Source organism: Perna viridis, chromosome 4, assembly GCF_037379345.1.
Source record: "Perna viridis isolate PV_CMFRI_1.1 ecotype Kerala chromosome 4, ASM3737934v1, whole genome shotgun sequence".
Lineage (NCBI taxonomy): Eukaryota > Metazoa > Mollusca > Bivalvia > Mytilida > Mytilidae > Perna > Perna viridis.
The window spans coordinates 10,525,686-10,647,581 of NC_142448.1; the positions used below are offsets into that span (position 1 = coordinate 10,525,686).

The window sequence follows — 121,896 nt, forward strand, 5'->3', positions numbered from 1 at the left end:
CATGAATGTTCACGACCTTTCAGAACTGAGTTCAGCTCCTTATAGACAAGTCATTATTTTAATGTTATGTTTCTAAGGTCTCGTCAATCAAAATATTTTGCCTCCACCGGCAGGATAATCTCTCTCGTCATCATGCCATATTCTAGTTATATCGACAGGTGTGGCTATAAGAACATTACCAGACTGAACAATGTTTCACCATTTTAGATGTACCGGGTATCTCGTTTTGTTCCATTTCCCTATAATATGGTTTCAGTTGCCGTATATATATTATTATCTAATACCAGTACTTGAAATGCTATTCGACAAGTTTGCATCCGTTTATACAACAAGCACTAAAGGGTACAACTAAATCAACAGATAACTTATAACAGCACAATATTCAACCGATAGTACTCAGTAACATCCTGCAACATATTGTAGGCTAAGGATTCATCAAAGACCAAATCAATGAACAGACTAGCAATCATCTCTCCATTAATGTGCTGTCTGGTGTTTAAATACTTTTAGGTGTGTTTTAATGCTGGTGTGTATGGATAATCTCTCAAATGAAGTGTCCTTAAAAGTCGCCTTTCTTGAAGTTGTCATGATAATAATTTTAGTTTGAAAGATAATGGTTTTAACTTGTATCATTCAGTCGTGAGAACTACTTAATAGCGTATTAAAATGTATTCCATGTATATTATAGCAAGTTAATTAATTTTCTTCACTTATTTTCATAAATATCAACCTTATGTTCTAAATACATTTTAACATTAATATATGAGGCAACCTCTTTTCAAGCGATATCATTACTAGGATGGACATAACAAAGGAAAACATATTGAGATAGAAACCGGAAAAAAAACACACACGGGCTACACTGCAAACGTAATAGCACGAACCATGTTCACAATTAGGTATCCACCAAGCTGTTCTTGTCATAAAATCTGCCCTGATGGTGGAGATGGACACATCTTGTTGTCAGTCGTCATATGTTTTTTGACGGCGACCGTTGAACTTTTGTTGTTGTCATGGATTTTATTTCATTAATTTCTACGAGTAGTTCACGATTCATGTTCTAAGTTTGATATTATCAAGTTTTACTTTGTATTATCTGCTTTAAGTATCCAGTACCAGATACTAAAATGTATGTTTGTGTCCGTCAGAGATTCTTTGCCTCTTCCACATGCACTTTGGGCATCACCCTCTTTTTTTCTCGCGAACCATCATTTTCGTCTGATACTAGAAGTTGATTCGACTTTTTTATTAGGTAGTGGGATTATTTATTACTTTGTCATATTTTTAATTGGCCCAGAAACGGGCAAAAATACGACATTTAATCAAATCAACGAATCACACGGGAAAAAGGGTTGTGCGGAACAATCCGTGCCCCAAATGCCTGTGACTTCTTCTAATGAAGTATATTAAACACCTTGGTTAATAATCATAACATGCGTCTGAAATTTCATGATATCAGTCTATATGTAAATTATGTACACAAGTATTCACAAAGGGAAAAAATGTATTGCACTAAAACCTAGGATTTTTCATTTCTATATATCTATTTCTATATTTCTATTCCCTATACTCAATTAAGCAATCAAAAGCATTATACATCGTTGTTTCTCCAAAAAAGATGGCACACCTAGATACAAATATATAGTTTTTGGTAGAGATTCCTCATACTATGTAAACAAAAAATTCCAAATCATCTTCCGAACATACAGAAGTAGATTTATTCAAAATGCTGGAATTTTTTATCGACAACATATTTTTCCTGTGTGGTGGACGCGTTTTTCAACAAACGGTCGGCATTCCAAAGGGAACAAATTGTGCTTCTGTATTTGCTGGCCTATTCTTTAACTCTTATGAGGCTGACTTTATAGCTGATCTAATCCGAAAAAAAAACATGGTTTAGCTAGATCCTTTAGTCTCAGTTTCCGCTATTATAGACGTATTAACGTTAAACAGTCATAGTTTCGGAGATTTGATACATCCCATCCATCCCATTGAACTTGAGATAAAGGATACTACAGACACTGTGAAGTCAGCCTCATATATTGACCTAACTTTAGAGATCGATAGTAAAGGAAAACTATTGACCAAACTTTACTACAAACGTGATGACTTTTCATTCAGAATTGTCAACTTTCCTTTCATTTGTGGCAACATCTCAGCACCTGGGTATGGAGTTTTCATATCACTACTCATAAGTTATGCCAGAACTTGCCGTAACTACGTAGATTTTTTGTATCGCGCTAGACTTTTCACAATTAGGCTTCTGGGACAGGGTTATGTTGCTACAAGATTGAAGTCATCACTACAGAAGTTTTATGGTCATCATCATGAATTCGTGGATCATTACAGTGTATACATCACCACCATGAAAACTGATTTGTTCAACGTGTCATAGTTTTCCTTTCCTCTTTCGTCTACCCCGGACTTGATTTTTTATGAACAGCTCGGCGGGTATTTCTAGAAAAGCAGAGGACGCTTACCCTACCGGTGCACCTGGCCCATGCTCCAGTTCTTAGCAAGTAATCATCTCTTCTGATAGATCTATGTTGTCTGTAAAAACTGTAAAATGTTTTCTTATTTTGAAAAAAAAAGTAATTTTTTTTCATCAAAATATGGACTGTAGTCAATGAAAAACAATGTAATGATCAGAACCTACAGTTTTTCCATCGTTTATCATCGAAAGTTTGGAGTATATTTGTTTATTTCTTCGTTGTTTAGAATTAAGATACACTAGATGTCCACCGAACAGAAGATACTATACTTGCAATTTCCTTACCAACTAAATAGTGTCTTTGCAAATCTAATGACGTATTGTCCTTTTTTCTCTGGTTTCATTACATTCCAATGGAGATCACTTGAGAAAATACAGTAAAATGATACTGGCTATTTTGATTATTTTATTATATATATTTATTCTTAAACTATGGAATGATTTCAACAAATAACATGTACAAAATAAAGATTTACAAGTTTAGCAACATCATAGGAAGATTAATATAATATTCATATTAGTTTCCACAAGACAAGTGCGAGGAAACAAAATCAGAATATGAATCTACAACCTTTCCCAGTTAGTTTTCATAATAAAAGAGTTTTACTGACGGGAAAACCTGTTAGAAATATCAATATTTTTGCGTGTTTTAATCTAAATGAACACTGTCACAGCTGTTTATATGTTAAAAACAGGAAGCCTGAAATAAAATTCTATTTTACTTACATTTAAAGTAAATTATAAAGATTTATGCGCAACAGAAATCAATGCCTTCAAGACTCAAATCGAGAACTCTATTCTTACTGTAGAAACAGAAGATTTAATATATTTCATTACTTTTTTCAAATGTTAAAAATTGTCAAAGTGTACTGTCATCTTGGAAAAAAATATAAACATTACTTGTATCCTCTGTAAACGACAAAAAAACAGTGAAGAGTAAAATATTATGAGATTGAATGTCGCGGTTATTGAGTAAACAAGTATTTATTGATCCAAGACAACTCCATATTTAAGATTACTACAATTTCTATCTCAAATGTTTTTTTCTTCTTTTTCAAACTTTTTATTGCAAAAAAAATAGAAAAATATGGTTTGTGTTTATGAAATGTTTCATGAGAATCCCAGTTCCTGGGAAACTTGGAATTTCTAAGATCATTCTTTTATAAGTTTTATATTACTGTATCTATGTGAACAAAACAAATGAAAAAATAAAGATTAATAAATGCATTTGACATAAATTCAGACAAAGTTTTTAATATTATAAATGAAAAAATGAATGACAATTAAATCATAATAAATTTTACATTTTGCAGCATTCTTGCTGTATACGTATACAAAAATAACTGACATACAGCTGCAGATAGCACCATATATTAACAAGTTTACGTTGAATCAACCAAATGTTGGACTATTGAACAATTGTTGATTTATTTGTTTTATGGCGAAATTGAGCACTTGATTAAAAACTGGTCCCACGAGAATATGAAACATAAACCGAGATGTCTTTTATATGTTAGTTATGACCTTCTAGTTTCTCAATGTCATGATTCGGAGGAAGGAAGTAGATAAAACGCATTTACAACCTTGTAAAATTAAAGAGATCAGAAGATAAGCGGTTACTACTATTACATACTTAACAAAGGCAAAAATCAAGGTCATTATTTGTAATTATATGTGTAATTGATATAAACATAACTCATACAATACTGGCCAATTTTTCTATTCGAGAACCCTCTGGAGTCACCATTATATTTTCGGTAAATTAATTTTATAGGGTCCATTTAAAACAAAAATGCTGTGATTTTTTTCCTTTAAATCCCAACAATGCATTTAAGAAACAGAAAAAAAACCACGATTGTAACTGTCGATTAATTCAACTATGGAACTAATTCCACACAGGGGATACAGGTTAGACAAGTGATCGTAACTGCGGTATTGTAAAGATGCTAGAAAACAAATTTGGCCTAATCTGGGGAAGTACGACGGGCAAAGGATGCTAGAGAACAAATTTGACCTAATCTGGACAAGTTCGACGGGAAAAATGTTCATAGAACCTATCAAAATAAAGACAAAAACTGGGAATGAAACATCAGCACTATAAGTTGTATGATTATGAATGAAGATAATGAAATGTGGAAGACGCTTTGGATTTACTGATTTATCTTTACCTAGAAAACAACGAACATGTATGTAAAGTCTGAATGAAGCTGAAATCTGATTTCATGGATGAGAAAATTAACAATGATGCTAAATGTAGAAAAATAAAGGTCATATCGTGTTAACGGGATACATACAGACCCAGAGGACAATATAATCAATAAAAAAAATCTCGATTACAATTGCGTTACCAGAATGGGCATGTTAGTTTGAGTTAGCATTGGCGTTAGTCATTAAGCAAACGTACTAGATGGAACAACCATTAACATGTATTTCTTGAATTTCTATTAGAAATCTGCGTCTCTCACAAGCCTTACTGAATACCTGCATTATTGTAACAATTCTCGAAAATTATCATGAAGTTTTTGTTTTGAAGTTAATCCAAGTGTTATCTTATTGGCAATGTTATTACATAATTCTCAATTGGCTCTTAACCATATTACTGCACGTGACGTCAACATCAACATATAATAACGTCAACAAACCATTAATTCACCATGATGCTAATAAATGAACTTCGCATTATTGCAAAATTTGGTGATGAAGATGTACCTTGATAATACATATAATAACATTCTAAAGTACACCTCAGTGCCCTATTACTATCTTTAAAGGACTAACGTGAGAATAATAAAACGAATGCAATCAAATTTAAAGGTGAAAAAGTAAATGTATTTACAATTCTATTATGTTTTTTCTTTCTGAATGGATCATTCTATGCGTAAACAGACATTAAAAAAGAACCTCTAAAAACTAATCTTCAAATTGAAAACAGCGTTAATATTATAAAAAAAAAAGACAAGGTATTTCTTCTAAAATATGATTAGTCTATATTTCTCCCAAAACATGATTAGTCTCACTCGATTATCCAGAACAAAATTGTCACCTAAATTTCTAAACTATGATGAAAAAAGAAGTTATATGTATAAAAAAAAAATATCAAGATAATTTCGGCAAAATAACTTTATGACAAAGAAGGTATGTCTGAAAATCTCACATGACTTCAATATTAAACTAATGTGAATTTCACGTGCAATTCACTGCCTATGGTTTTTAGATACAAATTACATTTGACCTGAACATGAGAAATGAAACATTCAACAAAACTTGATCAGCACGATCAAGATGAATATCATGTAACATTCATTCAAAAGCATTCTCTGGGGATTTAGTACCAATAAATCACATCTTGTTTTAAAAGTGGTCATCCCGTGGTCTATAGTGACGAGACAGGGTTTTGTTAAATAAATAGGCTGATATACAAAATAAATAAATTAATGTAAGTTAAATATAAATAAATACAGTGTCTGGGTAATGATAGATTAATATAAAATTCACCCAAGCACCCATAATAGACAATAGCCCGTTCATAGATGTAATAAGTTCACGTCTGGTGGAATCATGTGGAGAAGACTAACTCTAGTGAAACTCTTAGACTCACTTATGTAGCACCAAAATACATAGTATTGTACTTACCAGCTAGATTAAGCTAGCTGGTGTAACTGTTTGTTTCTTTTAACTGCATATGCATCTTTACAGACGATGACGGGTGAAACTTCCACCAAACGATAAACAGTTCTAGAAGAAATGAACAGACTACTTAAAAGCGGACGTATACATGCAATATATATATACACAAGTCTCCGTCGCACACGAGTATTTTACAAGTCTTCACTATATTTTGACTGAATTGGATGGAACTCTCTGGAAAAAATGAAATGCACTGATTTTCATGACTTTAAATGGACTCGGATGCAATTTTGGCGATGGAATGTTCTACTGTCTCTGCACAAACGTTGAAAAAATAAATATATATCCTCTTTTTAAAAGAATCCTCACAAAATGATATCACAAATGCTTTGACGTTATCAGCAGCTCCGGTTGGTTGGTAATTATATGCTATCACTATACATTTCACTTGACTCCTCTTGCATAGAAGGAGATTCTTCGTCTATATGAATATTTTCGTCAGCACTCTCATCGTTTTCATTTTCTTCAAATTGGTATGGCGTTTTTTCTCCTCTAATGTTACAGATAACGTTTGTTAGAGCTTTGATATAATTCTTTGCCAGTGTTAATGTTTCAATCTTTGATAACTTTCTATCCAGATTAACGTGTGGAATAACTTCCCTTAGTTCCTGGAAGGCATCATTTAGGGAATGCATTCTCATCCTTTCCCTTTCATTGCTTTCAATGCGGCGTAGATTTCTTTCTCTAGCACTATGGCCTTTCCGCCGCTTTGTCGACTTCCGGGAATTTTTCATTTTTCTCTCTGTATAATCGTCTGTTGTTGAGCTTGCGCAAGAATCTGACGGAGATCCCGGCCCTTCGCGTTTTGTCGGTCGCTTACGTATTTCATAATCTGTTGCACGCACTGAATAGTCATCTATGTCAAAGTTCTGATAATCTTCTGTAACGTCAAAATCTTCATAACTCGTCGCCATTATATTTTCAGATTTCATAACCTGGAATGAATAGAACAAAAAATGTTTTAATAATCCAACGATTCTACTGACAAACACAATCAAATGAATCCAAGTATTTTTGTAATTTATAGAAAGAACACTAATTATATCCGCTCGTGTTCATTTTGTCGAACAAAAGCTTTGGCTTCTTCCGAACAACGCCTTAGGTTTGTGTATTTTGAAGTGAACGAAAAGATATCCAAGGTCACTGCGGATGAATTAATCCATAGGCTTAACACAGAAACACCTCTAATGCAAACTAGGCATGGACTCTGTTTTAGAACATCACAAAGGTTATTTTTACACTAACCCAGACAACTTAGCATAGCATTTCTGGTTAATTTAACATAATTAGATTTATTACATTATCTGTTGCAGAATCAGTGAATTCCTTCATACATCAATGAGAAATCCTTACACTACACAAAAGATCGATCAAGTTTGGAAACACCAAAATTATATGTTTTTGTAGAAAGACATCGAACATAAAAATGTAAACATATTTTGAAATGAAGTTTAAGATGATGAAAGCCACAATCACCTGTCAACCATGTATACAGTCTTCTATTACAGACCAAACATCGTGTTTATCACCACTATCTATATAACATTGCTTGGACTCTAGGTTCTAAACCCGACTGATTTACCGATCACACTAGTGCACAGGAACACAGTCATTCAATGTACTAGTAAATTTCTTTATGGAAATGACAGTGTAATTCAACATAGACATATTTACAATAGCCAGAAACATTTGGAGTAGTGCAAAATACATTTTATCAAAAGGTAATAAAGCGCAACTCTGTCTATTTGTACAATTTCTGTTTTTTTTCTGTTAATATCAAACAGGCATTTATATTTATTTGACCTTGTGTAACACTGGAGAATTAGTCCTATGCTAATAATAAATACACCACATTGTTCGATTTTTCTAGGAAACCTATTTATTGTGCAATGAAACTTGCGATAAACAATTTTATTGATTGTATTTAGGACTAATGGAGGGGCATTAACTGATTGTGGAGCATGAAGATTTATCATTAAAAGTAATTTTTCATTTGGCCATTAGCCAGGAAAGGACAGTGGTAAATATATCATTCAGATTTCCCTTTCCTTAATCCAGTCTTCTAGGTAACTTCTGTGTGAAATGTCACTCATAATAACTGCCTACAATGTCTACCAACATTCTAGACTGTATTAAGGATTTCGGAATAATTGTAAGATTTGGAAACAGTCACCACGGATAAACCATGTGGGATAAACGTGATTTAATCAATCAGTAGCTGCATACAAATCAAGACAATGACAGAAACATCCATTATTTTGTCTCATAGGCAATGACTTAATATTTTGTTACTCTCAAGACAACGTTATAACGTTTCAGACATTATAAGGAAGTCTGTGGTATAATTCTTAAGAGATACTCACAGTATTCTTATAAAGGTTAAGACTTTGAGAAAACCGGACAAATATCAAATTTCATGAAATATAAAGGGTGAAATGCTGTGATCTAATGGGTTTCTTACTGAGAATGAGATTATTTAAATCTTCTATGCATAAACTAAGATTGTAGTGTTACAGTACATTATATTAGTAATCCATAATAAATCCACAAAGTGTGAAGAAAACGCCAATTTTACCGCAACCAAAACTAGCATGGACCTAACAAAAAAGAAGAAATTTGAGGTAGTATAGAAGCAGACTACCATTTTCATGTACAGATTAAGTACACAAAATTAAAGCACTGCCGGCTGTAGCAAGCTGTCATTTGCACAACAGCAAAACGAATTATCATGAGAACTAACAAACGTGACAGTCGTAATTCTGCTGACGTTTTTACGGGTAAGACACGATAAAAATTAAAACTGAACCATATCGTGTGTTGTTACAATCAATGGACACGATCTTAATCTACAGACCAGGTTTTAAATCTTAATAGTTAAGATATGACTGGAAGACAAAACTAGTTCTAAATTTAATGATTGATAAAGGCAAGAACTAATTTTAACCACAAACCACGACAACTGAATGGTCGTATTTACAAACAACCATTGTTATTACAGAGGAAAGTAAACGAGGAAATGTTATACTTAAAACATGTCTAGCATCCACACTGCACAATTAGAAAGAAATTACGAATAACTAAATAACAAAAAAAAATGTCGAAAATTATATGGACTAGTAGGTCTTAGAATTAATTAATGATTCGACGTGCTTAAACATAAATTCGTGCATGATATTCCACAACTCATTTTCGGTACTTATATGCGATGCATAATATATTTTCACTATGTAATACAAAAAAAAACTCAACCTTGTAATATGAATTCGAATTTTTCACTCGGTCTGCACTTCTCTATCGCGTCAGTATTTCACAGCTCTTCAATGGTTGAACTACACATCCAAGTACGTGAGTTTTGATAAATGGCTGACATTTAGCATAATTAGAAGGAAGAATATGGTCAAAGAGAGCTAATTAGATATAATGGACGCGACAGTCAAGCTATCTGATTGCCCCCAAGGCTAGCTAACCATGATAGATAGCAGCCTGTCAATGCAACACCAGAATAAATGAATTATGATATAATTTCTAATAATAAAACCACATTTCATCCCATTCGAATTTGCCCCCCGGTTATTGTGCATTATGTCCCCAATTGAAGGAAGTGTCAATATTACTTGTAGTAATTTAGCATCACACACCTGAGATTACCTGACGATTTGCGTCAGATTAAATGGATTTTTATTAAAGTTTTGATGATAGGACAATTTCCGTGTTCACAGTTCAATTTATCTTAAGTAGTCTGACGTGAATATATAGTTTTTCACCTGTCACGATGAGCTAAAGTACTTATCATAATAAGGTCTATGCGAATTAAACAGGTGGTTAAGTCATTGTAGAACTGTAAGCACACACAAGCATCGGTACATCTTACGCAGGACTTATAAGTTAAATTTAATCAAGCTATCGTGAATATGAAACATGCGAAATCTCATTAAAAAGAATTTAATTTTGGCTTCTCATGCGAGGTCTAATTCAGCAACAGTCAATCGAACAACTTCATGTTACAGAAGCTACGACAATTAATTGAATTCATTTGATATTTCTCCAATATATTGATGGTTGTATTTTGTGCCAAGCACTAGAAATAAGAGATATTATTTTACACTTGTTACAATGTAGGATTATCGATTAATACATGTATATATGTGCACATATAATATATCCACTATGAAAATATGAACAAGATTATTTAAAATAACATATTTATCGAAGGAATTTTTAAACACCATGCAACTTCAGCAACATTTATTTAAAGTCTAAAATCAGCAAAAAAAATGACAAAAGTAAAGAAAAATATGTTAGATGAAGTCTTCATCACGTTAACATGAGATAAAAGAACACTAACCACAATATTAGTATGTGTAGCTATCATAATAAGAAATATGACCAAAAAAAAAAAGGTTTCAATTAAGCATACTAATTAAAAGAAAATGAAACAAAGAGAGTAAAAATAGAAAATAATACATACTCTTGGTACTGAGACGAGTGGTGGTAATCACCCGACTTTTCCCTCTATATATAAAATGTAGTATAATCCGTTACAGTAGTCCACTACAACTGTACTATCAGATAAACAGAATGAAACTACAATAGCCAATCAGAAACATCAGAGATGCTACGTTGGTGTTCCGAATAGCACTTGCCAATCGTTACTCCCCCGTATAAATCAATTAAAGACTATTTCTTGCATTTATTGGAACCAAGTAAGGCGGTTGTAATTTTCAAAATAGCTCCATGTGACGTCGGGATAATTCCTGGTGACAATCTCAACCGGATGGAAATCTGAGCGAGTCTAATTGCTTTAAAAATCTTTAAACAAAACAATGGGATTCTGACAGTCAGCACTTCAACTACTGGTGTTTTAAATATGTACTAGTTAAATCATTTGACGTGGCAATAGTTGTATGTTATTTTTACCGAGAAATTGTACATTTAAACCGGATCATGATCTTCTCGCTGACGTATGGTTTAAAGTATATAGTATATTATTTTGTATTCAGTAAACGGCATCATAGTTCGACTGACGTCAAAATGTGTCACTCAGGGGTGTCATTATTAAAGTTATAATTTGTTATTATAAGTGGTGTATTGTTTTGGTCCATATTTTTTCCATACAAATTTAATTACATGTAAGTATAATGGAAATAAGAAAGACGTCAGCTAGTGTAAAGATGGGCAAAGAGCCATAACAAGATACTGTTTCCTTAATGTTTTTTTGTCTTCATATTTTTACTTTTTATTGATAAATAACAGATTTAAATACTTCAAGTTTCCCGTTTCAGGTTTTCCGAGTTCATTGCAGTGTGAAATATGCTATAATAAACTTATGTTTAGAAATGAGATATATATATGTACATATATATGTATATCGATATTATTTTTTATTTTGCTACTGAAAGTTGCAGTAATTGTTAAAGTGTTGGACACAATAAACCATAACAATTTAAAACACAACATAAAACCGTTTGTATACTGACAATTAAAGCGAAATTAAGGAAACCATGATTAGAACGGTAATAAAAATACCCCCTAAAACAAAACAAAAACAAAAACAAAAACAAAACAAACCAATAAGCAATAGCAAAAACAAAAAACACGTACAAAAGTAAATGGGCAATGTGGACTCCACTAAAAACTAAGACCAAGTGCACTGGTAGATTAAATGTTCTCTAGAAACACCCGCCCCATTGATGATAAAATCATCCAGGTGAATTTTAAAATTTTATCAGTGCCAGGACCTTAAATCTTGTTTGAATGAGAAATAACTCGTATATCGCGCGTTTTGATTAATCGACATGATAATATTTTTTACTCAACATAAGTGTTATCAAAGTATCTATAACAATCGATTACTTTTGATCGTAACTACTCCTACGGTGTTTGATTTGACATTTTACGTTGCTTTGAATATTGGAAGTTAGTCCTGTTGAAACAGGGATACACACCCAAGTCTTGACTCGTATCCTCAGCAATAATAGCTCGTTATCGATGAGATTCAGGACTATTTAATTGCAAAAATTATTTGATTGAAGGCGTCTTAATTACATGCCATTGACAACAGGTGAAAATCAATATATTGCACTAGTTCGTGTCAGATAAATTAGTTCAATAACGATGTTAACACCTGAGGATGGGAATACAAAGGGGACAGAATTCAATCATTAAATACATTTCTATAAAATAACTAAACGAGGGAGCCTCAGTATTAAACAACCCTGGTATTTCAGAGTAGAGAAGGATGGGCTATTATTTTTGGATAAAACATTGTTATGTAGTATTCATCAATGTGCGTTTAAAAGAGAGGTTATTACCACATAATTATGCCGGCTTCAGATTCTTCAATGAAATAAACACAATAGTTGCTTATGTTATGTGAATTATCGATGTATTAACTGTCCTTGGGAAGTGATATTGCTTTCAACATTGACAATGTACTCACTGGCGGCTCGAGACTTTTTCAATGTATCAGGCAATACCTATGTCTCTTGGACAGTCAATTGTCCATGATTATGTCCTCCACACAAACTACTACTGTATGTTATTCATCTGTTATGATACAGAACGTCATTCATTGATGGACACATTGGGACCCTATGACACCTAATGTCACTAAACACCACCAGTTTAGGCATTATATAGGCCAGACGGTTAAAATGGTTTGATGGGGGTCGCTTAGACTTGTGTCATAGACGGAGCGTCACATTTGCGAGATTCGGTAGGTATATTTGATTTTTGCTTAAGTAATGTTGGCAAACACAGTATTCGAAACTCTCAGTTATCAAGTATGCTTATGACGCTAACATATTTGACATAGCTTTGCAGAAATCAAAATCCCCATACTATACAAATCATTAACGACCTTGCTTCCAATTCGGGTCATAATGGAAAGCCCAAAGATAAAATTTCTGAGCTACGTTTGTACCTTGGAATCTTGATAATGGGCTGGGGCCTACCTACAGTTTTTTTTAGACCTAATGATTAAAAGTCCCATGCTTCAACCATCGACCGACACACATCGGGAAGTATGTTTATGTATCGACTTGGTTTATCTAAACAGTTTGTATAAGATTTTATGAGCAGATTTTCAAAACTGAACGAAATATAGCCATTTTGTTCATCGCTGCATCAATTTTTAATTAAAACTAGATAATTATTTCTAAAACCTTGCAGTTTGAAGAAAATTTTCAAAGAATTTTTACAGCTTTCGTAGAAATTTCAAATAAATGACACAAAAACAACATCATAATTTCCTTCAATGTAAACATCTATAAATCATGAAAATCCACGTTACAAGGAAAGAACCAAGATCTGTCCTGTTCACACGATGATTGAGATGACTACATAAATCAAACACACCACAATGTCTTACTACAAGCAAGTATGTAAAGTTTAACTTGGACGGATCTCTCACATAAAGAGCAGCTTTTTTTCTATAGTTCTTTGCATGCTTACTTTGTTATCTATTACCATGTATAGACGCGTTAAGGATGTATGCAATAAAATTATTAAAAAATATGCACATATTCAGAAATAACTTCGATTATGATGATATGTTTGAGGTAATCTGCTTATTATCTTAAATTAGCATTTACAATTTAATAATGATTAAGATTTTTAAAAGAATGTCAAAGATTACAGTTTTTGAAATGATGAAACAAACACAGATCGTTCCATCTAATGGACACAAATGTCATTTTCTGCCCTTCTCTATGATCGAACATATTTTCTATCTTCCGATCATTTAATACCGTTGAGTTTACGATAATCCAACTTATTGTCCGACCTATTTAAGTGATAAGTAATTTAAAAAAAACAACTATAGCATTGTAATCCACATCTCCTCCCCCTCATCCTCTTTTTTCTCTGACAATGTCAACGAGCTCTAACAGATCTGGAGGAGTTACTTGGTTCTTAGAAAATGATAGTTAATTAACTGACCTTTAGATATATTATCAGTCGGTAAAACTCCGATAAATTGTCCCCAAACTACCGTTTACAACAAATTTATGCTGAAACGATGAAATTATAACATATTCATTGATCGCCTAGAACGTAGGTATTAACAACCTGTTGCCTGCTATACATATGACGACAGGTGTTTGACAAGACTGACCGCTTACCACAAATACTCAAATCAGGAGAGGGCAATTCTGTCCTATTACCTTGGACTTATTTTTTCATTTTAGCTTTGATTCTTTTTGGGAAGTTTTATTATTATTATTATTATTATTATTATTATTATTATTATTATACAGCATGAAGTTTAAATCGATGTTCAAATATAGAATTGATAAAATATTAAATTGTATCATTCCCTGGTACATCTGTTAGTGCGAATTTTAGTTTTAATCATACCCTTTAATGCATACTTATTCGTGTCAATATATGAATTAATTAAAAAATGCAAAGAATTAAAAAAAAACACGAATCTTTTTTTATTTAGTGATTAAATGAGCAAGTAGATATGTATAGAGGAAAGGTTAAGTACACAACAATAAACGTATAAATCAAACATGATAGATTAGTAAGAACGAACATATATTTTAGTACTTATTCGTGTTGTAATCCGTCATCCTACTTTAATTTAAAAAAAAATGAAAAATAATCGGCTTTTAACAATAATCTGACATTTCAAACACTGTCCTAGTCAGCATATTTCTGTTTGGTTTTACAAGGCGTCTAGAATTGATATCGACATTTAGTTGTTTCTACAGTAATCCACTGGGGAGCATTATAGAATGTCTGTCTATTTGAAAAACGACTGTTTAAATTAAAATTGTAGACAAGTGACACCAAATAAAGAAATCAATTCTGTGATGTCTACATCATTTTGAATATTTCTAAGTAGTATTAATCCTCGTCTCCTTGATCTCAGACCTGGTATAACATAACGTATAATGGAGATGTGGCATGACTGCCAATGAAACAGTCATCCACCAAATCAACTTAACTTCTACAGGTCACCACAAAGTCTTCAATGATGGACAAAACCCATACCTTAAAGCAAGCTGTTAGTTAACATTCACTAAATAAGTTGACTATTCATATCTCTTTTTAAAAGGGGTGCACGTAGAAAATTGTTACATCAAATTAGATTCTTTTACATCTAAATCGGGAGTGGGATGTTAAAAATACGATCTCCGATTTTTTTTAAATATTTTAACTTTATTAGAATTAATCCCAGAAGTCACGGCCGATCACTAGATTGTCTGCTATGTAGAATGTCAAGGGATCAAATAGCCGGTATAATCGTAGAGAAAGAGGTTTTTTAACTTTTGAAATTTGTATATCGCAAAATATAAACTCGCTTTCTTCAATTTCAATATCTTAACAAATTCGCCAAGTCTTGCTTGTGTTGATATTTTTCGATTTTAAACTTTCCTTAACAACACACAGACAATTTCCTTTTCGAAGTTGGGCCAAGGATTTTATGTTGAGTTTAAAAAAAATTCGCACAAGCATCAGTTGGAGCTAAAAATTTCTAATTTGAAAATTTACATTGTGAAGTTATTGAATCACATATTTTTCCTATTCATGGCTGGAATTTTTTTAGCATAATTTTATTTTTTTCCAAAATAATCCCAGCCCCCACCCCCTAGTATAAAAATAGTCGATACCTCATGCAACTTAAAAATATATTTGTTCGGCTGTTTTTTTTTAATGCTTGGAAACTATTTAAGCACGATAAGTCAAGTACCATAAAGAAATTATAATGCAAACTAAAAAATATGTGGAAGGAACTTAAGAGTCCATTCGGGTCAGGCTGCTAGTCAAAGCATAAATTAGTACTAAAATAAAGGAGTAAATGATAATTTTATTGGCGTTTGACCAGAGGTGACGTTTGACCAGAGATGGCGTTTCATTTTTGTCTGTCGTGGACAGCTGCTACCTATACAATTGTTGTCATTCATATATGTCTATTTTATGAGAAAACTTTGCCTCTGGTCCCACAACTGTTGCAACCTTTATTTACAATGTTATAAAATGTAATTTTCCAGATATTATGATCCGATAAGTACTATTATCAATAATTTAACTGCAAGTAAAAATGAAAACCGAAAAAAAATAATGCCATTGTATCCTAACTCGGAGAGTCAGAAGAAAAAAATACATGAAGCACGTGGATGAATTTAAGCAAATAAGTGGTGATGAAGGTTCATGAAACAAAATGGAAACACTCGCTACAATTGCCAATGACAAACCGCATACGTTGGTTCTGGTATTAAGAGGGTTGCGTGAATGAATATTTGTGATAGACTATCCAACAAAATTGGTTTTATCTTTTTTCGTAAATTTCTTTGGAAAACATGTGAAAGGCTGCTGACAGAAGAAATTACCTAAAAATTTAGACAAAAACAGTCGTCTTCTCAAATAGCAATATTTATACTTGATTGTTACTTATTACCCACAGCCTGTGTTACTACCTACAAATCAGTTGTCTTCTTACTGAATACCCACAACCTGTGTTAATACATACAAATCACTTATTTTCTTACTGAATACCCACAGCCCGTGCTAATACCTACAAATCAGTTATTTTCTTTTTCCAACCGAAGTTTTCAAACTTGTTTTTAAAGTGCGACCTTCAAATTTCCCACTGGAAACAGACAAGAAACCGATACAAGCATCCGCTATGTAACTTCCCGTAAGTTACTTCTTACGCCGAAATCCTTGTAATAATAATGTATGGCCTTATACAACAGGAAAATATGTTACATTCGGGCACTTAATGAAGATAAATCCATCGGCTGAAGTAGGGAGGAACTTGGATGTTGTCGTTTCAGAACATTGATAACTCATTCGTTATTACAGGATTAAGGTGGGGATGGATAGGGCTCTTTATCAGTAATAGGAACTCGAGCAATTAAATCACTGGAATCTTTATTTCAGTCCATAACCATTTGATGCGTTGCAGTTGTGATTAGACATTTACACAGTGCTTCGATGCACTGATGCTATTTGATTGTAGATCATTAATTTACTACTAAGAAGATGCTTTGCTCACCTAAGTATATAAAGTTTGTACGTTGTACATCGTTAGTAGAAATACCACTTTTAAAAAAAGTTATCGCCATTTGCACGTAGTGACACAGCTTTAATACCTTGGAATAATTTAATATACCATTTACACACATACACACAAATGAAAGTCAATGCCTTACTACATTTGCTAGAAGGTAATTTTGAACGATTTTTATTGATTTTCTTGGTATATTAAATGCGAGTATTTTGAGTGATGTGTCGGGATCAATACACGAATGTGACACTTCCCTTCAGGCACTGCACATTACATGTAATTTTGTAATTTGTTCAAATAAGCAAACATTAGTAGTTTGTTTTGAATTCATATTAAGAAGAACGGAACGTGAGCAGAAGCATAAAAATGCATTCGTATTTAACCTAAATGCGTTCAATATTTACTAGACCTCGATACTACCTTATCAAAGGTAGTAGATGGATCTTGTCTACGATAATGTTTCCATGTTAGAAGTATAATGGTCGTTGCTGTCACTTCGGTTACCTCGAGAATATTCGGTATGCGAGTATGATCTACAAGTAGTCAGCTCTCTATTCTATTCCTTTGAAGTTCAAGGACCTTACTGTGACACTCAGTCATGGAGAAATTATATATCGGCATTGAGGAAATGTTAAATACACAAATATGTACGACTGTCCTAAATTAACCAAAGTATTGTTGTTTGTTATGCACAAAAACTTAGCGTCGTCAGCACTGCACAAATGAAAACCTAATACCTGCTCTCATTGTTGTGAAGAAAACCTTGTGTTTCCTTACAAACTGACTTGATTCATGGCTGACGGAAAATCCGGGAAAATCGTATTCAGAAAACGATAAAATTGAAGTATTTATAGACGTAATATGACTATTAATATTGACCTCAGCACATTAGCAGACCAGTCACGAATTATAACTATACATAGTTTATTAGACATTGTAAGGTTATACACATTATTATGCATTTAGCGTATTTTAAATATTTTACTTTGATAATGAAACTCATTTGAATCGTTGTGTACACATTTGAGACTTGCAGATAATGGTACCGAAATGTATTTACTTCTAATTTTGTTTTAACTACTGTAGATATGGGTCAAATCATCAAAACTTGTTCAATACGATTACATGTAATAATATATTGGTTTTATTGGTGTGTAATAATTCATGTTTTATTGTCTTAACAACACTCAAGTGTCTTGGATACAATTTCATACAAATGAACTCTAAAATAAGTTTCCGCAACTCCACTTTTGTTAATGTTACATTTCGTTCTATCAAGCTCAAAGCTATATGAAACATAAACAAGAATTTTGACTGTATGAAAAAGAGGACACAATGTCAGGTAGTGTTAGATAAACAATCAACACGGTACATATGTAAAAACAAATTTTGTTTTGAGAGAGAGTTCTTTAATATATCGCATCAGAATTTAAATTAAACACACTTCTTAGGTTCATCTCCATAGTAATTGATATTGACAATCAACAAAATGTTTATTTATACAATTTATACAATATTTATTTCATAATTTATTAAAAATAAAAATAGCCTTACTGAACTTTATAAATACATGTATGCTCATTGCAGCTCGATAGTTTAAACATATTTTATTGCTCATAGCAAAAGGGATCAGACGGAAGTGAATCAAACTTAAGATATCCTCTCCAATACAAAATCTTAAATATTAACTGAAACTGAGCATGCATTATAATATATTCATTGAAATATATAGATAAATTAAAGAGAAAGTGAGTGATGTAGACGAGTGAAGATGATGCAGATTGATCTTATCTTAAATGTCGTTGAAGTTTACAATAAGTGAATGGCTTAAATCCAAACCACAGTTGTTATCTTACAACCGTATGTAAACGTACACTTTTAAAATTAACAAACAGTTTTTGATGACAATGTATAAATATGACAACGAACGGATACTAGCCTTGTTTTAAAGGACATTTATACAATAACAAAATAAATTGATTACACATCTCTTGGTAAATCAAATTCATTTCTCAGTAGTTGATAAGAACAAGAGAAAATCAATGCTAGGAGGAAAGAACTGATTCAAATGACAACAGATATGTAAAATACACATAACTAAGAGCGGACTGATTAGTAAAACAAAACGACATGCTATCTTATATAGTAACTAAAACAATATACAAACCTAATTCAATAATTAAAGAATGGATACTCACTTAAAGTAAACCCATGGCAAGCCATGCGGACGGTCATCTTAGTGTAAATTTGTCTGAGATTACTTGACACTATCAATATTAGTTCCAGTGAAAAACCAGACTAAAGTACAACAAAAACAAGGTCTGGTCAATACCAAATTAAACTATAGTTATATAGCTGTTGTTTATCTACGGTTTGATTCCACAAAGTATCAAAGTTTTAAAAAAGAATGTTTGAAAAGTAGAGGATAATATAATCGAAGCATTTTTAAAAAAAATGTTTTTTTAGACCTCAGAATTTTATTTTCGCACTATGTAACGATGCTATATATATGTTGTGGTCCAATTCCCATGCTTCTATTAAAAATTTAAAATTGTTTTTGATCTTTCAATAGTTTTATGCGCGTGTTTAAACGCTTTCAATGCCATCATCATCATCATCATCTCTATCCTCCTATAGGAGATTGATATACATAGAAATAAATAAATTCAAAGAGCAGTTAAATCAGGTTAATATGAAGATGACCAAAAAGTTATTTCCCTTCGCATAGTTTCAAAAAGCATACATTTAAAACGTCTAGAAAATTTTCGGGCATCAGGTGTTCTTTCCATGTTGTTTAAAACATGAATGTGATGATTTGAAAGTCAGAAAGGGTTCCCAAAAGTCAGTATAAATCTCAATATTAGCATTTCTATTGGGTTCACATTGTATTATCTTATGAGACAAAATATCAAGCAGTGGGTTTCCACATTTATAACAGTTTCCATCTTTTCAGTGGACGCTGCTTAGAAGATTTGGGCCATCTATTGGTTCTATCGAGTTACCAAATAAAGGACAAACTATACAGAACTGCATTGTAAAGTTTCTTTTTTTATGTTTTTTGTAACATTCTCTGTACCAATCAGTTCTAGTTAGTACATGTCACGTTTAACCCTTAGTACATGTGTAGTTGTAATTGATCATAGTTTAATGTAAATTGAGTTGAAATACATTCAGAATTTCAATTGTTAATAAGTAATGCATATTAACGGAATGATGAATAAGTAATGATATGTCATGAACTTTTCTTCTCTAGTTCAAATGAGAAAAAAATTCATCGTTTATGGATATAACTATCAAATATTCATTATAATTCCAAAAGGGTAAAACGTTGACATATCTTAAGGCCCCATCACTTCTAATCACGTGTCTAAATTTAAGACCAAAAACCATTATCAATTTGACCTTGACATGTAATACATATTTGTTGGTGTTATATGCGTTCATCTGCAAACCGTGATATCATTTCCATGACATTGAAATTGGTAAGTTTAATGTTGATTTAGGAAGTGTCCGAGAACATTTCAAAACAGCATGTTATTCAAGTAAGTATAAACATGTCTGCATTTTAGTAACAACAGAACAATATAGCATATTTTAATGGAGAAAGTCTTTTTTTCAGAATAAATTGGCGGCGGACAGCGATGCATTTTCTTAACTAGTTGATCCCTGATATCGATTTTTTTCCATAAACCGGCATAACTTGCATGAAATATTTGAAAGCTGAAAAAACTCCCTATAAGTAGGGAGCATCTGAACTTACCATTGACTTTGAAATCATAAGACCCAATATAATTAAAGCACCAAAATGTAGCCAGTGTTGTATAATGCAAACTTTGAAAATTTATTTTCTCAGTAATGACTCAACCATTATGTTTTTGTATGACAATATCAACACATGTAATTGTGGTATGTTTATTTGTCTGCAAATTACCTTTTTTAACGAAATATATTGATACTAGTTTTATGATTGATGGCTATTTGATTCTGTACTGGGACAAAAGGTTACGGTAACATATTACTTACTCATCTTTCGTTTCAAAATATGTAATGAAAAATATTTTTTTGTCATCAAATAAGTACAATGTCAATATATAGGGATAATATACATCATAATATCCAATGTCTAGTCTATGTTATATGTGGTTTTTTTTTAAATATATTAAATTTGTTGTAAAAAAATATAAATTTAAATGACATATACAAAAAATATGTTTTTATAAAATATTACATTATATATTAGTTGAAAATTGATAATTGGAACATTTTGAACGTACCAGAAAATTCTGTCCATTTTACATATTCGTCTATCCCTCTTGATATATGATTGGTTAAGCGTATACTGTTTTGTGTTGTTTTTATTTAATGTTTTAATCTATCACATTGACTCTTTCCTGAAATCTTTTAAGATGCGAACTTCAACATGCATGCCTAACTTTAAACTCATGATAGTACTAAAGACCACAAATTATTAAACAATGAAACTTGATCGAGGAAACTTAAAAGATATTGACAGAAATGCGTTACTTATTTTACAGTAGTCACTATTTCAATTTTGTTGCTCAAGTTGTATTTTTTTCAAAATATGCTCGTGGTATGCGATTGCCCACAAAGTATTATCAGGATAATCGGCTTGTATTATTCTATTTTTGTTTTTAATAACGGATTGCCCAATTTGCTCAAACATAGTTTAATTCATTTTAAGTTGTGTGTGTAAAGACCCAGTAGTATAAGTTACAAAGTTTTGTATGCAATAAGCAACAACATTGTATTTATCATAAGACACTAAAGATAGACTGTTAACCTCTATAATAGTATTGAATGGGGAATTTTTCGAACTGTGTAATTCCTACTTTTTATTACAATGTTTCATTAGCTAGGTATGTAATACATTGTTTGTCTATTTATACAAACAAGTAAAGTGTCGTGGTACCTAAAGGCATTTTAATTTGAATTAGTATTATTACGAAAGTTCATTATTTTGCGGTTTTTCGCTACATTACAACTACTCCGGTAAAAATAACAAATATCCAATTATAATAATTCAGAAAAAAAATTGCAGATGCCACGTAGATTTGTAGTTTAATTGGCAACAATAAGCTATGAGGATAAAATGTTAAGGGTACAAGTAATGATTTGAAAAATATGACGTTGCAATTAAAGCCTAGCTTATGGTAATTTTCCCTCAAAATAACACTGTTAATTTTATCAACATGACTTTAAAGTACTTTGTGGGTTGATGGTATTTTTATTTATTCATAATTTAATGGTATCTCTATCTATTAAGCAGAAGTAAAATTGTCGTTGATATGTTAATTAGAAACAATAATGTTGAAATGTAGGTGTCGTATACATCGACGACCTTTGTGAAACGATCTACATTTTTTGCCATGTTTTATGTTTATCGAAAATTTATAAATAAGAGAAGTTATCAGAAATAAATGTAAGAGGTACTTTATATGAATATATTTCGTCATTCTTTAAGAACATTTTAACAAACAGTATTAATTTCTGGAGCATACCTATAGAAATGTATTTAAGACATTTACTTGTTGCGGTTCACGACATAATTGAGCATTTTATCTCGTTATATTCAAATTTTCGCAACTACTTGAGTTAAAGAAAAATGCGATAAAATGCATATGACGCGACTTTGTCGATATAATTTGTGTTGCATTGTTCAAAACAAAAATTCATATATTGATATTAATTTTATCGATTTATATTGATTTATGTTATATGCAAATAAAAGAATAACACAAATATTCTATGTCGATAAATTATATATTTTATATATCGGCAAAACGCGATACATACCTAGCAATATTGGACAAATAATATAAGATGTTTGGTTTTTAATGATAATAATATATACTTTGCATATATCAAAAGCCTTACAGATAAAATGTCAAATACTATTAGTGACTGATTTCATTTTCAGCGTTGTGATTAACCTATTAGTTTGCGTTAATACGTTCAAGGCCGTCATCTTTCTGCACATTTGTCGTCTTTTCATATAAGGTTTTTAGTCGAATGAAGATGTTAAGGTTGAATGTCGCACGAACAGTTATATAAATTACTACAAAATTAAAGAAAAAATACATTACCTATTAAGTAACATGTATAAAGTACATGGCGATAGAACAATAGTTAGGATTTTTGTCAATGTTTGCCTTGAGCTATTTGTTTAAAGATGGATGGCCGTTTGACAGATAGTTAAGAACAATAACTGAATATTAATTAGGCTATAACTTGTCAACTCACTGTCCAAAATGGATCACTCGTTTTTTTTAAAGGTATCATATTTCACCTACTAAAGGGTGTAGGGACTAACATTTCTCTGGTTATTTTTATAAGATATACTTAATGATATCATCAATCAATTAAGTCCTATATCAGGAGGTATTTAACTCGAGCTGATCTATTTATATCGATAATGTTTTGTATGTAACAAATCCATGAACTTTTTTTTTGCATTTATATACAAGGTAATGATTTTTATCATCATACGATGAATCAATTGCTAAATAGCTATTGTTTTAATGGAACTTAAATTAGATGTGCACATTTGTACCCCGAAAGGTGATATCCCCAGTTTACATACATGGCAATGATCAAAGGCAGTCATCAATATAAGTCTCCAGCGAGAAGACATAAAGCAGTCAATATAAAACTTTAACTTGCAGAACTGTGTAAATCTTATTTCTAAAATGACTCATATTGTCATTTAACACGACCATATTAACCAAACAAAATAAAAAAAATATCATTAAAAAAAGAAAAAGAAACTACCAGCCGTTCACTTTCAACCGAAGATAGTAAAAAAACAAACAAAGAATAGACCAGTATATTATGAGCCGCTGTCTGTTTTGCCCGTGGTAAGCTTTCAGACTATTGTATTAACCACACTGACTAACCATAGGCGAGACATATTTGAAACATTGTCATTTTTATGTGGTGCTTTAATGTCATACAATTGAATTGGTAATATTCTCCGATGATTGATATTTCAGCCTCTTAACCAATGATGATTTTTATGCAAAAACATCAGATTTGATGTTCATTCTAATTGGTTTTTCGTGTTAACTGATTGTGTCAGACATAGTTTTATCGATTGTATTCAGACGGTGCTAGGCATTGTGGATACCGGAAGTCAGTACATATGTTCCACGTTCGTAGCGGCAAAGTGACAAGTGTAGAACAATGTCATACGCGACATAACATCAAAATTGCAATTCAAAAACATCAGTATTTTTACACGGAAATAAATTATCTATACTGGTAACCCCGTGTTGAACATGAAAGTCGTGGATGCAAGGTCTTCATTGTTTTTGGAATAATCATTTATGAGCTCGCCCCCGATAATTTATTAGCAGCAACATAAAGCAATAGTTGATAGTTTGAATAAAGAATTTGATGAATAAAGTTATTCGTGAAAAAATTATTTTACGTTTTTTTCTTTAATAGATACGTTTGAGTTGAGAAATCAACTTATGTAGCTAAAGATTAAACAACAACAACAACAAAAAAACGACGAGACAATCTGTCTAAATAATCTAGGTAAATATTACTGTTAAAAATACAGGTATAAACTTTCAAGCACTTTTACATATTTCATTCTAAACGTTGTGTTTCTATCTAATTATGTTACAGTAAGAAAACTGACATTCACCCCTATAACGATTAGGTTATCAGTTTAACTAAAATACCGAAAAAGCCCAAACCGTTTAGGAACTTTATTTAACAACTACAACAGTTACTAAACAAACCAATGAAATTACTATGTAGTACAAGTAAAATTTGACACCTTTCGGCGTTACATATTCATAAATATCACCAAATATGCCAGTGTTCTAGTACAGAAAAAAATATGTCAAACAAGTACAGCCAAACAAAAACGGCACTCTAGGCACTTCCACTATTTCACGGGTAAAATAATGAAGTTTCCCATTGTCATGTACAACTTTATTGACCGGTATTAATTAGTTTAGATAAAAAATACAAAAAACCGACTGTGTTAAGATATGACACAAATGTCAACCAGTTTTAATTCGATGATATTTGGTCTACACTGGATAAAACATATTGCTATTAGAGAACTCTCTTTAGAGTTTAAAATTTCATATTTTCGAGTACAATTTGTATACAGAAAATTCGTATGAACAATAAACGACACTTTATTTCTTATGACAAGCATTTTTATTCGACCTAATTACGTTAGAAATATTACAGGTGAATTACATGACCATTATATTATCATTCCTTGATTATATTAATTTTATTTTGAGCGTGCCATAGCAGATCTAGATTCACGAACTGTTGTTTTATTTCAAAACCAGAACATTGTAAATATAATAGCACCAAATAAACACAACCATGATAAATTATCTTGTAAAATTAGGTTTTTAAAAATGTCTGCTATTAAGGTCATTTCTATCAAACAAAGAGGTAATGAGGTTTAACAAAATTGTCACATACCGCTTATTCAGGGTGTCAAGCAGGGTCGTCCAGTTTCTCGTCACTTATTTCCTGAAACTACTTTGCTATGTAATCATCTCACGGTCCGTGGATTAAAGAAGGAAGAGGCGGAGCTTCTATCACTTTGTATGTCATCTATCAAAGTATTTTACAGGTTCTTCATTCATGAATGGGTTCGTTAAAGACCAAATACATGGATATGTCATATACTGGATAATGTAAGATAATCGTCCTCTGTTCCCTCTCAGAGTACTGCAATGTTCAAAGTAAATTTGTACCTTCTGACAACGGCTAAGAGAACATAAGGTCGATTTTTTAAATGTTTAACATACAGTTAGAACATAATTCTCTCATTTCTTTTCTTGTAAAAAGATTTTATGTTCTAAAATCATGTTGAAACATATCATATAATCTCAAAATTATTTTGTCTAGACCAAAAGGAAATTGTCGTTCAATTGACAATAAAGAGCCATTCATGATTCATCCGGTTTAAATTGGAATAATACCCTATGAAATCAAGAATTTTTATTTCGAAATTGAATGGCGTTCAAGCTTACAAGGTCAATGCATTTCTGTTTCCATTCAAGTACATTGAATGTTAAAATATGATAATTCATATGTGCTATTTTAAACCAAAATGTGGTTTATAATAAGTCAACAACACCCCAATTTTTTTAAAATTTTTATTTATTTCATTTTAATTACCTATTTCGTAATCTTTTGTTTTTGTTGTATCGTCATCAATATTTAAGATATTTAATCCTTCTATCCAAAGGGGCGCCAAATAAGCTTTTAAATGATTATCAAATATCAGTAAACAAATACCGAAGTGTCAATGATAGGACAATTCAGATACATCAAAATCCAAGAAAATAGCCGAAACGTGAAAACAGGAAAATAAGACATCACACACAAAAAACTAAGAGCACCTGTGATCTAAACTCCTACAAAAAAACCTAAACAGCACTCGTCACATCGCACTGCACGTGAGTTTAATTAGTTAAAATATTTTTTTCTGTAAAATGTAAATACCCGACGTATTCTGTAAAAGCAAAGTCCCAAAGGGGTCCAGCGGTAAAAACTAAATCAGTACAATATTGACCAAGAATGATTTACAAAGTAAAGAGTATGAACAATAATGGAAATGCTCTTTTCACGTGTGCACCTAGATCCCGAATAGTTATTGATTTTGGCATTCTTTACATCATTGTATTTTTTTGTTGCTGCTTGTGTATGTCATTTATTGATTTGAAACTTTTGAAAAAAAAATAATGCTTGAGCTTTGCATATGCCTTTGCTCTTGTTTTTACGTTTTAAAAACAAACAGTAAATAATGATGCTTGGAAAATAACGACCATCAGAATGTGTAAAGGTAGTAGACCTGTGGTACCCCCAAAATGTTCCCATGATTATATTTTCTTTAAATTTGCACATGATATCACACTAACTGTAGTAAATCTTCTGACAAATTTTTAAGAAAATTTACGGTGCAGAACTTGAACAATAAGGACTAAAAAAATTGTTATTTTCAGAAACATGAACCAACAGCCAAACTGAACCATATTTGATATTTTAGGGTCCATTTTACAAATTGTTTAAATAAACAAATGAATATTAAAGGCAAATTCACTTCAAATTGATTAAAAAATAATAAGATTTAACATGATTTTTTAAGATTTAACATAATTTTTTTTTAAATTCTTTTTATTTAGTCCAAGAATTACTGGCTTTTCATTTCAGCAAACTAACAAGAAGGGGACAATTTTCAGCTCTTTGCCTATATAAAAAACTCTAATTTGCAAAAAAAAAAGTCCATAATTCAATTTTCAGACATAACTGATATCATATGGACTATTTAAATACAAATCTATAAACTATGTTTCAGAAAAGTTCACCATGGTGTTATAATTTTAATGCTTAAATGATCTGGGGTCAGGCATTGGAAAAAAATCTTTCTCAGTCAAATTAAATCATGTAAATATTTAGTAAGGTTACCAAATATCAAATTACAATGACTTATATTGAAGAAAGAGCATTGCCAGGCACAGCCTGATGCAAAATAATGTCACACAAATATTCGTTTTCTGAATGATGAGACAAATTTTTATGGTATACTAGTAGTTAAATGCTGGATAGAGACGCATGCTGAACAAATGTGTCAAAGCTGCTAAATGAAAACAGAAAGCTTAAAATCTTACAAAGAATTGTTATAAAAATGGCAAGGTTATTGGTTAGCCATTTTCAGACTCATTAGAGAGAACATTTCAGTATTTCAATTTGAGTATTTTAACTCAAGAATATTGTTTGTGAATAGAAACGTCATTTTCCCACCTAATGAAAGACACATTCCTCTACCCATTTGAAATATTTAATCAATTCTTCTTTGTCCCTGGATTACATTCTTTTGATTACCGCTATAACCTTGTTTCCCTTAATTACTCTTTCAATTTTCTAGTTTATAAAGAGTTGCTGGAGGCTAACACCTTTGTTCTAGAATTTGAACTCTTGCTTGGAGTTATTTCCCTTTAACATCAGTGTCAGTTTGAGGCTTGCAAATTGGGAGTCTTTCAAACGTTCTAGTGACTAAAATTCTTTCAGTTGGATTACCTCCCCTACCCCAGGTCTACTACCTTAAATTGAAATTAATTTTATTGCACACAATTTTAACGCCAAAGTAAGGCACAGGGCGAAAGCAAGACAAACTCCATCATCGATCAAATTAGTTATAATGAAAGCAATACACCTATTGCAATCTTTTTACTTTTATGAACGTAAACAAACTTATATAACCAAATAAGATATATTTAATAAAAAGAATTGTATAATTTTATTTTTAAGATAACAAAAGATCTTTTTAGATAAAATAATATAAACATAATATTTTATGTAACAAAACGATATTTCTCAATAAAAAAAAAATCAAATACCTTACATATCTTTACTTCTAACGGAGAAATTTCATTAAAAATAAAATGTTTCTTTTCGTACAATTAGAAATCACCCATGGCGTAAAGATATTTATAGAAGTACTTGACATGCAATTTTAATCCAGATATTTTGTATAAAAGTTTTCTTTTATTATGCAACATACTGCATAAAATATGTTGTATGATAAAAATGGAAGAAGATAATCTGTTGGGTTTATACGATTTTTTAATACTTTAACAGTTTTGTTGAGTATTATTAACTTTATCCAACTTTCAAGTGTCTCGACTTCCTGTTTGTTTCTATTTTAGCCCATCTTTCTGCATATACTTCAACTGCGTCCATCAAAATCCTGATGTTTGTTTCTAGTTGATAAGACTTGGCTCACGATATTTTGGACCTTTTGCAACGAAGCATTTATTACACTCATTAGGTTACCTGTGCTAATATGTCTAGTAAAACGCTAAGAGGAACATATACAGACGGGTGTTATCAAGTGGGATGATCTACAATGATTCACAATCTTCCCCTCATCATTCACTGCAAGTTAGAGACAAAAACCGCAAAAGTATCTTGTTTGTTGATTCAATTTCTCTCATTAAATCATTGATACTTCCTGTACTTTTTAATGTTGGTACGAAGTGTCGTATAAACACAAAACCGTAGAAATTATTTTTCTGTATGTTTATCTTCATAGCTATCTTCATAGCTTATTTTGAAAATCTTTTGATGTGATAAACCATAAGATGGGTGAGTATTTGTGTTGTATTACTACTAAGCTAAGAAGTATATTTTTCATATAATTAGAGAATATTGTGGTGTCCGTTTAGTTGAACAAGTTATTTAGCATTCTAAGGGGCACTGCGAATTTCGGAAATTTCCGACATTTGATTGAAGGTCCATAAAATGTCTTTGGCTATTTATATTATTGAGTTGTTGTTTTCTCTTTGACAATTTCCCTATTTCCATTTTCTTCTCTTTTTTTTTTCACTTTTGTATTTATATATCTATGTAAATATGAACATAACATTATCAGTGAAAACGTTTTACGACTCATGTATTGTTACCAGTGTGTTGCAGAAGGTATACGTCCCTTACTGTTAATATAATGATATATTTTCATGACTATTCACTTTATCTACTAACTTTAAGATGTAAAATATATTTAATGAAAGGATGAGAAACATGAAGAAAAATGTTTCGCTCAAAATTGAGAAAGGTATGTTGTCTTATCACTAGAATATATCTGATTTTAATGAACATGTTACTAATTAAGATTTGTATTTAATGCTCTTGAAATTGTTTTTATGTGCAGATTTTCTGAAAAGTACATGTTTTGAATTGCTGTGTCTTTGAGAAAACCTTGTTGGACCCCGGTTTTTCTAACGAATTCAGATACATCATCATAAAACCGATGGTAATTCATTAAGAAACAAAAATACTTTTTCACTAAAGTTTCAAACATGAAATGTACTATCAATCTATTCTACAACAATTACCATTTACTTTATTGGTATATAGCAAAACAGACCAAGGCTATATAATGTATCAAGAAATAAAATGTCAGACTAAGTCGTGTACTTTCAGTAATTGATCGTGCGTGTAGTGTTTTGCATCTCATTCTTGTCTTATGTATCATTAAATCGGGGTTTAAAATGAAGACCAAAACAAAAAAAAGTTTAAAAACTTTAGTATATCTAATGATTTCAAGCAGGAAACTAAGTACACAAATTGTAGTTTGATATTTTATCAAAACGTCCATGAACTCTAACACGGTCATGATATTACATTGGTACGATATACCACACAGTGTAAAGTAGATACGTCAGTTAGTTCTATTTGGAACGCTAACACTGCCATGATATTACATTGATACGATATATCGCACAGCATTAAGAAAATACGTCAGTTATTTCTATTTGGAACGCTAACACTGTCATGATATCACATTGGTATGATATACCGCACAGTATTTAGTAGATATGTCAGTTCTATTTGAGACCTAATATTTTCATTTGATATCTTTATTTCAGTGTGCTAAATTTCATCTCTTTTTATAATTAATTTGATTACAATTCTTCCATTATTCTTCAGTTTTTTTTTTGTTATAATTATCCAATGATTGATGTTAATTTGTTTAATTAATGGTGTGATTTTCTCCACAATGAAGGTCCATTTTTACACCGAATGTCGGACATGGGTGTTTCTATAAGGGAGAGGAGACTTTTCCTTCTTTTTGTCCGTTTTTCTTGTTTGGTATTAGGCCCATGATTCGTAACTGTATATATCTTTAATTATGTGTTTAACTAGGCTTAGAAGACACACGTTTACACAAATACATATGTACTAAGACTTGCACATGAAGGTCACCTTTTAAAAAAGCATGTATCAATCATTAATGCATTCAGTTTACTTTAATTTATTTTTATCGAGATACTGTATAGAAATGCAGAAATGAGAATAGATAAAAGAAATTAGTTCTGCGATTATCAATTGTTTTCTGTGTAATGTATATTTTATCGTGAAATTCTTTAAATTCAAATAAAGCAAAATAATTATTACCAGTCGTTGAGTGTCAGACGGTTATCGTGTTTAGCAATCAATTATCGACTTTTGCAGAAAACTTTATTGAAGAAATATGTCGATTTTTATTCTACAGTGGTGCAATCGTTTTAAAGTGCAACAAGAATTACCAAATATTTTGGTTTGGAAAGCGTTTACCTTCAGCATGGATTATTGTTTAGAATTAGTTACATTGAACGTTGTTGAAGATTCGTGTATGATGTCAATTAGTTTATTGGCGTATCAAGTTTATATATAACTTGTTATGTTACAGATTATTTTAATGGGAACAATATAATGGCCCATTGATATGGAACAGCTTTACGTTAATTAGAAAAAAAACAAGATAAATCAACAGTAGCTAGTGAAATGTGAAATGTTCAATGCTTAAAATTCGTTTTTCCAAGACATGATATAGAGTAAGGATGACAAATTGCGATTCACTGGCAGACGAAGAAACTTAACTCTAAACAATAGATCGCATTTTTCATTAAAATTAAAATATGAACAGTCCATTTTTACTTATTTGACTGGATATTAAGTGGAATAAATGATATAACTGTACCTAATATGAACATGTGTTTGGTATTTTCTAGTAACCTCGTGTTTAAACTTCACCTTTTTATTCATATAACCGTCGTGGCTTCAAAAGAGTGACGTTGCACTTTGAAATGGGAAACCATAGAAACACATTTGCAACCATCACAGTGTATGACATTTTTGCGTAGAAAACACACAAGCATATGGTTGGTAATGTGATTTTAGGTGAAAAGGTAAATTTTCGCTAAAAGTATGAAACACTGAAACAATAAACGTTATGTTACTTCTTACGACCTTTATTATGATGTAGTGTCCGCGGCCCAACCGGTCTAATATATCATTTACTTGAGAATACTACTGAAAAAAATTCCAGGAAGTTGGCCCAAATTCTTTGTTGTTTTAGGCTACTAATCTAGAGTTAATCCTCGACAACATATTTGTCACTTTTAGAAAACAGTTTAATTTTTCCAACTAACCATCGGCAGGCATTCCATTGCCCTCTAATTACGCCTCTCCTAGTCGATCTGTTTCTTTTTTCTACAAAATATTGTGAAATACAAAAAGGTTAAAGAGGCTAAATCCTCTTATTTCAAATATCGATACATTGACAATGTTCTCTCCAATCAAAATCCAAAATGTAGAGAATTGCTTCCGTTTATTCATCCACCAGAACTAGAAATTAAAAAGACCACTGACACAGCTTCCTCTGTGTCATTTCAGACATTCACCTCGAATTTGACGACAGTAGTCATCTCAGTACTAAAATATATGACAAACGAGACGATTTGATTTTAAAATTATTAATTATCTTTTCCAGTGAAGTAAAATAAGGCTTTCCCTGCATATGGTGTTTAAATTTCTCAGTTGTTGTTAAGGTATGTCAAAGCTAGTATCGACTATTCTGACTTCTTAAGACACCATCGTTCCCTTAGAGATATACTTCGGACTAAGTCTAAAAGAAAATACACTGTATTTCCGAAATGCATATCTTATTGAATAGATATAATGTATAGAATGAATTTTCTGTAGTTTTTACTTATATATTAATATTATCTCACTTGAGAATCACGAACATTCCACGCGAAGTTTAAGGCTTTCTGAAAGTTATGGCTAGGGTTTACACAAGTTTTAATTGTGTTCAGTTCTTTTTCATTCACTTGTTAATTGTTCATATCTGCTGTAATGCTTTGACTACTGGTTTTACCGATTGTGACTAGTGCCAATTTTATGTCGCTCATTACAGATAATAATATAAATAATTAACTGGAAATAATAGACCGTAATGAAATCGGGTGGTTTAGCGCGCTGTAAAACCTGATTTAACATACTTTTCATTCTGAAATGTCTATACTGAGTCAGGACCATTGCGGTATCTTCCAACGTTCCGGTTTTTGTCCTGATACTGTCATTTGTTGTAGGGTCTTGCCTTTAAGACTTTTCCTTTAGACTGCTGCCTAGATTTTATCAGTTCGGTTATTTGCTATACAGAAAATTATATAAGTAGGTTTCATATAACTTTAACTACTAGTATAAGATAAGATTAAAGAAACTCTCCGTAGACGATGTTTATTTGCTAAATTCCAGCAATTTCTAAAATTTTCTGTTGTGTGCGTATATTTCCTGCCTAGTGTTTATCCTTCGAATATAACCTTTTGCTTACCGCTCGCCTCTTGATTTCCTTGATTATTCTAGCATACTAACTTTAAACCCTTTACCGGAAGAATATCATCCTATAAAAAGCATTCCATTACCGTTATGCAAATAACTCACCTTGTTTAACTTTAATTGTAGAAGTATTCTGAGGAGAAGAAAACCCTAAGGTAAACGTACACAGTAATGGAAGTCATGTGTTTTTGCTGTATTTTGACTAGACATGTATATAACCTTATGTGGAGATTTTGTTATTTTCTAGTAGACAAGACATGACACGTTTTAAACAGAACAAATTCGAGTGAGGTTTAATTCTGATTTTATTGAAATAGCTTTTACTTTTATCTGATCAATCCAACAGTTCTGATTTTTTTGCATTATGTATACATTTTTAAATTGATTACGTTTATTACATTATGAGTTCGTAAGATTCTTAAAATGGGAAAGCTATTTTTTTCAATTCTTAAGAAAACTTATTACAGAGTTCTTTTATATATATAAGTGCATGTTTAATATGAGACTTTGGCCCCATTTTTTTTCTATTCTAAACACATATACTGTGACATATGGTTATTTTACAGTTATTTGTTAAATTTAGAACATGTCTAAATCTATCATTCTTCACGAAAAATTGCGAGACATATAATACAAAAATTTATTGAATATTCTAAATCAGATAGACTACAATCATGGTGTTGATTTTTTTTTGTCTATAAAAATGTTCAGTTATTCTTCATTTGTATGTACCATATTGCTGTATTATCATATAATGTAAGCTGTACTTACACTGCCTGAAGGTTCTGATTTAAAACTAAATATAGAAGCTCTATTACTGTTTAGCTTTATCAACAATACAATGATACAGACCTATAATGGTATGCCCTTAAGTGTAAGGAAACAAAATACCTTCTGTCTACATTTTCCTTATTTAGATTTCAATGTTTTCATGAGTCCAATTTTTTAACGCACTGCTGTACTTAAAAAAGAAGACCACCATTAAAACATACTAGGTCAGAAAAAATACTCTAATAATAAAACATAACTCTCCCATTCAAGTAAAAAGGGGAACTTGTGAATTCCTGAAAGTTTTGTGAGTTATATTAGACAAACTACCCTTGCCCTGCATCTGCACACATAGTTGTTCACATAATGTCAATTGGACTTCACAAAAATGTATTCTTTTTTTAAGTGTTTCTGGATTGTATTGCATTTGCATTGCTACTCAAAAGTATTGGGTGACTTTTCTTTAGGTCGGAGTTGATCGTGGTTGATGACTATACGTTTGGCTATACTGTAATCATGTTTCCAGTCGATGTGACGTTCAGATTTAACATCGTTTGGTATATTTTTAAAATGGAATCGACTATCAGCAATCAAAGACGAAAACATACTTTTCGATTTCTAATATTTAAAACAGATTTTCATTAATGATAAAAATATGAACACTATAATATTAGCATCCTCATGATTTGGGGATGCTAATGTTAAGCTTCTTTGCAGGCTGATTACTGATTTCTGGTTTATTGCGTATGCCTTCGCCAGCGCACGTGCTCTGCTAATTTGGATGTGAAAAATCACGAGGCGTGAGTTCAATTTATTACTGTTCCGCAAAAGATTGAATGTGACACAGTCGTAAAAGATTTTAAATGGTGAATATATTATTTGCGCTGGAGATTGAGCTGACAATTTTTTTTACAATATAGGAACTAAATCCTGATCTTAGATACATGATCTTTAATGGTATTATAAAAACGCGTTCATGATTTGTATACATTTATAAAAGCAGTGACAGAACAAAATGATGATGACTGGCATAGATTATGTACATGAGTGGAAACGTGTCACTTTTTTCAAACCGTATGCTACATCAAATAAAATCGTCTCACATTTCAAAGTCTGCTGACACTATAGTCAAATGACATTTTTGATATGTACAAACAAGAGAAAATGTTAAATCGACATGGACTTTTTTTCATACTCTAAAATACGAAATGGATACTGTATTAAAAGTATGGGTAATTGACAAAAAATTATAAAATCTAAAAGAACCAACCTGATATATGTGCATGGTTTAAGGTATCTTTGATAAACCAGGTTTTGGTATTCAGTGGACAGGGCTGATTCTGTTGCTCTAACAGGGAGATTCTCCCAAAATCAAAATAATATGATTTACGCAAAGACAGCCAACTAACCAACCAAATAGCCTGTTATAGAAAAAAAATAAAACTCTATTAAAAATTATATACTTTTATGCGGATTTTCCTTTTGGCTGTTGCCTAGAGTTCATCAGTTCGGTAATTTTGTAATTGCTCTCCATTGCAAAAAAACAGAATTGTTATTATTATCATTATATTTTGTTTTATGTTATTTCAGTTTTATTTTTGTTCTTTTTGTTTTGTTTTGTTTTGTTCTTTTCCTTTTGTGTGTTTGGTATTCTCTATTAGCTCAGTATTATGTGTTTATTTCTGGTATTATTGTTAGTAATATGGATGTTAAATACATAATTCAGGGTTCAAATCGTCATACACCATGGGGATTCGACCCTTTATATTTAGAAGATAATCAGTCATTAACATTTGAATCCATATAGCTTTGCAACTATTCATACTGTTCCAAGCTGATACAAACACGTCTATTAAAAACACTGACACGATCAGCCAACCTATAGCAACTAGAATGCCTTGTAATAATACTTTACGAAATGAAACACTTTCTTTTAAAATGACTTCTCTACATTTACTTTGCCTTTATTTCACTCCAGTAATTACTATATCTCGACTACTATCTTAACTGAAGTAAACACTTTCTAACTCTTTAAATATAACATAAAATTTGTAAAAAAGTGCCTTTGCATTTGGTATGCTTCGGGCATTATATAAAATCAATAATTAGGGATATTGTTTTAAACTTTCAGAATTCTCTGAAATTGTTGCTTAAATAAACGGAAATACAAAACAAAATATTAAAAATTATATTTGATCAATTATATAATACGATTCAGATAAACTTTGTTTATGTAATCAGCTAATGGTGCACCTGGTCCATGCTCCCACTTTTTACTGGAGTTCGAGTTGTTCATTTACTATTATTACTTTGTATGTCTTATTTTGGTTATTTTGTGTTCTTTGTTGCGTTTGTCTGTTTTCCATGTTTGGTCTTTGTCCCTGGATTACATTCTTTTGATTTCCGTTAGAATCTTGGTTCCCTTGATTACTCTTTTACACCACTGGGTCGATACCTCTGCTGGTGGATTTTGTTCCCGAGGGTATCTTCACCCCAGTTATATAACTTATCGTTTTATAAAGAGGAATGAATAAAAACTATTCCAGTACAAAAATTTCAAAGTAATCAAACCGTGTTCTGTCACTTTAAATGATATATTTGATGCTACATTGCACTATATCAAAAAAGTGATGACTTAAGTTGCAAATCGACAGACTTAATCTACGGGTTAGAATGAAGTGATGCCGTCTAGTATGTGTCGGTGCAAAAAAAATACCGATTAAACAAACGAAAAGTGCAGTTATCGTTCGGTAATTCATACCACCAAATCTTGGTAGTGTATCAACATTTTAATCAACAGAATCATTCAATCTTCTCTATGAAAGTTCGTGTTCTTGAAAAAAATACATTCCAACGAAGGTTACTGTCCTAGGTAAAAGCTATCGTTGGAAAGAGTAATCAAGGGAAACAAGGTTATACCGGTAATCAAAAGAATGCAATCCAGGGACATGGAAAACAGAAACACACAACAAAGAACATAAAGTAACCAAAATCACACACACAAAGCAACAAAGAGAGAAAAGAGAGAAATACTGGATACTTTGTCTTTGTGTGGTAACACATTTTTTTTATTATTATTTGTGTTTGAATGTATGCATGGATCTTATTATTTTTTTCTTGCATGTGAATTTTTTCATGGAGCAGAATATTTAGATTGATGGTTTTGTTCTTGTAGATCTTTGCAAATAAAACCTTTAAGATTATATCAAGTAATGTTTAAGTAAGACCTTTGAATATTTTGAGGTCATTACTGTTTATTGCTCTTACAAATATGCACCACTTATAGACAATGGTTCATGAAAAATGTGTCGATGTTTAGTCAATGTTTACACAAATAGGAAAACGAAGTAATTGCAATGATGGATTGTAAAAGATTTAAATCTGTTATTTATTCATAAATCGATAGACTATTAGTCTAGTAAACATTGACGTTTTCCACACGTTAACTATATTTGGCAAGCTAAAGTACATACAAGTTCCACTGACAGCTCAATGAAAGCAATACTACATATTCCATACAAGGCATATGAGTAACCCAGTCTTTGAATTTAAAACCTAGATAGCCAAGAGATTTATCTTTCAAGAAATTTTATAAGCGTGCTCCAGAAATGGATATTTTCTATTTTCCTGCGAATATACCTACTTATCACGTTAAATAAATGACAGTTTTTGCAGTTTTAAGACTTGAAAATTATGATTAAAAACAATTCTTCACGTTTGCATTGATTTACCGAAATCTTAGTACCTCATATATTTTAAATTAAAATATCATTGTATCGATATGTGCCCTTTGTATAAAATCAAACATTAATATTAATGTAGCATTAAAATAAACGAAAGCGCCAATTTCAAGAAACAGTAGCATTTAAGTAACATACAAAAATATTTATCATGTAAACAATGCAAATATTGATATGCTGTACGCGTGTTTCAAGAAGAAACCTCTTATCAGCAGTACTTAAAACTAAAACTATAGAAAAAGGAAGTCAACTATCACCAAGTAGTTATACCATGAACAATATAAGAATTGAAACCTCAGTGTTTTAAGGATTTAGAAATTTCTGACTAGAAGGGATCTTCAAATTTTATTTAAATCTTGTGATAACTTTCACGTACACTATGATAAATGATTGAAGTGTTTTAAGGAAAAAAGCGAGACATAGAAATAAAGGCAATAAAACAGCTCACAAGTTTTAAAGACATCTTTCATAAAAAGACAATAGAACAAATGAATAAAGTTGAAAATTTTATTACAGTGACTACACGATTCAGGTTTGTGCCATATAAATTGTGTACTTTAAAATGTTTTAGAACAATATGTGATATTACAAAGTGGCCATGGTTTGATTTCCATTTTCTAAGTTGATTGATCAAACCACACAATAAAAGTAAGTTTTCACTCGACGAAAGAAATAGAACCAACCACTAAGCCATTTAACTTATTCTATTTTACCACATTGAAATTTTATGCTTCGTGCATCGGTTCTTCATGCTAAAAGTTTAGAAAGAGTAATCAAGGGAACCAAGGTTATAGTGGTAATCAAATTAGTTTTATCTTTTTTATAGGAATTGCGATATGATTTTTTGCATAATTCGTGTCATTTAAGGTTGATCATACATACTAATTTTGTTTATTTCAGAGATATTTTTAATGATTAAACTTTTAAAGATATTGGTGGCTGAACTTAAATTAGAATGAATACCAAAATACCAAGCTTTCAAATTTCATTATGCTGTACAATTGACATCAGCTTCATTAGAATCAAATGCAGGTACGAGACCACAATTATCTGCCCTTAGCTTTTCGTTGTATACGAATATAGTTCCTATAATAATAGGGGATTTTTCAAAAAATTTTTAGAAACACTTCCTTTCAGAATTTCTCATACTTTTCGTGCTCAAATAGAAGAGGAATAATGAAATTATTTTAGTAGATGTGTTGAAATGAGAAATTTGACATTTAGGTTGTGATTTAGTGAGGTCAAAAAAGGTCAAGTTTGTGACATCCAGAAGCCATTTTGGGTCATTTTTAGGGTATCTCTGTGTTTATGCATAAAATTTGAAAAAATAATGGTAATTTTTTTAATATTTTTTATATAAGTTGTTGGAAGGTTCAAATTAACATCCCTGAAAATCTTAATTGAATTGCGCCGGTGGAATTTTTTTAAATTACAGAAAGGCTATAAAAAAGACAGTGGGAAAATTAATTGTGGTTTCGTGCCTGCATAGGAAGATTTTAATCGTATCAGTGATGTGTTTGTATCATATTCAATTTCACTAAAGCCTTTCAAGCTTTCCGTTGAAACAGAATGAAATTAGTCCAAGTGACTTAGATGCTTACATGAGATTGATGTAAAGGTACCAGTATTGCATTGCGTATACCTGAGCGGGTGTACGTCATAACATGGATGCTATAAAAATATAGTGCATTTTCGTTTTGCCTCTCTACAAACTAATGTCTTGTGGAATGATATGAACAATGACTTATAAAATAGAGCAAACATCACACTATAAGATGACAAACGTTTTAAAAAGAAAATCTAACATAATAACATAAAAAATGTTCCACTGAACTCACCCTATTTTCTTTGCGGGAAATTATTTATTCACATGTCCTTAGAAATGCTACATAAGTGAAAGTTTTATTGAATCAATTTACATATTTTCCGAAAAATCCTAAAAAAAATGCACTTCACTATAGAAGTCTATGGGAAAATTAATACGATACTGAGACCTTTAATGGTGAATGCAAACGTTCCAATGATTTGTAAGAGTTGTGTCCCTTACCCTGTCTACCTCCTAAAATACCAAATGTATCGAAGTAGACAGCCAAACCCAGGGAGAAGTCCTATCATGTGCATCACAAGAATTAAGCTTCAGTGTTTTAGGGGCTTTAATTCTTTTGTGTTGATTATAAAGATTACCTGGGGGATTTTTGCGAATAATTAATTATTAAGTCATTGAAGGTACTAGCCTTACATTGCATATTAATGAACTTAAAGATATTAAAAATAGAGCGTTTTCTTTTTGATATATGAACTTACATTAGTTTTATGATATAGAGCAGGATGACACTATTGTATTACGACATTTTTTTGATGAAGAAATTTGACATGATAACATAAAATTGTGCATCTGAATCGGTATGTTTAATAAGTGCAAACCGAATGTAAAAGTATAAAATGGCTATTTAGAGTACAAAACTACTTTATTCACATACGTCGTAGTCACCCCCTATTTTTGGCGGAAAATTGACTTTCAACGTATTTTCTGAGTGGCATATGAGTAAGGGTTTTACTCAATCAATTCTTTTATTTTTAAAAACTTACGATGTCCTAAGACACTGGGAAAATGTTTTTAAGACTGAGATCTGTAAAGCTCTTTGAAAATGTAACACGGCACTTATTTGACATTGTTTCCTATTTAAAAAAAAGAAAAAAGGGGTTGCCTAAATTCTTTTCCCTTAATGTTAAAATATTTCATTTCTGTAATATTTCCCGCTTATTATGTTTGAAGTGCTTCAATTAGAAGAAAATGTTTGTAATTTTACCCTATATAGTTTAATGTGAAAAAAACCTTTAAATCAATGTCAAGATAAAAATATTGCTATTCAAATGGATATCAGCTGGTGGAAAAACAAATGTGTATTGTTTATTTAACATACTTCATAAAAAAGTTAAGGGCCACTTTAATATTTTTTTTCAAAATGAATACAATCTAGATTTGTATAAATCATTGGCAGAAAATATCAAATTTGAGACAAACTCAAGTCTTAAGCTTCTAAAATTATTTTCTCTCCTTTTAACAGATTGAATAGGCAGACGCGGCGTTAAAGCACTACAAATTTGAACTCTCGTTAAAACCCCAGGTATTCCGAAAGAGTAACGCATGTCCTACTCCACCAGCTGCACCCGTCATATTGCAAGTAAGGTATATTTGATAAAAGTCTAGCAACAATAATGCAGCTCTCTGACACCAGTCAAAAAGAGGTCCCGTCAAAAACAATTTACACTAGAGCGAAATTATTCAATTCGACAAAATACCATGATGTACACATAGTAAGTAATTATCCTTAATAAGCAAATTTAAATTAAGACATAAAATATCACAATTGAACGATATCATCAACTCAATAAACCACAAAAACATGCAGAACTTGCCTGGCATAAATTTGTTTACTACATTGAATAATAATATATAAAGATGTATATCATTCAGTGAATAGGCACTTGATGCTAAGATATGTTAACAAGTGCAAATCTGTCGCCGAACTGTTCAGAAGAATGTAGTATAAATGTAGTCGTGTATGTATCCTCCATACTATTCCCTATGTATAATGTGTTTGTTTGTTTGTTTGTTTGTTTGTTTTTCTTTAATAGAATGTGTGTCTTTTAATGTTTTTGTCAAAAGTGATCTAATACGTATGCATAAATCTTAGATTGATTTATTGAGAAAAATTCAACAAATCCATATATATCAGTAAATTGTAAGCAAAAATGACTATGTGGAATTTATGTATATACAATTTTGAAAAAAAAATTACATATACAATGTAAGAATTGAATGTTTCATTTTTGAGGTTTCATTGGCGTATAGTTTTTTAAGCGTTTCATTGAAGCGTGCTAACGCTTCAGTGTCCCAAATATACGACCGCTTTTGCACGCCGATGAAACATCAAAAAGAAAAATTCAAAGCTTATAATTACAAGTCATATGTTTCTAATGTGTTTTTTCTATTTTGTTGGGGGGTATACATAAAAATAGGCAATACTATACACAATAAACAATATAAATAATCCACATAATTGTTATTTGGGCCTATATAAATATCTCGAAGGTGTATCTGAGACATTTTATTGCCATTCGCATGCAATAAATGTAGTCTTTCTTTACCCTAGAACAGTCATGTACTAGATTCACACTAAGACGCCTCTTATAAAGTATCACACAGTTTAGATAAATAATTACATCAAATGACCTATTTTTTTATATTGATTTTTACAACCATGTCAATGGTATTATGTTCGCCCTTGTTGACGATTATAAAAGTATATGAAAGTAAGAAACAGCTGCAGTATAATAAAGATTACACATTAAATGAGCAACAGTTGTCTCAGGTTAAATTACAATATTATATAAAAAAAAATTTGATGGCTTAAAAACGTCGTGTACCGCACTCCAATCATACAACTTAAAATTGGGTAGTTTCTTAATGTACCATGTACAATTAGATTTCTTTTGTAATATAGCGTATCTAATATTGTCTAACGGGAAGCTCGTTATTATACAAACATTGATATAGATAACAGGAATATCATGGTAGCTACTACCAACTTACTATTAACATCCCATTATTCTAAACAGCCTTGAAAAGGAAAAGGATCATGAACAAATTCGGTTTTAAACGATACTAAAAAAATCAATGGAAAAGAATAATTGGAGAGTACGGAGACAAAAAAACAAATAACGAACAAGATAGAGAGACATGAAATAACAATAGAAAACCAAATATAAAAACAGAATGCTAATGTATGTCCGGTATCGCAGCAAATATTCCCATTTAAACGCCTTTTAAAGAAAATTTAATCGCATTAAAAGATTGCTGTAGGTGAAAAATCAAGCGTTTGTAAGCATATTATTTTGAGTATTTTTTATTATGGGCCTTTTTATTTAAAATAAGGAATTTAAGTTTCCTTTTTCCAGTATCATGTATACCGTGCATTTAACTCAGGTATATAGATAGTCTTATTACTCTAAAAAGTTTAAGAAAAAGAAGAAAAAAAGACGGCGTCCTTAAATTTGAATTGTTGCGCAAAAATAAGAAAAATCAATAACTCTATAACAAGGAAAATGTTTCACATTGTTATTCAAAGATCCATAACTCTGCGGAAAATATAATTGTCAAAATGATTAAAAATAATTGTTTAAAATATATAATAATCTGGCTATTGTTTTTCAGTTATCGCACATGTGGATGGACGACCAAATTCGGCAGTGGTGTAAAAAACTGCTTTTGCCTGTATCTAAAATATGATAAAAAAATGTTAAATTTTGGCAAGAACCATACATGTCAGACTTCCTATGTTTCATTGCAATAATGGCACCATATTCCATGTTTATTTTTACGAAATTTTAAAGACTATGTAGAAAATTAGCACTACGTTCGTGCTTTTTAATTTCATTGGTGACGATCCTTTAGGGGTCTTTAATCATGTCATATGGAGTTTCTAAGAACATTCATCTATATTAAATTGTCACCAAAATGTAAAAAAAAGGAAAATCATAAAGATAATGAAAATTTTTATTATATTGAAGTTATAAATAATTCCGAAATATATTAGAAAAACACGCACGCGATAGAATGAATGCAACTTTGGCGAATTTATGAATTATATTTTTTTGTGATTTATCAGATAAGAGAAAATAGATTATCTCTTGGGGAAACATATGTGTAATCATTGTATCCATCATCGTACAGTGTGTATATTATATTTGTATTAGTTTTGATTTGTTTTTGTCCTGAATACGTTATTTGAGATGTATTTGCACTTGTTTTGGAAATTGGATTTGGTCTTTTTTTTTATTAAATCATCCCGCAAGAATACGAATATCAAATGAAAGCCGTAAAAAGCTTACTTCAATTATTACTGCTTGAAGGCAATGTTACCACTTTACACCAATATAGTTATCAAGATCGCTCCCTTTTTCTTAGTCAATGAAGACTGCCCTATACTTTCTGTTTGCATAGATTACACAGTATTCCAAACCCAATGGTGTTTGTTATGTTTAGTAAAAGCTATCGTATGAGCAACTCGGACTCCACTAAAAACTGGGAGCATGAACCAGGTGCACCGGTAGGTAAGCGTCGTCTGCTTTTCTAGAAACACCCGCCGAGTTGCTCATAAAAAGTCAAGTCCGGGGTAGACAAAAGAGGAAAGGAAAACTGCACCATGACCCGTTGAATAAACCAGTTTTCATGGTGCAGATGGATAGATCATAACGATCTAGGAGTTCATGATGACGACGATAAAACTTCTGTAGTGATGACTTCAATCTTGTAGCAACATAACCCTGTTCCAGAAGCCTATTTGTTAGAGTTCTAGCGCGATACAAAAAGTCTGCGTAGTTTCAGCAAGCTCTGCTATAACGTATGAGTTGTGATATGAACACTCCATACGCAGGTGCTGAAGGAACGTTGCCACAGATGAAAGGAAAGTTGACAATTTTGAATGAAAAGTCATCACGTTTGTCGTAAAGTTTGGTCAATAGTTTTCCTTTACCATCGATTTCTAAGTGTAGGTCAAGATATGAGGTTGACTTCACAGTGTCTGTAGTATCCTTTATCTCAAGTCCTTTGGAGTAGTTGCGATGTATCAAATCCCCGAAATTAGGATTGTTTAAAGATAATATGTAATCTATATAGCGGAAACTGAGATTAAAGGATCTAGCCAAACGATATTCTTTCTTTCGGATCAGATCAGCTATAAAGTCCGCCTCATAAGAGTGAACGAATTGGTCAGAAAGTAAAGGAGCACAATTTGTTTTGTTCCCAATGGAATGACGACCGTTTGTTAAAAAACACGTCCACCACACAGGACAAATATGTTGTCGATTAAAAATTCTGAAACTTCTGAAGTCAAACTGTTAAGAAAATGAGTAAATCATTCAAAAAGTAATAAATACATCAAATTAATGTCTATCTAACATGGATTGTACTACGTGAGCTGAAATATCCCCTTCTCCAGTGCCCACCTCCCCCCAAAATGATTTTTAGGTACTGAAACTGACGCATTTTTGTTTTGTTTTGTTTTGTTTTGTTTTGTTTTGGTTGTTGTTGAGGCAAAAATCCATCACTGGTCGTCATTATGAACTCGTGGATCGTTATGGTGTATCCATCTGCACCATGAAAACTGATGTATTCAACGGGTCATAGTTTTCCTTTCCTCGTTTGTCTACCCCGGACTTGACTTTTTATGAGCAACTCGGCGGGTGTTTCTAGAAAAGCAGAGGACGCTTACCCTACCGGTGCACCTGGTCCATGCTCCCAGTTTTTGGTGGAGTGCGAGTTGCTCATTTACTTTTGTTACTTTGTATGTATGATTTTAGTTACTTTATGTTCTTTGTTGTGAATGTCTGTTTTCCATGTCTGGTCTTTGTCCCTGGATTGCATTCGTTTGGTTGCCGCTATGACCTTGGTTCCCTTGATTACTCTTTATTCTTCATTGTTTTTAAATGTACATTCTACTGCTGTAAATTAACATGCATAGGTATCAACTTTGTAGCCAAAGGTATCAGCTTTCATCCCAAAATGTATAAAAATCAAAAATTTAATCATCGTTTAAATTATTAAAAAATCATCCCTTCCAAAATTCCAACTAAATTTTATAAAATGACCATAAAAATTTGGCGTCGCTTTCTTAATATGAGACAAACTACAAAAACTGTGGCATATATCTCTAAGCTTTACACGTGTTTCAAGAGTAAACTCACATCAGCCGCAATAGAACTAACCAAATGCGGAGAAGATTTAAGTTCAAAAATAAATTGTTTATAAAAAGTAGTCGAAATATCGGAATAGGAAGCCAAATCCAGCAGCGAGACTATTACCATTTTCAATACAAGGAATGAAACTCGGGTAAAGTTTTGAATTACGAACATACAAAAATTCCACTCGTTGTAAGAGTAATCAAAGGAACAAAGATTCTAGCGGAAATCAAAAAAATGTATTCCAGAAACAGACATGAAAAACAGACAACACAACAAAGAACATATAATAACTAAGATAATAATAACAAAGTAACAAAAATAAATGAGCAACTCGGACTCCACTTCAAACTGGGAGTATGGACCAGGTGCACCGATAGGGTAAGTGTCCTTTGCTTTTCTAGAAACAATCACCGGGTTCCTCTTAAAACGTCAAGTCCGATGTAGACGGAAAAGGAAAGGAAAACTACGACACGTTGAACAAATCAGTTTTTTCATGGTGCAGGTGGATACACCGTAACGATTCACGAGTTCATGATGACGACCATAAAACTTATGTAGTGATGAATTCAATCTTGTAGCAACATAACCCTCTTCAAAAAAGCTATCTACAGTGTATATGAAATTCTACACGATACTAAAAGTCCGCGTAGTTTCGGCAAGCTCTGGTATAGCCTATGATTTGTGATATGAAAAATCCATACGCAGGTGCTGAAGGGATGTTGCCACAAATGAAGGAAAAGTTGACAACACGGAATTAAAAGTCATCGCGTTTGTGGTAAAGTTTGATCAATAGGTCTCCTTAACCATCGATTTCTATGTGTAGGTCAAAATATGAGGCTGGCTTCATTGCATCTGTGGTATCCTGTATCTCAAGTTATTTAGGGTAGATGCGATGTATCAATTATCTGAAAAACTTTTTACCTAATGTAATATGATACTAAAAATTATTACAATATGAGGTATGCAAACTTTTATAAAAGACATACAGCATACACATAAATAATTATGCAATCTGAAACACATTCAAAAATGACTTTTATAACATTAAATAAAAAATAAGAACTTAAGAATTAAGCAAGAAGACATAACATATCAAAATTGGAAAATAAAATGTACACATAGCAGAACAAAGTTATGTGCAGCGACATCCCGACATTCTAGGGCTGTATTAGCTCTTAAATTGTCAGGAAGCAGCAGAAATTTGAAACTTTTCTTACCATAATGTGTGATTCCTACATAAAGGATTTCTCTTTACAGTCTTTTACGATCTTTAAATTTCGCTAAGTCATCTATAATCATGATGATCAATCAAAAGTTTCTGATGTCATTTTCCTCGTCTTTTAATTTGCATCGAAGACATCTTAGCTTTTTCTAGCATCATTTCATATGAAATTGTGTGATCTTTATATACAAATCGAAGTGTTCTTTCTTGTACTTTTTCTATTATTTTTTAATTTTTTATTTTATTATATTAGTTTATCTCTGTACAAATGTATTAAGACAAAGGGCATAAATTGAAATTACTTAGGATTAAAGTATGAAAGATTCTTAACCTCCGCAGATTTGTTCCTAAATGTTCAGATTTTACTAATATGAGATCGAAATTAAGTTGGTAATCGTGTTTTTAAAATTCTCCGCAGAATCTACATAAAATAATTTTTGTCCTATCATCATTATTGATGAAAGTTTCATCACCACAGAGATCAAAAACAAAATATAACGAGAACAGGTATGGTGAATATGTCAAAAAGACAACAACCCCAACTGGATGAAAATGTCAGTCCAAGGTCACCCGTTGGTCTTCAATGAACGACGAGGAAACCCTCACACCACAGGGCAGGCTGCAGCTGACCCCTAAACATTATTACACACAGGCATAGCGAAAGAGCTGCCACCTTATACTCAAGCAAAACAAAGCTAAGGTGAAAGCGAAACAAAACATACAGAGGCCAGAAATTCCTGAATTGGGACAGTCGCAAAAATTGCGACGGGGATAAAGTACTTTGGCGTGATCAGAACCCACCCCTTTGAAATCTGGCCACTGTGGAAAAAATATTACAAAATTAAACACACCTGAAAATCAGTTCAAAAAGATCTGAGTCCCTTGTTAAAACGGAAATAAAGAAACTGAATATGAATGAATTACACAACTGTCCAAACCAAAGACTATACAACAAGTTAACTGACATGCCAGCTCCAAGTCAGTTTAAACCTACAAAAAGTTATATCCCGATCGTATGTAAAATATATTTCAATCTTTCCCATGCGCGGTTGAGAACCACGGTATATCATACGTCTTACAATAAAGGCACAATGATTTCATCCGAAAAACTGATTTTAGACATAGTATTTTTATTTCTATGAGAATCAATTTTAATACAAAAAAAAAGCAATCCTTCACCCATTGCATCCAAAATTTTCAATTATAAAAGGCTATTGCAGGACCTCGAGATTGAGGACTTCAAGGCTAAACCACCTGACTGTTCTTGCAAAAACTCTCCATTCAAATATGGTCCTTCTGGTCACGTCGTTACAGGAGATTTAACCATCATCGAAAACGAATCTCTGTGTAATATCCTTTCTAAAGGTCCCAAGTACCGTGAACCACGCTCCATAAATTGGAATTATAACTTTAAAGTTCTTATGGATGCCGTCGAGGACTATGCAAGAAAATGGATTAAACGAGAACAAGAAGACATTGATTCTCTGTCAAAGTGGTTAAAGGCCGTGAGGTCTTTAATTTTGAAACGAATAAAAGTTTTAAGTAGGTCAATGAGTGCCAAGGCTACATCGATTTTCAAAGATCCGATGTAGCTAAAACATTGTCTACTATACATGACAAATATGTTATCCTACCAGCAGACAAAGCCTAAAACAACATTGTTTTTGTCTGCAAAACATTTTACATCCAATGTTTATTATCAGAGGTAGACGTAGAAAATAATAGCAGTGATAAGACCTGTACTGCTACCACACTCTCCAAAGAAGAGATTGTGGAAAACCATAAATCTGTGCTATCCTCTGTTGGTCTCTCTACCAAGGACGATGATTGTGATTTACCGTCTATGTACTGGATTCCTAAACTCCACAAGAATCCATACAAACAACGTTTCATAGCTGGATCTGCAAAATGTACCACCAAACCTCTTTCAAAACATTTAACTTCTATACTCACAACCGTCAAAGAGGGTCTACAGTCCAACCACAATACTTGTTACTCCCGTAGTGGTATTAATTCAATGTAGATCCTGAAAAAGACTATCATCCGAATATAAGAGCATTAAAACCTATGATTTTTTCAACACTGTATACTACTTTTCCCCATACTCAGTTAAAATCTCGACTTAAAAACATTATACATCGTTGTTTTTCCAAAAAAAAGATGGTACACCTAGATACAAATATATAGGTCTTGGTAGAGATTCCTCATACTTTGTAAGAAATAATTCCAAATCATCTTCCAAATATACAGAGGAGGATGTTTACAAAATGCTTGAATTTTTAATCGACAACATATTTGTCCTGTGTGGTAGACGTGTTTTTTAACAAACGGTCGGCATTCCAATGGGAACAAATTGTGCTCCTTTACTTGCTGACCTTTTCCTTCACTCTTATGATCTGATCCGAAAGAAAGAATATCGTTTAGCTAGATCCTTTAATCTCAGTTTCCGCTATATAGATGACGTATTATCTTTAAGCAATCCGAATTTCGGGGGTTTGATACATCGCATCTACCCCCAAAGAACTTGAGATAAAGGATACTACAGACACTGTGAAGTCAACTTCATATCTTGACCTACACTTAGAAATCGATGGTAAAGGAAAACTATAAACCAAACTTTAAGACAAACGTGATGACTTTTTATTCAAAATTGTCAACTTTCCTTTCATCTGTGACAACATCCCTTCAGCACCTGCGTATGGAGTGTTCATATCACAACTTATACGTTATGCCAGGGCTTGCCGAAACTACGCAGACTTTTTGTATCGCGCTAGAACTCTAACAAATAGGCTTCTGGAACAGGGTTATGTTGCTACAAGATTGAAGTCATCACTACAGAAGTTTTATGGTCGTCATCATGAACTCGTGGATCGTTGTGGTGTATCCATCTGCACCATGAAAACTGATTTATTCAACAGGTCATAGTTTTCCTTTCCTTGTTTGTCTACCCCGGACTTGACTTTTTATGAGCAACTCGGCGGGTGTTTCTAGAAAAACAGACGACGCTTACTCTACCGATGTACCTGGTCCATGCTCCCAGTTTTTAGTGAGTCCGAGTTGCTTGTTTGCTTTAGTTCTTTGTATGTATGATTTTAGTTACTTTATGTTCTTTGTTGTGTATATCTGTTTTCCATGTCTGGACTTTGTCCCTGGATTGCATTTTTTTATTACCACTATAACCTTGGTTCCCTTGATTACTCTTAACGATTTGACAAAAATATCATAACTTTATCCTTTTCGAATGAGCCTATTCAACGGTTTAGTTAACTTATTGGATGAGTCTCGAGCTTTCCGTGCTTTGTGTATAATATTACCGTAAAACAAAGGGTGTGATATACCCGCACGTATTAATCCTTTACAAGTACATTTGTATTTGCGAATGAGTTCTTTGTATCCGTAAAAAAAACTTTGTGAATGTTGTTACAAACTTGTGATATCGGAAACCTTGATGTAGTAATTTTTCGGTTATATAAAGATTCCTTTCGTTAAAATCCAAAACATCGTTACAAATACAAGCAAATCGAACCAACTGTGATATGTAAACACCATATGATGATGACAAGAGGACGTCACCATCTTAAAATGGATAGTTGACTGTAGGGAATGAAAAATCATCCTTTTATCGTAAATTTTAGTATTAAGTTTACTATTATCGATATGAATACTAATATCAAGAAACGGACATTCTTTATTATCAATATATATTAGCTTTGTTCGAAGACAGTTCTACAGTATATATACTATAGTATTATAATAATATAAATACCTTTAGTATTGATATAGAAGTCATCGTTGTTTAGAGCCAAAATATAATCCAAATATCTTAAGGTCAAATATTGTTTGGAATGGTCTTTTTATCCTTGCCATTAAATGTAGTTGGTAACAACACAGAAAAAAGGTTCGCAATATGTGGTGCACACTTTCCCCATATTCCAATAACTTGACGATAAACGGTTTCGCCAAAGCGTACGAAAAATGTTGTCTAACGGGAATTAGAGTGCTGTAAGCATATCAAAGTTCAATTAACGTAGTTTTTTTTCTGTTTTTCGTTTCTAAAAATGATCTAAAAGAATTCGAACAAATATATTCATCCCGATTTATTAAATGACCTTTTGATAAGATATGTAAAATTTTGTTTTATGAGATAATGTGGAAGTGTTATGTGTGAGAATGAAAAATCAAAACTTTGAATAGATTCGAATGATCCCACATGGGCATGTAATTTATGGAGCACTTCAATCGAGGTTTTTACACTACAAAAGTAGTTAATGCCACTGTTTTCATAAGCCTTGTTGCAAAAATTTATAATCAAATTTTTATGGTATTGAGCGCTCTAGTAAATAAAATAGAAAAACTAGTTGTAGAGCAGTGACTTGAAGAGGAAATGAATCTATATTCATACGGTGATTTGTGAAGTTTGGGAAGCCAGTACATAGTAGGAACTACCATGCTAACTAGGCTCAGTTTGTAAATAGGTGGCGACGACTTTGTGTTTGTTCACAAATTCACTTTCTGAAAATTTAGTCAGTTGGAATGTTGGTGAATTCGTAATTGCTTTTTGTAGAATTTCAATATAAAACTAGACCCGGAGAAACATGTCAGCATTAAATACAGATACAATAACATCTCGATGAAAATAAACTTATTGAAGACATGAGTTAAACCGACTGGGAGTCTATTAAACCAATGACAGATATAAATATGAAATGTTGTCAAAACTTCAGTTTCATGAAAGTTTTCACTGACAAACATCTGCCATACAAGGAACACAGAATAAACATAAGATCAGAACAATGGATCAATAAAGAAAACTAATTCAGACTATCAGTGGGCATTATTTAGATTTGCTCGTAACATTGTTGTTTCAGAAATCAAGGAAGCAAAGCCGACTTTTGTTGATGAAGCGATTGATCAGACGAGTGCGAACCCAAAAGACGTGGAAAAGGCTGAAGGAGTTTATTCCATCCAAACCAAAAAACTGCTGTACATCATATCTAGAATCAGACAAATAGACCGTTACTGAGAATGAAAGAGTAATCAAGGGAACCAAGATTCTAGCGAAAATCAAAAGGACATAGACCAGACATGGAAAACAGACAAACATGACAAAGAACAAAAAGTAACTAAATGACAAATTAGTGAACATTTTCAACAACTTTTTCTGTTGCATTGGCCATAATTTAGGTAAATAATTTGATGTCTTTTTACCAGAGATCGAACAACTCATGCCATTCAACTCGTTTAGTATTCCAAAAATGTCAGTAAATTTCGTTAAAAGGGAAATCTCTGGTATGTGTACTGCAAAAGCTACAACTTTAGATGGTATATCGGTAAAATTACTTAAATTACTATCAGATGTAATTGTTAATGTGTTAACATTTACTTTTAATTTTTCAATTGAAACGAATCATGTCCAAAATGATTGGGAAAATGCTAAAGTTTCTCCTATTTTTTTAATCTGGAGATAATCACATTGTTCACAATTATAGATTAGTCTCAGTACTGCCAATTGTTAGTAAGATTCTTGAACAAGTTTTCAATAGTTTTTTTATGAATATCTAGCTACAAATAAATTAATGGCTTCTTGTCAGTCTGGTTTTAGATCAAATAATTCTTGTAAGACAACATTAAATAGCCTTATTGATCGGTAGCTAAAACATATAGATGATGGTAGATTATCAGGTGTATTATTTATTGACCTTAGCAAGGCCTTTGATGCTGTGAATCATAACGTATTATTATTATACAAGTTGAAATATTTTGGTATCTGTGATAATTCACTTTTTATGGTTCAAATCCTATCTTTGTAATAGACAATAATATACTGAATGCCACATCCCGGTTTCCTTCGTGTAAGTAGATCAAATGGTCTTTCAGATTATTCAATGGAAAAGTGCCACCATTATCATTGTTACTGCATTATTCGAGGAAAGACGTGGACAAGTTAATCATTTGTTGGCAAGACATTCATCGATAGAAGGGTACTCACGACTTTTTTATTGAAAGTATTAGCAATAGTAGTGTTTTTAGAATGTTGATTTCGAATATTGAATCTTGGGGGTACCTTAATTGTGAGAAGGGTTCATAATTGATTTTTTTTACCGTTACAAAATTCCATTTTTGTTGCACGTTAATCATGGTAAGAGCAAAATAAGGCGCATAGAAAACGGGTCCTGTGTTTAAGACTTGAAACAAGTAAAATGATTGACTGTACGGTGTTAAATATAAAGAGCTATCCGTCATGAATTAGCTGACTGAGTACTAAACAACAATGGACAGAACCGAAAGGCAGGGTATATTAGGGTACCACTCTATGTTTATCTATATAACAGCATGGGGCTGAAAGATAAAATGGAAAATCAGTAAGGTCTAAAAAACGGAACTTAAGGAAGTTCTCTCTCGGACATGCACTCCAACAACTGAAATAATATGAGAGCATACACCTTAAGCACGGGAAAACATTTATATGTCTGTTTAGGTCATAGATTTAGTAAGATTACTTTGAAATAATAATAAGTTGAACTCCATAGAAAAAAAATGACGTGAAAACCCTAAAATCGGTTTATTCTCTAGATATTTCTCTTTCATAAGGTGAAAAGTTCATTAAAATCGCTTGTGGAATGGCTGTTTGTGTAGATTAAAGGGAAATTAAAAAATCTGACTCACTTTTGGTATGGTGTTGTATAAGTTTCGCGGTTCTTCTCTTCTTCTTCCGGTGTAGTGCAGGACTCCTCTGGAGCAATGTCGCGCTCTTGTGCAGGGCATATATTATACAGGTGCTGGCGAAGTCTATGTACAAGTGTGGTGACTGCAAGTTGCATGTGCGGTTAAAAACAGGAGACGACATCTACTAATCTGATGTAAGTCCTGTCTTGAAGCTCTCAAGTGTCTGGACTGTGACAAAGTTGGTTTGGAGCTGGTTCTAAAGTCTAATACCGGATGGGAAGAAGGAGCATCTGTAGATATCTGTTCTACATAAGGGTATGATGTTTCTAAGAAGGTGACCCTGATGCTCAGGTTTGTAGGATGGAGATATGATGCTGCTGGGATTCAATCGGGTCGTGTTTTATACACCATAACAAGCTTTGAATTAGTTCTCCTCTGTTGTAGTTCTTGCCAGGCAAGGTTTGTGATCATCTGGTTGGTGCTTCTGTAGTCACCGTTGACATATCTAGCTGCCCTTCTTTGTACTGCTTCTAACTTGTTGGTGTTTGTGGTGTGTGGGAATCCCATACTGGAAAGCTGTATTCCAGGATTGGTCGTACTAGGGTCTTGTGACATTGTGATTTAATGTCGCTTGGTAGACTTGATGTGTTACGCCTCAGGAAGCTTAAGCTATATTTTGCCTTCTTCGTTATGACATTGACATGGTCGTTCCAAGAAAGTTTTTCAGAGATGGTGACACCCAGGTATTTGCCTTTCTTTACAAATGTTAGGTTTTGCCTGTGGATGTTGTATGTGGTATTTAATGGTGTCTTTTTGTTTGTGATCCGGAGTATCTAGCATTTAGACGGGTTGAATGACATTTGCCAGTTCTGTTCCCACTGTTCTGTAGGTCCTGTTGTAGTATGTCTACGTCACTAGGTGTTTTGATTTTTCTGTACAAAAGGCTGTCGAGGCCTGTCCTGTTTCCTTTCTTGAAGATTGGTGTTACTACGGTTTGCTTCCAGTCATTTGGTACGGTAACCTGGGATAAAGATGTTTGGAATATCAGGGTAAGGGCTGGTGATATTTCTATGGCTGTGTCTTTTAAGAGTTTAGTTGGAATGTTGTCAGGACCTTGTGTTTTATGTGGGTCAAGATTCTGTAGCAATTTTTCAATTCCCTTTCAGTGCATTACGAAGTCTTCCGTCTCTTGATTTGGTTCAGTTCTCATGGTTGGAGTTTTGGGTTATGGGTTATACCTTTTTCCTTCAAAAGAGGGACACCACCGCTATCAAATTTCGATCTGTTAATATAGATATACAGTTTCTTTGGGTTTCTGTCACTGGATATGATGTCTTTGGCGTAGTTGTTGTGAGCGTTGCGACATTCTTTCTGGACATCTTTTTTTGCAGAGATCTGTACGTATCATGGTCTTCCTTTTTACCACTTTCTTTATCTTTATTGTAGGCTTTTTGTGTTCTTCTGGTCATTCGTTTGATGTTTCTGTTTACGCAAGGTTGGTTGAAGTGGCTTGAAGTTTTCTTAGAAGGTATTTGGTCCTCAATAATGGATACACCTGCTGTCTTTAATGCACTCCATAGTTCGTTGATGTCAATAGTTTGATCGTGTGTTGAGATGAAATGGCCGGTAGACTCAAATGAAAGAATGAAAATAAACTGTGAAAAGGGAGTTTGAATTTTTTAAAACTGTAAATTTCGGTAAATAATCTATGAGATAGATCATGTCAGTCAAGTCGTACTACTGGACTGGTAGCGTAGCAATTGGAAACATTGGGTCGATGTAATGAAGGGGCGAGTGGATACTCAATATTTTTTATTTTTTTTACAACATCCGGTTGGATTTTCCGATTCAGTCCGATTATTATTATTTTTTAAATCAAGCATGAATTTTTACCTATACACGACACTATGAACCCCTCCGAGCATTTCATTGGTGCTTCTGAAAGTGGGGATAGTGTAAGTACTTTCAGATTTGAAAAAAAATTCATGGCATATAATAGAAAAGAGGTGTAGAGTTCCATCCCTAGTAGTAGTACTAATCGTCAGCTCTTTATAGAAATTAATGTAAGGTTTGATTACATAATTTTTCATATTATAAATTTTAACCATCAGACTTACATAGTCCACGGCCATAGAAATCTTTCTAGTCCAGGAGTCCGAATTTACTCTAACTACAGGGGCTTGCTCCCACTATCAAATATGCAGCCCCACTTGTATGTAACCACGAAAAGGGTGATCACATATATGGGGGTGCCTTGCACCAACTCATTTTTTTCAAAGAAAATAAAAAATATCACTATTTACTACTCAGCAACCACTTGGCAAATGATGAATCTAATGAATAAACATTTACATGTATCACCATCAGATACTCCTTATAAAATCAAGACATTGTTTTGAACATAGAAACTCTACATTTCTACAGTTGCTTGGACTGAAAGTGAAATTACTGTGACTTTGGACCCCAGTGGTGTGACCCTGCAATCCTCATCTTTTTTATTTGAATATTGATACGTTGGGTTGGGGGTCAGAACGATGTGTCATACAAAAAATTTGTATATTCAGCAGTACTGTGGAAAACTGCCCTTCAAATGCTTCTGAAGACTTTCAAGTTGAAACCGTGCATGCTACACCTACCTAGTTCAATTCCAGAATCATATATATGAAACATACGTACATGTACATATAAAGAAAATAAGAGCTTGCATATTGTTTTTTAGCGAATTTTCAATATTCATGGTTATTGTAAATAATATGCTTTCCACTTGCAACAACAGTTTTAATAAAATATACATATATTTCTATTTCTTGTTGTACCATTTACCTTGAAATTTTATATAGGCAGAACAAATACTGAGATGAACAAGATTCAGGGGGAACAGACCCGGACTTTTGTTTGACCAAGGGACGGAACTAAGGGTAAAGATGGGACAGGTCATCTAGATTTTGGACTTGTCTGGGCAGAGTCAAATAGAATTCTACTTGACTATATCCCTTACCACAAAATCATGAATTTACAGATTAAATTCAACGTAATACTAAATTTGGCTTCAATAAAATTTCTCGCTAATGCTTTTGTAGCTGTTTTTTTGCATATGTATGTGGCAGGACAGCCTATACCCTTCCCGTGCTTGAACTACTGATATTTTTTAGTCTGGTAAATGACTTGACTATAAGATTAATTCTATGTGCCATCCACTGTCAGAAGTTGAGAGTTATCCCTAGACAATTTGTTTTTGTGTAATACATACGTGTAGCTTTAGTATTGTTTAATAGTTCTCTATGAAATTTTAACAAAAAGTCCAATAACATTCTAAATTTCCCTTAAGGTTCCCCAATATACTAACAAAAAAAGTAATGTCCTGGAAGTGACAAAAAGTGACTGTCCTTACAGAGAAAATTCATCATTTCCTTCAATCAAACAAATAAAAAAATATAGGTTAAGAATACGTTTCAGTAACAATAAATTCATCTTATCTGATAGTCTAATTTGTTTTACTTATTTAAAAGAGTGAATGTTATGTTTTTAAAAACTTCGGGAAACACGTAGATGTACATAGGTGTATCTCCCCTGTTACACTATTGCTGTTGTAAAGAACCTAAACTGTCTTGGAAAAAAATATAACTTTGATTATATTATCAAAGTCAAAGCATAGCTTTTCTAAGATATGAAAGGCAATCATTTTCCATTTTTGACCATTTTGAGAGCAAAGGGAAAGGGCGGTATATGAGGTTGGAAATTTGGGGGTGGGGTAAATTATTCAAGTTATTCATTTATTGAAAAAAAAAACCATTAATTAAAGAGACTTTCAAATAGAAATACTGATCTTGCTTGCTGCTTAAATATAAATGAAAATATTGCACTTGCGAGGCAAACATTTTCAACTGGGTTGCCCCCTCTTTGTAATGTCCTTTATTATTTTTTACGAGTCAGGCACAGACGGTACATGTATGGTAAAGCTCACGGTGCTCGCTGATTTAGGCAATGCCTACCCCATATTAAATACATGTACACATGATACATGTTCATGTATATTTTTTTATTTTCTTTTTTCTCTAGGTATTTATTGAGACAACATTTGGAGCCAACAAGCCTGTGACAACTGTAAATGTTGTAGGTATGTATTTAATACAAATGTACATACAATGTAAGTTAAAAATTTATTATCAGTTAGATAAAAAGTTAAATTGTGCCTGCCCTGCCTCATTACTAACCAATCTAATTTATACTACTTCCTTAGACAGAATATTTTCAAGTCTTAGTCAGTGTTCATTATGGCATTAAAGGGCAAAACGCTGTATAAAAGATGCATTTTTTTAAGTTGCATTACTTCAATACATGGTATAAACTGATGAGCAAATTTGGATGTTTTTTTTTGCCTTGTCGCTTTTGAATTTATTGGATATATTAATACAAATGTACCTTGGGTTTATTATTGAGAAAAAATTTAGTGGCACAGGACGAAACAAATGTTTGAAATAGTTGCAAGAGTTACTTAATTGGACCATTTTTGACTCTCCAGTTAATGGGTACATATGTTAATAGATGCCAGATATCAACTTAAAGCATAAGTACATATGATTTATTTGGTCCTTGAACATGTAAATAATTAAGTTAACTAAAGTTATCTTGTTTTCTCTTAGTTCAGAGTAAGATTTGAATAGTGTTGAATTTTTAATTTTTAGTAGGATTAATTCTCATGAACCACTTGATTCCTCATGCATTGGAAAACCCTGACAGAAAATATAAGTGGTATTGGCAAATCTTCTAAATCTGATAAATTTTTGTTTAAAAAAAAACAATCATATTGCACTATTAACTTAAAACTGTCACAAATATAGATGTTTTACAGATGATTTAAGGTAGAATAGTACAATGTACATACAACACCATTTACAAGGTACATTTGCATATGTAAAAAAAAACAGGCTTCTAGAAAATAGCTTTTGGCACAAAATTATATTGCCAGATTTTCATCATACTGAAACAAAATTGTATTCAGTTCCCAACATTATCTTAGTGGCCTTAAATATATACCAGTTTAATTCAGCAAGTGACTTCCAACAATTATGTGTAGCCCTTTTTGGAATGTCTCTACAATAATATATAAATATTTATCAATTTTTACAGACCAAGGAGGTAAAGATTCGCAATCATCATCTAAAAGAAACAGTTTAAACCTATCATCTCTCTCTTCAAGCCTAAAGGTATGACACTGAAATCCTTCCTTGTATACCTGTACTTTTTACTTTCAGTATAACATTTTTAAAAATCTTTGGTGTTGATTGCAGATTTTGTATGTTTTGGGGCTTTAATATCTCTTGTAATATGATGCAATAGTATTATACAATAAAATAACAACACACAAATTTTTTTTATCATACCCTGTATCCAGTAATGTTCATAGGATGCTATTTTTTCCATAATTAGAGGTATTTCTGAAATCACCAAAATAAATTAAGTGTAAGATTTACCCTGGGCTTAGGTACTAAGTGTACCAATTAGAATTAGTCAAAATAAGAAACAACAAAATTTTTGTACATGTATTATCTTTGCTTCTAAATGTAGATTTACACCTGCCAAAACCTGGAAATATGGTATTTTTTTGTTATTTGTCTTTTATTGACGAGTGTCATTCATTAGATAGTGATGGTAATTATTTGCGGTTTATATTTAGGTTCCTAGTTTAGCAATCCAGTCACGGTCTCTATCTGACGATTCGGCAGAATTCTCTGCTGTATCCTGGGAGTTAATGTCAGCTGAAGATAAAGAGGTTTGATCTACCCTTTATAATTTGATTGATTTTAGTTACATGTCAAAAAGTAGTGATTAAAATCAAATTTATGATTTTGGAAAGTAAATGACTAAGCAACATACATCTACCAAAAACAAACACACAGAAAACTAAAATTAAATTAGAAACTCTGTCTCTTTCAAAACCTGTTTTGAATTTATGGTTATTAAGAGATAACGCTTGAACAACATGTAATGTTAGAGTGAAAATTACATTATACACATAGTACCAGATATATATACATGTATTTTTTTTAGTAATCCAACATGCATTCTTAAAAGTGATAAAATTAACTGTACCAGTAAGTAATAGAATATAACTAGAGCACATATCATGTATTACATGATCTCATGTGTTTATTTTACACAGTTTGCTTTGTGCAGACTTGACAATAAAAAAATCATCAACTTGACCATAATTAAATTTTCTACACTGTTTGATATTTGACTACTTCCATGATATTGAAAAAAATATAATACAGCCTTACAGCATATGACTAGTGACTTGGATAAAGAAGATAGTCATTTTTGTATGTTATAAGTAGTATCAGCATGCATGGTCCACTGAGATCCCTGGAAATAGTTTTTGTGATATCCTTAACTTCTATACATGTCACTTGATAATTTCTATTTTACTGATAGATACTTTTATTAACCCATTTTATTTTCAGGATGTCTGTGTGTTTGTAGATGAACCAAACAAGAAGCTGTTCTGTAAACTTTGTAATCAAGTGTTCAGAGATCCTGTTATAGTATCATGTGGGGTGAGCATGTTGACTTTAGTAAACATTGTTTCTTGTAAAAGGAGAAAAACTCACAAATAGCCAAATTTCAAATTTCACCATTATTTTTTTTTATTGTCAAAAAACACTCTGGCCCATTTACTTTTGTTTTTAATTTGTTCTTATTTGAAATGTAGGTAATCTGTATCATTTTTCTAATCCATTCTTATAGTAGATAGTGGGTCAACTAACCATTGAGAGGGTGTCCATGTAAAAATCACCCCTCCATTTCATATCACAAGCACATCCTTTCTCAAAGCAGAATATTGATTATGGATTAATTGCAGTGACAAATCAAATAATAAATTACATATAAAGCATTGAAATTCATTGTATAAGGGAGATAACTCTTTAATTTGAGCAAAATTTGATTGCTTTGTTAGGGAATTTTAAAATCATTTCCTGAGCCATCCATTGTTGATTCAAAACAACCTTTATACTTTTTGACGTACATACATGTATGATATATACATTACATTGGAATAAAACATTCAGTGGAATACTATTTACCCTGTGCATCTCATGTCATAGGATCTGCCTGATTTTTACCAGGACATGCCCTTAAAATGGAAAAAAAAACAATACAACATATGTTTGTCATATGTATTTCATACATTAGGACCAACATGAAAAACATATATTTGGAACTAATGAACAACATGTAATTCAGGAAAAACAAGCAAAAGGGTGTCCTGTGGAATTAATATGTTTTGCATATGTCTTCGTGCATGAAAAGAGCAGTTTTGATTTGGAAAACATTTATTCTCATGTGTCATTTTTTGTACAAAAATAAATATTTCCATATTGAACCTAATATATGCATCCATATGTTTTATATTGTAAAACATGAAGAAAACTTGTTGCAATTTTTTTCTTTGTATACATGTATTTGAATTATAATTTATGCAGTTGTAAAAGAAGAATGTAAAGGAAGGCTTGTAAATTAAAAAAAAAGACCAATCATATAAATATTGCAAATTTCAGAATGCTGTACTAATGGGGAAATGATTCACCATATGTACCGTAATCGAAGTATTTTTTGGGATGAACGGTTCACGGTACATTGTGGTTACTTATAATACTAACATTACAATGCTATTTTTAAAGGAATTTATTAGTAGTAGTGTTATAGCTAACATTATTTTGATGACTCAAACAAAAAAATTGAAGTATTGCTTTAATGTTATATTTCAAATGGAATTATGCATAAAATCTTTACTTTCTGTTTTCTCTCGTTCATAAGCAGCTTTGTTATTTTTTTTGTTCTGTTAAACATGGCGGTGCCAATGGAGGACACACGTCTCTTATGTATGGTGATAGGTATTGTCAGGCATATCCAATATCACAATATGTATGGACTGAGAAAAGAATGTATTGTTACACCCCTATGCTGTATACATGTTTTAAGGATCAGTAGCCTTGGAACCATATACTTAAGCAAGATTTAAAAATAAATTATATTCAAGAAGTACTCAAAACAAAAAATATCTGTTTAAAAAGCCAAATCCAGCACCAATGAGTTCTACCAGTGTATGTGAAGGAATGTTGAAATTTTTATACGAGAAAATCAGTTGATGCATTTGTACCTCTGTATGTTTAGGTATGAATGAGCATACAAATATCTAAGCTGGTGTAAGCAATGATGGAAAAGTTAATAATTTATTGTTGTTTTTCCAGCATACTTACTGTAAGACATGTGTGTCCTCACATGAAGATGGTAAGTTTAACCATGTAACATCTCACACACACACACACACACACACACAGATATATATATATATATATATATATATATATATATATATATATATATGTTATGTACTTTTAAAACATGTATTCCACCATAATGTTCTTGACCAGTTATGGTGACATCTATTTATATAGTATGTCATTGAACACTTTGTGATTTGTTTTCCATTCATAAAGTTAAGAACTGTTCTTCTCTAGAAAATGAAATTTGAGCTTGAAAATTTTAATGTTCTTATCAAAAAGTTCTTGCTCTTTGCATGAACAAAACAAAATTTTTTATCATTTCCAGGCATTTAGATCTATAAATGTCCACACTAATCTAATTCTGTGTTTGACAGGAGTTTGTCCTGTGGACAATAGTAAAATGCAGGTAGTTGTTGCGAATATCGCAGTATCAGAACAGATTGGTGAAATGTTTATATATTGTAAATATGGCTGCAGACTCTCAGATGATGGACAGACATATATTGTTGATTCAGCTACCTGTCCAGTAACAATCAAAATTCACCAGAGAAAGTAAGTTATTAAGGCTTTCCATTTTTTTTCTGTATAAAAAGAATTAAGATTATTATCATTTTTTTAGTAGTCGAAATAGAGTGTATAATGGTAATGTTCTAGAACTGGGTGATGTACATAGCTTGTTATTAAATTTTTGAATCACAAAAGTCATAGATAAAAATAATTAAAAAGACTGTATGGAACATTTCATCAATTGTTTAAGTTCCATAAGATTTTCATTTTTTTTTTCAATTTGCAGATTTTATATTTTTAAAGGCAAGGTTATATTTTCATACTTATCAAATTTTGATTAATTTAACTATTATCATGGCTGAAATATGATGATTGCATGATATTTTTACTGTCAGTGACCTTCACTTACAGAGAACATGAAGACGTGTGTGATTTCATGAAAGTAAAGTGCCCTAATGGAGCTGGCTGTTCGCCCATTTTGCGGAAGGTTGGTTAATTTGCTGTTCTTATAAGGTCTCACTAACCACTTCCGGGTCAAATGGCCACCCCCCTATGTAGTACCAAAAACACACTGAACCTAGACATATGCATTGTAAGTGCATTATTTGTGTGTATTATTAAAAGTAGTCAAAATAAAGCTGAGAATGTGTACTTTAAAATCATATATGTAATTAACTACAAAAGTGTATGAATGTTGTTTACATGTGTGAGTAATTTGCCTCCATGCTGTCAGTGAGCAGAACAGGTAAAAATGTGGATTTTCAGTATTATTTATTCAAGTAAATTTTGTGAAGAATTTCTACTATCATTGTACCATTAGCATAATGATTTTGGAAGCCTTATTTTCCAAGCTTCGCAACGGTATGCAGCTTTAAGATGTCATTTGTTCTGGGAATTAACAGTGAGACTTTGAAAATTACTTTTTTAACATGTAAAGTAATGGAAACGTTAGAAGTTGTTAGTGAGACCTAATTTGTATCCTTGGGTAGTCTCCCCTTCTACAAGTTTTTCCTATTAGGTTAAAAGCTTTCATAGTCTTCATTTTTTGTTTGTTTAAGTTTCCAATTAGTTTCATCATCATTATTTTTATTCCTCATTTGATAATATGCAAAACTTAGTAAGAACAAAAGTTAACATATCAACACCATAGACACATGAACTGTTTCTTCTGTAACATACATCTAGTGGTAAATATTTCAATATCTTTTATTGGTGGATATATGACTATTGCATTATTTTATAAAATGATATATTTTACAGGATTTAGAAGACCACCTTAGAAGTTGTAGCAATGTCAGGTGTCCTCACTATAAACACAGGTATTAGGCCTTGCAAATCTAAATGGCAAATCTAGCTCTACCATATGTATTGATATCATGTCTTTTTTACCCACAAGTAGTATACATATGCTCACATGAACTATCAATTAGATACACAAATGTAAATTAAAAATGACCATTACATTTAATTCCACTTTATAAAAAACTTCACAGAACTTCAAATGAAAAAAAAATTCACAGAACTTGGTATAAAAAAAGGTTCACAGAACAGAAAAAAAACAATGTGCTTGCACAATGCTTTTCCTTACAGTTATTGAAGACTTGGCAAATTTGTACTTAGAGGACAAGAAAAAAATTTATATAGAGGACGATATATGTTCCTTTAATTATTATAGGTATAATAATGTCCCAAAACAACAATATTATGTCATCGTGTGCAAATCAAAATCAGAATAAGATTCTCTCTGAAGTTTTGACTATCTTTTAGCACAATCCATTTTGAGGGCGACTTTGTGCTAGATGATGTAGGCATTGTCTAATGTCATGGGAAACACTTCTACATGTTTCTTAATGTCTACCTTATGTTTGTTTTGTTTAGTTGTGAATTTGTTGGTACACAGGAAGAACTAATGGAACACTTGAGGACTTGTAAATTTGAGGGAATGAAAGAGTTTCTTGTAAGAATAGACGAGAAAATGTCTGATATGCAGTTTTCATTGAATCAAAAAGACCAGGAGATACAATTTCTGCGGTCCATGTTAGGGAAATTAGCGGAGAGGCTAGAATCGTTAGAAAAATCTTCTGATATGAAAATTGGTGAGTGATGTAGTCCTTAAAATATATAGCAGCATGTGTAAGCTTAAGTTAGCAGTTAAAGGAATTCTTCAAATGAATGCAGATTAAACTGTAGCAATGATATGTTGACTGAATTCCTATTAATTAAATATTGACTTGAATAATAACAGTTAGTTGGATATTTTAGATATTTTAGCTATTCTTGGCACTAACTTAAACTGAATTATTTTTTACTTAATTTGAGAGCAGTGAAAAGTTCCTCATCTTGTAGTATCCGAAATATTAAATCTTCATTAATTTGCATTTCCAATCAATTTAGTGAAACAGTATAATTTTCACTTTGTTCTAAGGAGTTATATACATATTTTACAGATCTACTGGAACACAATCAAAACAAAATAATGGCTACTATAATGGACTGTCAAAGAGATTATGCTGTTATTCATGTAAGTTGACATAGTTTTAGTGGTATAGTGTCTGTATGTCTGTATGTATATACATTGTATGATAGTTAATTGTTATCCATGGTAGTTGTCACTCAGTTGAAGATCATAAAACTCTCTGTCCAGTGTACAAAAACTTCATTTCTAAACAATTTTAGGATATACATGTGTATGATGTTTTTTGTGAGCAGTATTTGTCTTAAAAAGCGTCTCCATTTTGTTTTATATTGTTTTTCAATTTTAAGTTTAAAAACTAAAAAAAGGAGGTTGGGTGAACCAGGTGCTTTTTAGCAACATAACAGTCGTAATGAACCAATAATCTTATCATGACTTTGTGAAGCCTTTAAAAAATACCTAACATTGATAATCTTCTTGTCATTGACATGTCAATCATATTTTTATTGATTTTCTTGTATGATGTTTAAACTTGCTAAGATAATATAATTTTACCATTAATTCTTTTGATGTTGTTTGTTATTTAATGGTAAATGCTTTCTAAAGAATATTTGCTGTGATTTTATAGGATGATCTTGCTCACATTAACACCATAGTGAATGGAAGAAATGTTACTATTGGAAGTAAGTATTTTAGAAAAGATCTAAACCTACTGTAAAAAAACTTGTGTCTTGGTAACATTAGTTTGGAAATTAAAGGTATCCAATATTATTGTGTGCTTCTCTAGAATTACTTTTTCATTGAGTTTTAAACTGAATAATGATAGATAAACTTAAACAATTTCAGCTGACTACAAAGAGATCATTCTATTAAAAAAAATACATTTCTACGACAAAATTGTTTGTATGAATAAGGAATGATTCTCTTTATTTTTGCAAAAGAAGAATTGTGGTTTGAAATTTGTATTTGTGTTATCTACCTTCAGATATGCATTTCTCTGATTGTACAGAAAATATTTTGTTTTATTCATTTCAGCATATGATCCACAGCAGGTGTTTAGATGTCGAGGAACATTTGTTGGTCATCAGGTAATCAGATATATTTCCACAGTGTTTTAAGTATACAATTGTTACATCTGCAAAGCAACTTTTTTAAAAGTTAAATTTGTGACTTTTGTGTGTCTTATGAATTTTGATTAATATTGAAAAGCATTATTACAAGTATGACACAATCAACATAGTGTTTAATCTTGCTTTAGCTGAATTGTAACTGCACTTATAATTTTGACTGAATTTATTATATACACTTTGTATGAAGACATTAACTGTAGCTAATTTTAACTTTAAAATGTATTAAAATAGAAAACAAAACACATTACAGTATTATGGAAATATTTCATGATCATATTTTTAAGAATTATAGTTTTTTCTTCTTTTTTTTGACAGGGTCCAGTATGGTGTCTGTGTATGTCAGCTGACTTACTGTTTAGTGGTTCTTCTGATAAAACAGTCAAGGTATTTTTCATCTATTTTTAGAATTTTTTATTTTGGGCCGCTTTAACTTCAAATAAGATTTGCTCATCATTTAAGAGGAACAAGTCTTGTTTATACATAGATACAATAAATCAGTCCCGGCTAAGGATTATGATTTTACAGTATGATTTACATGCTGCCTTTTCTCCAAGATATTTTCCTCATTGTAAATGTCCCAGGATTGTCTGTGAGAAACAGTTTACCATAAATTCTTAGTGCTTTGATATAATGCTAAGGGGTAATCATTTGATACTGAGGGGGCAGGGGCTCGGTAGATTGCCTTGAACTATTTATTTTCTCCATGTTATCAGTTCACAAACATCAAATCATATTGAATTATTTTTTTTTCATTATTTAAATGCAACTTTAAGATCAAAATATTTATTCTCAAAAGGTATTGTCAAAATATATGCTGTGGTTTTATTATTAGTTGGTATTTATTTTCATTGTTTTCGTCAGTGGTGTTGAACTATCAAATCAAGAATTTAACAAATAATTATCTCTGTGGATGGAAAAAAAAACTTAGAACAAACGACTTCAAATAAATTTCATCATTGTATATTTGTCACTTGAAAAGAAGCTATATCAAGCATTAGGCATCCTGTCAACCCATAACTATTTAATTAAAAATGATAATCAATTGTTTATTAGCATTTAGTAGCCTTTGGGCTACCTTAGTTTGTGTAAACTTAATACTGTGAAAGAACTTTTATTTGTGGGTACCAATTTTCATGGTTCAGGGAAAACTTGTCAGTTTGTTGATTCTTGAATTGGTGGATTTAACAACTCTATCATATAAACAAATGGAAAATTTACTTTTCGTTGGGAACCAAGTTTCATGGTTTACAGACCGCAAGAAAATCACAAAATTGGTACCGTATGAACAATAGTACTTTCACAGTATTTCGATAGAGTAACATTTGTTATTTTCTGCCTTTTCCACCCCTCCACAGTTATTTATCCGATGTAATGTGCTAAAAGTGTCATTCAGTAAACTCAGGGTTTTATCATATTTTCTTTTATATTTTTTTTTTAGTTTTCCATTGGAAAGAATTTTGACTTACCAGAATTTTTGATTTACTAATAAACAGGGAAATAAAAGCGGTAGTCATAATTTTCTTAAGTATGTATCATATATGTAACTTCCATTCGTTATTAAAATAACTTCTGTCTCAACTTTCAGTGTTGTGTACAACAATACAGCAAGAAAGTAAAGGCTTACAAAGTATTTGTTTTTACTTTTTAGCAAAAGTTTTGGCTTCCATAATAATTTAACTGGAGAAGCAGATCTTTAGAAAAAATGGTTTATATAAAAAAAATTATTGACCCACTAACCACAATTCAAGGACCCAGTGAGATGTCTTTTCCCTCTACCCATGAAAATTGATACCCATGAAATTAATGAAACCACAGTAAAAGTCCTCCAAGTTCCCCTTTCAAAATCAAATGGTCATCCTCTTATAAAAAAGAACATGTAATTTTGTTAATTTACAGGTGTGGGATACAGGCAACAATTACAAGTGTGTAAAGACATTAGAAGCACACACAGGAATTGTGTTGGCATTATGTACCTATGGTCATAAACTGTTCAGTGGATCACAAGACTGCAAAATTATAGTAAGTTGATCTAAAAACTTAAGAAGGTAGACCTAGGGTAAGTGACATAACTCTTACAAATTATTGGAATGTTTGTATTCAGCATTTTAGATCAATCACATGTAATCATCAAAGTCACTCGGACTGATTTCATTCTGTTTCAACTGAACACTTGATAGGCTTTGGTGAAATTGAATATGATACAAAAATGCCCTTGATATCAAGAGTTATGTCCCTTACCCTGAGGCTGTATGTATGGAACGACTCTGTATTACAACTAAATTTGTAATTATTTATAACTCTTTCAGTCCTGAAGTTTTATACTGAACCTGTTTATGGAACCAAGTTTTCACATTTACTCTGAATATTGTAACAAAATGGTACATTTCCCAATTGCTTTGTAATGCTATGGAAATTGACAATTGCCTGGTGTCATATGATAATTTGACCCTTGCTTAAAATTGACCACTTGATTAAGTGATCTTATGATGTTTTAATTCCAGGGTCTCACAGGGTTCACTCCTTTATACTGTCATCTCTATTGTAGGTATGGAATATAGATAACCTTGAAAAATTAGATGAGATAGAAGCCCATGATAATCCTGTTTGTACCCTTACAGCTGCCAAAAATATGTTATTTAGTGGTTCACTCAAAGTTATAAAGGTAAATGTGCTGTCCTTCATTTATTGAACTGTTCTTTTATCCACCAAAGCCATGGCATACTTGTTTTTAGTCCATTGGTTCAATATCTGTTATACAAAATAGCAAGAGCATTTTTAGCTTTACCAGTGAAAATAGTATCACATCATGATGAAACTTGGTGCAGATGTGTGCTGTTTTTATTAAATAAATAAAATAGTTCCATTTTTGTATTTTGGTTACAAGCAATGTTTTAAGGTTAACTAGTAAGTACATAGGAATATTGACCATGTCATACTGTCACATTCATCTTTCTCTTATGTGTGTGTGCAATGTATAACACTAAATATTTAAATAGCGGTCTTTATAAAAATTAGATAGGAGGTGATTCATTCACTATAATTCTAATTCAGAATCAGTCACTGACCATATAATCAGTCTCAGTTTGTCATTTGGATGTTGCTCTTTTGAGATAAAAATTATAAAGATTATTCATGAAATTAGAAATTCGCAAGAGTTATTATTCTTTATTTGCTTCGATTTGGTTAATTTTAGTGTGAGATAAATGTATGGTTTTCTCAAAATACAGACCTGAATACAGAAAAGTCTATTTTTCCTGAAAAATTAAGTATCTAAAGACCATAAAAGCATTGTTTGTTGGTGGGTTTTTCTGAATTATATATGGATTGGTACTTAAGAATTCACTGTAGTTTCTTGAATACCAAGTGTATCATATCTAAATGTAATTTTTCTTTTATGTTTACCAGTCAAAATACTGATATAAAGTGTTTTTGGTTTCTAACCTTGCATATCTATCAAAGATTATGTATTATACTTTTTCCTTACGGTAAATTTAGGTATGGGATGTTCACGACTTGAAGCCGAAGTGTGAACTAACTGGGTTAAACCATTGGGTACGAGCATTGGTGGCTACACAGAATCATCTATACAGTGGTTCTTACCAAACAGTTAAGGTAAGATGTACTGCTGTTTTTTTTTCTTATTTCCTTATGAAATAAAAACCATGTCATAAACATCATTTTTCAAATTCTTTGTAAGGTTTTTTTGATTAGTTGTGCCTATCCTTTTGACGTGTACTGATTACTGTTATTGTTTCCATTATGGTAATTCTTTCTATTTAATTCAAAGTTTTTGTTAAAATATATGTACACGTGCATTTGGAGTGTACCCTAACTTAGACTAACATTTTTTTATAATCTGTTTTACGGGACTGCTGACCCTATTTTAGCCAAAAATAAAATAAAAATAAAAGTACATGAATGTCGTTTTATTTTTGTAAATTCCGCCTACTCCCGGAATATTTGCGAGAAAATCCTATGATAAAAATAAAAGAAAACAGATGGCAAGTTTTCATTGGACAAGTAAAAAAGAAGCCTCTAATCAGGGATCGTTTTATTTTAGTAAGCTATTGGAAGCTCTCTGCATTTATCATTAGTTAATGAAAAACACTGAAGGTCAATGGCCGACCACATGTGTTCGAGGTCGGCCTACAATTATTTCAAAGTCGTTATTATTGGGGAATACAGAAAGGTGAATCTTTCTCTATCCGTCAATGTAATAATTGATGAGATTGTCAGTGAGAAAGCTGCGGTTGTCATAACAAAGGTGTCCTGCCATGGTCCCACCAACATTTTTATTATGCAAACAGCTTCACAAGGATGAATATATTTAACTCTATGATTATGAAATAAACACTTATTTACCAAACAACATTCTCGCACACTGCCTAACTCACCATCTGGCAATATTAGCTTAAAAGTATTGCTAAATCTCAACATATCTTGTAACACAGTAAAAACATTCTGCACATAAATTATTTACATTTTAAAAAGCAAGAGTCATCCAACATTCCACCTCCGCAATTCATACTGATGTCACCAACTATCTCAATACCAATTGCAAATTCAAAATAATCATCTTATCTATAAAATGCTCCTCTCTAACCACCAAGAGATATGAGTATCCTCTATGGATAAATTAAAAGAATCACATTTATATAATGCACTGGGTAAACATCTTGCCTATAATTACCATTTTATCTGGCTTGGACAGCTGATGATTACTGGTCATTAAAATAAATGTACATGTCATTATTTTAAACAACACAGGCCTTTTTAAATTTAAATATCAAACTACATAAACCAAAGATTGATGGACAACACTGCACATCTCAGCTGCAGTTTTTTATCAAGATCATTTCTAGGACACAATACAAGTGTGATTCTCCAACTAATAACCATAACTGATTAGTGACAATAAGGTCAAATATGGCGTGGGTTCTGATAATACCTAGGCAAAAATATATTGTTAGAGGGTCGAAATGTTCATAAATGACTTGAAATTCACATTCAAAACAATTATTTCGGAAATATAGCCAAAAATTGGAACGGGGTACAAATGTATCTACACATCGAAAATATTTTATACATCTTCTTTTCAGAAGTAAAAATTTGTGTATTCCCTGTTTCATTGTGAAAACAGTATCAATCAGTCTTAATAATTAAAGAAGTGAAATGTAGATCAAAATTGGGTATCAAAAGCTTTTACTTTTCGCACATTTAGAATATAGCCAAAAAAAAAATAAAAATAAAAAACAATTACTTTTATTTTTATTTTTTCCATTGACTCGCCAAGATTTTTACTTTTATTTTTATTTGTTCCCCTCAACCCAATTTAAAAAAAAATCCTGTAAAACAGATTATAAAAAAAAGTTGGCCTTCCTAATTTGTTTAACGGATATCAAATATATGTTTGGTAAAATATATTTACACATGTGTAATAATAGTCTACCACAAAGTTAATTCAGGGGCTAGAAAAGTTTGAATGTATCCTAACATACACACTAACAAGTAAATTTACCCCTAATTTATGTGAGATTCTTTGTAGATTTGGGACCTAGAGAAGTTAGAATGTATAGATATACTTGAGACATCAGGGGGCAGTGTATACAGTATAGCAGTTACTCCACATCATATTCTCTGTGGTACTTATGAAAATGTTATCCATGTAAGTATAAAGTTAGACTTTCTGCTAGTGTTTTTTTTATGATTTTTTTATCAGTACAATTGGTTTTTACTGAAAACATCTTTCTGTTTAAAACTTTACTACCCTGTCTTATTGTTACACATTCATGTGACAATCTTCTCACTTTATTTGAAGCCATGTTGTTTTTACAGTTGTAATTTGAAGCCCTGTGTGATTCACAGCTATAATTTGAAGCACTGTGTGATTCACAGCTATAATTTGAAGCACTGTGTGATTCACAGCTATAATTTGAAGCCTTGTATGATTCACAGCTATAATTTGAAGCCATGTGTGATTCACAGCTATAATTTGAAGCCCTGTATGATTCACAGCTATAATTTGAAGCCCTGTATGATTCACAGCTATAATTTGAAGCCATGTGTGATTCACAGCTATAATTTGAAGCCCAATATGATTCACAGCTATAATTTGAAGCCCTGTATGATTCACAGCTATAATTTGAAGCCCTGTGTGATTCACAGTTATAATAGTGCTGCAGACAGGTATCAAAAAGTGCTTTAGTTTTCGAGTTTATTGGGCCTAGAGGGTATATTGCTATATCATATGTCAATGGGAAGATAAATCAATGTAGTTTTTGAATATCATACAATTCAAAGTGAAAAATGGTAAAGTTTTCTGCTATTTCGCATTAATTAGAGAAGGGGTCAAAGATCAATCGACCCCAATACACTTTGATAAGTAATTTAAGTGAAATCATTTATTGTAGGTAATAGGAAATAAGTAGCATGTAAAGGTAACATGTATAGAATTTCAAAAATGTAAAAAAACTTTTTCCAACAAAAGTAGACTATTTAATCACAAAACAAAATTGCCCCTGAAAATTGTTGCATTTTTAATGATTAAGAGATAATAAGACACCGTAGAATATTACAATTTATTATATAGTAATAAATATTTTCCTATTCAAATCAATAGAAAACAAAGCATGCAATATATCCCGGTATTTGTATGCAAACTTTCATTCGTATCCAGAAAAATTTGGAGAAGTTCCAAATACATTTTAAAATTTATTGCACTGTTGTCGTCTGCTAAAAAATTGGTTGAATGGGATATTGACAGGTTGTTATAGAAATGGCAATGACCTCTTTATATGGGTCAACATATTTCTGTGTTTGGTGACAGTAATTGTGCTTCCATTTTTCTTTCAACTAATACAAACAAAAAATGCATTCCTTTCCATTTTACTACAATTTATCAAACATGCATAAATTCATATTGCACTAGTTCATATATTTATTATGCATCATATTTGAACTAGTGCAAAAACACATACAACATTGTCAAATGCATTATATCCAACAAATTAGTATGATGTTAACTGAAATATTTATTACTATATAATAAAAGGGTTAATGCATGAATACTGGTGAATTTTGTCCCTCTCAGAATATTATATTGCACTCGCAAGCTCGTGCAATATAATATTCTGCTCGGACAATATCGCAAGCTCATGCAATATAATTTTCTGGTCGGACAACATAAGCTTTACAAAATGCATTTGAAGTTGCAAATTTTCACATATTTTAACTACTAACCATACTAAAATTGTAAAATACGAAATCATTTTTCGGACAACCTGTTCTGTTTCCCAACTGTTGGTACAACAGAAAAGCATGAATATTATCCAAAGTTACTTATTTTTTGACATGGTAGATATTTTAGGTGCTTTTTAAGCAGATAGAAAAAAAGTTTGACATATTTTGTTTCTGGTATTTAATAATCGAGCGCCCATTAATGTTCGTTTTGAGGAAATTGGAATAAAGAACATGATATTCTTAGTCAAGACAAAGCACCCAAAATACAAAAATACTCATACGATTAACATATATAAATTTAAAGAATGAATTAGCAAGCCAGGCTTGATAAAAAAAAACTGGGTGTTTGGACCAGGTTCATTGGTAAGATATTAATTTTAACGCCTTTTCTCTGTTTTTCCATAAGCGCTTGTCGATCTGTTCTTATATAAATGATGTCATTCCGGTTTAAACGAAGGGGGAAACTCTGGTATTGCTTAAAAGTCATCTAGTATGTGACGGTGAAAAAGAGAACATTACAAAGATTTTTGTAAATGAATTATTTCGAATAAAATCGGCCTTTACTATCATAAGGACCAATGAAAAGTTTCTCCAAGTTATGAGTAGCTTATGTCCGATTCCTAGATTTTACAGCATCTTCGTTAGGCAAGGGTTACAGTCCTGCCCCTCCCATTGTGTGAGGGAGGGGGCAAGACCATAACCCTAGGGTAACAAAGATGCTTTTACAGTGGTGATCCTATATTCAGTTGAATTCATATTGGTATTTAGATTATAAAAAATCAGAATTAGAATGAACTATAAAGTGGCTCACTTATTCATTCTTTGGGTGAAGCGGACAGACATGATTAGCTGCTGAAAAATTAAAACTATGACATTGTAAACATTCAAAACAACTTTTCTACCTTGTCAAAATATGACAACAGAAGTAATGCACAATTCAATGCACAAACCACTTACTACAACTGCTCTGTATATGTATGTTTACGCCACATAAAAGTAAGTTTATAACAATTTATAGACAGTAAATATAGCAAACGATTGATTGTATCCCCTGTTTTTAAACGTCTTAATCAGAGCCCTTCTCTTTTTTTAATAATCTTGATCCGCCCCTGGCCTGGACAATGATGTTTCCTTTGAACAAATATTCTATAACAACTATGTTACCATTGTGTCCTATTCATACAGCTACTTTTTGAGAGGTAAAACATTTTTAGAAGTTTTTATTGTGTCTGAACTTCTTTCTTCTTTTTGCATTAGAATTTTCACAAGGAATCTGGTTTGTTCTCATCAACTCGTTTAGTATAATCTGTTCAGAGCAGCGGCGGATTCAGAGGGGGTGCATGGGATTGGCACTCCCATTTTATTAGATCACCTGGCCAAAGGCCATGTGAGCTATTGCCATCATTTGGCGTCCGTCATTGTTTGTCATCGTTGTTAACAATTTTTCAAAACTCTTATCCTCTGACACTACTCGACCAATTTGAACCAAACTTGGTATGAATGTTCCTTGGGGTATCCTGCATAGAACTGATGTGGGATTTTTGATCTGTTGAAAAACATGGCCGCCATTACTTAAAATAGAACATAGGGGTCAGTCATTAGTTTTTTGCATATATCTCCAAAATTGTTAGGTTTAGCTCAATTTTGACTCAGGTGCAAGTGTTCAGCATGATAAGATCTATCTATGGTCAAATTTTCATTTTATTCTGTGAAGCCATGTTGGAGTTATTGCCCTTTTTCAACATTTTTTGCTATTTTTTGTTATTTTTTTTAAAATCTTCTCCTCTGACACTACATGACCAATTGAAACCAAACTTGGTATGAATGTTCCTTGGAATATCCTGCATAGAACTGATGTGGGGATTTTTGATTCGTTGAAAAAAACATGGCCGCCGTTACTTAAAATAGAACATAGGGGTTAGACATTAGTTTTTCACAGATATCTCCAAAACCGTTAGGTTTATCCAGATTCTTTCAATAGCTGAAATGATCCATATTATTAGGACTACAAAAGTCCTCAGACCCCTTGTAAGAGTTATTGCCCTTGAAAGGGGAATAATAATTTTTTTTTAATAGTTTTCAGTCAATATCTTGAAAACTGTGATGGATTAAAAGAAACTTTCAATTGTTGAAAAGATCTTGTGATAGTCCTACCAAAGACTTCTTGAGTCAAAATTGTTGGACAACTTCTTGTTTAATTTATTGCCTTTGAAGGGCAAAATTCTACAAGGTGAGCGATTCAGGCTCCTGGGACCCTCTTGTTTATGTTATTTCTTTCAAACATCTTCTCCTCTGACACTAATTGACCAATTTGAACCAAACTTGGTATGATTGTTTCTTGGGGTATCCTACATAGAACTGATGTGGATTTTTGTTGATCCATCGAAAAACATGGCCGATATTACTAAAAATAGAACATAGGGGTCAGACATTAGTTTTTCTCATATATCACCAAAACCAAAACCAAAACCAAATCCAAATTCTTTCAGTAGCTGAAATGATCCTTCTTTTTAGGACTACAATAGTCTTCAGGCATAAAAGTTGTCAGATGCCTCCTTATAGGAGTTATTGACCTTGACAAGGGAAAATGACAGGGTTTTTTTTTTTACAGTTTTCAGCCAATGTCTTGAAAACTATGATAGATTTAAACTTTCATTTGCAGAAATGACCCTTATGATAAGTCCTATCAAAGTTTTCTTGAGTCAAAATTGTAGGACAACTTCGTTTAATTTGTTGCCCTTGAAAGGCAAAATTCAACCAGGTGAGTGATTCAGGCTCCTAGTAGCCTCTTTTTAGAAAATTGTCATTTTCATGTGTAAAATTGACAAAAAGTGGCAAATAATATCCTAACAGACACACCCTTTTCTGAGGATCCCTGGCTGGCACCCTCCTTTTCACAGTGTGGTTCTGGAACCGCAGAGGATATTGCATTACAAGCATCAGCCTGGTGCATAGTTAAACATCATAAGACATAAATATTGTGATAACATGCATGTACATGTTTGCACATGCTTCCATGCAAAGTTCAAAGGTCACAGTTTATGTATTGTCAAATTTATGACGAAATCCAGCCTTGTCATGAACCCCCGAGTTGCATTTTTTGTTTGAGAATCCCTGATTCATGGTTAAATCTTTTAACGTTTTATTTGAAGTCCAAGCGTATAAGGACAAATGCAACAAAAAGAATATGTATGATTTTTGTATATACAAAAATAAATCTCAAAACCTTAAGTCCTTTCATCAAAACGTAAGGTAGACTCAATACTTTACATTTGTCTCTGTTCATAAAACAGTGCGGAAACTAGACAAATTGTCTGGAAACGATTCCATGTTATACAATTTTAGTACAATTAATAGTTCAAATATGTGAAAATTTGCAACTTCAAACTCATTTTGCAAAGCCCATGTTGCAGATCGAATCAAGAACGTTGTGTTATTTTATTTGTTATTCAATAAAGAATATTTGGATATAAATTTCAATATTCTAAGGTGTCATATTAACTTTTAATCATCGAAATATGCACTAAAATGCAACCAATTTTAGGGGCATCTTTGTTCTGTGATTAAGTAGTCAACTATTGTTGAAAAAAGTTCTTTTTTACAGTTTTGAAATTCAATACATGTGATTTTTACATGTTATTTGTTTTCCGATACCTACAATGGATGGTTTCACATAATGTCAAATAGCAGAAAACTTTACCACTTTTCAGATAGAAAAGAATGATATTCAAAAACTACATTGATTTTCTTTCCATTGACAAATGATATAGCCGTATACCCTCTAGGTCCATTAAAGTTAGAAAATCGTTAGCGGTCCACAGCACTATAATTTGAAGCCCTGTGTGGTTTGTAGTGATTGCTCCAAAGACACTCTCTCTGCCATATATTTTTGAAAAGTATTATCAGCTATGCAATACTAATTAGCAGTATCCTATCTCAAACAAAGTTTAGAAGAGGACTTCATCATAATAAGCTTTTCCATTTCTGTGAAACTTTCTAAGGTTTTTTTTTATTAAGTTCCAATTTTCAGGCATCTCCTATAGTAGAGGAGATTCATGGTGTAAAAACAACACTGAACAAATGTTAGTCTACATATGTTCAGATCTGTATTTTTGAGAAAACCATGCATTTATCTCCAATTAAAATCAACCAAATGAAACAAAATTTTTAATGATAACCCTTGGAAAGACAGTCTATGATTTTTACTTGAAAGGACAAACTAAGACTGGTTCTGTTGCTGTAACAGTTTCTGAATTAGACATAACAGATCTCCTGTCTGATTTTTAGCTCACATGGCCTTCGGCTATTGCCATCACTTGATGCTGTCATCGTTGTTAACAATTTTTCAAAACTCTTCTCCTCTGACACTAATTGACCAAAGGGAACCAAATTTTGGTATGAATGTTCCTTAGGTATCCTGCATAGAACTGATGTGGTGATTTTTCTTCAGACAAAAAACATGGCCGCCATGACTAAAAGTAGAACACAGGGGTCAGACAGTAGTTTTTTCGCATATTACATCTCCAAAACCGTTAGTTTTAGCCAAACTTTTTCAATTGCTGAAATGATCCTTATTATAAGGACCACAGAAGTCTTGAGGGGATCAAAGTTGTCAGACGACTTATCATATGAGTTGTTGCCCTTAAAAGGTGAAAAATGGGGGGGGGTTTTTGTTTGTTTTTTTTTTGTTTTGTTTGGTTTATTTTTTTACAGTTTTCAGCCAATATCTTGAAAACTATGAAAGATAGAAAGAAACCGTCAGTTGCTGAAATGATCCTTATGATAAATCCTACCAAAGTCTTCATGAGTCAAAATTGTTGGACAACTCCTTGTTAAATTTATTGCCGTTGAAAGGCAAAATTTAATCTGGTGAGCACTTCAGGCTCTTGGGGGCCTCTCATTATAAAGGTTGAAGATGTGCACTTCCATAAAACATTTTGATTCTGTCATTTATAAATATAGGGTACCCATGTCTAATCCACAACATTTACATCACTGAATGGAATGTAATGAAACTTTCACAGAATATGTATTGAACAGTGAAGATGTAAACTTTTATTTTACATGTATATTTTGGTCTTAAGATTTTTAGAGGGTTTCCTAATTCTATAGCATTTATAAATAAAGTTTACCCATCTCATATCCTTAATTCCTCCATCACTGAATGGAATTTCATGAAACTTTCATGGAAAATATTGAACATTTAATCTCCTATTTTAGATTTTAATCTAATTGTTTTCTGAGGTCTCACAAAGCATATCTAAATTTATCATTTTTTGGGACAATTATAGAAAAAAAGTTAGATTTTTGATTGCATGTATGCGATCAATTTCCATTTTACCAATTAAAGGGATGCATGAAATATATGAGAACCTTTAATGAGAAATCATTGTCGTCATATCTTCCTATCTGTTAATTTTCATAACTAATATTATTTATTGTTATTCCTCTAGATCTTATAATTATATCCTAAATATGTGATTTATTTATATTAACTATGTCATCCTACCAACATCCTTGTCAATTATGTCATCCAAGCCATTATCTCTTACTGAATATGTCCATTGTTGTCATTTTCTGTGTTGTTCATTTATTGGACAATGTGTTAACTAATTAGCAACTTTGTTATGGTATGTCATTAACATGCTGTTTTTATTAGAAATGTCATTAAATGTGGTAAATTTCAAAGGTTATTTGTAATCCCAATTTCATTATTCAGAGGAAGTTTTCTAATCATATATGTTACATACTAAATATTACAAGTTCATAGCTTAACCATACTTCCAGTATGGTCTGTGAGGGGGTGCGATATCATATAAGGTTTGTTTGTTTGTTGGGGTTTAACGTCCGAGCAGCAATATTTCAGCTATATTCAGACAATGAACTTGAAATTGATGATGAAATGAAAAAGGGATGGGACACGAGACCAATGGGGTCGACAAATTTTGATTGCCACTGGAAATAGGGAGAGGTGGGTACGGTCGGGCAATTTAGCCTCCCTATGGTTCCTTCTCCGGGAGAATGCCACAGTAGGGTTCTTTAACGTGCGAGGACGTGGCATCTTTCCCAACACGGTGCACCACTATGGTTTGCGGTCAGGTTTTCCGTATTATAGCCTGACAACCCCAGCATGTAACACACCAGGGGTACCCCATTCCACCACCTGGGGCACACAACCTAGTTGCTCTGTGGGCAGAGCACCCTAGCCCCCGGTTAGGGTTCTGAGCACTATTTAGTCGCCTTCTACGACAAGCTTAGCGCTGCTTCAGGTCTATTCTTTTAACACCCAGACCTGCACGGGGTATATCATATGAGGTATGCAATATAGGTCTAGGGATGTGATATAGGTCTAGAGGTGTGATATAGGTCTAGAGGTGTGATATAGGTCTAGAAGTGTGATATAGGTCTAGGGGTGTGATATAGGTCTAGAAGTGTGATATAGGGTAGACAATATAGAGTTTAAACAAACACTTATAATGCATATACAAAAAAAGTTACATTTTTATCTAAATATATGATATAACTCATAAGATTAATCTAATTAATATAGATTTACCAAGTATTGTGACAGACCTCTCAAATTGTAACAAACAAAATATATGAGATTTTGCTATGAATTTATTAAGATATGGGAGAAAAATCAAAAGATGAAAGGATTTTTTTTTGCAGAAGATTTTTACATTGGCAGGAATTTGCAATGAGTTTCATGAGTTAAATGGAATGTCTATAGAACTGAAAGGCCTTCAGTATGATTAGCACCTGACAGTTTATAAACTCCTTAAAGATAACATTATTATGATTATATGATAACAGAAATTGGCTGCACAGGTAGAAGACCTTTAAGCTCAATCAAATACACCTGTAGTCATGGAAACCAGAATGTTTCACAATTATTTCTCAAGGTGTACAACCTTTATGATGAGTTAAACTATAATTTCAAGGAAATTTATTTGTTATTTTTTTTAAGATTGCCATAGTTAGTTAGGATAATTATTACTATAGGTTCCTGGTAAATGATCTTCATTTCCTATATAATGAGATAGTTAATTAGATAGTTGAACACCTGGTACCCAATGTACATGATCAAATGGCAAAATTCATAGATGAGTTTGTTGAACTGGTTGCATGTACAATGTTTTATTTTACTTTTATTATCCTTGGTAAATGTGATTAAGTAAAAAAAATATTACTCTTGTTCCCTGCAGGACAGCAGGACAAAATAAGGTAGATAGGTAGGCAGGGAAATTATTTTATTTTCATAAACATTTTACTTTGGGTTAACTGGAAACAATCTATATTTAGGGTGGGCACAAAATTGTGAGGTAGGGTATGAAATAATTTTTTTGGACTTTGGATTAAATTTATTGAGAACTGTAAAGTCATGTCTAGTGATATTGATGACATCATTGTATCATCTTATACCTTTGCCTGTATCACATTGGTATTGTGGTCAGTACATAACTATGTAATGTTTCTGTTAAGAACATGATCATCTTTTTTACTTGATCAGCCACTGTTCTATGTAAACACTAAACAGGTACACTACCAGTATTAAACTGACCACATGATTATTGTCACTGTGTTGCCAACTCTTAGGTGTTTACCTTGAAGGAATCTCAATAATTTCTATGAATTTTAACTGCAAATTACCCTCTCTAAATCACTAATCACACCATTGTCTAAGTTATATAATAAACCTCATGATTTTACAGCTAATTTTCATAAAATATGGTGAAAAAAACTTTCTTACAGTAGCATAATCAGGTCTGCTATTACATTGTCAACTCTGAAATTATGTCTTTAGTTATGCAGTAAAGCTACATTTCTGAAACTTTTTGAGCTTATCTTCCACACAGACTACAATTCCTTTTGAATTAAGCTTTAAAAAATAACCTTCACCACAAGTTGGGATTTTCACTAGATTACCCTTTTCCTCATGGATATCCTGAATAACAACCTCCGTATGATACAAAACGTAACTAATTTTAACCTGACCTGTGATCTGAACCGAAAACCTGTCTCCTTACCATAGTCTTATCTACTACTCAGTACCTTAACCTTAAACCTAACACCTTACCATAAACCTAATTGCCTTTCAGTACCTTAACGGTAAACCTGACACCTTACCATAGTCCTGACTGCTACTCAGTACCTTAACATGAAACCTGACACCTTACTATAGTCCTAACTGCTACTCAGTACCTTAACATGAAACCTGACACCTTACTATAGTCCTAACTGCTACTAAGTACCTTAACGTGAAACCTGACACCTTACCATAATCCTAATGCCACTCAGTACCTTAACCTTAAACCTGACACCTTACCATAATCCTAAATATATGCTACTCTGTACCTTAACCTTAAACCTGACACCTTACCATAATCATAATTGCCACTCAGTACCTTAACCTTAAACCTGACACCTTACCATAGTCCTAACTGCTACTCAGTACCTTAACATGAAACCTGACACCTTACCATAATCCTAATTGCCACTCAGTACCTTAACCTTAAACCTGACACCTTACCATAATCCTAAATATACGCTACTCTGTACCTTAACCTTAAACCTGACACCTTACCATAAGCCCAAATGCTACTCTGTACCTTAAACTTAACCTTATACCTGACACCTTACCATAATCCTAAATATACGCTACTCTGTACCGTAACCTTAAAACCTGACACCTTACCATAATCCTAACTGCTACTTAGTATCTAAACTTTAATTAAGGAGCAGGATACTTTTAAAGTTGTGCATGTTTTTTGGAAAGATCTATTTGTATGGAATTAAAAAATACCAGATTTATTAAATTGGACTTTGGATATTCATTCTTTAGCTAATCTAACACTTGGGCTGCTTCTTTAGATAGGGGGTAATTCTGCATTGTATTTAAGTACATGCATTATATAATGAAAAAGGCTGTATACATGACAAGAATGAGAAAACAGACACAGATTTTTTTTCACACTCCAAAATATCTCTAAAAAGATCAAGTAAATACTGAAAAAACATTATTTATTTGATGTTCTTACCTCATCGTTGGTTTGAGGCTGAAAGTATAGAAAATCATGGGAGTTTTACCAAAGCTTGAGGTCGGGTACTAAAAGGCTTTTTGGACTTATTTTTCTGCATAGCAATACTTATTTCTGCAAATTTGGTCTCATTTTGTTATAACAAAGCTGTTTTGAGGCAGTCCACACAGAAATTTCAAGTGTTTTACATTAAAAAGTACATATTTTTCTAATCCTTGATGTGTTGATGTTTAAGTAATTTATAAGTAATGTAGTGATTATTGTCATAAAATCCAGTAGCCATGGTAACATACTGAAAAAATATTACTGAATTTTAGTACAAATCAGGGGTGCCTTTCCAAAACTAATAGCCAAATAATATGTTTTATGAAATATCAGGCACTTACACACTTGCACAGGATGAAAGCATGCATGGAATAGGTGGTAAAAGGGTAAAAACAATAACAGCCTTTTTGATTAATTTTCTCACAATTTTAGTTCCTAAAGTTCGTGTGAAATTTTCTGATCTGGTTCTAAAATAATTAACATTTATCTTTTTTTTTTATATATTTGTAGGTTTGGGAGATAGACAACAAAGAGAATGTGAAGACATTGAAAGGCCATAGTGGAACAGTGTATGCTCTGGCTACTCTACAGTCTCCTACTGGTATTAAAGTATTCAGTGCTTCTTATGACAGATCACTAAGAGTATGTATTTCTATTTTTTCTGTGAAAATGGACTGCTTTTAATATTATCATATGTAGATAATATCTAGAAGTCTTTTTGGTGGACTTTTATTATGGGAGAGGGTGAACAAAACTTTTTATAGGATCAGAGTACTTTCTACTTTGTGTCATGTGTTATCATTATACTTATGTAACAACTGATATCCTTTGAAGCAAACTTGGACAGTGAATGTCACTGATATAAACTTTATAATTTAAGCTTAAAACTTTGGTGAGATCTTAGGAGAATGAAAACAGTATTAAAAAGTAGTCCATTGTAGTTATAAGACTGATTCTGGTACCACAAATCATCTGTTAAAGACACACATATTCATATACTTATTATACAAAAATGTATTGAGATATTGACAATTGGAGTTCTTTATTCTGATTTATAATGAAAAAAAATGATAAAGTGAAATGCAACAAATGCAGTAGTTGTATAATGTAAATCCAAAATAGTACCTGTAATTACTTTCAGAGTCTCAGAGATCACCAAAAGGTCTTCTACAAATGTAAACACACCTTTAAGTAAGCCCTGAAAGGCCCAGACCACAAGAGTACTTGTATTAAAATCCATGATAATATAACAATGACAATCCATCAAAATCAATTTAAAAAGTATTTACCAACACAGAGTCATTAAAGATCAACATGTCCTGACTATGGACAGGCACATCAAACCTGCAGTGGGGTTAAATAAGTTAACCATTAACCATTAACCGTCCCCATTTAATGTAAGGTCAATAATGTGGCAAATTTCACATGAAAATTTACTACCTTTCAAGTTGGAGAAATCTAGACCCAGTTTCATGAAGATTTGAGGAAAAAACAAGGAATTGAGGAAAATCTGATTTCGAATTTTTTTTAACCTAGGGTAGAGTGCTTTGGAGCTAGGAATAAATAATTCTGTAAATATTCCTAAAAGATGAACATGTGTGGAAATTTCTTTGATTTAACTAACAGCTAGTTATTCCCAAAACAGTATGATTCTTCATATCTGTCATTCTGAGTTACTGTTTTACAGAGAATTTTTTGTGCAATACTATAATTTAGGAGGGGTATAAAGTTTTTGTCTAGTCTGTCTGTCTGTTAGTCATACTTTGTTTAGTTAATATTAGTTTCTGCTTTGATTTGTTATATCAGAGTAAATTAAATCCAATCCACTGGAAGAACTATTATTCTTGATGTACTAACAGTAATTAGTTAACAAACAACTAACTAACAGTAATTAGTTAACAAACAACTAAGTCCAATTTCCAATGAAATATCAAAAGTTTTATTCATAGTTAGATATTGATGAGAAAAAGAAAATATGACAATCCACAAATATTAACACCCATAAACAAATAAGACAATTAGGACAGGAGTGTCAGTGTTAATGCCTGTCTTTCTATTTCGACATTTTTAATTACTATCGGAAATTGAATGTCACACATGTATGTAGTTAACATTTTGAATGGTTGACATGCACCCAAATGGAGCATAATTATGGGGTATTTTAAAATTATTTTCTATTTGATGAATTTTAAAAAAAAATTTTAATAGTCCGTAGTTGAACATGTTGGGAACATATATTAATTTTACCAGTCCAAATTACCCTGTAATATAGTCACAACATTTGCCCATTTTACTGTAAAATTTCTATATTAGCCTGGATAAGAATGATATGTGCTTCACCCTCAGTAGACAATGATGGCCTAGTGTTTGAGATAACTAGTTTATGTATACATAACAATGATTTATTATTAACTGTAGAGTCATGATGATAAGTTACTTCCTCTTGCCAATATCTGTTAGGTAGGACACCAAGTTATGCATGTAGTTGTCTTGTTGGCTCTGTAGGAATGGATTGAATCTGACTGTAAATAGAAATAATATTATTGTAAACAAATGTAATTTAGTGCAGGAGACATTTCTTAGCTGCAGTTAACATGCTTAAATAATGTGTAACTGTACTTGGTAAATAATCTTGAGTTCAAGTCTGTCAGCATGAGGCAAAAACTTTACAGTTGAGATAAAAGCTTTGCAGAGTGCAGCATGATAGGACCTCAGTGGTCTAACCCTGAACAGTTGGGGTGTGAACACAATAATAGTTTTTGACACACTTAAGCATAGGGACTTTCAATTCATTATGGACACAACAACTGGTTTGGACTCTATATTACACAAAATTTGAAATTCAAATAAAAATTATCAAAATTGGACCAAAAAAGTTATTTTTTTAGGTTGTGGTCCCTTTAACCCCTTACAACTCAAAGACCATAAGAGATATCTGTAATCTGTTGAAAAATGCAGGCAGGAATTTTCATAAGGAATCCATTTTTTTTTTAATTGAATTCAGACCAAAAATTCAAAAAGTAAATTTTTTTTTACTGTGGACCCTTGACACATAGTATCTGGAAATTGATTCAAAAGGCATCAAATCTGCTGCTACAGTTGTTAAGTAGAATTAAATAAGAAACACAATAAAACAAGAGGATCCCACGAGACTGAATCGCTCACCTAGTTAAATTGTTGCCTGTCAAGGGCAACAACTCTAAGAAGGAGTTGTCCAACAATTTTGACTCATTGAAGAGTTTGGTAGGACTTATCATAAGGATCATTTCATCAATTGAAAGTTTCATTCTATCTATAATAGTTTTCAGGATATTGACTGAATACTGCTAAAAATGTAATTTTTTGCCTTTCAAGGGCAATAACTCTAGCATAGAGTCATCTGACAACTTTGATCCCTGGGAACTTTTGTAAGGCCTTTTAATAAGAATCATTTCAGCAATTGAAAATTTCATTCTATCTATCACAGCTGAAAGATATTGGCTGAAAACTGTTTAAAAAAAGTCATTTTTCACCTATAAAGGGCAATAACTCTTACATGGAGTAGTCTGACAACTTTGATCCCTGTGAACTTTTGTAGGCCTTAGCCAGCACTTCACAGTATTGTAGAACTGCCTAATTTTGGTTTTGTAATCTGATGCTTTGTAACATTTATCACTTTAAAAAATTGTCAAGCATCTGTAAATCTATATACATGTATCTAGAAATAGCTCAAATCAAGGCCTTCAGGGTGCAATGAAAATTTTCTGGGAAAAAAATACCCACAGCAAATACCATAGAAACCATGCAAAAATATGCGAAAATTTGCAAAAAAGTTCATAAAAGCAGGTTTAAAAATATTAAATTTCCCGCAAAATATCTTAAATTTTTAAATTTTTATTTCAAGCCCTGAGACTTTCCAAACTTTTTCTTTTGAAAACCCCTTCCTCGTATGGCATCGCCGGGTAGATTTTGAGCTATTTCACTTTGTAATCCACTTATTAAATTTCGCATGGTAAAAAATTGACTTACTTTCACTTTCACAATGAAGTCAAATTGTCATTGAAAAAAAGCCCCTTCAACATTGAAAATATATAAAACATTGCAAAATACTTAGAAAAGTCCCCTTTTTCAGAAAATGTTTTATCAACAATAGATTCTTCATTTTTAATCACTGTAGCAACCACCAGTTTCCATTAATGTCATTTTTCATCCCATGATGAGATCTATCTGTGGTCAAATTTTGGTGAATCTAAGTGCGAAACTAAACTAAACTGTGGAGTGCTGGCTTATAATAAGAATCATTTCATTTTATCTATCACAGCTTCCAAGATATTGGCTAAAAACTGTTAAAAAAAAAGTAATTTTTCACCTATCTAGGGCAATAACTCTTACATGGAGTCGTCTGACAACTTTTTTAGGCCTTATAATAAGGATCCTTGCAGCAATTGAAAGATATTAACCAAACCTAACAGTTTTGGAGATATATGCAAAAAAAAACTACTGTCTGACCCCTATATTCTATTTTTGATAACAGTGGCCATGTTTTTTAACCGATCAATAATCCAAAAAGTCAGTTTATTTAGGAGACCCTGAAAAACAAAAATATTAACTATCATCAAATTCTGTTGAGTAGTTTCTGAGGAGAAGATTTTTTAAAGTATTAATATCAAAAACAGCAAAAAACATCTAAAAAGGGCAATAACTCCAACATGGGTCAACAGATTTTCACCAACATTTGACCACAGATAGATCTCATCATGCTGAAACTGGGTAAAACCTAACAGTTTTGGAGATAAATGCAAAAATCTCCTGTCTGACCCTATGTTCTATTTTTAGTAACAATGGCCATGTTTTTTATCCAATCAAAAATCCAAACAGTCATTTTGTGCAGGATACCCTAAAAAACAAAAATACTAACTTTTGTTGAATTTTGTATAGTAGTTTCTGAGAAGATTTTTGAAATGAAAAAAATCAAAAACAGCAAAAAATGTCCTAAAAGGGCAATAACTCCAACATTGGTCAACAGATTTTCACCAAAATTTGACCACAGTTAGATCTCATCATGCTGATAACTTTTCCCCTGTCAGAATTAGGAGATATATGCAAAAATCTACTGTCTGACCCCTATGTTCTATTTTTAGTAACAGCAGCAATGTTTTTTAACCAATCAAAAATCCAAAGTCATTTTGTGCAGGATACTCTAAGATACAATCATCTTAAGTTTCATCCAAATCCATTAAGTAGTTTCAGGGGAGAAGATTTAAGAAGAAATTATTAACAATGACAACGACAACGGACATCAAGTGATGGCAATAGCTCACATGGCCAGCGGCCAGGTGAGCTTTAACCCTTTTTGGTCCCTTATTCTAAAACAGTAGGGTCCAAATTGTATGAGAACTTTCCTTTAGTGGGTAGTAAATTCTTACCAAAATTTCATATGAATTGGTCAACCACAATTAAAGTTATCGCACAAAAACTGAGTGTGTATGGACAACAACGGTGCCAAACCAATATATGACCGCAATTTTTTTGTGGTGGTATAAAAATGATTTGGCAAATATGTTCTATTTCTTTCTAAAAATTGGTAAAAAATGTAAAATAGTGCTTTTATAATAATGGTATCTTTTTATGTATCTGATTAGTCAAGCCACAAATTCAAATCTGCCTAAGTGTATAAATCTATATAAAAAAGGTGAAATTCACACAAACCAACAAATTTTCAGTTACTCACTATCAACAGATTTAAATAGGCACATGTCCTTCCCTTTCTTTCCTGTTTTCTCAGCAATTTTATTGGTTTTGATATACAGCCTTTATAAGGCTGGTTTCCCATCATGAGTAATTCCAAAATTACTCAAAAAACGACTCCTATTTTTTCCCAGATAGCATTGAAATTCCAAAATTACAGGATAAACTATCAAAATAACTTATTCTTTTAGAATATTGTAGCAGCAGACACTTCACAGTCCTTTATTTCGAAATTCTCAACAACTAGCCCGAATAATAGAGGACTGTATAAGAATTAACTACCCCAAAACAAGAAATGTATATATCATTTCACTAGCCCAAATTAATTTTTACTAGCCCTGGGCTTCGGGCTAGTGGCTAAAGACGAGCACTGACTTCATTCAGATGTGTTTATGAGCGAAAATGAGATAATCAAAGATTACTGTAATGAAGAATAGATTTATAATTTTGTAGTAGTTCATCTTCATGTTGATTATTTTTTCGCATCAGTGATTTTCCCCATATATAAAATTTAAGTTTATTTTTCCTAATCTTATGTGCAGGGGCATGTTTGATAAAAAGGAACAAAAATCACAACTTGAAAAGTAATAAAAAAATTAGAAAACAAGGGAAAACAAACAAGAGCTTCTTCTATGACCTATGAAGTTATTAAAATAGTCAACGTGTTTAGAATGTGAACAGACATACAGACTAACAGAGATATGACACAATAAATAAGATGAAGAACCATTAAGTATGTCTGACCAATCCTGTGTGTTGATCATTTCAAGAACTTTGAATATTATGTAAGTTATCAATCTAGACTGGGTAAATTTAACTCAGTATTAGAATTAGTATCAGCTGTTGCATGTTGATCTATTCAAATAGTAGAAATAATTGTGGAATCAAGATTAAGAAAGGTGAATGCAAGAACAAAAAAGAATGAAAAAAGTAATTTAGAGTATTATGATAAGTGAGAATGATTTTCTACTCCAAGCATGATTATGCATAGTAATTTTGTTGTTATGAAATGTCCAGTTTAAATGCAGGATCATGCTGTAGAATGGGCTTAGATTTAGTCAATAACATTGCCATTGATGGATTATTCATACTGTGAAAATAATTGCTGATTAGTTCTTCAACTTGTTGAATCATGACACAAAATGGAGAAGTGGTGTTTGTTGGTTAGAGAGGACAAAGATCTTGTTTTTCTGTTGAATGTCTGCTCTGTGGAGATACCAACCTATTTACTTTAACATCAATCATATTTTTAGATGCTATTTGCAGATTTAATTTTGATTTGTTCATAGTATCATTGTGTAGGGAAATTATCAGATTTACTCCTACATTTCTAATTTACTTGGTGATAAAAACTGTCCGAGAAATTAATATAATGCACTGATATAATTTACAGAGTCTGTTTATCATGAGATCGATTATGTAATCCCATTAAACAGAATTAAATAATGTCAAATCCTTTCTTTAAAATTGATCACCATTTCAATTTTGTTTTATTTGTTTTTTTTAATCAAGTCAGAAATTTTTTTTGTGATTTCATTTTCTTTAAAAATGAGAGTTGTTTCCCACAGGCAGAAGGCTCCTAATTATTGATAGTAATAGGTTTCCATGCAATTTTTAAATTGGCTAATATATCCTACACATTAAACCTACAGGGATGTATGTTACTGTAGGGCTCTCCCAGTGGGCTCTCCAGTCTTCTATAACTCAAAATTCAGAATTTGTTTAGAATATTTTTTGCTTTTAAAAAAAGAAGTGAATCTATTACAAGAAATAATTGAAAACTTGCATTTTGTAATTGTTTACAATAAAGGCAGAACATAACCATAGACCAGACCTTTATATTCATATTAAGTCCTGTGCGATAGCAAGGTTATTTAATTTACAACTCTGATATGATGTAATACAAATGTTTTGAAAACACACCGTTTACTAAAGGTATGCATTGCACATGCAAAGTGTCACGTCTCATTTTTATTAAATGCCTTTCAATTGATAGTTGTGTTTTACTGTTGGCGACTCCAATGGGAGATAATCCAAGGGTTAAATGTGTCAAGTTACTGCAAGGGAATATTATCCCTTAGTTGAAATCAGAAAACCATAATGTGCTCAAGTGTACTTACTGCATATTTCACCTTTAAATTTGATAATCTTCCCTTTGACAAATGGTCATTATTGTGAAACTTAACTCAATGGTACCCCTGAACTTTTTTTTAAACTCTGACTCACTTTGATCTGCACTTTTAATCCTTCTGTTGAATGGTGATGTTTTTGAAAATAAATCATGTGGTCCACCATATAATCTAAAACCTGTAATATAAAAGAGAAGTCATTTATCAGTGACTACATGTATAGACTTCTCTCTCTCTAGTAGTCACTGCCCAGGAGGAACTAGACAAGCATTTGTTTTCATAAATGATTGTGAGCAGAAGACAATCAAATTTAACTTGTGGGTGTTAGGTTATTTTTTTGTGCCATTCTTTATTGTTGACAACATTTGTTTAGAATATGTTATTTCCAGATGCTGTTTTGCTGTTTTATACTACTGAATATGGGCTTCTTTATAGTCTGTCTGTCTGTTGTTTTTTCCCATTGATAATCTTATGTCAACTTTCTGTTGAATGAACTATAAATTCATTAGTTTGAATTTCAACTGACTCAAATAAATCTTGAAACTCACATTTAAATAAAAAAAAATTGTTCATAATGAGAAAAGTCACTATTAAAAGCTGAAATAGGGAGGCAAAAATGTCACACCATCCCATCTTTTCTTGCCTATTAAAACAGTATATTTTTAAAGGTAGTAAAAATCAGTGGAAATTGAGTTTAAGGTTCATTTCTTTTCAACAAATATAAATCAGATTATCCACAAATTTCCCTCTGACTATAGACAAACTTGTTTATCTAGAAAAAAATCAATGCCTTAGTTAGTAAAAGAAACCACAGAAAGTACAGAAAAAAAATACTAAAAACTTTTATCTCTCTTTAGCCACTGGCCTAGACAAAACCCTTTAGTACCAGCTAGAATAATAAAACATTGGATCAGAATTTACATCACACCTTACCAACATATTACACATCTCTCTCTTAAAAGGGTTAAGATCCATTAGATTGGAGGCAGCCAAATGTAATTCCTATTTTGAAAAAAAAGGAGAACAATAACTTGCAAGTGACTACAGGCTTGTTTCTCTAACTTGTTTATGTCGCAAAGTGCTTGAATACACATAGTTGTAAGAAATGTACTTAAACATCTTGATTTTCACAACATATTGATTGTCAACACAGTTTTTGTGCCAAAAGAAGTTGTGAAACACAATTACTAACGCTTAGCCAGGAAGTACTTTGTAGCCTACACTCAGGCATACAAACAGATCTCATTATTTCAGATTTTCAAAGGTTTTTTACAATGTACCTGGAAACTCAGTAATAATGAAAAGAGGGAACACTGGAAGTGGGTATCATCTTAGTTGAGTAATAGAATGCAATTAATTGCTTTGGATGGTGAGGTATCTAGTCATCTGCCAGTAGTAAATGGAGTACTACAATGTTCTGTATTGGGTCCCTTGCTTTTCTTAGTATCCATTAATGATCTTCCAGCAGCAGTATCATATAAAATATTATTATTTGCTAATGACTGTATCCTCTACAGATAAATCTGTTGTAAAGAGGATGCTGTTATCATATAACAAGATCTTAATACTTTAGCAGCCTGGGAAGAGAAGTGGGTCTTGCAATTCAATCCAGAAAAAAATTAAACTCACTTGGTGTCAAAAGATCACAAACACCATTTTAAAAATACTTCATTCTAAAAATTGGGCACAACAGCAAAATACCTGGGTATAACATTTTAAAAGACATAAATTGAGACGCAGATATCAACAGCATCACGTCAAAAGCAGTAAGATCATAGGTCTACAAATTCCAAACACTGAAACAAAAAGTTTGGTTTTAAAATCAATGGTAAGATCTAACCTAGAATACTGCTCAAGTTTCATTGTAGTAGACCTTAAACTCTACCTCACTCCTTAACCATCTCAACATGTAACACCAGTAACATTTTTAAAACTCATTATCACTTATGTAAATGCCTTGTCAATGAAAGATTCATCATTACCTTTCAATAAATATGGCATCAATTTCACCACAAAATTCCCTCTGACTACAGACAAACCTGTGTATCTAGAAAACTTTTAAGGCATAGCATCCCTACATATTAAAAAGATGCATCAAGTTTATATAAAATTATATAAAACAGGAAGCTCCCAGGAGCGTGAATCACTCACCTGGTTGAATTTTGCCTTTCAAGGGCAATAAATTACACAAGAAGTTGTCCAACAATTTTGACTCAAGAAAACTTTGATAGGACTTATCATAAGGATCATTTTAGCAAATGGAAGTTTAAATCTATCATAGTTTTCAAGATATTGGCTGAAAAATTAAAAAAAAAAAACCTGTCATTTTCCCCTGTCAAAGGCATTTACACTTGTAAGAAGGTGTCTGACAGCTTTTATGCCCGAAGACTTTTGTAGTCCTAAAAATAAGGATCGTTTCAGCTATTGAAAGAATTTTGCTAAACCTAATGGTTTTGGAGATATATGCCAAAAACTACTGTCTGACCCCTATGTTCTATTTTTAGTAACAGCTGCCATGTTTTTCGACGGATCAAAAAACCCCACTGCAGTTCTATGCAGGATACCCCAAGGAAAAGTCATACTGAGTTTTGTTTTAATTGGTAAAATAGTGTCGGAGGAGAAGATTTTTGAAAGAAATAACATTAAAAATAGCAAAAAACGTTGAAAAAGGGCAATAACTCCAACATAGCTTAATGGATTAAAATGAAAATTCGACCGCAGATAGATCTCATTATGCTGAACACTTTTACCCATCTCAGAATTTAGCTAAACCTAATGGTTTTGGAGATATAAATGCAAAAAACTACTGTCTGACCCCTTTGTTCTATTTTTAGCTCACCTGGCTAATGGACACTTGAGCTTTTGCCATCACTTGGCGTCCTTCATCATCGTCCTCCGTCATCAACATTTTTAGCTCACCTGGCCAAAGGCCATATGAGCTATTGCCATCACTTGGCGTCCATTGTCATCCGTCATTGTTGTTAACAATTATACAAAACTCTTCTCCTTTGAAACTACTTGACTAATTAGAACCAAACTTGGTATGAATGTTCCTTGGGGTATCCTGCATAGAACTGGTGTGGGGATTTTTGATCCATCAAAAAACATGGCTGCCATTACTAAAAATAGAACATAGGTCAGACGGTAGTTTAACAGATATATCTCCTAAACCATTAGGTTTAGCTAAATTCTGATGGGGTAAAAGTATTGATGGTAAGATCTATCAGCGGTCAAATTTTCATTTTAATCCATTAAGCCATGTTGAAGTTATTGCCCTTTTTTAATGTTTTTTGCTCTTTTTAATGTTATTTCTTTCAAAAATCTTCTCCTCTGACACTACTTTACCAATTGAAACAAAACTTGGTATGAATGTTCCTTGGGGTATCCTGCATAAAACAGGTGTGGGATTTTTGCTTCATGGAAAAACATGGCCACCGTTACTAAAAATAGAACATAGGGGTCAGACAGTAGTTTTTCACATATATCTCCAAAACCGTTAGGTTTAGCCAAGTTCTTTCAATAGCTGAAATGATCCTTATCTTTAGGACTACAAAAGTCTTCAGGCATAAAAATTGTCAGACAACTCCTTATAAGAGTTATTGCCCTTGAAATAGGAAAAATGACTTCTTTTTTTTTTCGTTTTTACAGTTTTCAGCCAATATCTTGAAAACTATGCTAGACAGAAAGAAACTTTCAATTGCTGAAATGATCCTTATGATAAGTCCTACCAAAGTCTTCTGGAGTCAAAATTGTTGGATAAACTTCTTGTTAAATTTTTTGCCTTTGAAAGACGGAATTCAACCTGGTGAGCGATTCAGGCTCCTGGGAGCCTTTTATTAGTAATGGTGGCCATGTTTTTCAAAGGATCAAATATCCCCACTTTAGTTCCATGCATGATACCCCAAGGAACATTCATACCAAGTTTGATACCAATTGGTCATGTAGTGTCAGAGGAGAAATTTTTGGAAGGAATAACATTAAAAATAGCAAGACGTTGAAAAAGGGCAATAACTCCAACATGACTTAATAGATTAAAATGAAAATTTGACTGCAGACAGATCTCATTATGCTGAACACTTTTAACCTGTCTGAATTTGGCTAAACCTAATGGTTTTGGAGATATATGCGAAAAACTACTGTCTTACCCATGTGTTTTATTTTTGGTAACGGCCGCCATGTATTTCGACAGACCTAAAATCCCCACATCAGTTCTATGCAGGATACCCCAAGGAACATTCATACCAAGTTTGGTTGTAATTGGTCGAGTAGTTTCAGAGGAGAAGAGTTTTGAAAAATTGTTAATGACAACGATGGATGCCAAGTAATGGCAGTAGCTCACATGGCCTTTGGCAAGGTGAGCTAAAAACTGACCTCACTTTTGCAGGGTTGATTTGATCAGTTCTGCAGAGAGTGCAAAAGAAACTAACACCTGAGATTGACTTGATATGGTCCACTCATTTACACAGTTTAAATCACCTGTTATGTATAGGTGGCTATTGTCTTTCTGTTGACCAGCATGTCAATGTGAATAGAGTTTACCTTTAATACATAAGGAACATCTCAAAACATTATCCAAACTTAGTTCATTTTTGCACTCTCTGCAGAATTGATAAAATTAAAACAGCTAAAGTCAGGCCAGTTTTTTTATATAATATTACATAAAACGAATGTAACTTTCTCTCAACTAGGTGATGCTTTGTCTTAAAATTCTTCTAGATACACAGGTTTGTCTGTAGTCAGAGGGGAATTTGTGCTGAAATTGAGGTCATATTTGTTGGAAGGTAATGATGAACCTTAAACAGCTAATCCAGGGTCAAAACATCTACTGGCGAATCTTATTACAAGCTATTTTGTATATATCTATAGAGTTTTTCTTTTTAATTTTTATGTACCTTTTTATACTCTGCCAAACAGAGTGGTGAGGTATTATTTGATATCCTCTGAAAAATTGTGTCTGCCTATCTATCAGTCCCTTGAGGGTTTATAGATGATTACTTGAGGACTGATCAATTATATTTTTTTAAAACTTTACACAGTTGTTTAGTATCCTAAAACACAGGTTAAGTTCAGTTTTCAGCAAAATTCAAAATATAGTTTTTGAGTTGGGCAATTTTGAACATACTGCCATCCCTTGGCATCCGTCACCGTCAGCGTCATCGTTAACTAATTTTCAAAACTCTTCTCCTCTGACACTTTTTGACCAATTGGAACCAAACTTGGTATGAATTTCCTTGGGATATCTTGCATAGAACTGATGTAGTGATTTTTGATTCATCAATAAACATTGTTGCTAAAAATAGATCATAGGGGTAACACAGTAGGTTTTTGTATATTATATCTCCAAAACCATTAGGTTAAGCCAAATTCTTTCAATTGCTGAAATGATCTTTATTATAAGGCCTACAAATGTTTCAAAGGGATCAAATTTGTCAGATGACTCTTTGTAAGAGTTATTGCCCCTGAAAGGTGATAAATGAAGTTTTTTTTTACAGTTTTCAGCCAATATCTTGAAAACTTTGATAGGAAGAAAGAAACTTTCAATTGTTGAAATGATCCTTATGATAACTCTGACCAAAGTCTTCTTGTGTCAAAATTGTTGGAAAACTCCTTGTTAAAAAGGTAAAATTTTACCAGATTAGGTATTCAGGCTCCTGGGAGCCTTTTGTTTTCACCATATCATGCCCTATTTTCAATTTAATAATCTAGGTCCAGCCATGTTTTGAATTATTCCAAAGTTGACAGATTTGTCTGTAGTCAAGGAAAAAATTGAGGTGAAATAAAGCTCATATTTGTCCAAAGGTGATGATGAACCACAATATCTTTGAATCACAATATCTTTGTAGCTGTTAGTTTCAGAAAAGATCTTATCTCTCTTTTTTTTCATTTAGTTCAGTCATGAACAATTGAATAAATCTGAATTTCTTTGCTTTTTGTTGGTCATCAAAACTACTGTACAGATATTGCCTGTCTATTAGACATTCCGTGTATATCATATGTCAAATAAAGTCCCTGAAGGAAAAGGTTGAAATTCTAGAATTGATGTCAAGAGGTTTGTTAACTCCATGATTTGAATGGAAAAAGATTTTCTTTGTGTCCAATAACATTTCAGGAAATTTCTGTTTGTGAAATTGTAATAACACAACATGTCAAACATTGTTATAACATATGTATCTGTCATTGGCATAAAAAATATCATCACTTTTAGCAAAACTTTTGATCAGATGAACTTTGAAATAAATAAGGATATTTTTTTTTATTAATAAATAAATTAGATAAAATCCTGTTATTTTGAGCAGAATATTATAACTTTCAATTTCAATAAAATGAAAAGCTGGAAGACTTAACTCACTTGAAATAGATTTTTTCTTATACCTTTAGAACATACCTATATTTGCTTCATAATTATGATGTGGCTCTTTCGAAGTTACCTATAGGTTATTAATTTAAAATTGTTGTACATGGAAATTCTCTCTATAAGTCACTATTAAAAATAAATACTTACATACATTTTCAATATCTGTGATTATTGTAATCATTTGTTAAAAAAGAACTTATTTTTTGTACAACCACGCATTAGAGTGGGAGTATTATTGCAATCAGCTTGTCCATCTATAAGTATGTTACACAATGCTGAAACAGATTTCTAAGTTTCTTTTGGAGGGAATTCGTAGATATTTGTTATTGCTTGTACCCTGTCATTCCTTTCCGAGTGAGTACCTTACTTATCTATTTCCTAGTTACAATACCACCTTGGTAATGGTACATATGTAGTTTTTTAATTAAAAAAAAAATGACAGAAATGGTTCTTATCACAATGTAACATGTATTATTTTTTTTTCTTGAACAACAGTTTAAATCATGAAAGAGGGTATAGAATTTGTGAATGGCCAAAACTTTTTTTTTTTCCAAATCAAAATACAGAATACTTCATTAAGAGAAAGCTCAACGAATTAACATACACACTGAAAAAAAAAATACAGAATAATATTTTCACTCCATGTAAAATTTAAAAAAAAAAAAAAAAGCATTTTTTTGCTTATTAATAAGGCCTTGAATTGACAATTTACTTTTTCTGAATTTAGACCTCAGGCAAACATCATTTTCAGCAGTGGTATGCCATTGACAGTTTCAATCTGTTTGATTCATGCAGATAATGAAAGGAAGGGAGATAAGCTAACTGCAAGGTTTTTTCATATATTCTATTCTCATAGGGTTTCAGTCATCTAATGATTTTTCTCATAGGCTCCTATAGTAAACCTTCAATTTTCAATCTAACTTTTGACAATGTAGTGCCAATGAATGGATGGTAGTGCCATGACTTCTTTCACATTTGTCAGTTCCTGCTTGGAACTGAGAAATGTCAACATGGAATTGAGAAATTTCAACTTGGAGATGAGAAATTTTAACTTGTGAGTGAGAAATGTCATGGTACAACCACATCAATAGGGAAATGTGACTGTGGTCATAGCACTACTGGTCTTTTGGAAGTGTAATTAAGGAAATGTCAAAAATAAATTATAGGTGCATTTTAGAATTGGCACAAACTTTGGTACACCAGAAAAGGTCAAACTAAATATATTTGTTTCAATTTTCACTTTATTTTGAACTCATAAAATAGACTTCTTTTCTGAAGCTTTATTTTTTAATGAAAATGCTGTTTTTCCTCAAAAACTATCATAGTTTGATGTTTACCCTGTACTTTAGATGAAAAATGATAATTATTTGTAAAAAAATAAAATCTGGAAAATGCAAAAAGAAAGCACATTATTTTTTTAGCTCCATGTATCAACATACACCCTCTAAGAGATATGGAATACAAGACTGGTACCACAAAAAATGCATAAATTATGTTGCTACAAGATTGAAGTCATCACTACAGAAGTTTTATGGTCATCATGAACTCGTGGATCATTATGGTGTATCCATCTGCACCATGAAAACTGCTTTATTCAACGGGCCATAGTTTTCCTTTCCTCGTTTGTCTACCCCGGACTTGACTTTTTATGAGCAACTCGGCGGGTGTTTACTCTACCGGTGCACCTGGTCCATGCTCCCAGTTTTTAGTGGAGTCCGAGTTGCTCATTTGCTTTTGTTACTTTGTATGTATGATTTTAGTTACTTTATGTTCTTTGTTGTGTATGTGTGTTTTCCATGTCTGGTCTTTGTCCCTGGATTACATTCTTTTGATTACCACTATAACCTTGGTTCCCTGGATTACTCTTCCAATTCAACTGATCAATGATTTTGATGAAATATTATTTAAAGATTAGGCATCATATTTAGATGTTCATGAAGAAAGATAATTACTATTTAATCCAGACAATCCACCTTTAGGGTATAAAACGAAGCAGGGGTTACTTTTCCAACTGTAGGGTTTAGAACGAAGCAGGGGTTACTTTTCCAACTTTAGGGTTTAAAACGAAGCAGGGGTTACTTTTCCAACTTTAGGGTTTAAAACGAAGCAGGGGTTACTTTTCCAACTTTAGGGTTTAGAACGAAGCAGGGGTTACTTTTCCAACTTTAGGGTTTAAAACGAAGCAGGGGTTACTTTTACACATTAGTCTCATCGACAGATATTTCTACTGGAAGTAGACTTTGTGTTACAATGAAATACTCTCAGAATGTTTCCTTACAATTTATCAAGGAATTACCCTAGTAGATAGTTGTTTTTAGCTTACCTTTTTTTTTCAGTGAACAGTTCTCTCTCAAACTATTTTACACTGGTTGTTTATTTACGTTAAATAAAAAAAAATTCCAGTGAAGCTGGATAAATAATGATTTCAATATCCTTATATTAATGGCGCTATTTGTAGATATTTTTCAGGAAATTCACCTGAATGTAAGATACTGAAAATCAACATTTTAAAGCTTTTCTGCTTACTGCTTATGATACGTCAAGGCAGCTAAATAATACTTGCATATGTGAAAATGAACATTTTAAAAATGGGATTTGGAATCAAGTACAAAGTATGTTTATTTAGGTTTTTTTTCTAAATTAAAAAAAAAAATTAAGGAAAAGAAGATTTTAACCTTGAATTTGAATACTATTTATGCTACAATTTATAATCTATGATTCAATGGCAAAATCACATTAAAATGAAGTTGATAAATTTAAAACCTCCAAAAAGTTGTAGATCCTAGAAAATATTTACCAAGGTAAAAATACTATGATTTCCCGTCCTGGCATGTGTAAAGAAAGGCTTACACAGCAATAGCAAAAAAATAAAGGATTCTATGACTGAATACCCATGAAACAAAGAAGTTTTGTATAGTCGCAAAAAGTGATACTTTAGAATAATTTATTAATAATATATTAGTATTTTCATTATCTTCAAATAAAAAAATAGAATGTGCTACAAAATATTTTTTTTAACAATAGAAGGTATAATGTCTTCTTACCCTGTATAGAGATACAGCATGAGAGTATAACAACTATTATAATGGTCCTCATAGCTCTGTCTGATGTATTGGCTCCTGACTATTACAGTCCAATAGCAGTAATACAATTTATAGGTACAAACTGTGTGGGGTTGAACTCTGTCTAATTATCCTTCACATGATGGATTACAATGTTGACAGCTCCATTTAAGGTGTTACCTACTCATACTGCTGTCCATTTATCTATAACTTATACTGAATGGTTAGTACTTAATTGAGGAAAATTTTAATCACTTACTTTCACCAATACCATAATTAGACCACACTAAGTTAATTGCTTTTGATATGTAATAATTTATATTTCAATAAGAAATTGTGGAACAATTGTACCATTATTATACCTGCAAGCTTGGTCATTTGTGACTTTAGAACATGATAAGAAGTATCAGATGATATTCCTTGAATTTCCAAGTAACATCATGCTGATGAAGTCTTTCTGAACTCCCTTCTACATGTCATACTAAAATATGTATACCCCACGCAGCGAAGTTGTGAAGGGTATAATGTTTTTGACCTGTCCATCAGTGTGTCCATCAGTTCGTCAGATTCTGGACTTTTTTTCTAAATGCATGCAGATATTGACATGATTTTTGATATTTAAGTTCACCATGATAAGTTATAGGTCAAGTTTAAGTTTCATTTCACTACGATACTTTTTACTGAAATTACGGGCCTTGAACTTAACAAAATTCACAGAAATAACAGTTTTCCAGACTTTTTTTCTAAACACTTGCAGATATTGGCATGATTTTTTATATATAAATTCACCATGATAAGTTATAGGTATAGTTTAAGTTTTGTTCCACTCCGATGATTTTTACCGAATTATGGGCCTTGAACTAAGCTAAATTCACAGAAATAACCGTTTTTCTTACTTTTTTTTTCTAAACTCTTGCAGATTATGACATGATTTGTGGTATACAAATTCACCATGATAAGTTATAGGTCAAGTGTGTGTTTTGTTCCACTACAATGATATTTACTTTGGATTAACTAAATCTCAAAATAAATCACAGTCTGGAGTTTTATACTACCATTCTGAGTAACAGATGTTAGTTAGAAGATAAAGGTCTAATGCCTTAAAACACTGTTATTCCTTTTTTTATCTGGGTCCTTCTACATGTATTTCTCTTACGAAAAATTTACTTTAGTATCCAACATGGGGACACGTGGGGTATGTGAGCACACTCAATAAGGTTCTTTAATCTTTGATGGATTTTGATTATTTGTTATGATATGATGTTTACCTTATTTGATGGAAACTCCCTTACTCATTTCTTTAACACTGTGAAAAAGCTAGGTATAGCTTGTGCATTAGCACAGCTTTTTTAATATGACCACCAAAAAATGCCCAAAGATACTCCGTTTTAGTGTGATAACTTCAACATTTGTCTGTTGATTTTGATAAAATTTTTCAAGACGTTGAACCATAAAAGGAAGGTCTGTTTGATTGTAGGTGTTATGGCCTGAACTGTTTAGGAATTAGGGGTAACAACAGAATAAAAAACGAGTGTGTACATAACTCAAGCAAAAGCATATGGATTTTGAATGCTCTGCACTACAAAGGTGAGACTGGGATTGATCATGAACCATGTAGGAGTAAGGGATATAAAAGGATCAAAAACGGGCATTATTTGCGTTTCCAATAATTAGCATGAGTGAAAGTGTGTGGTTCTCTTTGAAATGGTGCCATAAGTTTTCAGTTACCAAAGAAAGGTTTTTATTGATTTTTGGGCATTTTGTTCTCATTGTTGAGGAAATGGTTCAAAAGAACTCATTTTTTATACCCCCACTCTGTAGGAAAGGGGTATACTGTTTTACCTGTGTTCTTCATTCCACCATTTTGTAAGCCATTTCTTTACTTCTGTAAATCACAGGCTGTTGATATTTTATACAAAGCTTCCTATAGGGATGTTGTATCGTGGGATATGTTTAAACACAGCTTCTTGTAGGGATGTTGTATCGTGGGATATGTTTATACACAGCTTCCTGTAGGGATGTTGTATCATGGGATATGTTTATACACAGCTTCCTGTAGGGATGTTGTATAATGGGATATGTTTAAACACAGCTTCCTATAGGGATGTTGTATCATGGGATATGTTTATACACAGCTTGCTGTAGGGATGTTGTATCGTGGGATATGTTTATACACAGTTTCCTGTAGGGATGTTGTATGGTGGGATATGTTTAAACAAAGCTTCCTGTAGGGATGTTGTATCGTGGGATATGTTTATACACAGATCCCTGTAGGGATGTTGTATAATGGGATATGTTTATACACAGCTTCCTGTAGGGGTGTTGTATCGTGGGATATGTTTATATGCAGCTCCCTGTAGGGATGTTGTATTATGGGCTATGTTTTACTACTTGTATGATGTCTATATAATCTATTTCCTGTTGCCAAAATAACTTAAATTTTTCTTTTTGCCTTTTTGTGTGATATTTTTCTTTGTGCAAACAAAAACCCATGAATTTTCCTTAAATTGTGATTGAAAGGGAATATCACAAGTGAGCTGTTCAAAACTATACAATTTCAGTATACGTGTATGGATTTGTATGAAATTGCATCACAAGATTCCATGCCTTCTTAGTTCGGCTTAGATTGATTTAGTATCAAGCTTCACCCTACAAAACATGTAGTCTTAACCTAGAATTTTATTGAAAGTAAAAGTAGTGAAGGTTTTGTGTGAGTACATAGTGATGATAAATGCCGGTCAGACATTACGTCTGGATTTTTATGCTATTTCCTCAAAAATGTTAAGTGTTTCAAATACTTCTTCTAAAGTACAATAAAAACAAACTGTATAGATCCAGTTTTGGCATTCCAGAGGAACAATTTAATTGTCTTTAAAACCAGGTTGTGGGTAAAAAAATACCTATTTGTGTTGTTTGACCTTTGTTAATAATACAGTAGACCTTAAATGAGGATTAGTAGTGGGATAATCAGTGAGGATAAACAAGACATTTTCTGAATACAGGGGATAAAAAGAGACAATAGAGGCTTATAAAGCCAGCCACATGCCTCAGTCTAATTGAGTAGAGTGGATTACTATTATACTATAAAGGACTACCATCAAATAGCCATCTGTACCTTATTCAGCCAATGTAATGTCTATCAATAATCAATTAGGCCGTGGGAGGGATGTGCTTCCTGCATTTAAATTCCTGATTAACAGTGTGAATTATTTCACTATAATTGTGTTCAGTCACTTTGTATTTTACCTTTAGTTTTAGATTGCAACAAATAACATACAATTCATGTCCAATAACAAATATTTGAAATTGAATTGGAAAAAAAAATTAGATTAACTTTGTTTTATTAAAGGTAACTTTAATCATTGCCAGTGATAAAGAACAACAACTTTGATATTTTATGCATTGACTTAGTTATATATTTCAATTATTCCAAAGTAGATTACTGTTGAATCAACATCTCTGATTGTATTAATTCTCAAATGTTCTATCAAATGAAAATAAACATTATGCTCCACTGGGTTTATACTGTAATTTGACAGATACAAATGTAATTCTCATTTGACCTTAACTCCATAATAGTCTTCACCAAACCTTGTTTAATCAGATAATTGAAATAAAAGTGAGGGGTATTTGGCAGATCAAAGGAAAAAGCTTCTAATGTTCCATATACTAAAAGTATCTTTTTTTATTTCTGTGTTGATTTAATTCCTAACTAAACCTGTTATTTTATAGGTTTGGAGTATGGACAATATGATATGTACACAGACATTGATTAGACATCAGGGTAGTGTGGCATGCCTGGCAACATCAAGGGGCAGGGTCTTCTCAGGAGCTGTTGACAACACAGTGAAGGTCTGTATCTAGGTGATAAGACATCAGGGTAGTGTGGCATGCCTGTCAACATCAAGGGGCAGGGTCTTCTCAGGAGCTGTTGACAACACAGTGAAGGTCTGTATCTAGGTGATTAGACATCAGGGTAGTGTGGCATGCCTGTCAACATCAAGGGGCAGGGTCTTCTCAGGAGCTGTTGACAACACAGTGAAGGTCTGTATCTAGGTGATTAGACATCAGGGTAGTGTGGCGTGCCTGGCAACATCAAAGGGCAGGGTGTTCTCCGGAGCTGTTGACAACACAGTGAAGGTATGTTTCTAGATGATTAGACATCAGGGTAGTGTAGCATGCCTGTCAACATCAGGGGCAGGGTCTTCTCAGGAGCTGCTGATAACACAGTAAAGGTCTGTATCTAGGTTAATAGACATAAGGATAGTGTGGCATGCCAGGCAACATCAAAGGACAGGGTCAGGGTCTTCTCGGGAACTGTTGAAAACAGTGATGGTCTGTATCTAGGGCAATGTTCCTTTCTGAGAAATAAGTATGGAAGAAATATAAATATCAAGAAAGCACATTTCTTTTTGAATTAAGCCTATTTTGTCATTATACTCCTACTCAAAGAGTGAATGTTATATAAGAATCACTTAATCAATCCATCATTCCTTCCTTCCAAAATTTGTCAAAATTATCTCGGCTTAAAATGGATGGATTGATTAAAATTTTGTGGGGGGCTTTATATAGATATGGAATACATTGCAAGCCATTTTGGATGCTCTCAGCAATGTCATATTTCACTAAAATAAATAATGGAGAAAAAATGTTTGTCACAAATGTCTCACCTCCCAATGGATTGATTATTTTAAATTTTATGTGATTCATATAGATGTGGCATACCTAGTACTTTAAATTTTTGGTAATGAAAATAACTCCCAATAGATGGATTAATTTCAAATTGGGGGTGATGAATTTACTTGATCTTTGTGTTAGCATTTAAACATGGTTCATTTCAAGCTCATCTGACCTAAATGCCGTGTGAGCTCTTGTCATCACTTGGCAGTTTTTACCTATCATTTAGAAAACGAAAGCTGATTGATTGTTGGGGTTTAACATCCAAGTAGCAATATTTCAGCTATATTCAGACGATGAACATGAAATGGATGATAAAATGAACGTGAAATGATGATGAAATGAAAAAAAAGGGATGGGACACAAGGATAATAGGGTCGAAAAATTTTGATTGCCAATAGAAAAAGGGAGGGATGGATAAGTTCGGGCAATTAAGCCTTCTGTTGCGGAGCACAAAAGTTCCTACTCCTATCAAATACCACAGCAGGGTTCTGTAACATGCAAGGAATGTGGCATCTTTCCGAACATAGTGCACCACTATGGTTTTCGGTCAGGTTTTCCGTATTATAGCCTGACAACCCTAGCATGTAACACGCCAGAGGTACCTCATTCTACCACCTGGGGCACATATCCCAGTTGCTCTGTGGGCAGAGCGCTTACCCCGGGCTAGGTTTCTGAGCACTATTTAGTAGCCTTTTACGACAAGCTTAGTGCTGCTGCAGGCCTATTGTTTTGACACCCGGACCTGCATGGGGCGAAAAACGAAAGCAGATTGATGATGAATGTAAATGATAAAATGTTCTGTGATTGATACAAATTATCAGTTGACCGTTCTTAGAGTCATGGCCCATGAAATGTCATTTTTGATGTTTTTATCGGTTTTTGCCTTTGACATAGAAAGTGAAAGCAGATTGATGATTAATTGATGATTCAATATTTCAATATCGTTTTTTGGTGCAAATTTCGGAAATATTTGCTGACCTTTGGAGCTATGGCCTTTAAAACTGTCATTGTTGACATTTTTATCAGTTTATGCCTAATATTTAGAAAATGAAAGCATATTGATGGTGAATGTAAATTGATAAAATGTCCAGTATTTCAATATTTATTTTTGGTGCATATTTCAGAATAATTTGCTGACTTTTCCTTGAGTTATGGCCCTTGAAAGTGTCATTTTTGACATTTTTATCGGTTTTTGCATTTTATTTAGAATACAAAAGCAGGTTGATGATAATGGTAAATTTTTTAATTTTCAGTATTTCAACATCTATTTTTGGTGCAAATTTCAGAAAAATCTGTTGATACTAATAGGAATTATGGCCTCCTGTTTTTGCCTGTTGTAAACAAAATTATAGCAGATTGATATTTAATGTAAATTTAAAAAATACTAGGAATAGACCAGTGGAAATATCTGTCTTGTGTGGATAACTCTACATACCAATAAGTTTCAAATAGTTCCTTCTTGCAATACATACTGTACTTGTAAAATAAGATATACCTTTAAATACATTAAATCTCATTATGATGAAGTAGATTCCAAGTAACGCCCGTTTGCTACAGTAGATGGGGATGATTTTCAAGATACATTGGTGATATCAGATTAATTTAAAATTGATATTAAAACAGTGTTATAATGGACAAAAGCCATATTTTTATAAAAGTAAAACTGAAAAATAGAAGGTTTTCGTACTTTTTCTAAGAACTGAATATTTTTAGAACTCTACATTTTCACAGGATGAAATGTAATAAGTGAATTGAAGTAAGATTGAAGTTACGATAATGATAACTGCGTCCTGTTATGGTTACGATTCCTTCCCATTATTTGCAATTGAGCAAGTCACCAGATATATATAGCACTGGAAATGGGAAGCTTATTTAAACTCTGCTATAAATGAAATAAAAGGGCAGTTATTACTTGGGTCAGCAAAGCTTGTTATTTACATCATGCTTACAGATATAGATTTAATATTTGGTACATTGCTTGACCATGACAAGTTACAGATCGAGTTTGAATATGTTCTGGCAATTGTTTTTTTATGGATTATGGTCTTTGGGTTTTTAAACTAAATAAAGACTCGATTTTCTGCACTTTTCTTGTTAACAAATTATGCTTGGAGTTTGTATTCTGTTATCTTCAGCAGATTTTACTTCCAATAGAGGACTTTGTATTACTCTGCAATGCTCTCAGACTACTAGTTCAAGGTCAATTTGATTTTAAACTGTGCTTTATTGTTTCCTTCTTTGATCCCTAATTAACAAGCAGCAAATACATGTATTGTAATTTTAAGTTGTAATGTTAGCCCATTGTAAAAACCAATTTTGAGGATAATTTACATGCATGTGAATTTTAACAGTCAAATTCAATTACTTTAAGTAAACATCTTGAATTGTTATAATTCTGTATTATTACGGCAATCATTTTATTCTATATTTAAGTAAATTGTTTCAGTTCTAATATTTTTTCTCTAAAATTGACATTGACATTTTAAGTGATAAACTCCAGATTTTTCTCAATTGACGTATTTGTCACAAGTTTATGGTTGGAATCCTTCCAAACTGAAACTGCTAGGATGTCATCATGACTTGGATATTCTATGATTATTATAGATATATTATCGGCCTTTTGAAGGATTTCGTTGTCGAGTGTCTGTTTCTTACATCCCTATGGTAACACTTATACTGATTCCTTAAGTTTACTTCATGATATCTACTTCTATCATATAAGGTTTCTGTTTCCAGAATTGATGTCACAAAAGCATCATTGACATGAAATTTAATTAGCATAGAAATACTAAAAAAAATATTTGGTCATTATTCCTGTAAAACAATTTTAAGTAGAAAGTGAGAAATACTTAAAGCATTTTCTCAAAGTTCAATGACCAGCAATAAATATTGAATAGATATGGGGTTATAGGATCCATTTTCATTGGCACATTGAAACTCATCATATTAAATTGAATTTATCTTCTCTAGTTCAAGATTAAGTATTGGATGTATCTTAATAAGATAACCATTACTCAAGTTAAGTCATATGTTTCTGTTTCTAAAGTTTCCTATGTTTGAGTACAAATAAGTATAGAGTATCATGTATGATTCACCTTCACAATATGTGGTTCTGGAGGAAGCAATTTAATATTCCCCATTTATTACCAAATACAATCCACATTTTTACTTTTGAGCTTGCAATTATTGTGTTGGTTTTAAAATTAAAACAGATGGCAATGTAGACTTATTTTATAGTATAAAATATTAATGATCAGATATTTCATCACCCCATGGTAGACGGAAAATGATGCCATGTATGTGACATTTTCTTCTTTAATGATTCAATTTTATTTTCATAGTGATTTGTTTTCATTGAAAACGGCGGATTTTTTTTTCAGGTTTGGCAGTAGATGATGACAGAGTTAAGCAATTTCCTGGAGAAAGTTAATTTTCCTGTCCACAAGATTTCCTACCAATTATTGTAGAGAAATGAGCATTGAAATATAGTCAATTATATCTTCTCATCATTTGATATGATACTGTACCTTGAATCCAGCTTTAGAATTCTTATAAAGTTCGACTTTACAATAACTGGTAATAATTGTGTTCTTGTTATTCAGGATGTTAATTATGTCTTAAGTTTGGGGAGGGTGAATGATGCCATAAGGCCATGAAATATAAATTGGACAAAATCTTTATGAGGCAATGCCCTCTATAAAAAAACATAGTTAATGATGAGGAACAATAGAACTGAGCCTATAGAATTCATTTGGTAAATTAGTTGTAATTTTGATGTTAAGTATATCTTTTTAAATTATATAATTTTGTAACCATTGAATATTTGTAGTAAAGACTTGTATCTACAAAAGATTATTTTTTTATGTATACCATACATACGAAGTTTATGGGGTGAAACACCATGTCTGTCCAGATTTCTTGTCAGCACAACTGACCTACTCAAAAAGTTTTCATGAAACTTATAGGGAGGTTGGGTATCATATGTAAATATAACTCCAAGGGTGGATAATCCAGCCAAGTTGTATAAAATTTAATGCCATTTGATGTAAAGTCACTGTGGGATTGCAAGCTAAAAGTATTTCTACTTTCAATCCATTTTAGCTGATTTTTGTAAATTTCAACTAGCCTTTAGTGTGACATTCTACCAACTGTTTAAATGTTTACATTTTGGTTTTATAACAAATTAAACTAGTTTAAAAATGCTACTGTGCATGTCATATTTAAAGAACTTAAATAATGTCTGTTACTGAGGTAAGATTATATATAGATTGATCTTAACAATTAATTTTGTTCACTCTTATAGTAACAAAAATTAGCAGAACATACTTTTTAATGTAAGATTTTTATAGGATGATTTTGTTTATGAAAATCTATTCAGTATATGTTTCCATCTTGTTGGTGCATCACTCCTTATACTAACCAAATTTATGGGTGGATTGAAAGTTTAGCTAATTGTTAAATAAAGTGTATTTGTGAATATAAGCTATGCACTATTTAGCCAAACCCCATTGTTCATTATATGTATATACATTGTACTGGTATATTGTGCTTTTAACATGTACATGTATGTTATAAGATTTTTAATGCTTTTGATACATTCATAAATTTTATGCTGCCAGAATGTTACCATATTGTAATGAACTGCTGTGCTGGCATGGCTGTTCATTAACATTTTGATAAAATAAATTATAAATAAAAGTCTGTTTTAGTTTGTCTTTATGTTTTACACCAGTATGTCCACACAGTATACCCTTCAAAGTATATACTTTGATCTTTAATGCAAAACTAAAGTAAACAATATTGTTCAATTCATTTTTTTCCTGAATAAACCTCTTCACATACTTTTGTTGATTTGAAAACTTATGAATCTCATCTGACACTTGGCCAGTGATAATCAAACTTAACTGTTACAGTGATTTGAAAGACCTGTACAAATTAGAAACTTAGTTCATTTAAGCGACAGTAAAGCTTCTTATTAGATTAAACCTTGTGACACTACATTTGAATGAAACTTGACAGGAACGGTATCAATACCCAGCAGCACAGATCGCTTCTTTTTAGCGGCTGTGATGCTCTTATGTTGCCACAGAAATCTAGTGTAGAAAAGTGGCTTTTGTTGAATTGTCTAATTTCTATATTCCTCATGCCACAAATACAAGTATTCTTATTACACCATGGTGAGCAATTCATGCCCTCTTATGCAATTACATGTAGTTATTACATGTATTCAATTTGTAACAAACAAGTACAGTTTTTTGCCACCTTTTGAAAATCAATTTAACATTGTTGCAGCAATTGTCTTTAATGTTCACTAATAATAATTCATCTCTCACAGTTTAGATCAGACTTGCATATTTGGAAACCTGTACTTGGCTTCATGTTCATCTTAAATACCCAGCTGAAAAAAAAATGATATACCTGACAATATTGGTTATTGGGTGAATCACAATCTTTATATAATGGCTTACAGTAATTCCAACATGGACTGTTCCAAAATGGTAAAACCACAACTTACATTAAAACATGTATCCCATGGCACAATATGGTTTGGCTTTGGAAAATTTTGTAAAAATGCAATGCTGACAGGAATGCATTTGCAGAGAAGTGACAAAAAATAAGAGGTTTGGACAAAACCACTAGGGTAAAACAGTATAATCTCCTCTTTCTCAGGCTGGGGTGTAATACATGTAGCTCTAGATGTCCCAAGTCAAATTGGAAGACTATTAGCATTGATTTGCTGGTTGATTGATTGATTGATGATAGTTTTACATCCAGAGACAGATATATTAAGCATTTCAGGATGAGAAAGTTAGATCGATCAAACACATCCTGCTTTGTACTAAACAGACATGCTGAGCCAGAATTTTACTGTGCTGATTTGCTGAGAATCTATGTACACTGTATAAAATTTAAAACTCAACAAAATGCATCATCAACTTTTATACAAAATAGTAAATACTTTCATCAGAGATCACTGAAAGGTCTTCAAGAAGTGTAAACACACCTTTAAGTACCAGTAAGTGCGAAAGGGATTAACAACATAAGTAATTAAATCCACAATAATAAAACAAAGACACTTCAAACTAAATTTAAATTAAAAAGTCAAATAATGACATGAAGACATATTAATGACATTTCAAGGTCATGGACAGACATATGTCTACATTGGGCTTAAACTACTGTTATAAGGCCTTAACCATCTTTTTAATTAAATTAAAAAATGAACTGAAACAACAAACACACACACACACCATAAAATTCACTCAGTAACACATCCGATTGTCTTCATGGAATACCTCAACATAAAACAGACAAAATGAGATATTCAACTGAAGAACACTTGCAGTTACTGAAAGCTAGATCAGAACATATCACCAGCATAAGAAATGTTTATGGCAACATATACTAATGAAATGTAAACAATAGTAGGCTAGGTCAAAGTTGTTTTTTAATGTTTATTTCAACTGATCACAGCTCTGAATATTATGTAGTTAATAAGCACATAGAAGAAAGTCATTCCACTTAAAGCATGAGTCTATCTCATAGTCATGTGTCTTTTAAAATATACTTTAAGATGACACTATTATGTTTGAGAAAGCTGGTGTTTTGTTGTCAGAACCTATAAAACTGGTTAGGTTGTTGTTAAATACACCCAAATTGGTAAATAAGAAGTAGACTTGAGAAAGATCTGAAATCTCATACCATGATATGGGACCCCATACTGATTTGGCGTACCAAATATCTGGTGGCTGTGATTCTATAGTTGCTGAAAAAATATTATAAAAATATATTCCCCACTAGTTGGAACATTTACCATTCTAAAAGCCGTATTGTACGAGTGCAACCCATCCAAAAAGTAGCCTTATGCTCACGTTTCTGAGTCTTTATGACTGTTGCAAATGACCAACAAAAGTAAAAGAAATTAGTTCTTGAAAACACAATAAATTACATCTTTCAAGTGAAAGTAAATATACAAGACAATATAAGATATGTTATATATGTTACTAGAAAGCACATGGAATGTCATATTTAACCCTTTTATCAATGATGTATGTAGAAATTCATGACATGCATTGTTCTACATGGTAATAATTCATACTTAATGAGCAAAAAAAACACATCAAAGTTACACATGTATCTAATATATAAAAACAATAAAAGTTTAAAACTCCACAGGCAGTAGCATTATGTACACAGATCCAGCTACCAGTATAGCTAATACATGTATTTCATTTGAGACGAACCAACATTTGATTTTTCAGATCCAACATGAATTCACTGATACTGACCTAACAACACTACAGTACTGGGTTTATACTAATTTACTGCAATTAACAGTACATTTTCAGCACTGGAGCAACACAAGGGCAGATCCAAGGAAAGGTGTGTCAGGCATCCAAAAAAGTGGATTTTTTGCATGAAATCTGAATTTTTCACAAAATCAAACCCAAAAATGTTTAATTCTATTTATGCCCCTGAAATCCTGGACCCTCTAACAAGTCAGTACATAGGTACATTACAGTGTTGACAAATGATCAGTAGTGTTATCATATAAAGAAAACGGTCATGTGGTTACTAATATATAGGATTGCCATGTTAATTTACAATTATGTATACACTTATAATAATTTAGAATCATTATTGAAGTGTATATAACAAAATATTGTATGAATAATATTTGAAGGTGAACCCAGTCTACTTCACCACTTAAGTATTCTTGAATTCTGTATAATGTGACCTACATCTACAAAGCTTTCGTGACCCAAATAAAATTACTGTGAAAGTGATATTGTTCATGGGGTACCAATTTTCATGGTTTTTTGTGGGAAGGCCAATCTACAAAATTTGGTTCCCATCAAAAAGGAGATTTCAATTGATGTGTATACTGAAAACCTCAAAACCACAAATTCAAGAATCCATGAACTTGTGTTTATTCCCTAGTCCACGAAAATTAGTATCCATGAATTAATGTACGTTCACAGTACATAGTTAAGGAAATTAAAGAAGTGTAATTAACTAACAGCAATATTAACAAACAAAATAAAACATTGGTATAAACTCAACTGATTACCAACATAAAAAAAAACAAATTATTGAAATTAAATAGCAGTTCATTTGTCAGCTTAGTGTCAACTTTTGGTCAAAGAATTATATCTTTTTCAGTTTTGTGCAGGAAGCATTGACTGATGAGAAAAAATAAAATACAACACATACAAAAAACAGTGATACAATATTATAAACAATACAAAAATAAACAATATATGTCAAAATATGAAAGTAAATGAAAAATGTTATTTTGATTGGATATAAATTGCTGCAAAATATCTTAATTGCCAATTAATATTTGTGTAAGCATATAATATCAATGATTTGAGAGATTACATTGGTAAAAAGCAACAGAAGTTCAAAAATACAACACCAAGTCACAGAAATGGGGATTGTTTTTATGTCATTGGGAAGTAAAAATATATGAAATCTCACTCTACATGAAGACTGAAGTTGAGTATCGTACACTGACAGATGTATTATTCTACAAAGTTTTAAAATAGAAATGAGGTAAAAATACAAGTAAGAGTTAAAGAAAAAGAAATATACGGCTGTAAATAAAATAAAAACAATGTATGAACCTCTGAAAGCTGACTTAGATGCAAATAAGAACAACAAAAATACAAAATGCAAAAAGAGAATTTACATAATGTAAGCAAGTATTTTAGTTTTTCAGTCCTTCAATCTTGAGTACCCAAGCATCCATAGATGGCATCTGATTAACTGGAATTACTGGTAACTGTATGTCTATACCTCCCTTGGTACCAGGCTTCCAGTTTAATTTGCCACTGTATCCTAACATACTGACCACAGTACCTGATGATTGCACTGGTGCCCCAAGTGCTAAAACATTCTTGGCAGGCCAAACTAATACTATAGCATACACATCTATGCCATTACTGGACTTCTTTGATGTGTACCTATCATACAGAAATAAAAACTTAAGTCATTTTATACTCCATTAAAAAACAATTGGGGACAAATGGATTTATTTTTTAGTATCCATCAAGCACATTAATTAAGGCTAACATAAAAGCCTTTCTATCATATCACACAAACTAAGGTATAGATGCACATCATTGGAGGAACAACACAATGCTATGTAGATGTGGTAGTTCTAAATGACATCCCAATACTGGTTTTAATATAATAGCTTATTTTGATTAAGTTAACTTTTTATCATACCAAATGTTCTTACATTTAAAAAACCTAATGCTTGCACTCCAAAAAAGAAAGTTTGTCCCTTTTTTGATAGGACAATATCATTTTTTAAATGGACTTGAAACAATTGCTTTTTTGCAATATATGAACAATGACATACACTTAGACATCTTTTATTAAACTTTAAGCATAAAAATCTGGACTTGTGACTGGCAGTCTTTGCCACAGACACTTAGGGCACAGATGGCACCAACAACCCCCTTTTTCCCTTGACAAGCAATATTTCTGTTTCATTTATCCATACTTTCATGGTGATATTATCAATATTATGAATACACAGGCCCAAAAACTGACAAAAATACAATTTTTAATGAGATGAATAAATTAGACCAAAATTTTGATTATGGAAGAAACCAGAAGGTGATCTGAACCATCTATGCTGAAATTCCTGTGGTCTATACCTGTAAAATTTTAAGTCATTTACAAAGTAAGTTACAGATCAAAATGTAAAAGAGAGCACTTTATGCATGTAAAACAAGCCAGAGCAATGAATACTTAATTTTAAAAAAAAACATTCATGAACTAATTTTTATCAGTTTCTTATAAAAAAGGATTGAATATATAAACAAGATGCTGTGCACATGTTTGATTTTCAGAACAGTAGTTTCCCTTTTTTCTAAATTCAACAAATATATATGAGGTTCTGCACAGATCAAAGGCAACTTGATATTTCTAAGTGGAAATTACTTACGAACATTATCCCTACTCACGCTTAAACATGCATTAAAATATGGACAGCCATGATTTATATCCTAGTTTTAGTTTGTGTAATATATGTAAAAGATAATGGCCAAATACTTAGACAAGTAAAAATCATGATAGTACCTTATGTATGTGACAGATGTACTGAAATTAAGGTGCAAAAGGAGTGCTATGTTCAAAGCATTAATATCCAATCTTCCAAGTTAAAACGAATGAATATCTGATATAAAATTACTGTAAATTATGTATTGATTGATTGTGGTTTATCATTCTATGGTAGATATTTTACACATTTAAAAATGAGAAGATTTTACAAATCCATCCCACCCTGCTTTGTATATGTCTGCCGAACTGATGTGGATCCATTGTGCTAGCTCACAGAAGCTACAGGTAGGTAGTCATCCAACTAAGACACATTATTTTGACTATAAACAACCAGTAGTCTCACTATCTTCCAATACTGTATGCTTGGCAAAAAGCAATGACTACCAAGTTTAAAGTCATGGATGTGACTCTGATGGGAAATGAACCAGGTCCTCCCACACTCTAGTCAAACATGCTACCCCTGAAACAATCAAGATGGTTACTGTATAGAGGATCTAAAGAACCTAAATCTCTCTTCTGACTTGAGAAGCTTAATTCTATTTTTTTGTAAAAGCAGCCATGCTTTTTCTTGTATAAAAAAATCCTATCATTCATACCAGAGGAACAATCATATCTACTTTCTTTGAATTCTATCCAATAGTTTTTGAATATAAGATTTGTTTTATTTTTAAAGTAATTATATTAAAAATTGCAACAAACAAAAACATTGTAAAAGGGTAATAACTCCAACTGTCTGACCCCTAAATTCTTTTTTTGTAATGGCACCCACAATTTTCAAAGGATTAAAAATCCCCACAAATCTATACAGAATACTTTAAGGTGCATTCATACCAAGTTTCATTCTAATTGGTCCAGTAGTGCCAGAGGAGAAGAGTTTCAAAAAATTGTTAATGACGACAACGGACACATAGTGATGATAAAAGTTCACATAGCCTTTTGGGCCAGGTGAACTAATAAATGATTTTTTAACTTACCAAATGTTTTTTGTCATTGTATCATTTTGATGGCTCCAAGGTTTTGTCCCATAAATACCTTCTCCATTTACAGTCAGCCATTTTCCCAGCTGTCTTAACCTCTCTTCAAATACAGGAACTATAATTCCTTCATGGGTAGGTCCAATGTTGATCAAAATATTACCACCACAACTGCAATAAATAGATGAATTATTTTACATGATTTTATGATGTTTCTGTGAGGCTCTAAAAGGTTGTCAAGGACTTTTAAGAAACCCCATAATAAGATGGGTTATATTGGTCACATTATAATTCAAATATTCTTCAGCTATACTTGTGTAAAGATTGTATTATGAAGTAACAAACCTGACAGTGGAAGCTATCTCAGTTATAAGTTCGTGAAGAGTGAGAAAATCCTCTATTCTGGCATTACGTCTGTATCCCCAGGAATACCTGTCGATAGTCATTGCGTTTTCCCACTTTCTCTTCTGTAAAACACCTTCAAAACAATCATTTACATGAAGAAAGTCAGAGATACATATTCTGAATCTTATACTTGATCACACCTGAGTTCTTCAAGGCAACATTTACAGCAACAAGAGTTCAAACTTTTTATTCATTGATTTTCTCCCTTTCATTGTCCATGATTATTTTTAGAATATAAACTCTATGTCTTTGGATAACCCATTGGCATAATATTGCTGTATGATTAGTACATAAAAATTAGAACACCTATGAAATGTTGGCATACACTGTGTACATAGCTTATTCTTCTTTTTTAAAACTGAACAAAGAGTTTATTTCATCCAAGACTGACTCCACAAGTTTTCACAGAGTAAATAAAGGTTTACAATCATTTAAGTTTACCTGGATTAAATCTATCATTACAGTTGAGAAATCCACCATATTTACATCTGATGTTCCTGCCCCATCTGTCATTTGCACATATTGTATCCTTCACAGGGCTACAAAAATATATTACAGATCTCATATATATGTAGAGGTTAAACCTATTATCCTCATAATTTCTCAGATTTTGATTGGCTAGGAGCACTTCTTTACAAATCCCATATAAACAGATGTTGCTAGGTCATATAACCATGTGCAACCAACCATTACCCCATGGGATGTTAGGCACTATTTAGTACTAACACAATGTCCATTTCAAATATATCAGGAGACTGTTAATTTTTGGGTTTAGAAATTTTCTAACAACACAAGAAGCATAATTCAAATGACCTATACTGAATCAGCAGTTACAGTGGAATATATTTGTAAAGAAAAGACTCTTAAAACCCATTTTTTTTAATTAGTACCTGCAGTGTTCTATCAGAGGTAGATCCCTACACTTGAATTAAAATGACCTGATTTTCTAGAATTTATTACAGTATCAAAATAATGCCTAAAATGTACTTTTACATCACTACATTTTGCCCACTGTGTATAAAATTGCCATTATTGAACAATAAGGGATAAATTTGTTACATACATTTTATGTCTTCAATACCCGATACACCCTTCAACTACACCTCAGAGTGTACTTTGGTACTTTAGGTGTAAGAAATCTCCGTATCTACAAGGGATGGCAAAAGATATGATATTTAATACTCGGGTACATGGTCATGATACTTGTGAGTACTAGAGTACTGCGATAAAGGCTTAATGAATCGGTAAAATATATATATTTTTGTTGGGATGTGGTATTTTTCTTATTACATTACCTTTTAAACTCCAAGTTATGAGGAACATTGCTTGCAATCTTAACGGAAGACATACAAGGCACAATAGAAATCCTATACATAGCTGTTGTATCACTCTACATATACTGAACATTGTTTCTGCAAATAACCTTTCTAGATAGTTATAATTGTTTGTGTTATGTATCAAATGAGTGACATGCAAAAAAATCATGAAAAAATGAACTCTGACTAGATAGGTGTGATCTGTATCAAATGTTCAAGTGAAATTAGTCATTATGATTTTGACTTTCCTGTATGTCAACAAAATATAGGACTTAAAATTATGTGAACAAAACAATATTTTATCATAAATTAGCAAACAATGAATGTTCATTATATACCAATCACCCATATTACTAATCAAACATAAGTATTTGAGTTACTTATCTATATACAACTGTAAGTATTTATCTATGTACAAACACCTTTAAAAAAAAAAGTAACTGTATATTGTTAATTTGATATTATTTAGAATTACAAGGGACAATTTGCAAAACAAGTTAATAAGAGATTTTTTTTAACACGAATGAGTATTTGAATACTTGAATCGTACTAGAGTACTCAGCCTTCTAAGCAAGTACTCAAGTATTTTTGCTATACCTAATGTCAACAGATATGAAAGTAAGAAATTCATTATATCCTTTACATGAATCAAAGCATCCTTTATTGTGCAGATATCTTCATTCATGGGTGTCATTATTCATATTAATACAAATTATGATTTTTTAGTTGTTTTTTAGTTTTCATTTTAATCAAGTTTCTATAATAGTTATATATCAAATGAAATTTATGGAAATGTATATTGCAATATGAAAAAAGTTAAAACAACCAGAACCATACAGATTAGTACCTGAAAAAAAAAGTTTTTTAATTTTATTTATTTCTATGATTACCAGTAAACAGGAAAATCAAATTACAAAACAATAACTCAAGACAAAACAGTGACTGAGGTATAGGATGTTTTTACCACACAACAGTGACTGAGGTACAAGATATTTTTACCATACAGCAGTAACTGAGGTGTAGGATATTTTACCACACAGCAGTAACTGAGGTAAAGGACATTATTACCACAAAACAGAAACTGAGGTAAAGGATATTTTTACCACACAGAAGTAACTGAGGTGTAGGATATTTTTACCACACAGCGGTAACTGAGGTGTAGGATATTTTTACCACACAGCAGTAACTGAGGTATAGGATATTTTTACCACACACATGCATTTTTTTACAACACTTAGCTATAAATGCAATAGTATAATATCTGTACCTGTCATTGTAGAGCCATGCCAGGAACTCTGTAGCATTCCAGTAAGTATCTGTTGTCTCCCAATCTCCGTCAGACCATATAACATCAGGTTCGTAAGTATTAACTAATTCATATAACTCTGGCATTGTCTTTCTCTAAAAATAAACCATTAGAAATGTATCATTTACACAAATTCTTGTTTTTAGACAATTGATTTAAAAATTTCACAGTTTTCATTTTGTTGTTTGCTGAAGAAGATATTAAAAATCTAACACCACTGACAGTGAAAGACAAAGAAATTTCAGACAACCCAGCTTAAGATTCCCTAATTCTCTAACAAGACCTGAATAGTCATGTAATTTTTAGCGGTGTTTATTCTTTTTCTCATTTTTAAATTAATTTCATGCTTAATACACCATTACAAGATGCCCTGCTCGCTAAAATTCCTTTCCATTGACATGTTTTACACGACCACATACTTAATGTCCCAAGCCAGGATTCCAATGATATGTTTATTGTCATTTGTTTTATGTATTAGGTATATTTTCGTCTTTTATGAATTGTTTCACATTATTTAGTTTGAGGCCTTTTACAGCTTGCTTAATGGTATGGTTTTTGCCATTATTGAACCCCGTGTGGTGACCTGTAGAAGTTTTAATTGTTTGTTGCTTGGCATTGGTTGATGACTATTACATTGGCAATCATACCACGTCTCCCATTTTCATATAACATTAAAATCTTAAAAGAAATTGCAAAGTGAATGGACTGTCACTGTTGGGGCATAGGAACTAATATAGGTATGTGATGTAGTGATGCAATTTGTGCAGCTGCATACCAAATATGATTTCCTTAGCACAAGTGGTTCATATTAAAATTTTAATGCCAACTTCAGAAAAGCAATACCTTAGTTTAGCATACCATGACTTTTATCGCAGATGGACAAAAATTGCAAGAGGAATGTATATCAATATAATTAAAACTCACATTTTGGAATTTTTAATTTGAATTGAGTTTTTCTCAATACAGCAAAATTCAAAATGCCATAATTCTTTAAAACAAGTAATGCAAAAATAAATCCTTCACATACTTTTTTTAATTTAAAACTTAATACTTGGAACCTGTTTCACTATATAAAGAAAAGAAGAAGTTTCACTTATTCAAACTGGTAAATGATAAATTACATGTTAATTAAAAATAAAAAAGTTTTTTTTAAGGTAACTTGTTCTACTTAATAATGAGTGGAGTTCATTCCTTTCAAAACATATTTTCTCTTCCACTTGATGCTGTGAGATAGTTTAATATTGTAAGTGACATTTGTTTAAGAATATATTTACACATATTTTTTTTAACCATTATAAAATGCTGTGTACTTTCTATAAATATTTAAATGGCCTTGCCTTCACAAACTCCTGTGTTTTGAAACCACCTGCTTTGTCCTGCATATACAGTGGATTAAACCATTCCAGAAGAGAGTGGTAAAGTCCAAAGTGTAAGTTCGTCTTTGTCTTGATTGATTTTGCCAGCTCACCTAAAAAAAAGATACATATAACAGTATTGCTGAGTCCTGAATCTATTTAATAAACTATAAATACATTGTATGTCTTCCATGTACATCATATAAATCTTATAAAATCTGAGGTACATTGAAAAATATTTTTGCAGCAAAACAATGTCATATCATTTTCATCGTTTTAAACATGTACATGTAACCCATTGGTACTTGTTTTTTTCTTAGCAACATTAGTGGGTAACATAATTTTTATTAAGTACATATGTGTATGTTCTTTTTTTTTTTACTTTTATGCATATAAGCAAAAATGCCAAGGAAGAATTCAAAGAGAATAACCTTTGTTATCCAAACTTCATGCAAAGACCTACATGTATTATAAATGATAAATTTCTTGTCCTTACCAACAATATCTCTTTTAGGTCCAACATCCATAGAATTCCAATTCCAGGAGTATTTAGAGGGCCAATTAGTAAATCCTTCATGGTGTTTTGATACAAAAACAATGTATCTGAAACATAAAAAGAAGAAAGAAAAATTACAAGAAGACATATCAATATTCATTACATGTACATGTAGGTACATGCAATTATTGTGGTATTTTGTCAAGGATTGTTTTCTAACAAAAAAGTCAATGTTTTCATTATCTGCTCCCATTGCAATGTTTCTCAATCTTATCCCTGTTGATCCCAGCCTACCTCAATAAAAATTTTAAAAAAACTTTCCAAAGAGTGGTTTATTCAGAATAGTAATCCACAGACATTTGTAATATCGCAAAATTTGTAGAGTCATCACCTAAAATTATAGAAAAACAAAAAAAAGTTAATATCTCTGAGAACCAATTTCCTAATTATAAAAGAATACCTAAAATGATTACATCTACATGTAATGTTACCTTTGCAATCAATTTTCAACACAATCCTATACAACAATAGTCCGAATTTCCTCTGACCTTGCAACCCTCCTCTTTTCTATTTGGATATTGATATGTCGGCTTGGGGTCAGAACGATGTGCCATTCAAAAAGGTGGAGATTTAGTGGTACTGTGGAATACCGCCCTTCAACTGCTCGTAACGACTTTCAAGTTGAAATTGTGCATGTCACACCTACCTAGTTCAATTCCGGAATCATTTTCCTGTATGCTGATACCAAATTTTACAAAAATTACATTTTTCATTGAAGTTTCGATCATTTTCCACAAGAGACCCTGTTTTGTTGACATTTTGAGCCGTAATAGAGAGTAGACGGAGATTGTTACTTTTGGAACGGAAGGGTAGCGGACAAGTAATTTTTCAGCTGAAATTTGAAATATTCTGTTAGATTCCGGTTTTAAAAATCGTGTCTGCTCCGTTCCGTTCCAAAGGTAACAAGCTCCGCCTACTCTTATTACGGTTCAAAATGTCAACAAAACAGGGTCTCTCGTGGAAAATTATTGAAACTTCAATAATAAATGTAATTTTTGTAGCAAATTTGATATCGGCATACAGGATAATTATCCCGGAATCGAACTAGGTAGGTGTGACATGCACAATTTCAACTTGAAAGTCGTTACAAGCGGTTGAAGGGCGGTACTCGACGGTACCGCTAAATCTCAAACTTTTTGTTTGGCACATCATTCTGACCCCAAACCAACATATCAAACGGACTAATACAACATTCAACAATAGCACTGCATACCTTGCACCAGATGCATTAAAAACATCAGTCCACCAATCACTGTTGTAAAACTCAGCTGTAAATTGTGGACCAAAATCAGCATATGTAAAATCTGGTTTGTAGTTTTTCTTCATAAAATCAACAACTCCTGGGATTTTTGCCGTTTTCCAGTTGTACCAAAACCATTCATTGCCATAAGAGGGAACTGAGAATACACCCCAATGGATAAATATTCCTATCTTAGCTTCGTCATACCAACTGGGCAAAGGACGGGAGTCTAATGACTTCCAGGTGGGCTCATATCGAATACTGTAAGTGAGAGTAAGATGAAAAGAAAAAATAGTCAAAGCTTTCATCCACATTTTTGTTGTTGTCATATGATTTAAAAAGGTCATGTGATAAAAGGTACGAAAGTGCTAGCTTGGACCAAATGCAATTAGTACCTATTTAAAAATATTTCTGTCTGTATCACCTGTCTCAATGACTGAAATGATAATAAAACAAGAGGCTCCCAGGAGCCTGAATCGCTCACCTGGTTGAATTTTTCCTTTCAAGGGCAATAAATTAAACAAGAAGTTGACCAACAATTTTGACCCAAGAA

At 32.1% G+C, this 121,896-nt stretch overlaps 3 protein-coding genes and 2 long non-coding RNA genes across 8 annotated transcripts; 2 read left to right on the forward strand and 3 right to left on the reverse strand.

Annotated features, from left to right (window-relative positions):
- Positions 1–2,886: 2,886 nt before the first annotated feature.
- LOC148618809 (uncharacterized) lies at positions 2,887–25,761 on the reverse strand. 4 transcript variants are annotated; one of them, XM_088578057.1, is made up of 2 exons: positions 25,671–25,761; positions 2,887–7,113 (listed from the first exon to the last, which is right to left on the reverse strand). In XM_088578057.1, exon 2 carries the CDS (start codon positions 7,108–7,110, stop codon positions 6,541–6,543), a length of 570 nt encoding a protein of 189 aa, XP_088434183.1. In that variant the 5' UTR covers positions 7,111–7,113; positions 25,671–25,761; the 3' UTR covers positions 2,887–6,540. The 4 variants fall into 4 exon arrangements, with proteins under 4 accessions (XP_088434183.1, XP_088434181.1, XP_088434182.1 ...); XM_088578055.1 differs by lacking the exon at positions 25,671–25,761 and adding an exon at positions 19,394–19,513; XM_088578056.1 differs by lacking the exon at positions 25,671–25,761 and adding an exon at positions 14,117–14,232.
- Positions 20,528–34,080, forward strand: LOC148618810 (uncharacterized). Its single transcript, XR_015921447.1, has 3 exons — positions 20,528–20,677; positions 24,660–24,752; positions 33,489–34,080. It is a non-coding gene; the product is annotated as an uncharacterized LOC148618810 (long non-coding RNA).
- Positions 34,081–55,315: 21,235 nt separating this feature from the next.
- LOC148618811 (E3 ubiquitin-protein ligase TRAF7-like) lies at positions 55,316–108,818 on the forward strand. Its single transcript, XM_088578060.1, has 21 exons — positions 55,316–55,459; positions 57,564–57,621; positions 58,635–58,711; positions 59,182–59,277; positions 59,969–60,061; positions 61,757–61,796; positions 62,167–62,344; positions 62,711–62,786; positions 63,560–63,618; positions 64,178–64,395; positions 64,747–64,820; positions 65,341–65,395; positions 65,748–65,800; positions 66,158–66,226; positions 67,739–67,861; positions 68,388–68,504; positions 69,338–69,454; positions 71,388–71,507; positions 82,675–82,806; positions 103,170–103,289; positions 107,498–108,818. Exons 1-21 carry the CDS (start codon positions 55,412–55,414, stop codon positions 107,507–107,509), a joined length of 1,935 nt encoding a protein of 644 aa, XP_088434186.1. The 5' UTR covers positions 55,316–55,411; the 3' UTR covers positions 107,510–108,818.
- LOC148618812 (uncharacterized) lies at positions 84,461–99,592 on the reverse strand. Its single transcript, XR_015921448.1, has 3 exons — positions 99,420–99,592; positions 90,118–90,198; positions 84,461–84,686 (listed from the first exon to the last, which is right to left on the reverse strand). It is a non-coding gene; the product is annotated as an uncharacterized LOC148618812 (long non-coding RNA).
- Positions 108,819–110,042: 1,224 nt separating the features above from the next.
- LOC148618813 (alpha-L-fucosidase-like) lies at positions 110,043–121,695 on the reverse strand. The gene is made up of 8 exons (XM_088578061.1): positions 121,317–121,695; positions 120,044–120,150; positions 119,530–119,660; positions 118,154–118,287; positions 116,012–116,109; positions 115,511–115,643; positions 115,166–115,336; positions 110,043–113,083 (listed from the first exon to the last, which is right to left on the reverse strand). The coding sequence occupies exons 1-8, from the start codon at positions 121,688–121,690 to the stop codon at positions 112,828–112,830; spliced, it is 1,404 nt and encodes a 467-aa protein (XP_088434187.1). The 5' UTR covers positions 121,691–121,695; the 3' UTR covers positions 110,043–112,827.
- Between the last annotated feature and the right edge of the window lie 201 nt (positions 121,696–121,896).

Bases quoted from the DNA above. Each gene is read 5' to 3' on its own strand.
- LOC148618811 (XM_088578060.1), top strand. From the start codon at position 55,412: ATGAACCCCTCCGAGCATTTCATTGGTGCTTCTGAAAGTGGGGATAGT. The intron at 62,787-63,559 runs GTTGGTTAATTT...TATATTTTACAG, and splicing joins GTTCGCCCATTTTGCGGAAG to GATTTAGAAGACCACCTTAG. The intron at 66,227-67,738 runs GTATTTTTCATC...GTTAATTTACAG, and splicing joins CTTCTGATAAAACAGTCAAG to GTGTGGGATACAGGCAACAA.
- LOC148618813 (XM_088578061.1), bottom strand. From the start codon at position 121,690: ATGACCTTTTTAAATCATATGACAACAACAAAAATGTGGATGAAAGCT. The intron at 120,151-121,316 runs GTATGCAGTGCT...TTTATGTTTCAG, and splicing joins TTTAATGCATCTGGTGCAAG to ATACATTGTTTTTGTATCAA. The intron at 113,084-115,165 runs GTAAGTTAAAAA...TCTGTATGATAG, and splicing joins ACAATGACAAAAAACATTTG to GTACACATCAAAGAAGTCCA.
- LOC148618809 (XM_088578057.1), bottom strand. From the start codon at position 7,110: ATGAAATCTGAAAATATAATGGCGACGAGTTATGAAGATTTTGACGTT.